At 65.2% G+C, this 135,607-nt stretch overlaps 8 long non-coding RNA genes across 20 annotated transcripts; all 8 read right to left on the bottom strand.

Annotated features, from left to right (window-relative positions):
• Window positions 1-6,512: 6,512 nt before the first annotated feature.
• LOC141958783 (uncharacterized) lies at window positions 6,513-9,878 on the bottom strand. 3 transcript variants are annotated; one of them, XR_012633350.1, is made up of 4 exons: window positions 9,785-9,878; window positions 8,603-8,719; window positions 8,107-8,254; window positions 6,513-6,693 (listed from the first exon to the last, which is right to left on the bottom strand). It is a non-coding gene; the product is annotated as an uncharacterized LOC141958783 (long non-coding RNA). The 3 variants fall into 3 exon arrangements; XR_012633351.1 differs by lacking the exon at window positions 9,785-9,878 and adding an exon at window positions 9,211-9,232; XR_012633349.1 differs by lacking the exon at window positions 9,785-9,878 and adding an exon at window positions 8,860-9,015 and having other exon boundaries at window positions 6,514-6,693.
• A 13,696-nt stretch (window positions 9,879-23,574) lies between these two features.
• LOC141958781 (uncharacterized) lies at window positions 23,575-26,915 on the bottom strand. Of its 3 annotated transcripts, none has more exons than XR_012633347.1 (4): window positions 26,831-26,915; window positions 25,656-25,772; window positions 25,160-25,307; window positions 23,575-23,747 (listed from the first exon to the last, which is right to left on the bottom strand). It is a non-coding gene; the product is annotated as an uncharacterized LOC141958781 (long non-coding RNA). The 3 variants fall into 3 exon arrangements; XR_012633348.1 differs by lacking the exon at window positions 26,831-26,915 and adding an exon at window positions 26,264-26,285; XR_012633346.1 differs by lacking the exon at window positions 26,831-26,915 and adding an exon at window positions 25,913-26,065 and having other exon boundaries at window positions 23,576-23,747.
• Window positions 26,916-40,409: 13,494 nt separating this feature from the next.
• Window positions 40,410-43,759, bottom strand: LOC141958780 (uncharacterized). Of its 3 annotated transcripts, none has more exons than XR_012633344.1 (4): window positions 43,675-43,759; window positions 42,491-42,607; window positions 41,995-42,142; window positions 40,410-40,582 (listed from the first exon to the last, which is right to left on the bottom strand). It is a non-coding gene; the product is annotated as an uncharacterized LOC141958780 (long non-coding RNA). The 3 variants fall into 3 exon arrangements; XR_012633345.1 differs by lacking the exon at window positions 43,675-43,759 and adding an exon at window positions 43,099-43,120; XR_012633343.1 differs by lacking the exon at window positions 43,675-43,759 and adding an exon at window positions 42,748-42,900 and having other exon boundaries at window positions 40,411-40,582.
• Window positions 43,760-57,028: 13,269 nt separating this feature from the next.
• Window positions 57,029-60,371, bottom strand: LOC141958779 (uncharacterized). 3 transcript variants are annotated; one of them, XR_012633341.1, is made up of 4 exons: window positions 60,285-60,371; window positions 59,110-59,226; window positions 58,614-58,761; window positions 57,029-57,201 (listed from the first exon to the last, which is right to left on the bottom strand). It is a non-coding gene; the product is annotated as an uncharacterized LOC141958779 (long non-coding RNA). The 3 variants fall into 3 exon arrangements; XR_012633342.1 differs by lacking the exon at window positions 60,285-60,371 and adding an exon at window positions 59,718-59,739; XR_012633340.1 differs by lacking the exon at window positions 60,285-60,371 and adding an exon at window positions 59,367-59,519 and having other exon boundaries at window positions 57,030-57,201.
• A 14,147-nt stretch (window positions 60,372-74,518) lies between these two features.
• LOC141958778 (uncharacterized) lies at window positions 74,519-77,863 on the bottom strand. 3 transcript variants are annotated; one of them, XR_012633338.1, is made up of 4 exons: window positions 77,779-77,863; window positions 76,600-76,716; window positions 76,104-76,251; window positions 74,519-74,691 (listed from the first exon to the last, which is right to left on the bottom strand). It is a non-coding gene; the product is annotated as an uncharacterized LOC141958778 (long non-coding RNA). The 3 variants fall into 3 exon arrangements; XR_012633339.1 differs by lacking the exon at window positions 77,779-77,863 and adding an exon at window positions 77,204-77,224; XR_012633337.1 differs by lacking the exon at window positions 77,779-77,863 and adding an exon at window positions 76,853-77,005 and having other exon boundaries at window positions 74,520-74,691.
• Window positions 77,864-93,964: 16,101 nt separating this feature from the next.
• LOC141958777 (uncharacterized) lies at window positions 93,965-94,926 on the bottom strand. Its single transcript, XR_012633336.1, has 3 exons — window positions 94,642-94,926; window positions 94,385-94,501; window positions 93,965-94,036 (listed from the first exon to the last, which is right to left on the bottom strand). It is a non-coding gene; the product is annotated as an uncharacterized LOC141958777 (long non-coding RNA).
• Window positions 94,927-109,870: 14,944 nt separating this feature from the next.
• Window positions 109,871-113,215, bottom strand: LOC141958776 (uncharacterized). 3 transcript variants are annotated; one of them, XR_012633334.1, is made up of 4 exons: window positions 113,131-113,215; window positions 111,952-112,068; window positions 111,456-111,603; window positions 109,871-110,043 (listed from the first exon to the last, which is right to left on the bottom strand). It is a non-coding gene; the product is annotated as an uncharacterized LOC141958776 (long non-coding RNA). The 3 variants fall into 3 exon arrangements; XR_012633335.1 differs by lacking the exon at window positions 113,131-113,215 and adding an exon at window positions 112,556-112,576; XR_012633333.1 differs by lacking the exon at window positions 113,131-113,215 and adding an exon at window positions 112,205-112,357 and having other exon boundaries at window positions 109,872-110,043.
• A 15,518-nt stretch (window positions 113,216-128,733) lies between these two features.
• On the bottom strand, window positions 128,734-129,618 carry LOC141958775 (uncharacterized). Its single transcript, XR_012633332.1, has 3 exons — window positions 129,369-129,618; window positions 129,116-129,232; window positions 128,734-128,767 (listed from the first exon to the last, which is right to left on the bottom strand). It is a non-coding gene; the product is annotated as an uncharacterized LOC141958775 (long non-coding RNA).
• Between the last annotated feature and the right edge of the window lie 5,989 nt (window positions 129,619-135,607).

Below are 135,607 nucleotides of genomic sequence, written 5' to 3'. Positions count from 1 at the left end.
ACGTCCAAGAGGGGCAACAGGGCCCGAGGGTCCGCGACTCACCGCAGCTGTCGCTCTCAGCGCTGCCAGGAAAAATTTGCCAATTCAGACCCTTCTTTCTCCTTCTCTCCTCCCTTCCTTTTCTGGAGGTGCAGTCGCTCAGCTGCCCTCCACCTCAAAGAACACGCGGGTGTCTCTCGGCTCTTACAAAACGCAGCTTCCTGCACGTGTGGCCTCGCTCGCACGCTGCGCGGCCGTACCGCGCTCTGGGTGACGCGCACGGACCCTGATCGCACGCTGGTGGTCCGGCCCGCTGCGGACTGTACAGAGGGCTCCTGCCTCGCCCAGAGAGGCAGGCTCTCTCTTCCTGCAGTGGAAGGCAGCTGCTGCCCACATACCCTTGATTTTCTTCTTTCCCTTTCTCAGGCCTCTCCAGCTTCAGCTGTGACAGCTCCTGTCCACAGCCAGAAAACGTCCCAGGGGCCTGTCCCTTCTCACCTCTCTGCTGCGAGGAGCACAAGGGCAGGCAGAGAACCCCACACAGTTCTGAAGTGGGTCCGGTCAACAGCATCCCCAGGGAAGGAACAGGCAAGCGAGGCCCTGCAGCAGGTGGAGGAAGCAAGCAGCCGATTCAACTTGAATGATAGAGCAAGCTTCAGCTTTATTGAAAAAAAATCACCCCTTACATAAGCACTCTACAATAATCATGCACACTACTCACAAATCTATTGGATACGTGTAAAAGGCTACATTATAATATCCCAGCCCCTTGTGGCATTTCAGATATGTCCCAACATCTTCCCTCTTCTGGCCTGCCTTTTTTCCCAAGGTTGTTCACCATCACACTCAAGGCCACGGTGTACCTCAGTTTCTCTCTTTGTTAACATAACAGTCCGTTGTAAGCATAACTGTACCCTGGGTTGTTTCCTTTGTTTACCTCAGATGGCTGCAATCAGCTCCTGCAGAGACCCACGGCCTTGCTCTCTGCAAGCTGTTCTCCAACAATTCCCCCTTTTTCTTTTTGTGCAGGCTGCACAAGCATAAATTTACTAGTATTTCTCATTATACAACTATATGCTATTTTAATAATTACTACAATCAATAATACTATTCCTAATCACCGCAATAAACTGTTAAAGGTACCCTATCAAGCACAAAGCATCCCATACTACCCACATGCAAGGGATATGACTAAATAGTACAAAATAAACAGTAAGGAAAGTACGGTACTAACATTCAGATCCACAATTGCTAGGGAACCCTGGATACAGCGAGAATTTAGAGTGCTCTTCCTCACAAACTGGAAACCCTACGTGATGCGTCCATCCGTAGGTGAGGCATCCAAAGTCGCTGCAAGCAGGTCCAGCCTCTAAATCAACAGGCCAAAATAACCGGCAACTTGCTTTGAGCGGAAACATCTGATTTCATTCTCCTGTTGGGTTCCACCTGGAGCCTGGCCAGTACTCCAGGGGGAAACCCAAGGGAGTTTCTAAATAAGGTTAAACACTTGAGCTCTTAATTCTTAATATTACTAAACAAAGAAAGTGGAATACGTACATTCTTACAGCATCTTATCCTTATTAATAACTATATTTTATCTAAAGTACATCTTGCACAAGTGACTAGTAAGCCTATATATTTCATTAAGGAGTTGCAGTTACTGTTAGCATTTTCTCTTAAAAGAATTGGCAACTGTAGTGTAGTTTGTCCTGTTGCAGTAGCAAACATTACTCAGACATTCTGCTTAAAACATCAGTCGAAGAGACCGCAGACTGTCCGCACAGGGGCACTCACAGCACCCACAGCTGGATCCCGAGTGCTGGCTGCCTCTCACGCCTCAGATGTGGTCGCACACACCTTGTCGGTGACCATTGGAGACTGAGACCTGTGGAGACACAAGCATAACCTCTTCCCCAGGTTATTAAAAAAAAAATTGTCTTTCCCAGTTACTACTTTCTAAGTCTTTGTTAACACTTGAGCTTTGCTGTGGACTTCTTGTCGATCTGGTATCTGTGATGAAAGACGACACAATACTGGTGACACCTGTAACACAGGGGAGATGTTTAAAAGGTTTGAAGAGATGGAGTCTTTCTGGTATTCAGGGCAAGTTGCAGTGATGTTTTTAGCTGGATGCCTTGATAAAGAAAACTGGTTTTGTGTTGTTCTGGCATTCTGGTGGAAAAAATGCATGCGTTTTACAGCAGAGCAAACGGTTGACCTGGAGCCAAGATCTCTCCCCCCTTTTGCTTTTGCAAACGCACTTTCAAGGTCTGGTGCGCTCTTTCTACCATGGTTTGCCCTGTGGGGGAATGCAGTATACCTGCGATGGTTGTTAGCTATACGGGGAAGATCTTGTTTTGCTTTCTCTGTAAGTACTTTGGGTGATGTCAGTGAAGGATCTTTTCGTAAAATATCAAACAAGCTATGCAGATCAACATCAGTTAGGCCCACAACGGCTGTAAGCAATTCATGGTTCCTAACAGTTTCAGTAAATCTTTTAAAGTCTTAATAACAGTTTTAAGTTGTTGCAGGACAATACACACAGGTGATTCGGTTTACAAGGTTAGTGTCAGGGTGGGTTTCAGGGTGGGTTGTGCTACAGTGGTGATTAAGACAGATTTGATCCAATCTGAGTTCCTCACTGAGTCATACAGTTATGACCCCAAAATGCAATAGGGGTTTTCCAATATAAATGGATGAATATTTGCTACCCAATTTTCTGGGCCTCTTACATGAATGAGATCCTTGCTTTAAATTGTTACAGCATGACACCAACCCTGAAAAGCATTTGAGTTACCAGAGCTAACAGCCAATCTGCTCACAGATATTATGGTTACATCTGCACTAGTATCTAAAATGCCTGTTAGCCCAACAGATTTTTCAGTTTTAGCGAGAGTACATTTTACCAGCAGTTAACCTTGTGTTACTGTTTTAGTCCAAAAATATTTAAGGGGTATCTGCTGATCTAAATCCTGAGTCATTGCGGCTTCTTGGTATACTGTTAGGGGGAGCCGCAGCAAAAGAAGCAAGCTGAACAATTTTTGACCCTTTTGTTACAGAACACAGGGGTACAGACCATAATTTTTATTTTCTCTTCATAATCAGCATCTACAACCCCTGGTAAAACAAACAACCCCTGTGAGGTTGCAGATGATTTTTTAACAATATTTCCATTAGGCAGACGGTTCAGAGGTGCACTCTCCCCGCAGAGTATGCGCCTAAATTCAAAACAACAATCAACACAGAATGACTGCCTCCTGCTAGAGGAGGTATTTCACCTGTGACACTGAGAGCACTGAGCCCAAACCAACCGCAGCACCGATGCCCCAGCGGGCAGGCACTAGGACCCTGCAGTTCCTCGCCGGCCGCTTCCCTGGCCAGAGAACTCCGCGGCTGCAGCGGCCGCGGCACACTCACACACACACACACTCACAAAACTACACAGAGGAGCTCCTGACACTCATTACTCACAACGTAAAATGACAAATATTACCAATACGAAGACTCCGTTAAGCACATCTAAAGCCTGCGCTGCATAACCCTGCCGGACGGGGGGGCGGTGTGCCGAGCGTGCAGTGCCAGCTCAGCTGCAGGTGGCCGCTCCGCGGCGGGGGGGCTCGGGGAGGCCCCGGGCCGCCGCCGCCAGCTCCAAATGTTAAGCTACACGCTCGGTTTTCCAGGTAGAGTGCTGTGCCGGCGTGAATGACGGGTTTTTTTCTTAAAAGTGTTAGCCAATTTTTATGGGGCCAATCAATATCCCTGAGCCGTCGCCTCCAGTACAGCTGTTGTAATCTGAGTTTTTGCAGCCCGTTCTCATTAATGCTTTTCTCTAAATCTTTAAAAAACAGAAAAAAGCCGTTTTTCCCAATGTGGCTGATGAGCCGGCTCATAGCTTACAGGAGTAAGAATTTTTCTTGCCGTGTCCATCGTCCTCAGTTAAGGGAGGACACAAGCCAGACAGTTCAGATTCTTTTTCAGGATTTACAGCATCAGGGTCTAAAAGATTATCACACCATTCTGATTCTTTAAGCAATAAATTTGGCTCTTTAAAGTGTCCCCTAGCCTTGCCCAGACCAATCAGCAGAGCTAAGTCTTTTATCAGACTTACTCCCCGCTTTTCTAAAAAGCAAAAAGTTTTAGGACTACCTCTCGTTGAAAATATTCCTGCCTGGGCGAAAATTCCTTAAATTCCTTAAAATGCTGGATCGTGTACCTTGACGATCTTCTTCCACATCCGATCAAGTAGCCAATGACCAGGTTCCTTAATTCCTTGGCCTTTCCTGGGTAAGTCCCCTATTGCAGCCTTTCCGGGGTCGCCCTTCTCGGAGTGAACACCTGCACCTGGCGCTGAGGAGGTGGCAGCGTTGCCTTCCTACTCCGAGTCCATCCCGCCGCTTCCTCGGTTCCGTTAGGTGGAAAAGCAGAGTTCGGGTAACCCTGTTCGGTGCGCCACTTGCGGCGGTTGGAGGAAGCAAGCAGCCGATTCAACGTGAATGATAGAGCAAGCTTCAGCTTTAACTGAAAAAAATCACCCCTTACATTAAGCACTCTACAATAATCATGCACACTACTCACAAATCTATTGGATACATGTAAAAGGCTACATTATAATATCCCAGCCACTTGTGACATTTCAGATATGTCCCAACATCTTCCCTCTTCTGGCCTGCCTTTTTCCCAAGGTTGTTCACCATCACACTCAAGGCCATGGTGTACCTCAGTTTCTCTCTTTGTTAACATAACAGTCCGTTGTAAGCATAACTGTACCCTGGGTTGTTTCCTTTGTTTACCTCAGATGGCTGCAATCAGCTCCTGCAGAGACCCATGGCCTTGCTCTGCAAGCCATTCTCCAACACGGCCCTGGTGAGGCCTCTGGGAGAAGGTGAAGCGACTGCCGTTATTACCGTAGATCGCCCCTGGCCGGAGCCCCCCTTCCACAGGGGCTCCTGCGGAGGCGCCAAGGGCCGGCTTGCCGCCATCCCCGCGGGGCTCGGGGGTGACCTGGGGCTACGGGACGGGCTTCAGGGTGAGGTGCGAGACCTGGGGCCAGGACACGGTGCGGGCGAGGCCAGTGCCAGCTCAAGGGGAGCTCTGGCAAGCTGGGGAGGCACCCAGCACCAACCCCCGGGGGACACCCATCTTCTTCCCCTCTGCCTTTGTCCCAGCTCTCGGGTAACTCCCTGGGGCTCCCCCGGCCCGGATCACCTCCAGGAGAGCCGAGGCCTGACACAGCAGGCGGTGTGAAGCTTCCTGCCCCACCGCTGCCGTGTGGCCAGCGGGCAGGAGGGGCCCCCACACCTGCCAAAGGGGCGGGCCGGCCTCACCGGCGGCCTCGGCCCTTGCCCACCCCCAGGAATCACGCCCAGCAAGCCTCACGCTGCGGCAGCAGGAAGGCGGCTCTGGCGGTGCCGCACACCTGTGCGGGGCCGGCGCTGCAGTCCTGCCCTTCGCGCACCGAGCGCCCGCCGGCAGCGTGACGTGGGGCGGCGGCAGCATTTCCTTACCAGGAGGGGGCACCGAGCGTGGCCGCACCCCCCCACGGGCATCGGAGCATCGAACTGACGTTGCTGGCGGGCGGCAGCGTGGGGCACGGGGCCACCTCTGCGTCGCCCACCGACAGCGCCGGGTGGCGTTTGACAGGCAGCGGCGGTGAGCGCAGGCGAGCGCCACCCCCCGCGCGAGCGACGGCCGAGCGGCACGTCACTGCGCACACGCTCTCGAGGAACGGGCACGACGCTTGGTGGGGAGCAGCTGGAAGCCCCCGGGAATCCACGTGAAAGCGGCAACAAAACTATCCCTCGTGCTGCACCACAGGGGCCGCGGCGGTAGCGAGGACTGCGCCGCGCTACGGGCGCCCACGAGCGGTGCAGCTGCCTGGCAGCCGAGTCTGCAGAACCTACAGCTCCTGGCACGCGCTGGCCAACGCCGCACGGCCGCCTGCACGCCAAGCGCTGTAAGACCCCGCATCCCAGCGTGACCCAGGGAACCAACGCGGCTGGCCAGAAACCCCACACGCCAGGACCACAGCTCCCGCTGGGTTGCGAGAGGCAGTTTTCTCTGCTTTCTGACCCTGCAGCAACACCGTTGCTCACCCCTCCGAACCCCCACCAATGCACCCAGAAGCCTCACCACCGGCTCGGGGCAGCCCCTGCCACCACCTCCAACACTGCCACCCTGCAGGCACCGCCATCCTCCCCAGGAGCTGCCAGCTGATGGCATGGCTCCACTCACCTTCTCCCTCGGTGCAGCCAGGGCCCAGCAATGCTCAGCGACTGCTCTGCTCCTCCCTTGGTTGACACCGACCCCTCCGACGGCTGCCTTGCTCTTAACAGCAGCACCCGCCCCTCCACCCGGAGCAAGCCCTTTACAGGGAGGGGCCGCTGCCATCAGCCTCACTGCCCACACCTGGGGCCCCTCCAGCCCCAGCCCACAGCTGGAGGCCATCACCCACCCCCACAGAGCATCATCACCCCTCCCAGCCCCTCACCTGGGGCAAAGGAAGCACAAAAGGCAGCCGGCAGCCAGCAAGTGTTTATTCAGTCACACACAGAACAAGTCCCAGAAGGGAGTGAGTCTGCTCCGGGGCTCAGGGCCCCTAATGCTGCCCCTGCCCCTGGCACACCTTGGCGCTTGTTCCCGGAGCCACGCTCCTCAGTCCAGCCGGGAACAGTCAGTCGGTTCCTGGAGCAACAAGCTGCAGGGCAGAGCTGGAAACTGCCAAACATGAGGAGCAAGATGCAGGACACAAGAAGACAGAAGAAAGGTGGCAGCTAGCTGACTAGTACAGGGGTAGAGAGAAAACAAGAGATGAGCAATGGGGCGGTGAGAGGATGGGGACAGGGAACCCAACGTGGATATGCAGAAAAAAAAGCAGCAGGGAGAGAAGAAAACAGGCAGCAGAAAGGAGGAGGAGCAGGACAGAAACCAACAAAGAAGGACGAGGAGCAGCATAGAGATGCAGAAAAAAAAAAGCTGGGATGGGTGGCACAACAGACATGGAGGGGGAAAAAAAAAAAGGGGGGGAGCAGGGAGCTAGACCAAGCAAGATGGAAGAAAGACCAAAAAGCTCCAGAGAACAGGGCACAGAGGGAGGAAAAAGCAACAGCGATGGGGAGTCAGGACAGCAAACCATGGGAAGGAACACAAAACAAATCACATCGCTACATGTGACAGGGCAGAGAAGGAAGAATTAGGAAACAGGGACAGAGACACAGAAAAAAAGAGACCTGGAGCCAAAAACTAATCCTGATGCATACAGAAAGAAGGGGGGTGGGGGTGGGGGGGGTGTATTCTAAAACAGGGGAAACAGAGACAGAGAGATGGAGAAAAGACAAAAGCAACAGACTACAAGGCATCGAGAGAGGAATTACTGAATAGTAACAGAGCGCCAGCCAGAAACAGGCCACAAAGCAGCAAAGATCACAGGGGGTACGGGGCACAGAGGAAGGAATTCGCAAACTCGGCACAAGGAGCCAGACAGAGAGAGAGCGAGGCAAAAATTAAATGGTGAAAAGAGACAGACCGCAGGGCAGAGGGAGGAATTGATAAACAGGGACAGGGCACCCGACAGAGCATGATGGAGAACAGGGAAAAAAAAAAATAGCAGCAAGCTACAGGGAAGAGGGAGGAAGTAAAGACCAGTGACTGGAAGACAGACAGCGACACATGGAGAGAGAGAAGACAAAAGAGCGATGGGCAACAAGATGGATAGGGAGGAAATGAAAAACAGCAGAAGGGAGTCAGCCAGAGAGAAAGACACCGAGGAAAAAGGCCAGACAGTCTATGAGGGACGGAGGTAGGAATGAAAAACGGGGGACAGGGAGCAGGAAAGAGAGAGAGATGGAGATCGCAGGGAATAGCAGCGGGTGCAGGAAGAAGAAAGGGGCATCAATAGGAACAGGGAGCTGGACAGAGAGGGATGGAGAAAGGCAACAAGAGCGGCAGGGTACAGGGCAGAGAAAGGGAAGACCTACAAGATGGGGACAGGGAGATGCTCCAAGCAAGACGGAAGATACAGGTGAGCAAAAAAAGTTGAGCAGCACCAGAAAGAGAGGAGTCTAGGAGAAAGACAGGGAGGGACCAGGCCACACAAGAGGGATGAGAGGGGCCCAAGAGCTCGGGACTTACTGCAGTTCTCCGTGCTGCCGTGAGAATTTGACAGGTCAGACTCCTCCTTCTGTTTGCCTTCTCCCTTCCTCTTCTACAGCTCCAGGTGCCTGGCTGTCCTCCACTTATGAGAAGATGTAGGTGTCTCACAGCTCTTACGAGATGAGGCCTGCTAGACACAGAACCTCATTCAATCACACACTACGTGCAGGAGTAGGACAGAGGAAAGAGAGAGAAACCGAGAAGTGAGGAGCAGAACGGAAGGATCGAGAGAGAAATGGACTGAGGAGTGATGCAAAAGGTACAGAACAAGCAGTCAGAAGTGCAGACAGAAAAAGAAAAGGGAGCAGCAAGACAAGAGAGAGAAAGTGAGAGAGGAAGGGGGAGCAAGGCAGAAGAAAAGAAAGAAAAGATATAGAGAAGAAGAAAAAAAAAATCACAGCATGGGAAAGAGAAGGGCGGGAAGGGACTGGGACATACAAGGGGGGCGACAGGGCCCCGAGGGCCCGGGACTCACCGCGGCTCTCGCTCCCGGCACTGCCGGGAGAACTGGACAGGTCAGATGCTTCTTTCTCCTTCCTTCCTCCTGCCCCTCCTCTTCTTCTGAAACTCCACTCGCCCGGCTGACCTCCCCCTAAAAGAATACGCGGGTGTCTCTCGGCTCTTACAAGACGTGGCTTCCGACACACGCAGCCTCGCTCGCTCGCTCGCTCCGCGGCCGTTCCGCGCCTGGGTCCGGCCCGCTGCGGACTGTGCAGAGGGCTCCTCGCTCACCCGGAGAGGCAGGCGCTCTCCCCCTGCAGGGCGAGGCGGCTGCTGCCCACATGCCCTTGACGTTCTCCTTCCTTCCCTTTCTCCGGCCCCTCCAGCTCCAGCCGCGGCGGCTCCCGCCCCGCTGCCCACGGCCGGGAAGGCTCGGCTCCGCCCGTCCCTTCTGGCCCCCGAGCCGTGAGAAGCGCCAGGCCGGGCAGAGACACCCCACGCCAGCCCGAGCTGGGCGCAGCCGGCGGCATCCCCGGGGCAGGAACGGACACGCGCGGCCCCAGCGCGGCCTCGGGAGGGGGCACGGAGGCGGCAGGGACCCTTATTGCCGCGGACCGGCCCGGCCGCAGCCCCAACGCTCACCTCCGCCGCGCACGCGCACTCCCGGGAGACGCCGCGGCCGCGCATGCGCACCCCCGGGCCGGGGGGCACACCGCGTCTCGGGGAGCCGCGGGCAGCCCGCGGGAAACCGCCACAAAACCGCGTCTCGGGCCGCGCCGGTACCGAGGGCTGTGCCGTGCCGCGCGCGCCCGCCAGCGCCGCGGCTGCGGGGAACCGAGAGCGCAGAAACTGCAGCTCCCGGCGTGCCCCGGGGAGCCAACATGGCCGACCGGAAGCCCCCTGCACGTGACTACGGCTCCCGCCGCGCCGCCCGCGCACCCGGAAGCCCGGCCGAGCGCAGCCCCGCGCGGCTCCGGGCAGCGCCGCCGCCGCCCGGCCCCGACGCGGAGCGGCCTCCGCCCCCGGTCCCGCCGCACCTTTCCCCGCAGCCGCCCGGCCCCGCTCCTGCCTCGGCTCGCACCGGCTCCTCCTCCAGCACCGGCCCCGGACAGGGAGGGGTCGCTGCCTGCAGCCTCCCTGCCCGCCCCTGCGGCTCCTCCGGCCCGGCCCACGCTCCCCCCCCCCCCCCCCCCCCGGTAACTATAGCGACCAGCACCGTTAATAAACGCCGGAGATGCCCGTCACTCCTCCGAGCTCGCGCTCTATGGGCCGCCGGTCCTCCGGTCGCGGGGCCGCCGCCGCGCACGCGCACTCCGGGGGCCGCCCGGCGCAGCCGCACGCCGCAGGTCGCCTCTCCCCGCCGGGGGAACCTTCCCCGGGCAGCGGGAGCAGCCGCTGGACGAGACCGCTCCGGTGCGCGGGCCGATGGGACCGACGCTGCCAAATCTTATAACCCCCCGGAGAGGGAGGAGCTCCGGCACGGCCGCAGCGCAGGGCAGCGCAGTCTCGCCTTGTGACCCAGAACTCAGCGGGGTGACCGAAGTGTCGGTCAGAGCAGCCTCAGGGCTCTTTGGACGGGTGGAAGGGGGAGGAAAGCCTGTGACAACGCGACACGGGAGCGCAGAGTTGTTTTAAGGACGAAACAGCGTAACTTCGGTCCCTGGGAGACCAGTACAGTAACTATTAAAAGCACACGTATTGTTAGATATTTTTCCTAAACTCACATTTATCCAATTTAGTTTTTCAAATCCTGGTGATAGCAGAAATAGTTTTTTAAAAAAACCCAGATAAATCCAGGAACATTTCTGCCCGCGTTCAGCCGCTCTTCTGGAGCGTACGCTAGGAGCTGGAGAACCCGAGCAAGCTGTCTGATTATATTTACGGCAGCTCTGGCCCCGACAGCTCCCCCGTCCGTCCCCTTGCCAGGAACTAGCGCCGCGGCGGCTACAGCTCAGCCCAAAGCCAAACCGACACCGACCTCGGCTCTGGAAAGCGCCACCTCATCTCCCCCCGTTTTGCTGATTAGGGATATCAATTCAACTCAGACACCGGAGTGAAAGGAGCAGGCGTATTTTATTAGAAATAACTAAATAACAGAAGAATATGGAAAACACGCAGTCAGGAAAGACGGAAGAGTGCACTCACACAGATAGGAAAATACAGGGTAACGCATCAAATCCTGACTGCCTGAGAGAGAGGGAACAGCGATTAAAAAAGATCCCTCAGCACCTGCACCCGTTGCCATCACCCAGACCCGCAGGCAGCCCCGGTTACAGCGAGGGTTTGCAGAGCCTTTCCCGGCAAGTGGGAAACCCTACGCGGTGCGTCCACCCGTAGGTGAGGCCTCCAAAGTCGCTGTGAGCGGGTCCACCCTTCTATACCCCAAAATCGGCAAGCCAGAAGAGCTGGCACCTTGGTTTGGAGCGGAAATATCTGGTTTCAATCTCACATTAGATTCCCCCGGAGCCTGGCCAGGGCTCAGGGGAGAAGCTAAGGGAGCTCCTCTGCTTACCCAGGCAGACTAGGTGCAAGGGCTCACGTCAGGCCACAGGGCCAGACTACGGTCTCCACGACCCGGTTATTTCATCCCCACACAAAGAAAGATAAATGTACATTCAAGAGAGCCACGTCTTCCACACCTCTTTCACTAACGATGACATACTGAGTGAGCAGCTTCGGCTCAGGGCCTGTTGTTCAGGCTTCAATACTTCCACTTTTTACATCGGAATAGGTGGTTGGTTATCACTTAGTAAAATACCTGTTAGCACAATGGTTAACAGTTATAAAATACACAGGACTCGTCTACAAGTCAACTCTGGCTTGGCCCTATTGTCCAAGCCTTAGCGCTTCACCCCGAGAGTCCCCTTGCAAGCAGCCAGGACCAACACACGCCGCAAACATTCCAGCGGCTGCCAAAGGTTAAAATCCCACGCGCAGCGCCACGTGGCAGGCAGCGGTTAAAGCCGAGTTGGGCAGAAAAGGAGCTAAATGGGGAACACGCAGTTGGAGAAAGCATCTGATTGAGCACCCCCGGCACTGAACAGATGGGGAAAGGGTGGGCACAAACGCCCTTTTGGGGCAGGGAAGAGGAACGTGCTCCTCCAGAGGCTGAGATCCAGCCGCTTCCTTCCCCGTACAGGTGCGGAAAGAGAAGCACTCAGAGCAGGGGAATCCACCTCCAAAACCCTGCTCCCGACTGCTCTTCCCCCGGCATCCCACGCAGCCTCAAAGGGCGCTGCGGGTGGCTGCAGAGCCCTCCCGCTCCCCACGGCTGGTGCAGCCACATCCAAGTACAGAAAGGAGTTTTGAGAAAACTTCAGGAAGTTGGGTCATCGTCAGGTGGAATGGGAGCAGGTTCTAAAACTGGAGAACTACCAAGAGCCGAGTACTTGCTCACGAGGCAAAGAAAACATCCCCAAAGGGGCAGGGATGCTTGAGGCGACCACAGCCCAGGTGACAGGGAGATCCCCTGCCCAGGAAGGCTTTCTCTCGCCTCTTTGGCGGACCGCTGCCGCTACTCCTCCCGCTCGCTCTTGCCTCGAAGGTCCTTCTGCACGCGGTGGATGTCTCTCCCTTCTTCTCCACGAACAACTGCTGCAAGAGCAGGAGAATGCCATCAGGTCTGAGAGCGACGACGGTCCTGGGTGAGAGCTGGCCACAGCACCACCTGAACACCGGCCGCCCTCACACAGCCCTATACCCCCGCCCCCCCGAAAAAACCTCACAGATCGGCTTTTCTTACCCAATCGGTGCTCCGGTGCTGCCACACGTGGAGTCGCGGCGGGCGCTGGAGCTGGGCTCGGAGTCGGGCACTCTGGGCAAACGGAGCTGGGCATGCAGAGCGGCGGCCACCGAGGCTGCGCCCCTGCTTACAGGGGGCTCGAGCCGCTGCCGGGACTGCAAAGTGCCCGGGACTGCAGGGCACGGGCCAGGCCCCGACTTACAGGGCAGCCCCGGTCCCAAAGGCCCACGAGGCCCCTCCTCTCCGCTACAGGGGCGCCCTGACCCGCACCCCGCTAACAGGGCCGCCGCCCCACACAAGGCGCCAGCCAAGCACTATCGAGAGTGCTGGGCGCTGTCTGCCCTGAAGGCAGGTGAATCGGCAGCAGCGGCCCTTTCCCAAGAGGTTCTGGGGGCTGGGGAAGCAGAACTTCCCGAGGGGGGTTCCTCATCGCTTGGGAGAAGCTGCCGCGTCACTGCGGAGCAGCTGGTTGCAAGGGGCTGGTGGCTGAGGCCCACCCGTGCTGCCTGTCCCCCTAAATCTCCCCCTGCCCTGCCGTACCCCTGTCCCCTCTCCCTCTATGCTTTAAGCCCCCAGGCCGCCGGGCACCACCAGGTGAGAAAATGGGGCCTGAGGCGGCTCAGGCCGGGGCAGGGGGCAGGAGGGAGGAGGGAGGGCCGGGGGCCAGAGCACGCTGAGGGAAGGTCCCTCAGGCGGCCGGCTTCCCCGTCGTCCAGGCAGAGGAGCTGGCGCCCGACCGCGCCGTCCTTCCAGGCACCTGCTCCCGGAGAAGGAAGAAGCATCCGTGGCCTGCGGAAGAAACTACGAGGCGAGGGCAAGCGAGAGGAGGAGCGGCACGCTGAAACCGGGGAAAGAGAAAGGGGCTGCGGGCAAAGGGCCCTCCCTGTCACCACGGCTGCTGTGGGACAAGAGCATCCTGGGCGCTTTTGGGAGGGTCTCGAGGACTCTGGGGCAGGTACTTGGCTCAGGGCCGTTCCCTGCGTTTCTAGAGGCTACCGCGGTTCTCGGTGAAGGGGACACAACTGCCGAGCCTTTGCCCTCGAAGGCCGGGGGCCGCAGACGCCCGCTCGCTACCCGCTCCTCCTGCCGAGGGCGGGGGACGGGCACAACCCTGCTTACAGGGCCGTCGGGTCAGAGGGCTCCACGGCTCGTGGCACTCGCCCCGAGTACGGGGCCGGCACGCTGGCAGGTCGCCAGCAGGACAGGCAGCCACCCAGGCCCAGAGAGCGGGCGGGTCACGCGTCGGCCGTGCTACGACCGCGCGGCTTGGCTCCGTCCTTGGAAAGGAGGGGCCAGCCGGGACTCGCCCTCCGCTCGCGGGCTCAGCGGGGACCGACCCCCTGTTGCTGCACAGAGCCCCTCTTTCCCTCCCGGGAAGTTTAAGCTAAGTACGCTGCAGCGATTTCAACAGGGGCCTAAACAAGAAGCTCCTTCACTCGCTCACTCGCACCGACGCGGACACAGGCAGGCACACGGACACGGACAGGGGGAAAGAAAACTTCCCAGGAGAGAGAGCGAGCTCTGTGCAGCCAATGTCTGGGGAGCCGTCCCCTCCCGCGAGCAAGAGAGCAGAGCCTCGGACCTGCCCCCCCGGACGCACGGAGCCCAGAGGGACTCAACGTGCCACGGGCCTTCGCGGGGGACCAAGGGACAAGTGCCGCGACGCGCCCCGACTCCAGGGGGTCACGCTGGCCAGGCCGCCAGCAGGCAGAAGGCCGCCAGGGCCGGGGAAACAGCCCTCCCCTGCCTACAGGGCGGGCTTGGGGGCCAGAGAGCCCCATTTGCCCCTCGGTGCGGGGACGGTGCCGCTCTCTCCTTACAGGGTCGCCCCTCTCTCCGGGCAGCCAAACCGTCGGGGCAAGGGGGCAAAAGGCCAGAGACCCGAGCCCTGCTTACAGGGAGGTCACCCGGCGCAGCGCCGGCCAGGACACCAAAGGTGCCGGCAACGGTGCCGTGGGGAGGCCCCTTTGCCCTGAGCTCCCGCCTCTCCCCCCAGCCCTCTCTTCAGCCCGCCGCTCCTCCTCTCCCTCGCTCTGGCCTCGCAGCTCCTTCACGATGCCTTGTCTTGCTTCTCGAGGAGCTGGTGCTCGGAAGGAAGGCGCTGCCAGGCGCCACCTCCCCCACCCGGAGGACAGAGCAGAGACCCCGGCCCCGCTGCCAGGCCCCCCCCCGTGCCCAAGTTACAGGCCGGCCGGCCTGGCTGCGGCTCACCACCACGGCGCGCTTTAGGAGCTCCGCTTCCCGCCCCGGCCGCAGAGACGGCGCCGCTCGCCCCCCTTAGAGGGTTGCCACCTGCCCGGCAGCCTGACCACGGGGTGACGTGGCAAAAGGCCGGCAAAAACCCAAAGACCCGAGCCCTGCTTACAGGGGGGTCACCCGGCACAAAGCCGGCCAGGGCACCGAAGGTCCTGGCGACACGCTGGTGCGACCACAGCCCCGGTGACGGGGAGGTCCCTTTGCCCAGAGCGCCCTTCTCCTGCCTCCTCTTGCTGCCCAGACTTCCTCCGCTCTTGGCCTGCAGCGGTACAGGACGGAGACCTCCACGCTGCTCCGCCGCCTGCTGCAAGGGCAGGAGGATGCCGTCAGGTCCGAGAGCGATGCTGGTCCCCGGCGAGAGCTGGCCACAGCACCACCCGAACCCCGGCCGCCCTCCCACCACCCACCCCGCGAAAAAACCTCGCAGATCGGCTTTCCTCACCCAGTCGGTGCTCCAGTGCTTCGTGCAGGGACCGTGACAGGCTCTCATCTGCAATGGGCTCCTGGCAGCGTCCGGCGGCTCCTGGCAGCGTCCGTCAGGGCCTGGACCCTCCTCAGCCCCTGAGGTGATGGCGGTCCCTCCTCATGCAGCTCCAGTCCCCCCCCATGCGCCCTGACGCAGGTCTGCTGCCCCTCCTAGGCGACGGCACTGCGCCCCACCCTGCAGCAGCTTTGATCCCCTGCCAAGGTGGCTCCAATCCCTCGGCCCCGAGTCGATCCATTTCTTGCTGAGGCAGCGCCGACTTGCGCTCCCCTTTCCCTCAGGCGGCCGCTCTGCCCCTCACAGCGGCGCTTTGCCCAGAGCGCGCTTCTCTTTCTTCCGCTTGCTGCCCAGACTTCCTTCGCTGCTCCTCCTGCTAACCCTTGCCTTGCACGGCCTTCCGCATGCGGTGGATGTCTCTCCCTTCTCCACCACCAAGTGCTGCAAGAGCAGGAGGGTGCCGTCAGGCCTGAGAGGGACGACGGTCCCCGGCGAGAGCCTGACACGGCACCACCCGAACCCTGGCCGCCCTCCCACACCACTATTCCTCTATACCCCCCCCCCAAAAAAAACCCTCACAGATCGGCTTTTCTTACCCAATCGGTGCTCCGGTGCTGCCACACGTGGAGTCGCGGCGGGCGCTGGAGCTGGGCTCGGAGTCGGGCACTCTGGGCAAATGGAGCTGGGCATGCAAAACGGCGGCCACCGAGGCTGCGCCCCTGCTTACAGGGGGCTCGAGCCGCTGCCGGGACTGCAAAGTGCCCGGGACTGCAGGGCACGGGCCAGGCCCCGACTTACAGGGCAGCCCCGGTCCCAAAGGCCCACGAGGCCCCTCCTCTCCGCTACAGGGGCGCCCTGACCCGCACCCCGCTAACAGGGCCGCCGCCCCACACAAGGCGCCAGCCAAGCACTATCGAGAGTGCTGGGCGCTGTCTGCCCTGAAGGCAGGTGAATCGGCAGCAGCGGCCCTTTCCCAAGAGGTTCTGGGGGCTGGGGAAGCAGAACTTCCCGAGGGGGGTTCCTCATCGCTTGGGAGAAGCTGCCGCGTCACTGCGGAGCAGCTGGTTGCAAGGGGCTGGCGGCTGAGGCCCACCCGTGCTGCCTGTCCCCCTAAATCTCCCCCTGCCCTGCCGTACCCCTGTCCCCTCTCCCTCTATGCTTTAAGCCCCCAGGCCGCCGGGCACCACCAGGTGAGAAAATGGGGCCTGAGGCGGCTCAGGCCGGGGCAGGGGGCAGGAGGGAGGAGGGAGGGCCGGGGGCCAGAGCACGCTGAGGGAAGGTCCCTCAGGCGGCCAGCTTCCCCGTCGTCCAGGCAGAGGAGCTGGCGCCCGACCGCGCCGTCCTTCCAGGCACCTGCTGCCGGAGAAGGAAGAAGGAAGAGGCATCCGTGGCCTGCGGAAGAAACTACGAGGCGAGGGCAAGCGAGAGGAGGAGCGGCACGCTGAAACTGGGGAAAGAGAAAGGGGCTGCGGGCAAAGGGCCCTCCCTGTCACCACGGCTGCTGTGGGACAAGAGCGTCCTGGGCAACTCTGGGAGGGTCTCGAGGACTCTGGGGCAGGTACTTGGCTCAGGGCCGTTCCCTGCGTTTCTAGAGGCTACCGCGGTTCTCGGTGAAGGGGACACAACTGCCGAGCCTTTGCCCTCGAAGGCCGGGGGCCGCAGACGCCCGCTCGCTACCCGCTCCTCCTGCCGAGGGCGGGGGACGGGCACAACCCTGCTTACAGGGCCGTCGGGTCAGAGGGCTCCACGGCTCGTGGCACTCGCCCCGAGTACGGGGCCGGCACGCTGGCAGGTCGCCAGCAGGACAGGCAGCCACCCAGGCCCAGAGAGCGGGCGGGTCACGCGTCGGCCGTGCTACGACCGCGCGGCTTGGCTCCGTCCTTGGAAAGGAGGGGCCAGCCGGGACTCGCCCTCCGCTCGCGGGCTCAGCGGGGACCGACCCCCTGTTGCTGCACAGAGCCCCTCTTTCCCTCCCGGGAAGTTTAAGCTAAGTACGCTGCAGCGATTTCAACAGGGGCCTAAACAAGAAGCTCCTTCACTCGCTCACTCGCACCGACGCGGACACAGGCAGGCACACGGACACGGACAGGGGGAAAGAAAACTTCCCAGGAGAGAGAGCGAGCTCTGTGCAGCCAATGTCTGGGGAGCCGTCCCCTCCCGCGAGCAAGAGAGCAGAGCCTCGGACCTGTCCCCCCGGACGCACGGAGCCCAGAGGGACTCAACGTGCCACGGGGCTTCGCGGGGGACCAAGGGACAAGTGCCGCGACGCGCCCCGACTCCAGGGGGTCACGCTGGCCAGGCCGCCAGCAGGCAGAAAGCCGCCAGGGCCGGGGAAACAGCCCTCCCCTGCCTACAGGGCGGGCTTGGGGGCCAGAGAGCCCCATTTGCCCCTCGGTGCGGGGACGGTGCCGCTCTCTCCTTACAGGGTCACCCCTCTCTCCGGGCAGCCAAACCGTCGGGGCAAGGGGGCAAAAGGCCAGAGACCCGAGCCCTGCTTACAGGGAGGTCACCCGGCGCAGCGCCAGCCAGGACACCAAAGGTGCCGGCAACGGTGCCGTGGGGAGGCCCCTTTGCCCTGAGCTCCCGCCTCTCCCCCCAGCCCTCTCTTCAGCCCGCCGCTCCTCCTCTCCCTCGCTCCGGCCTCGCAGCTCCTTCACGATGCCTTGTCTTGCTTCTCGAGGAGCTGGTGCTCGGAAGGAAGGCGCAGCCAGGCGCCAGCTCCCCCACCCGGAGGACAGAGCAGAGGCCCCGGCCCCGCTGCCAGGCCCCCCCCCCGCGCCCAAGTTACAGGCCGGCCGGCCTGGCTGCGGCTCACCACCACGGCGCGCTTCAGGAGCTCCGCTTCCCGCCCCGGCCGCAGAGACGGCGCCGCTCACCCCCCTTAGAGGGTTGCCACCTGCCCGGCAGCCTGACCACGGGGTGACGTGGCAAAAGGCCAGCAAAAACCCAAAGACCCGAGCCCTGCTTACAGGGGGGTCACCCGGCACAAAGCCGGCCAGGGCACCAAAGGTCCTGGCGACACGCTGGTGCGACCACAGCCCCGGTGACAGGGAGGTCCCTTTGCCCAGAGCGCCCTTCTCCTTCCTCCTCTTGCTGCCCAGACTTCCTCCGCGCCTCGTCCCACTCCCTCTTGGCCTGCAGCGGTACAGGACGGAGACCTCCACGCCGCTCCGCCGCCTGCTGCAAGGGCAGGAGGATGCCGTCAGGTCCGAGAGCGATGCTGGTCCCCGGCGAGAGCTGGCCACAGCACCACCCGAACCCCGGCCGCCCTCCCAACACCACCACCATCCCCCCTCCTTGCGAAAAAGACTCACAGATTGGCTTTCCTCACCCAGTCCATGCTCCAGCACTTCCTGCAGGGATGTCTACGACGGGCGCTTTTCTCCTCCGGGCTCCTGGCCGCGTTCAGCGAGGCTTGGACCCTCCACCGCCCCTGAGGCGATGGCCGTCCCTCCTCAGGCAGCTCCAGTCCCCTCTCACCGGTCCTGAGGAAGCTCCGCTCCCCCACCCCCCGCCGTTGACGACACTCCCCCCCCCAGGGTGATGACACCACCCCACTTCCCCCCACCAGGCGACGACACTGCTCCCCCCCCACACACAGACACAGAGGCGACGACACTGCTCTCCCCCCCCCCCCCCCGCCGAGGCGACGACACTGCTCTCCCCCCCCCCTCCCCCGCCGAGGCGACGACACTGCTCCCCCCCCTCCCCCGCCGAGGCGACGACACTGCTCCCCCCCCCCCTCCCCCGCCGAGGCGACGACACTGCTCCCCCCCCCCTCCCCCGCCGAGGCGACGACACTGCTCCCCCCCCCTCCCCCGCCGAGGCGACGACACTGCTTCCCCCCCCCCCCCCCCCGCCGAGGCGACGACACTGCTCCCCCCCCCCGCCGAGGCGACGACACCGACCCCCTCTCCAAGGCGGCTCCCGTCCCGTCCCCCCCCCCCCGTTCCCAAGTCGATCCGGTACTTCCCCAGGCAGGTTCGACTCCTGCTCGCCCCTTCCCCGGGCAGGTCCCCCTCAGGCGACCGCTCCGCCCCTCACAGCGGCGCTTTGTTCAGAGCGCCCTTCTCTTTCCTCTTGCTGCCCAGACTTCCTCCGCTGCTCCTCCCGCTCGCTCTTGCCTCGCAGGTCCTTCCACACGCAGTGGACATCTCTCCCTTCTCCGCCACCAGCTGCTGCAAGGGCAGGAGTGTGCCGTCAGGTCTGAGAAGGACGCCGGTCCCCGGCGAGAAGTGCCCACAGCACCACCCGAACCCCGGCCGCCCTCCAACCCCCCCTTCCCCCCCGAAAAAAACCTCACAGATCGGCTTTTCTCACCAGAGCCGCTGCTCCAGCACTTCCTGCAGGGACGACCGCGCAGGGCACTCGTCTGCTCCAGGCACCTTGCCGCGCCTGGCGGGTCCAGGACTCTCCTGAGCCCCTCAGACAATGGCGCTCGCCCCCCCACAGGCGACTCGGGTCCACCCCCGCCCGCCCCGAGCCGAGCCGAGCCGATGAGGTCCCCGCCGAGGGGGCGCCGATCGCCGAGCAGCCTTTTCCGGGGGCGCCGCTCCCGCTCCTCTCAGGCGGCCGCGCGGCGCCTCACTGCTGCGCGCGCCGTTCCCGCCCTTCGCCTCAGGCGAAAGCTCCGCCCCTCACGTCGGCGCGCGGCGTTCCCGCCCGCCGAAAGCGTCGGGGGCGTGCCGAAAGCGTCGGGGGCGTGCCGAAAGCGTCGGGGGCGTGCCGAAAGCGTCGGGGGCGTGCCGAAAGCGTCGGGGGCGTGCCGAAAGCGTCGGGGGCGTGCCGAAAGCGTCGGGGGCGTGCCGAAAGCGTCGGGGGCGTGCCGAAAGCGTCGGGGGCGTGCCGAAAGCGTCGGGGGCGTGCCGAAAGCGTCGGGGGCGTGCCGAAAGCGTCGGGGGCGTGCCGAAAGCGTCGGGGGCGTGCCGAAAGCGTCGGGGGCGTGCCGAAAGCGCCGGGGGCGTGCCGAAAGCGCCGGGGGCGTGCCGAAAGCGCCGGGGGCGTGCCGAAAGCGCCGGGGGCGTGCCGAAAGCGCCGGGGGCGTGCCGAAAGCGCCGGGGGCGTGCCGAAAGCGCCGGGGGCGTGCCGAAAGCGCCGGGGGCGTGCCGAAAGCGCCGGGGGCGTGCCGAAAGCGCCGGGGGCGTGCCGAAAGCGCCGGGGGCGTGCCGAAAGCGCCGGGGGCGTGCCGAAAGCGCCGGGGGCGTGCCGAAAGCGCCGGGGGCGTGCCGAAAGCGCCGGGGGCGTGCCGAAAGCGCCGGGGGCGTGCCGAAAGCGCCGGGGGCGTGCCGAAAGCGCCGGGGGCGTGCCGAAAGCGCCGGGGGCGTGCCGAAAGCGCCGGGGGCGTGCCGAAAGCGCCGGGGGCGTGCCGAAAGCGCCGGGGGCGTGCCGAAAGCGCCGGGGGCGTGCCGAAAGCGCCGGGGGCGTGCCGAAAGCGCCGGGGGCGTGCCGAAAGCGCCGGGGGCGTGCCGAAAGCGCCGGGGGCGTGCCGAAAGCGCCGGGGGCGTGCCGAAAGCGCCGGGGGCGTGCCGAAAGCGCCGGGGGCGTGCCGAAAGCGCCGGGGGCGTGCCGAAAGCGCCGGGGGCGTGCCGAAAGCGCCGGGGGCGTGCCGAAAGCGCCGGGGGCGTGCCGAAAGCGCCGGGGGCGTGCCGAAAGCGCCGGGGGCGTGCCGAAAGCGCCGGGGGCGTGCCGAAAGCGCCGGGGGCGTGCCGAAAGCGCCGGGGGCGTGCCGAAAGCGCCGGGGGCGTGCCGAAAGCGCCGGGGGCGTGCCGAAAGCGCCGGGGGCGTGCCGAAAGCGCCGGGGGCGTGCCGAAAGCGCCGGGGGCGTGCCGAAAGCGCCGGGGGCGTGCCGAAAGCCGAGATACAGGAGCAGGGGCGGCCTGAGCTCGGGCACAGCGTAGAGGCGGGATTACCAGGAGGGAGGGAAATGGGCAGGCAGGCACATGGAGCGGCAGACAGGCTCGCCGAGGATAACAATGCCTGGGAACTGGCCAGAGAAAGCTGTGGGCAAAAAGAGACCCCAAAGCCGATCTGAAACAAGAACTGAACAAGGAAAATAACAGCGTTAGGTTACAGGAGAGAAAGGGAGGATGAAACAAAGGAAGGAGAGAGAGCAGGACCAAGCATCTGGAAGAAAGAAAAAGGGAGAGCTAGAAGAAGACACAAGAGGGAGTGGGAGCAGGAACGAACGAGAGCAGAAGTACAGGGAAGAAAAAAACAACAAAAATCATAGCAGCATGGGATAGAGAGGGGGCCAGGGGACAGCCCAAAACGTCCAAGAGGGGCAACAGGGCCCGAGGGTCCACGACTCACCGCAGCTGTCGCTCTCAGCGCTGCCAGGAAAAATTTGCCGATTCAGACCCTTCTTTCTCCTTCTCTCCTCCCTTCCTTTTCTGGAGGTGCAGTCGCTCAGCTGCCCTCCACCTCAAAGAACACGCGGGTGTCTCTCGGCTCTTACAAAACGCAGCTTCCTGCACGTGTGGCCTCGCTCGCACGCTGCGCTGCCGTACCGCGCTCTGGGTGACGCGCACGGACCCTGATCGCACGCTGGCGGTCCGGCCCGCTGCGGACTGTACAGAGGGCTCCTGCCTCGCCCAGAGAGGCAGGCTCTCTCTTCCTGCAGTGGAAGGCAGCTGCTGCCCACATGCCCTTGATTTTCTTCTTTCCCTTTCTCAGGCCTCTCCAGCTTCAGCTGTGACAGCTCCTGTCCACAGCCAGAAAACGTCCCAGGGGCCTGTCCCTTCTCACCTCTCTGCTGCGAGGAGCACAAGGGCAGGCAGAGAACCCCACACAGTTCTGAAGTGGGTCCAGTCGACAGCATCCCCAGGGAAGGAACAGGCAAGCGCGGCCCCGGTGAGGCCTCTGGGAGAAGGTGAAGCGACTGCCGTTATTACCGTAGATCGCCCCTGGCCGGAGCCCCCCTTCCACAGGGGCTCCTGCGGAGGCGCCAAGGGCCGGCTTGCCGCCATCCCCGCGGGGCTCGGGGGTGACCTGGGGCTACGGGACGGGCTTCAGGGTGAGGTGCGAGACCTGGGGCCAGGACACGGTGCGGGCGAGGCCAGTGCCAGCTCAAGGGGAGCTCTGGCAAGCTGGGGAGGCACCCGGCACCAACCCCCGGGGGACACCCATCTTCTTCCCCTCTGCCTTTGTCCCAGCTCTCGGGTAACTCCCTGGGGCTCCCCCGGCCCGGATCACCTCCAGGAGAGCCGAGGCCTGACACAGCAGGCGGTGTGAAGCTTCCTGCCCCACCGCTGCCGTGTGGCCAGCGGGCAGGAGGGGCCCCCACACCTGCCAAAGGGGCGGGCCGGCCTCACCGGCGGCCTCGGCCCTCGCCCACCCCCAGGAATCACGCCCAGCAAGCCTCACGCTGCGGCAGCAGGAAGGCGGCTCTGGCGGTGCCGCACACCTGTGCGGGGCCGGCGCTGCAGTCCTGCCCTTCGCGCACCGAGCGCCCGCCGGCAGCGTGACGTGGGGCGGCGGCAGCATTTCCTTACCAGGAGGGGGCACCGAGCGTGGCCGCACCCCCCCACGGGCATCGGAGCATCGCACTGACGTTGCTGGCGGGCGGCAGCGTGGGGCACGGGGCCACCTCTGTGTCGCCCACCGACAGCACCGTGTGGCGTTTGCCAGGCAGCGGCGGTTAGCGCGGGTGAGCGCCACCCCCCGCGCGAGCGGCGGCCGAGCGGCACGTCACTGCGCACACGCTCTCGAGGAACGGGCACGACGCTTGGTGGGGAGCAGCTGGAAGCCCCCGGGAATCCACGTGAAAGCGGCAACAAAACTATCCCTCGTGCTGCGCCACAGGGGCCGCGGCGGTAGCGAGGACTGCGCCGCGCTACGGGCGCCCACGAGCGGTGCAGCTGCCTGGCAGCCGAGTCTGCAGAACCTACAGCTCCTGGCACGCGCTGGCCAACGCGGCACGGCCGCCTGCACGCCAAGCGCTGTAAGACACCGCATCCCAGCGTGACCCAGGGAACCAACGCGGCTGGCCAGAAACCCCACACGCCAGGACCACAGCTCCCGCTGGGTTGCGAGAGGCAGTTTTCTCTGCTTTCTGACCCTGCAGCAACACCGTTGCTCACCCCTCCGAACCCCCACCAATGCACCCAGAAGCCTCACCACCGGCTCGGGGCAGCCCCTGCCACCACCTCCAACACTGCCACCCTGCAGGCACCGCCATCCTCCCCAGGAGCTGCCAGCTGATGGCACGGCTCCACTCACCTTCTCCCTCGGTGCAGCCAGGGCCCAGCAATGCTCAGCGACTGCTCTGCTCCTCCCTTGGTTGACACCGACCCCTCCGACGGCTGCCTTGCTCTTAACAGCAGCACCCGCCCCTCCACCCGGAGCAAGCCCTTTACAGGGAGGGGCCGCTGCCATCAGCCTCACTGCCCACACCTGGGGCCCCTCCAGCCCCAGCCCACAGCTGGAGGCCATCACCCACCCCCACAGAGCATCATCACCCCTCCCAGCCCCTCACCTGGGGCAAAGGAAGCACAAAAGGCAGCCGGCAGCCAGCAAGTGTTTATTCAGTCACACACAGAACAAGTCCCAGAAGGGAGTGAGTCTGCTCCGGGGCTCAGGGCCCCTAATGCTGCCCCTGCCCCTGGCACACCTTGGCGCTTGTTCCCGGAGCCACGCTCCTCAGTCCAGCCGGGAACAGTCAGTCGGTTCCTGGAGCAACAAGCTGCAGGGCAGAGCTGGAAACTGCCAAACATGAGGAGAAAGATGCAGGACACAAGAAGACAGAAGAAAGGTGGCAGCTAGCTGACTAGTACAGGGGTAGAGAGAAAACAAGAGATGAGCAATGGGGCGGTGAGAGGATGGGGACAGGGAACCCAGCGTGGATATGCAGAAAAAAAAGCAGCAGGGAGAGAAGAAAACAGGCAGCAGAAAGAAGGAGGAGGAGCAGGACAGAAACCAACAAAGAAGGACGAGGAGCAGCATAGAGATGCAGAAAAAAAAAAGCTGGGATGGGTGGCACAACAGACATGGAGGGGGAAAAAAAAAAAGGGGGGGAGCAGGGAGCTAGACCAAGCAAGATGGAAGAAAGACCAAAAAGCTCCAGAGAACAGGGCACAGAGGGAGGAAAAAGCAACAGCGATGGGGAGTCAGGACAGCAAACCATGGGAAGGAACACAAAACAAATCACATCGCTACATGTGACAGGGCAGAGAAGGAAGAATTAGGAAACAGGGACAGAGACACAGAAAAAAAGAGACCTGGAGCCAAAAACTAATCCTGATGCATACAGAAAGAAGGGGGGTGGGGGTGGGGGGGTGTATTCTAAAACAGGGGAAACAGAGACAGAGAGATGGAGAAAAGACAAAAGCAACAGACTACAAGGCATCGAGAGAGGAATTACTGAATAGTAACAGAGCGCCAGCCAGAAACAGGCCACAAAGCAGCAAAGATCACAGGGGGTACGGGGCACAGAGGAAGGAATTCACAGACCCGGCACAAGGAGCCAGACAGAGAGAGAGCGAGGCAAAAATTAAATGGTGAAAAGAGACAGACCGCAGGGCAGAGGGAGGAATTGATAAACAGGGACAGGGCACCCGACAGAGCATGATGGAGAACAGGGAAAAAAAAAATAGCAGCAAGCTACAGGGAAGAGGGAGGAATTAAAGACCAGTGACTGGAAGACAGACAGCGACACATGGAGAGAGAGAAGACAAAAGAGCGATGGGCAACAAGATGGATAGGGAGGAAATGAAAAACAGCAGAAGGGAGTCAGCCAGAGAGAAAGACACCGAGGAAAAAGGCCAGACAGTCTATGAGGGACGGAGGTAGGAATGAAAAACGGGGGACAGGGAGCAGGAAAGAGAGAGATGGAGATCGCAGGGAATAGCAGCGGGTGCAGGAAGAAGAAAGGGGCATCAATAGGAACAGGGAGCTGGACAGAGAGGGATGGAGAAAGGCAACAAGAGCGGCAGGGTACAGGGCAGAGAAAGGGAAGACCTACAAGATGGGGACAGGGAGATGCTCCAAGCAAGACGGAAGATACAGGTGAGCAAAAAAAGTTGAGCAGCACCAGAAAGAGAGGAGTCTAGGAGAAAGACAGGGAGGGACCAGGCCACACAAGAGGGATGAGAGGGGCCCAAGAGCTCGGGACTTACTGCAGTTCTCCGCGCTGCCAGGAGAATTTGACAGGTCAGACTCCTCCTTCTGTTTGCCTTCTCCCTTCCTCTTCTACAGCTCCAGGTGCCTGGCTGTCCTCCACTTATGAGAAGATGTAGGTGTCTCACAGCTCTTACGAGATGAGGCCTGCTAGACACAGAACCTCATTCAATCACACACTACGTGCAGGAGTAGGACAGAGGAAAGAGAGAGAAACCGAGAAGTGAGGAGCAGAACGGAAGGATCGAGAGAGAAATGGACTGAGGAGTGATGCAAAAGGTACAGAACAAGCAGTCAGAAGTGCAGACAGAAAAAGAAAAGGGAGCAGCAAGACAAGAGAGAGAAAGTGAGAGAGGAAGGGGGAGCAAGGCAGAAGAAAAGAAAGAAAAGATATAGAGAAGAAGAAAAAAAAAATCACAGCATGGGAAAGAGAAGGGCGGGAAGGGACTGGGACATACAAGGGGGGCGACAGGGCCCCGAGGGCCCGGGACTCACCGCGGCTCTCGCTCCCGGCACTGCCGGGAGAACTGGACAGGTCAGATGCTTCTTTCTCCTTCCTTCCTCCTGCCCCTCCTCTTCTTCTGAAACTCCACTCGCCCGGCTGACCTCCCCCTAAAAGAATACGCGGGTGTCTCTCGGCTCTTACAAGACGTGGCTTCCGACACACGCAGCCTCGCTCGCTCGCTCGCTCCGCGGCCGTTCCGCGCCTGGGTCCGGCCCGCTGCGGACTGTGCAGAGGGCTCCTCGCTCACCCGGAGAGGCAGGCGCTCTCCCCCTGCAGGGCGAGGCGGCTGCTGCCCACATGCCCTTGACGTTCTCCTTCCTTCCCTTTCTCCGGCCCCTCCAGCTCCAGCCGCGGCGGCTCCCGCCCCGCTGCCCACGGCCGGGAAGGCTCGGCTCCGCCCGTCCCTTCTGGCCCCCGAGCCGTGAGAAGCGCCAGGCCGGGCAGAGACACCCCACGCCAGCCCGAGCTGGGCGCAGCCGGCGGCATCCCCGGGGCAGGAACGGACACGCGCGGCCCCAGCGCGGCCTCGGGAGGGGGCACGGAGGCGGCAGGGACCCTTATTGCCGCGGACCGGCCCGGCCGCAGCCCCAACGCTCACCTCCGCCGCGCACGCGCACTCCCGGGAGACGCCGCGGCCGCGCATGCGCACCCCCGGGCCGGGGGGCACACCGCGTCTCGGGGAGCCGCGGGCAGCCCGCGGGAAACCGCCACAAAACCGCGTCTCGGGCCGCGCCGGTACCGAGGGCTGTGCCGTGCCGCGCGCGCCCGCCAGCGCCGCGGCTGCGGGGAACCGAGAGCGCAGAAACTGCAGCTCCCGGCGTGCCCCGGGGAGCCAACATGGCCGACCGGAAGCCCCCTGCACGTGACTACGGCTCCCGCCGCGCCGCCCGCGCACCCGGAAGCCCGGCCGAGCGCAGCCCCGCGCGGCTCCGGGCAGCGCCGCCGCCGCCCGGCCCCGACGCGGAGCGGCCTCCGCCCCCGGTCCCGCCGCACCTTTCCCCGCAGCCGCCCGGCCCCGCTCCTGCCTCGGCTCGCACCGGCTCCTCCTCCAGCACCGGCCCCGGACAGGGAGGGGTCGCTGCCTGCAGCCTCCCTGCCCGCCCCTGCGGCTCCTCCGGCCCGGCCCACGCTCCCCCCCCCCCCCGGTAACTATAGCGACCAGCACCGTTAATAAACGCCGGAGATGCCCGTCACTCCTCCGAGCTCGCGCTCTATGGGCCGCCGGTCCTCCGGTCGCGGGGCCGCCGCCGCGCACGCGCACTCCGGGGGCCGCCCGGCGCAGCCGCACGCCGCAGGTCGCCTCTCCCCGCCGGGGGAACCTTCCCCGGGCAGCGGGAGCAGCCGCTGGACGAGACCGCTCCGGTGCGCGGGCCGACGGGACCGACGCTGCCAAATCTTATAACCCCCCGGAGAGGGAGGAGCTCCGGCACGGCCGCAGCGCAGGGCAGCGCAGTCTCGCCTTGTGACCCAGAACTCAGCGGGGTGACCGAAGTGTCGGTCAGAGCAGCCTCAGGGCTCTTTGGACGGGTGGAAGGGGGAGGAAAGCCTGTGACAACGCGACACGGGAGCGCAGAGTTGTTTTAAGGACGAAACAGCGTAACTTCGGTCCCTGGGAGACCAGTACAGTAACTATTAAAAGCACACGTATTGTTAGATATTTTTCCTAAACTCACATTTATCCAATTTAGTTTTTCAAATCCTGGTGATAGCAGAAATAGTTTTTTAAAAAAACCCAGATAAATCCAGGAACATTTCTGCCCGCGTTCAGCCGCTCTTCTGGAGCGTACGCTAGGAGCTGGAGAACCCGAGCAAGCTGTCTGATTATATTTACGGCAGCTCTGGCCCCGACAGCTCCCCCGTCCGTCCCCTTGCCAGGAACTAGCGCCGCGGCGGCTACAGCTCAGCCCAAAGCCAAACCGACACCGACCTCGGCTCTGGAAAGCGCCACCTCATCTCCCCCCGTTTTGCTGATTAGGGATATCAATTCAACTCAGACACCGGAGTGAAAGGAGCAGGCGTATTTTATTAGAAATAACTAAATAACAGAAGAATATGGAAAACACGCAGTCAGGAAAGACGGAAGAGTGCACTCACACAGATAGGAAAATACAGGGTAACGCATCAAATCCTGACTGCCTGAGAGAGAGGGAACAGCGATTAAAAAAGATCCCTCAGCACCTGCACCCGTTGCCATCACCCAGACCCGCAGGCAGCCCCGGTTACAGCGAGGGTTTGCAGAGCCTTTCCCGGCAAGTGGGAAACCCTACGCGGTGCGTCCACCCGTAGGTGAGGCCTCCAAAGTCGCTGTGAGCGGGTCCACCCTTCTATACCCCAAAATCGGCAAGCCAGAAGAGCTGGCACCTTGGTTTGGAGCGGAAATATCTGGTTTCAATCTCACATTAGATTCCCCCGGAGCCTGGCCAGGGCTCAGGGGAGAAGCTAAGGGAGCTCCTCTGCTTACCCAGGCAGACTAGGTGCAAGGGCTCACGTCAGGCCACAGGGCCAGACTACGGTCTCCACGACCCGGTTATTTCATCCCCACACAAAGAAAGATAAATGTACATTCAAGAGAGCCACGTCTTCCACACCTCTTTCACTAACGATGACATACTGAGTGAGCAGCTTCGGCTCAGGGCCTGTTGTTCAGGCTTCAATACTTCCACTTTTTACATCGGAATAGGTGGTTGGTTATCACTTAGTAAAATACCTGTTAGCACAATGGTTAACAGTTATAAAATACACAGGACTCGTCTACAAGTCAACTCTGGCTTGGCCCTATTGTCCAAGCCTTAGCGCTTCACCCCGAGAGTCCCCTTGCAAGCAGCCAGGACCAACACACGCCGCAAACATTCCAGCGGCTGCCAAAGGTTAAAATCCCACGCGCAGCGCCACGTGGCAGGCAGCGGTTAAAGCCGAGTTGGGCAGAAAAGGAGCTAAATGGGGAACACGCAGTTGGAGAAAGCATCTGATTGAGCACCCCCGGCACTGAACAGATGGGGAAAGGGTGGGCACAAACGCCCTTTTGGGGCAGGGAAGAGGAACGTGCTCCTCCAGAGGCTGAGATCCAGCCGCTTCCTTCCCCGTACAGGTGCGGAAAGAGAAGCACTCAGAGCAGGGGAATCCACCTCCAAAACCCTGCTCCCGACTGCTCTTCCCCCGGCATCCCACGCAGCCTCAAAGGGCGCTGCGGGTGGCTGCAGAGCCCTCCCGCTCCCCACGGCTGGTGCAGCCACATCCAAGTACAGAAAGGAGTTTTGAGAAAACTTCAGGAAGTTGGGTCATCGTCAGGTGGAATGGGAGCAGGTTCTAAAACTGGAGAACTACCAAGAGCCGAGTACTTGCTCACGAGGCAAAGAAAACATCCCCAAAGGGGCAGGGATGCTTGAGGCGACCACAGCCCAGGTGACAGGGAGATCCCCTGCCCAGGAAGGCTTTCTCTCGCCTCTTTGGCGGACCGCTGCCGCTACTCCTCCCGCTCGCTCTTGCCTCGAAGGTCCTTCTGCACGCGGTGGATGTCTCTCCCTTCTTCTCCACGAACAACTGCTGCAAGAGCAGGAGAATGCCATCAGGTCTGAGAGCGACGACGGTCCTGGGTGAGAGCTGGCCACAGCACCACCTGAACACCGGCCGCCCTCACACAGCCCTATACCCCCGCCCCCCCGAAAAAACCTCACAGATCGGCTTTTCTTACCCAATCGGTGCTCCGGTGCTGCCACACGTGGAGTCGCGGCGGGCGCTGGAGCTGGGCTCGGAGTCGGGCACTCTGGGCAAACGGAGCTGGGCATGCAGAGCGGCGGCCACCGAGGCTGCGCCCCTGCTTACAGGGGGCTCGAGCCGCTGCCGGGACTGCAAAGTGCCCGGGACTGCAGGGCACGGGCCAGGCCCCGACTTACAGGGCAGCCCCGGTCCCAAAGGCCCACGAGGCCCCTCCTCTCCGCTACAGGGGCGCCCTGACCCGCACCCCGCTAACAGGGCCGCCGCCCCACACAAGGCGCCAGCCAAGCACTATCGAGAGTGCTGGGCGCTGTCTGCCCTGAAGGCAGGTGAATCGGCAGCAGCGGCCCTTTCCCAAGAGGTTCTGGGGGCTGGGGAAGCAGAACTTCCCGAGGGGGGTTCCTCATCGCTTGGGAGAAGCTGCCGCGTCACTGCGGAGCAGCTGGTTGCAAGGGGCTGGCGGCTGAGGCCCACCCGTGCTGCCTGTCCCCCTAAATCTCCCCCTGCCCTGCCGTACCCCTGTCCCCTCTCCCTCTATGCTTTAAGCCCCCAGGCCGCCGGGCACCACCAGGTGAGAAAATGGGGCCTGAGGCGGCTCAGGCCGGGGCAGGGGGCAGGAGGGAGGAGGGAGGGCCGGGGGCCAGAGCACGCTGAGGGAAGGTCCCTCAGGCGGCCGGCTTCCCCGTCGTCCAGGCAGAGGAGCTGGCGCCCGACCGCGCCGTCCTTCCAGGCACCTGCTCCCGGAGAAGGAAGAAGCATCCGTGGCCTGCGGAAGAAACTACGAGGCGAGGGCAAGCGAGAGGAGGAGCGGCACGCTGAAACCGGGGAAAGAGAAAGGGGCTGCGGGCAAAGGGCCCTCCCTGTCACCACGGCTGCTGTGGGACAAGAGCATCCTGGGCGCTTTTGGGAGGGTCTCGAGGACTCTGGGGCAGGTACTTGGCTCAGGGCCGTTCCCTGCGTTTCTAGAGGCTACCGCGGTTCTCGGTGAAGGGGACACAACTGCCGAGCCTTTGCCCTCGAAGGCCGGGGGCCGCAGACGCCCGCTCGCTACCCGCTCCTCCTGCCGAGGGCGGGGGACGGGCACAACCCTGCTTACAGGGCCGTCGGGTCAGAGGGCTCCACGGCTCGTGGCACTCGCCCCGAGTACGGGGCCGGCACGCTGGCAGGTCGCCAGCAGGACAGGCAGCCACCCAGGCCCAGAGAGCGGGCGGGTCACGCGTCGGCCGTGCTACGACCGCGCGGCTTGGCTCCGTCCTTGGAAAGGAGGGGCCAGCCGGGACTCGCCCTCCGCTCGCGGGCTCAGCGGGGACCGACCCCCTGTTGCTGCACAGAGCCCCTCTTTCCCTCCCGGGAAGTTTAAGCTAAGTACGCTGCAGCGATTTCAACAGGGGCCTAAACAAGAAGCTCCTTCACTCGCTCACTCGCACCGACGCGGACACAGGCAGGCACACGGACACGGACAGGGGGAAAGAAAACTTCCCAGGAGAGAGAGCGAGCTCTGTGCAGCCAATGTCTGGGGAGCCGTCCCCTCCCGCGAGCAAGAGAGCAGAGCCTCGGACCTGCCCCCCCGGACGCACGGAGCCCAGAGGGACTCAACGTGCCACGGGCCTTCGCGGGGGACCAAGGGACAAGTGCCGCGACGCGCCCCGACTCCAGGGGGTCACGCTGGCCAGGCCGCCAGCAGGCAGAAGGCCGCCAGGGCCGGGGAAACAGCCCTCCCCTGCCTACAGGGCGGGCTTGGGGGCCAGAGAGCCCCATTTGCCCCTCGGTGCGGGGACGGTGCCGCTCTCTCCTTACAGGGTCGCCCCTCTCTCCGGGCAGCCAAACCGTCGGGGCAAGGGGGCAAAAGGCCAGAGACCCGAGCCCTGCTTACAGGGAGGTCACCCGGCGCAGCGCCGGCCAGGACACCAAAGGTGCCGGCAACGGTGCCGTGGGGAGGCCCCTTTGCCCTGAGCTCCCGCCTCTCCCCCCAGCCCTCTCTTCAGCCCGCCGCTCCTCCTCTCCCTCGCTCTGGCCTCGCAGCTCCTTCACGATGCCTTGTCTTGCTTCTCGAGGAGCTGGTGCTCGGAAGGAAGGCGCTGCCAGGCGCCACCTCCCCCACCCGGAGGACAGAGCAGAGACCCCGGCCCCGCTGCCAGGCCCCCCCCCGTGCCCAAGTTACAGGCCGGCCGGCCTGGCTGCGGCTCACCACCACGGCGCGCTTTAGGAGCTCCGCTTCCCGCCCCGGCCGCAGAGACGGCGCCGCTCGCCCCCCTTAGAGGGTTGCCACCTGCCCGGCAGCCTGACCACGGGGTGACGTGGCAAAAGGCCGGCAAAAACCCAAAGACCCGAGCCCTGCTTACAGGGGGGTCACCCGGCACAAAGCCGGCCAGGGCACCGAAGGTCCTGGCGACACGCTGGTGCGACCACAGCCCCGGTGACGGGGAGGTCCCTTTGCCCAGAGCGCCCTTCTCCTGCCTCCTCTTGCTGCCCAGACTTCCTCCGCTCTTGGCCTGCAGCGGTACAGGACGGAGACCTCCACGCTGCTCCGCCGCCTGCTGCAAGGGCAGGAGGATGCCGTCAGGTCCGAGAGCGATGCTGGTCCCCGGCGAGAGCTGGCCACAGCACCACCCGAACCCCGGCCGCCCTCCCACCACCCACCCCGCGAAAAAACCTCGCAGATCGGCTTTCCTCACCCAGTCGGTGCTCCAGTGCTTCGTGCAGGGACCGTGACAGGCTCTCATCTGCAATGGGCTCCTGGCAGCGTCCGGCGGCTCCTGGCAGCGTCCGTCAGGGCCTGGACCCTCCTCAGCCCCTGAGGTGATGGCGGTCCCTCCTCATGCAGCTCCAGTCCCCCCCCATGCGCCCTGACGCAGGTCTGCTGCCCCTCCTAGGCGACGGCACTGGCGCCCCACCCTGCAGCAGCTTTGATCCCCTGCCAAGGTGGCTCCAATCCCTCGGCCCCGAGTCGATCCATTTCTTGCTGAGGCAGCGCCGACTTGCGCTCCCCTTTCCCTCAGGCGGCCGCTCTGCCCCTCACAGCGGCGCTTTGCCCAGAGCGCGCTTCTCTTTCTTCCGCTTGCTGCCCAGACTTCCTTCGCTGCTCCTCCTGCTAACCCTTGCCTTGCACGGCCTTCCGCATGCGGTGGATGTCTCTCCCTTCTCCACCACCAAGTGCTGCAAGAGCAGGAGGGTGCCGTCAGGCCTGAGAGGGACGACGGTCCCCGGCGAGAGCCTGACACGGCACCACCCGAACCCTGGCCGCCCTCCCACACCACTATTCCTCTATACCCCCCCCCCAAAAAAAACCCTCACAGATCGGCTTTTCTTACCCAATCGGTGCTCCGGTGCTGCCACACGTGGAGTCGCGGCGGGCGCTGGAGCTGGGCTCGGAGTCGGGCACTCTGGGCAAATGGAGCTGGGCATGCAAAACGGCGGCCACCGAGGCTGCGCCCCTGCTTACAGGGGGCTCGAGCCGCTGCCGGGACTGCAAAGTGCCCGGGACTGCAGGGCACGGGCCAGGCCCCGACTTACAGGGCAGCCCCGGTCCCAAAGGCCCACGAGGCCCCTCCTCTCCGCTACAGGGGCGCCCTGACCCGCACCCCGCTAACAGGGCCGCCGCCCCACACAAGGCGCCAGCCAAGCACTATCGAGAGTGCTGGGCGCTGTCTGCCCTGAAGGCAGGTGAATCGGCAGCAGCGGCCCTTTCCCAAGAGGTTCTGGGGGCTGGGGAAGCAGAACTTCCCGAGGGGGGTTCCTCATCGCTTGGGAGAAGCTGCCGCGTCACTGCGGAGCAGCTGGTTGCAAGGGGCTGGCGGCTGAGGCCCACCCGTGCTGCCTGTCCCCCTAAATCTCCCCCTGCCCTGCCGTACCCCTGTCCCCTCTCCCTCTATGCTTTAAGCCCCCAGGCCGCCGGGCACCACCAGGTGAGAAAATGGGGCCTGAGGCGGCTCAGGCCGGGGCAGGGGGCAGGAGGGAGGAGGGAGGGCCGGGGGCCAGAGCACGCTGAGGGAAGGTCCCTCAGGCGGCCAGCTTCCCCGTCGTCCAGGCAGAGGAGCTGGCGCCCGACCGCGCCGTCCTTCCAGGCACCTGCTGCCGGAGAAGGAAGAAGGAAGAGGCATCCGTGGCCTGCGGAAGAAACTACGAGGCGAGGGCAAGCGAGAGGAGGAGCGGCACGCTGAAACTGGGGAAAGAGAAAGGGGCTGCGGGCAAAGGGCCCTCCCTGTCACCACGGCTGCTGTGGGACAAGAGCGTCCTGGGCAACTCTGGGAGGGTCTCGAGGACTCTGGGGCAGGTACTTGGCTCAGGGCCGTTCCCTGCGTTTCTAGAGGCTACCGCGGTTCTCGGTGAAGGGGACACAACTGCCGAGCCTTTGCCCTCGAAGGCCGGGGGCCGCAGACGCCCGCTCGCTACCCGCTCCTCCTGCCGAGGGCGGGGGACGGGCACAACCCTGCTTACAGGGCCGTCGGGTCAGAGGGCTCCACGGCTCGTGGCACTCGCCCCGAGTACGGGGCCGGCACGCTGGCAGGTCGCCAGCAGGACAGGCAGCCACCCAGGCCCAGAGAGCGGGCGGGTCACGCGTCGGCCGTGCTACGACCGCGCGGCTTGGCTCCGTCCTTGGAAAGGAGGGGCCAGCCGGGACTCGCCCTCCGCTCGCGGGCTCAGCGGGGACCGACCCCCTGTTGCTGCACAGAGCCCCTCTTTCCCTCCCGGGAAGTTTAAGCTAAGTACGCTGCAGCGATTTCAACAGGGGCCTAAACAAGAAGCTCCTTCACTCGCTCACTCGCACCGACGCGGACACAGGCAGGCACACGGACACGGACAGGGGGAAAGAAAACTTCCCAGGAGAGAGAGCGAGCTCTGTGCAGCCAATGTCTGGGGAGCCGTCCCCTCCCGCGAGCAAGAGAGCAGAGCCTCGGACCTGTCCCCCCGGACGCACGGAGCCCAGAGGGACTCAACGTGCCACGGGGCTTCGCGGGGGACCAAGGGACAAGTGCCGCGACGCGCCCCGACTCCAGGGGGTCACGCTGGCCAGGCCGCCAGCAGGCAGAAAGCCGCCAGGGCCGGGGAAACAGCCCTCCCCTGCCTACAGGGCGGGCTTGGGGGCCAGAGAGCCCCATTTGCCCCTCGGTGCGGGGACGGTGCCGCTCTCTCCTTACAGGGTCACCCCTCTCTCCGGGCAGCCAAACCGTCGGGGCAAGGGGGCAAAAGGCCAGAGACCCGAGCCCTGCTTACAGGGAGGTCACCCGGCGCAGCGCCAGCCAGGACACCAAAGGTGCCGGCAACGGTGCCGTGGGGAGGCCCCTTTGCCCTGAGCTCCCGCCTCTCCCCCCAGCCCTCTCTTCAGCCCGCCGCTCCTCCTCTCCCTCGCTCCGGCCTCGCAGCTCCTTCACGATGCCTTGTCTTGCTTCTCGAGGAGCTGGTGCTCGGAAGGAAGGCGCAGCCAGGCGCCAGCTCCCCCACCCGGAGGACAGAGCAGAGGCCCCGGCCCCGCTGCCAGGCCCCCCCCCCGCGCCCAAGTTACAGGCCGGCCGGCCTGGCTGCGGCTCACCACCACGGCGCGCTTCAGGAGCTCCGCTTCCCGCCCCGGCCGCAGAGACGGCGCCGCTCACCCCCCTTAGAGGGTTGCCACCTGCCCGGCAGCCTGACCACGGGGTGACGTGGCAAAAGGCCAGCAAAAACCCAAAGACCCGAGCCCTGCTTACAGGGGGGTCACCCGGCACAAAGCCGGCCAGGGCACCAAAGGTCCTGGCGACACGCTGGTGCGACCACAGCCCCGGTGACAGGGAGGTCCCTTTGCCCAGAGCGCCCTTCTCCTTCCTCCTCTTGCTGCCCAGACTTCCTCCGCGCCTCGTCCCACTCCCTCTTGGCCTGCAGCGGTACAGGACGGAGACCTCCACGCCGCTCCGCCGCCTGCTGCAAGGGCAGGAGGATGCCGTCAGGTCCGAGAGCGATGCTGGTCCCCGGCGAGAGCTGGCCACAGCACCACCCGAACCCCGGCCGCCCTCCCAACACCACCACCATCCCCCCTCCTTGCGAAAAAGACTCACAGATTGGCTTTCCTCACCCAGTCCATGCTCCAGCACTTCCTGCAGGGATGTCTACGACGGGCGCTTTTCTCCTCCGGGCTCCTGGCCGCGTTCAGCGAGGCTTGGACCCTCCACCGCCCCTGAGGCGATGGCCGTCCCTCCTCAGGCAGCTCCAGTCCCCTCTCACCGGTCCTGAGGAAGCTCCGCTCCCCCACCCCCCGCCGTTGACGACACTCCCCCCCCCAGGGTGATGACACCACCCCACTTCCCCCCACCAGGCGACGACACTGCTCCCCCCCCACACACAGACACAGAGGCGACGACACTGCTCTCCCCCCCCCCCCCCCGCCGAGGCGACGACACTGCTCCCCCCCCCTCCCCCGCCGAGGCGACGACACTGCTCCCCCCCCTCCCCCGCCGAGGCGACGACACTGCTCCCCCCCCCCCTCCCCCGCCGAGGCGACGACACTGCTCCCCCCCCCTCCCCCGCCGAGGCGACGACACTGCTTCCCCCCCCCCCCCCCCGCCGAGGCGACGACACTGCTCCCCCCCCCCGCCGAGGCGACGACACCGACCCCCTCCCCAAGGCGGCTCCCGTCCCGTCCCCCCCCCCCCGTTCCCAAGTCGATCCGGTACTTCCCCAGGCAGGTTCGACTCCTGCTCGCCCCTTCCCCGGGCAGGTCCCCCTCAGGCGACCGCTCCGCCCCTCACAGCGGCGCTTTGTTCAGAGCGCCCTTCTCTTTCCTCTTGCTGCCCAGACTTCCTCCGCTGCTCCTCCCGCTCGCTCTTGCCTCGCAGGTCCTTCCACACGCAGTGGACATCTCTCCCTTCTCCGCCACCAGCTGCTGCAAGGGCAGGAGTGTGCCGTCAGGTCTGAGAAGGACGCCGGTCCCCGGCGAGAAGTGCCCACAGCACCACCCGAACCCCGGCCGCCCTCCAACCCCCCCTTCCCCCCCGAAAAAAACCTCACAGATCGGCTTTTCTCACCAGAGCCGCTGCTCCAGCACTTCCTGCAGGGACGACCGCGCCGGGCACTCGTCTGCTCCAGGCACCTTGCCGCGCCTGGCGGGTCCAGGACTCTCCTGAGCCCCTCAGACAATGGCGCTCGCCCCCGCACAGGCGACTCGGGTCCACCCCCGCCCGCCCCGAGCCGAGCCGAGCCGATGAGGTCCCCGCCGAGGCGGCGCCGATCGCCGAGCAGCCTTTTCCGGGGGCGCCGCTCCCGCTCCTCTCAGGCGGCCGCGCGGCGCCTCACTGCTGCGCGCGCCGTTCCCGCCCTTCGCCTCAGGCGAAAGCTCCGCCCCTCACGTCGGCGCGCGGCGTTCCCGCCCGCCGAAAGCGTCGGGGGCGTGCCGAAAGCGTCGGGGGCGTGCCGAAAGCGTCGGGGGCGTGCCGAAAGCGTCGGGGGCGTGCCGAAAGCGTCGGGGGCGTGCCGAAAGCGTCGGGGGCGTGCCGAAAGCGTCGGGGGCGTGCCGAAAGCGTCGGGGGCGTGCCGAAAGCGTCGGGGGCGTGCCGAAAGCGTCGGGGGCGTGCCGAAAGCGTCGGGGGCGTGCCGAAAGCGTCGGGGGCGTGCCGAAAGCGTCGGGGGCGTGCCGAAAGCGTCGGGGGCGTGCCGAAAGCGTCGGGGGCGTGCCGAAAGCGTCGGGGGCGTGCCGAAAGCGTCGGGGGCGTGCCGAAAGCGTCGGGGGCGTGCCGAAAGCGTCGGGGGCGTGCCGAAAGCGTCGGGGGCGTGCCGAAAGCGTCGGGGGCGTGCCGAAAGCGTCGGGGGCGTGCCGAAAGCGTCGGGGGCGTGCCGAAAGCGTCGGGGGCGTGCCGAAAGCGTCGGGGGCGTGCCGAAAGCGTCGGGGGCGTGCCGAAAGCGCCGGGGGCGTGCCGAAAGCGCCGGGGGCGTGCCGAAAGCGCCGGGGGCGTGCCGAAAGCGCCGGGGGCGTGCCGAAAGCGCCGGGGGCGTGCCGAAAGCGCCGGGGGCGTGCCGAAAGCGCCGGGGGCGTGCCGAAAGCGCCGGGGGCGTGCCGAAAGCGCCGGGGGCGTGCCGAAAGCGCCGGGGGCGTGCCGAAAGCGCCGGGGGCGTGCCGAAAGCGCCGGGGGCGTGCCGAAAGCGCCGGGGGCGTGCCGAAAGCGCCGGGGGCGTGCCGAAAGCGCCGGGGGCGTGCCGAAAGCGCCGGGGGCGTGCCGAAAGCGCCGGGGGCGTGCCGAAAGCGCCGGGGGCGTGCCGAAAGCGCCGGGGGCGTGCCGAAAGCGCCGGGGGCGTGCCGAAAGCGCCGGGGGCGTGCCGAAAGCGCCGGGGGCGTGCCGAAAGCGCCGGGGGCGTGCCGAAAGCGCCGGGGGCGTGCCGAAAGCGCCGGGGGCGTGCCGAAAGCCGAGATACAGGAGCAGGGGCGGCCTGAGCTCGGGCACAGCGTAGAGGCGGGATTACCAGGAGGGAGGGAAATGGGCAGGCAGGCACATGGAGCGGCAGACAGGCTCGCCGAGGATAACAATGCCTGGGAACTGGCCAGAGAAAGCTGTGGGCAAAAAGAGACCCCAAAGCCGATCTGAAACAAGAACTGAACAAGGAAAATAACAGCGTTAGGTTACAGGAGAGAAAGGGAGGATGAAACAAAGGAAGGAGAGAGAGCAGGACCAAGCATCTGGAAGAAAGAAAAAGGGAGAGCTAGAAGAAGACACAAGAGGGAGTGGGAGCAGGAACGAACGAGAGCAGAAGTACAGGGAAGAAAAAAACAACAAAAATCATAGCAGCATGGGATAGAGAGGGGGCCAGGGGACAGCCCAAAACGTCCAAGAGGGGCAACAGGGCCCGAGGGTCCGCGACTCACCGCAGCTGTCGCTCTCAGCGCTGCCAGGAAAAATTTGCCGATTCAGACCCTTCTTTCTCCTTCTCTCCTCCCTTCCTTTTCTGGAGGTGCAGTCGCTCAGCTGCCCTCCACCTCAAAGAACACGCGGGTGTCTCTCGGCTCTTACAAAACGCAGCTTCCTGCACGTGTGGCCTCGCTCGCACGCTGCGCTGCCGTACCGCGCTCTGGGTGACGCGCACGGACCCTGATCGCACGCTGGCGGTCCGGCCCGCTGCGGACTGTACAGAGGGCTCCTGCCTCGCCCAGAGAGGCAGGCTCTCTCTTCCTGCAGTGGAAGGCAGCTGCTGCCCACATGCCCTTGATTTTCTTCTTTCCCTTTCTCAGGCCTCTCCAGCTTCAGCTGTGACAGCTCCTGTCCACAGCCAGAAAACGTCCCAGGGGCCTGTCCCTTCTCACCTCTCTGCTGCGAGGAGCACAAGGGCAGGCAGAGAACCCCACACAGTTCTGAAGTGGGTCCAGTCGACAGCATCCCCAGGGAAGGAACAGGCAAGCGCGGCCCCGGTGAGGCCTCTGGGAGAAGGTGAAGCGACTGCCGTTATTACCGTAGATCGCCCCTGGCCGGAGCCCCCCTTCCACAGGGGCTCCTGCGGAGGCGCCAAGGGCCGGCTTGCCGCCATCCCCGCGGGGCTCGGGGGTGACCTGGGGCTACGGGACGGGCTTCAGGGTGAGGTGCGAGACCTGGGGCCAGGACACGGTGCGGGCGAGGCCAGTGCCAGCTCAAGGGGAGCTCTGGCAAGCTGGGGAGGCACCCGGCACCAACCCCCGGGGGACACCCATCTTCTTCCCCTCTGCCTTTGTCCCAGCTCTCGGGTAACTCCCTGGGGCTCCCCCGGCCCGGATCACCTCCAGGAGAGCCGAGGCCTGACACAGCAGGCGGTGTGAAGCTTCCTGCCCCACCGCTGCCGTGTGGCCAGCGGGCAGGAGGGGCCCCCACACCTGCCAAAGGGGCGGGCCGGCCTCGGCCCTCGCCCACCCCCAGGAATCACGCCCAGCAAGCCTCACGCTGCGGCAGCAGGAAGGCGGCTCTGGCGGTGCCGCACACCTGTGCGGGGCCGGCGCTGCAGTCCTGCCCTTCGCGCACCGAGCGCCCGCCGGCAGCGTGACGTGGGGCGGCGGCAGCATTTCCTTACCAGGAGGGGGCACCGAGCGTGGCCGCACCCCCCCACGGGCATCAGAGCATCGCACTGACGTTGCTGGCGGGCGGCAGCGTGGGGCACGGGGCCACCTCTGTGTCGCCCACCGACAGCACCGTGTGGCGTTTGCCAGGCAGCGGCGGTTAGCGCGGGCGAGCGCCACCCCCCGCGCGAGCGGCGGCCGAGCGGCACGTCACTGCGCACACGCTCTCGAGGAACGGGCACGACGCTTGGTGGGGAGCAGCTGGAAGCCCCCGGGAATCCACGTGAAAGCGGCAACAAAACTATCCCTCGTGCTGCGCCACAGGGGCCGCGGCGGTAGCGAGGACTGCGCCGCGCTACGGGCGCCCACGAGCGGTGCAGCTGCCTGGCAGCCGAGTCTGCAGAACCTACAGCTCCTGGCACGCGCTGGCCAACGTGGCACGGCCGCCTGCACGCCAAGCGCTGTAAGACACCGCATCCCAGCGTGACCCAGGGAACCAACGCGGCTGGCCAGAAACCCCACACGCCAGGACCACAGCTCCCGCTGGGTTGCGAGAGGCAGTTTTCTCTGCTTTCTGACCCTGCAGCAACACCGTTGCTCACCCCTCCGAACCCCCACCAATGCACCCAGAAGCCTCACCACCGGCTCGGGGCAGCCCCTGCCACCACCTCCAACACTGCCACCCTGCAGGCACCGCCATCCTCCCCAGGAGCTGCCAGCTGATGGCACGGCTCCACTCACCTTCTCCCTCGGTGCAGCCAGGGCCCAGCAATGCTCAGCGACTGCTCTGCTCCTCCCTTGGTTGACACCGACCCCTCCGACGGCTGCCTTGCTCTTAACAGCAGCACCCGCCCCTCCACCCGGAGCAAGCCCTTTACAGGGAGGGGCCGCTGCCATCAGCCTCACTGCCCACACCTGGGGCCCCTCCAGCCCCAGCCCACAGCTGGAGGCCATCACCCACCCCCACAGAGCATCATCACCCCTCCCAGCCCCTCACCTGGGGCAAAGGAAGCACAAAAGGCAGCCGGCAGCCAGCAAGTGTTTATTCAGTCACACACAGAACAAGTCCCAGAAGGGAGTGAGTCTGCTCCGGGGCTCAGGGCCCCTAATGCTGCCCCTGCCCCTGGCACACCTTGGCGCTTGTTCCCGGAGCCACGCTCCTCAGTCCAGCCGGGAACAGTCAGTCGGTTCCTGGAGCAACAAGCTGCAGGGCAGAGCTGGAAACTGCCAAACATGAGGAGAAAGATGCAGGACACAAGAAGACAGAAGAAAGGTGGCAGCTAGCTGACTAGTACAGGGGTAGAGAGAAAACAAGAGATGAGCAATGGGGCGGTGAGAGGATGGGGACAGGGAACCCAGCGTGGATATGCAGAAAAAAAAGCAGCAGGGAGAGAAGAAAACAGGCAGCAGAAAGAAGGAGGAGGAGCAGGACAGAAACCAACAAAGAAGGACGAGGAGCAGCATAGAGATGCAGAAAAAAAAAAGCTGGGATGGGTGGCACAACAGACATGGAGGGGGAAAAAAAAAAAGGGGGGGAGCAGGGAGCTAGACCAAGCAAGATGGAAGAAAGACCAAAAAGCTCCAGAGAACAGGGCACAGAGGGAGGAAAAAGCAACAACGATGGGGAGTCAGGACAGCAAACCATGGGAAGGAACACAAAACAAATCACATCGCTACATGTGACAGGGCAGAGAAGGAAGAATTAGGAAACAGGGACAGAGACACAGAAAAAAAGAGACCTGGAGCCAAAAACTAATCCTGATGCATACAGAAAGAAGGGGGGTGGGGGTGGGGGGGTGTATTCTAAAACAGGGGAAACAGAGACAGAGAGATGGAGAAAAGACAAAAGCAATAGACGACAAGGCATCGAGAGAGGAATTACTGAATAGTAACAGAGCGCCAGCCAGAAACAGGCCACAAAGCAGCAAAGATCACAGGGGGTACGGGGCACAGAGGAAGGAATTCGCAAACCCGGCACAAGGAGCCAGACAGAGAGAGAGCGAGGCAAAAATTAAATGGTGAAAAGAGACAGACCGCAGGGCAGAGGGAGGAATTGATAAACAGGGACAGGGCACCCGACAGAGCATGATGGAGAACAGGGAAAAAAAAAATAGCAGCAAGCTACAGGGAAGAGGGAGGAATTAAAGACCAGTGACTGGAAGACAGACAGCGACACATGGAGAGAGAGAAGACAAAAGAGCGATGGGCAACAAGATGGATAGGGAGGAAATGAAAAACAGCAGAAGGGAGTCAGCCAGAGAGAAAGACACCGAGGAAAAAGGCCAGACAGTCTATGAGGGACGGAGGTAGGAATGAAAAACGGGGGACAGGGAGCAGGAAAGAGAGAGATGGAGATCGCAGGGAATAGCAGCGGGTGCAGGAAGAAGAAAGGGGCATCAATAGGAACAGGGAGCTGGACAGAGAGGGATGGAGAAAGGCAACAAGAGCGGCAGGGTACAGGGCAGAGAAAGGGAAGACCTACAAGATGGGGACAGGGAGATGCTCCAAGCAAGACGGAAGATACAGGTGAGCAAAAAAAGTTGAGCAGCACCAGAAAGAGAGGAGTCTAGGAGAAAGACAGGGAGGGACCAGGCCACACAAGAGGGATGAGAGGGGCCCAAGAGCTCGGGACTTACTGCAGTTCTCCGCGCTGCCAGGAGAATTTGACAGGTCAGACTCCTCCTTCTGTTTGCCTTCTCCCTTCCTCTTCTACAGCTCCAGGTGCCTGGCTGTCCTCCACTTATGAGAAGATGTAGGTGTCTCACAGCTCTTACGAGATGAGGCCTGCTAGACACAGAACCTCATTCAATCACACACTACGTGCAGGAGTAGGACAGAGGAAAGAGAGAGAAACCGAGAAGTGAGGAGCAGAACGGAAGGATCGAGAGAGAAATGGACTGAGGAGTGATGCAAAAGGTACAGAACAAGCAGTCAGAAGTGCAGACAGAAAAAGAAAAGGGAGCAGCAAGACAAGAGAGAGAAAGTGAGAGAGGAAGGGGGAGCAAGGCAGAAGAAAAGAAAGAAAAGATATAGAGAAGAAGAAAAAAAAAATCACAGCATGGGAAAGAGAAGGGCGGGAAGGGACTGGGACATACAAGGGGGGCGACAGGGCCCCGAGGGCCCGGGACTCACCGCGGCTCTCGCTCCCGGCACTGCCGGGAGAACTGGACAGGTCAGATGCTTCTTTCTCCTTCCTTCCTCCTGCCCCTCCTCTTCTTCTGAAACTCCACTCGCCCGGCTGACCTCCCCCTAAAAGAATACGCGGGTGTCTCTCGGCTCTTACAAGACGTGGCTTCCGACACACGCAGCCTCGCTCGCTCGCTCGCTCCGCGGCCGTTCCGCGCCTGGGTCCGGCCCGCTGCGGACTGTGCAGAGGGCTCCTCGCTCACCCGGAGAGGCAGGCGCTCTCCCCCTGCAGGGCGAGGCGGCTGCTGCCCACATGCCCTTGACGTTCTCCTTCCTTCCCTTTCTCCGGCCCCTCCAGCTCCAGCCGCGGCGGCTCCCGCCCCGCTGCCCACGGCCGGGAAGGCTCGGCTCCGCCCGTCCCTTCTGGCCCCCGAGCCGTGAGAAGCGCCAGGCCGGGCAGAGACACCCCACGCCAGCCCGAGCTGGGCGCAGCCGGCGGCATCCCCGGGGCAGGAACGGACACGCGCGGCCCCAGCGCGGCCTCGGGAGGGGGCACGGAGGCGGCAGGGACCCTTATTGCCGCGGACCGGCCCGGCCGCAGCCCCAACGCTCACCTCCGCCGCGCACGCGCACTCCCGGGAGACGCCGCGGCCGCGCATGCGCACCCCCGGGCCGGGGGGCACACCGCGTCTCGGGGAGCCGCGGGCAGCCCGCGGGAAACCGCCACAAAACCGCGTCTCGGGCCGCGCCGGTACCGAGGGCTGTGCCGTGCCGCGCGCGCCCGCCAGCGCCGCGGCTGCGGGGAACCGAGAGCGCAGAAACTGCAGCTCCCGGCGTGCCCCGGGGAGCCAACATGGCCGACCGGAAGCCCCCTGCACGTGACTACGGCTCCCGCCGCGCCGCCCGCGCACCCGGAAGCCCGGCCGAGCGCAGCCCCGCGCGGCTCCGGGCAGCGCCGCCGCCGCCCGGCCCCGACGCGGAGCGGCCTCCGCCCCCGGTCCCGCCGCACCTTTCCCCGCAGCCGCCCGGCCCCGCTCCTGCCTCGGCTCGCACCGGCTCCTCCTCCAGCACCGGCCCCGGACAGGGAGGGGTCGCTGCCTGCAGCCTCCCTGCCCGCCCCTGCGGCTCCTCCGGCCCGGCCCACGCTCCCCCCCCCCCCCCCCCCCCCCGGTAACTATAGCGACCAGCACCGTTAATAAACGCCGGAGATGCCCGTCACTCCTCCGAGCTCGCGCTCTATGGGCCGCCGGTCCTCCGGTCGCGGGGCCGCCGCCGCGCACGCGCACTCCGGGGGCCGCCCGGCGCAGCCGCACGCCGCAGGTCGCCTCTCCCCGCCGGGGGAACCTTCCCCGGGCAGCGGGAGCAGCCGCTGGACGAGACCGCTCCGGTGCGCGGGCCGACGGGACCGACGCTGCCAAATCTTATAACCCCCCGGAGAGGGAGGAGCTCCGGCACGGCCGCAGCGCAGGGCAGCGCAGTCTCGCCTTGTGACCCAGAACTCAGCGGGGTGACCGAAGTGTCGGTCAGAGCAGCCTCAGGGCTCTTTGGACGGGTGGAAGGGGGAGGAAAGCCTGTGACAACGCGACACGGGAGCGCAGAGTTGTTTTAAGGACGAAACAGCGTAACTTCGGTCCCTGGGAGACCAGTACAGTAACTATTAAAAGCACACGTATTGTTAGATATTTTTCCTAAACTCACATTTATCCAATTTAGTTTTTCAAATCCTGGTGATAGCAGAAATAGTTTTTTAAAAAAACCCAGATAAATCCAGGAACATTTCTGCCCGCGTTCAGCCGCTCTTCTGGAGCGTACGCTAGGAGCTGGAGAACCCGAGCAAGCTGTCTGATTATATTTACGGCAGCTCTGGCCCCGACAGCTCCCCCGTCCGTCCCCTTGCCAGGAACTAGCGCCGCGGCGGCTACAGCTCAGCCCAAAGCCAAACCGACACCGACCTCGGCTCTGGAAAGCGCCACCTCATCTCCCCCCGTTTTGCTGATTAGGGATATCAATTCAACTCAGACACCGGAGTGAAAGGAGCAGGCGTATTTTATTAGAAATAACTAAATAACAGAAGAATATGGAAAACACGCAGTCAGGAAAGACGGAAGAGTGCACTCACACAGATAGGAAAATACAGGGTAACGCATCAAATCCTGACTGCCTGAGAGAGAGGGAACAGCGATTAAAAAAGATCCCTCAGCACCTGCACCCGTTGCCATCACCCAGACCCGCAGGCAGCCCCGGTTACAGCGAGGGTTTGCAGAGCCTTTCCCGGCAAGTGGGAAACCCTACGCGGTGCGTCCACCCGTAGGTGAGGCCTCCAAAGTCGCTGTGAGCGGGTCCACCCTTCTATACCCCAAAATCGGCAAGCCAGAAGAGCTGGCACCTTGGTTTGGAGCGGAAATATCTGGTTTCAATCTCACATTAGATTCCCCCGGAGCCTGGCCAGGGCTCAGGGGAGAAGCTAAGGGAGCTCCTCTGCTTACCCAGGCAGACTAGGTGCAAGGGCTCACGTCAGGCCACAGGGCCAGACTACGGTCTCCACGACCCGGTTATTTCATCCCCACACAAAGAAAGATAAATGTACATTCAAGAGAGCCACGTCTTCCACACCTCTTTCACTAACGATGACATACTGAGTGAGCAGCTTCGGCTCAGGGCCTGTTGTTCAGGCTTCAATACTTCCACTTTTTACATCGGAATAGGTGGTTGGTTATCACTTAGTAAAATACCTGTTAGCACAATGGTTAACAGTTATAAAATACACAGGACTCGTCTACAAGTCAACTCTGGCTTGGCCCTATTGTCCAAGCCTTAGCGCTTCACCCCGAGAGTCCCCTTGCAAGCAGCCAGGACCAACACACGCCGCAAACATTCCAGCGGCTGCCAAAGGTTAAAATCCCACGCGCAGCGCCACGTGGCAGGCAGCGGTTAAAGCCGAGTTGGGCAGAAAAGGAGCTAAATGGGGAACACGCAGTTGGAGAAAGCATCTGATTGAGCACCCCCGGCACTGAACAGATGGGGAAAGGGTGGGCACAAACGCCCTTTTGGGGCAGGGAAGAGGAACGTGCTCCTCCAGAGGCTGAGATCCAGCCGCTTCCTTCCCCGTACAGGTGCGGAAAGAGAAGCACTCAGAGCAGGGGAATCCACCTCCAAAACCCTGCTCCCGACTGCTCTTCCCCCGGCATCCCACGCAGCCTCAAAGGGCGCTGCGGGTGGCTGCAGAGCCCTCCCGCTCCCCACGGCTGGTGCAGCCACATCCAAGTACAGAAAGGAGTTTTGAGAAAACTTCAGGAAGTTGGGTCATCGTCAGGTGGAATGGGAGCAGGTTCTAAAACTGGAGAACTACCAAGAGCCGAGTACTTGCTCACGAGGCAAAGAAAACATCCCCAAAGGGGCAGGGATGCTTGAGGCGACCACAGCCCAGGTGACAGGGAGATCCCCTGCCCAGGAAGGCTTTCTCTCGCCTCTTTGGCGGACCGCTGCCGCTACTCCTCCCGCTCGCTCTTGCCTCGAAGGTCCTTCTGCACGCGGTGGATGTCTCTCCCTTCTTCTCCACGAACAACTGCTGCAAGAGCAGGAGAATGCCATCAGGTCTGAGAGCGACGACGGTCCTGGGTGAGAGCTGGCCACAGCACCACCTGAACACCGGCCGCCCTCACACAGCCCTATACCCCCGCCCCCCCGAAAAAACCTCACAGATCGGCTTTTCTTACCCAATCGGTGCTCCGGTGCTGCCACACGTGGAGTCGCGGCGGGCGCTGGAGCTGGGCTCGGAGTCGGGCACTCTGGGCAAACGGAGCTGGGCATGCAGAGCGGCGGCCACCGAGGCTGCGCCCCTGCTTACAGGGGGCTCGAGCCGCTGCCGGGACTGCAAAGTGCCCGGGACTGCAGGGCACGGGCCAGGCCCCGACTTACAGGGCAGCCCCGGTCCCAAAGGCCCACGAGGCCCCTCCTCTCCGCTACAGGGGCGCCCTGACCCGCACCCCGCTAACAGGGCCGCCGCCCCACACAAGGCGCCAGCCAAGCACTATCGAGAGTGCTGGGCGCTGTCTGCCCTGAAGGCAGGTGAATCGGCAGCAGCGGCCCTTTCCCAAGAGGTTCTGGGGGCTGGGGAAGCAGAACTTCCCGAGGGGGGTTCCTCATCGCTTGGGAGAAGCTGCCGCGTCACTGCGGAGCAGCTGGTTGCAAGGGGCTGGTGGCTGAGGCCCACCCGTGCTGCCTGTCCCCCTAAATCTCCCCCTGCCCTGCCGTACCCCTGTCCCCTCTCCCTCTATGCTTTAAGCCCCCAGGCCGCCGGGCACCACCAGGTGAGAAAATGGGGCCTGAGGCGGCTCAGGCCGGGGCAGGGGGCAGGAGGGAGGAGGGAGGGCCGGGGGCCAGAGCACGCTGAGGGAAGGTCCCTCAGGCGGCCGGCTTCCCCGTCGTCCAGGCAGAGGAGCTGGCGCCCGACCGCGCCGTCCTTCCAGGCACCTGCTCCCGGAGAAGGAAGAAGCATCCGTGGCCTGCGGAAGAAACTACGAGGCGAGGGCAAGCGAGAGGAGGAGCGGCACGCTGAAACCGGGGAAAGAGAAAGGGGCTGCGGGCAAAGGGCCCTCCCTGTCACCACGGCTGCTGTGGGACAAGAGCATCCTGGGCGCTTTTGGGAGGGTCTCGAGGACTCTGGGGCAGGTACTTGGCTCAGGGCCGTTCCCTGCGTTTCTAGAGGCTACCGCGGTTCTCGGTGAAGGGGACACAACTGCCGAGCCTTTGCCCTCGAAGGCCGGGGGCCGCAGACGCCCGCTCGCTACCCGCTCCTCCTGCCGAGGGCGGGGGACGGGCACAACCCTGCTTACAGGGCCGTCGGGTCAGAGGGCTCCACGGCTCGTGGCACTCGCCCCGAGTACGGGGCCGGCACGCTGGCAGGTCGCCAGCAGGACAGGCAGCCACCCAGGCCCAGAGAGCGGGCGGGTCACGCGTCGGCCGTGCTACGACCGCGCGGCTTGGCTCCGTCCTTGGAAAGGAGGGGCCAGCCGGGACTCGCCCTCCGCTCGCGGGCTCAGCGGGGACCGACCCCCTGTTGCTGCACAGAGCCCCTCTTTCCCTCCCGGGAAGTTTAAGCTAAGTACGCTGCAGCGATTTCAACAGGGGCCTAAACAAGAAGCTCCTTCACTCGCTCACTCGCACCGACGCGGACACAGGCAGGCACACGGACACGGACAGGGGGAAAGAAAACTTCCCAGGAGAGAGAGCGAGCTCTGTGCAGCCAATGTCTGGGGAGCCGTCCCCTCCCGCGAGCAAGAGAGCAGAGCCTCGGACCTGCCCCCCCGGACGCACGGAGCCCAGAGGGACTCAACGTGCCACGGGCCTTCGCGGGGGACCAAGGGACAAGTGCCGCGACGCGCCCCGACTCCAGGGGGTCACGCTGGCCAGGCCGCCAGCAGGCAGAAGGCCGCCAGGGCCGGGGAAACAGCCCTCCCCTGCCTACAGGGCGGGCTTGGGGGCCAGAGAGCCCCATTTGCCCCTCGGTGCGGGGACGGTGCCGCTCTCTCCTTACAGGGTCGCCCCTCTCTCCGGGCAGCCAAACCGTCGGGGCAAGGGGGCAAAAGGCCAGAGACCCGAGCCCTGCTTACAGGGAGGTCACCCGGCGCAGCGCCGGCCAGGACACCAAAGGTGCCGGCAACGGTGCCGTGGGGAGGCCCCTTTGCCCTGAGCTCCCGCCTCTCCCCCCAGCCCTCTCTTCAGCCCGCCGCTCCTCCTCTCCCTCGCTCTGGCCTCGCAGCTCCTTCACGATGCCTTGTCTTGCTTCTCGAGGAGCTGGTGCTCGGAAGGAAGGCGCTGCCAGGCGCCACCTCCCCCACCCGGAGGACAGAGCAGAGACCCCGGCCCCGCTGCCAGGCCCCCCCCCGTGCCCAAGTTACAGGCCGGCCGGCCTGGCTGCGGCTCACCACCACGGCGCGCTTTAGGAGCTCCGCTTCCCGCCCCGGCCGCAGAGACGGCGCCGCTCGCCCCCCTTAGAGGGTTGCCACCTGCCCGGCAGCCTGACCACGGGGTGACGTGGCAAAAGGCCGGCAAAAACCCAAAGACCCGAGCCCTGCTTACAGGGGGGTCACCCGGCACAAAGCCGGCCAGGGCACCGAAGGTCCTGGCGACACGCTGGTGCGACCACAGCCCCGGTGACGGGGAGGTCCCTTTGCCCAGAGCGCCCTTCTCCTGCCTCCTCTTGCTGCCCAGACTTCCTCCGCTCTTGGCCTGCAGCGGTACAGGACGGAGACCTCCACGCTGCTCCGCCGCCTGCTGCAAGGGCAGGAGGATGCCGTCAGGTCCGAGAGCGATGCTGGTCCCCGGCGAGAGCTGGCCACAGCACCACCCGAACCCCGGCCGCCCTCCCACCACCCACCCCGCGAAAAAACCTCGCAGATCGGCTTTCCTCACCCAGTCGGTGCTCCAGTGCTTCGTGCAGGGACCGTGACAGGCTCTCATCTGCAATGGGCTCCTGGCAGCGTCCGGCGGCTCCTGGCAGCGTCCGTCAGGGCCTGGACCCTCCTCAGCCCCTGAGGTGATGGCGGTCCCTCCTCATGCAGCTCCAGTCCCCCCCCATGCGCCCTGACGCAGGTCTGCTGCCCCTCCTAGGCGACGGCACTGGCGCCCCACCCTGCAGCAGCTTTGATCCCCTGCCAAGGTGGCTCCAATCCCTCGGCCCCGAGTCGATCCATTTCTTGCTGAGGCAGCGCCGACTTGCGCTCCCCTTTCCCTCAGGCGGCCGCTCTGCCCCTCACAGCGGCGCTTTGCCCAGAGCGCGCTTCTCTTTCTTCCGCTTGCTGCCCAGACTTCCTTCGCTGCTCCTCCTGCTAACCCTTGCCTTGCACGGCCTTCCGCATGCGGTGGATGTCTCTCCCTTCTCCACCACCAAGTGCTGCAAGAGCAGGAGGGTGCCGTCAGGCCTGAGAGGGACGACGGTCCCCGGCGAGAGCCTGACACGGCACCACCCGAACCCTGGCCGCCCTCCCACACCACTATTCCTCTATACCCCCCCCCCAAAAAAAACCCTCACAGATCGGCTTTTCTTACCCAATCGGTGCTCCGGTGCTGCCACACGTGGAGTCGCGGCGGGCGCTGGAGCTGGGCTCGGAGTCGGGCACTCTGGGCAAATGGAGCTGGGCATGCAAAACGGCGGCCACCGAGGCTGCGCCCCTGCTTACAGGGGGCTCGAGCCGCTGCCGGGACTGCAAAGTGCCCGGGACTGCAGGGCACGGGCCAGGCCCCGACTTACAGGGCAGCCCCGGTCCCAAAGGCCCACGAGGCCCCTCCTCTCCGCTACAGGGGCGCCCTGACCCGCACCCCGCTAACAGGGCCGCCGCCCCACACAAGGCGCCAGCCAAGCACTATCGAGAGTGCTGGGCGCTGTCTGCCCTGAAGGCAGGTGAATCGGCAGCAGCGGCCCTTTCCCAAGAGGTTCTGGGGGCTGGGGAAGCAGAACTTCCCGAGGGGGGTTCCTCATCGCTTGGGAGAAGCTGCCGCGTCACTGCGGAGCAGCTGGTTGCAAGGGGCTGGCGGCTGAGGCCCACCCGTGCTGCCTGTCCCCCTAAATCTCCCCCTGCCCTGCCGTACCCCTGTCCCCTCTCCCTCTATGCTTTAAGCCCCCAGGCCGCCGGGCACCACCAGGTGAGAAAATGGGGCCTGAGGCGGCTCAGGCCGGGGCAGGGGGCAGGAGGGAGGAGGGAGGGCCGGGGGCCAGAGCACGCTGAGGGAAGGTCCCTCAGGCGGCCAGCTTCCCCGTCGTCCAGGCAGAGGAGCTGGCGCCCGACCGCGCCATCCTTCCAGGCACCTGCTGCCGGAGAAGGAAGAAGGAAGAGGCATCCGTGGCCTGCGGAAGAAACTACGAGGCGAGGGCAAGCGAGAGGAGGAGCGGCACGCTGAAACTGGGGAAAGAGAAAGGGGCTGCGGGCAAAGGGCCCTCCCTGTCACCACGGCTGCTGTGGGACAAGAGCGTCCTGGGCAACTCTGGGAGGGTCTCGAGGACTCTGGGGCAGGTACTTGGCTCAGGGCCGTTCCCTGCGTTTCTAGAGGCTACCGCGGTTCTCGGTGAAGGGGACACAACTGCCGAGCCTTTGCCCTCGAAGGCCGGGGGCCGCAGACGCCCGCTCGCTACCCGCTCCTCCTGCCGAGGGCGGGGGACGGGCACAACCCTGCTTACAGGGCCGTCGGGTCAGAGGGCTCCACGGCTCGTGGCACTCGCCCCGAGTACGGGGCCGGCACGCTGGCAGGTCGCCAGCAGGACAGGCAGCCACCCAGGCCCAGAGAGCGGGCGGGTCACGCGTCGGCCGTGCTACGACCGCGCGGCTTGGCTCCGTCCTTGGAAAGGAGGGGCCAGCCGGGACTCGCCCTCCGCTCGCGGGCTCAGCGGGGACCGACCCCCTGTTGCTGCACAGAGCCCCTCTTTCCCTCCCGGGAAGTTTAAGCTAAGTACGCTGCAGCGATTTCAACAGGGGCCTAAACAAGAAGCTCCTTCACTCGCTCACTCGCACCGACGCGGACACAGGCAGGCACACGGACACGGACAGGGGGAAAGAAAACTTCCCAGGAGAGAGAGCGAGCTCTGTGCAGCCAATGTCTGGGGAGCCGTCCCCTCCCGCGAGCAAGAGAGCAGAGCCTCGGACCTGTCCCCCCGGACGCACGGAGCCCAGAGGGACTCAACGTGCCACGGGGCTTCGCGGGGGACCAAGGGACAAGTGCCGCGACGCGCCCCGACTCCAGGGGGTCACGCTGGCCAGGCCGCCAGCAGGCAGAAAGCCGCCAGGGCCGGGGAAACAGCCCTCCCCTGCCTACAGGGCGGGCTTGGGGGCCAGAGAGCCCCATTTGCCCCTCGGTGCGGGGACGGTGCCGCTCTCTCCTTACAGGGTCACCCCTCTCTCCGGGCAGCCAAACCGTCGGGGCAAGGGGGCAAAAGGCCAGAGACCCGAGCCCTGCTTACAGGGAGGTCACCCGGCGCAGCGCCAGCCAGGACACCAAAGGTGCCGGCAACGGTGCCGTGGGGAGGCCCCTTTGCCCTGAGCTCCCGCCTCTCCCCCCAGCCCTCTCTTCAGCCCGCCGCTCCTCCTCTCCCTCGCTCCGGCCTCGCAGCTCCTTCACGATGCCTTGTCTTGCTTCTCGAGGAGCTGGTGCTCGGAAGGAAGGCGCAGCCAGGCGCCAGCTCCCCCACCCGGAGGACAGAGCAGAGGCCCCGGCCCCGCTGCCAGGCCCCCCCCCCGCGCCCAAGTTACAGGCCGGCCGGCCTGGCTGCGGCTCACCACCACGGCGCGCTTCAGGAGCTCCGCTTCCCGCCCCGGCCGCAGAGACGGCGCCGCTCACCCCCCTTAGAGGGTTGCCACCTGCCCGGCAGCCTGACCACGGGGTGACGTGGCAAAAGGCCAGCAAAAACCCAAAGACCCGAGCCCTGCTTACAGGGGGGTCACCCGGCACAAAGCCGGCCAGGGCACCAAAGGTCCTGGCGACACGCTGGTGCGACCACAGCCCCGGTGACAGGGAGGTCCCTTTGCCCAGAGCGCCCTTCTCCTTCCTCCTCTTGCTGCCCAGACTTCCTCCGCGCCTCGTCCCACTCCCTCTTGGCCTGCAGCGGTACAGGACGGAGACCTCCACGCCGCTCCGCCGCCTGCTGCAAGGGCAGGAGGATGCCGTCAGGTCCGAGAGCGATGCTGGTCCCCGGCGAGAGCTGGCCACAGCACCACCCGAACCCCGGCCGCCCTCCCAACACCACCACCATCCCCCCTCCTTGCGAAAAAGACTCACAGATTGGCTTTCCTCACCCAGTCCATGCTCCAGCACTTCCTGCAGGGATGTCTACGACGGGCGCTTTTCTCCTCCGGGCTCCTGGCCGCGTTCAGCGAGGCTTGGACCCTCCACCGCCCCTGAGGCGATGGCCGTCCCTCCTCAGGCAGCTCCAGTCCCCTCTCACCGGTCCTGAGGAAGCTCCGCTCCCCCACCCCCCGCCGTTGACGACACTCCCCCCCCCAGGGTGATGACACCACCCCACTTCCCCCCACCAGGCGACGACACTGCTCCCCCCCCACACACAGACACAGAGGCGACGACACTGCTCTCCCCCCCCCCCCCCGCCGAGGCGACGACACTGCTCCCCCCCCCTCCCCCGCCGAGGCGACGACACTGCTCCCCCCCCTCCCCCGCCGAGGCGACGACACTGCTCCCCCCCCCCCTCCCCCGCCGAGGCGACGACACTGCTCCCCCCCCCCTCCCCCGCCGAGGCGACGACACTGCTCCCCCCCCCTCCCCCGCCGAGGCGACGACACTGCTTCCCCCCCCCCCCCCCCGCCGAGGCGACGACACTGCTCCCCCCCCCCGCCGAGGCGACGACACCGACCCCCTCTCCAAGGCGGCTCCCGTCCCGTCCCCCCCCCCCCGTTCCCAAGTCGATCCGGTACTTCCCCAGGCAGGTTCGACTCCTGCTCGCCCCTTCCCCGGGCAGGTCCCCCTCAGGCGACCGCTCCGCCCCTCACAGCGGCGCTTTGTTCAGAGCGCCCTTCTCTTTCCTCTTGCTGCCCAGACTTCCTCCGCTGCTCCTCCCGCTCGCTCTTGCCTCGCAGGTCCTTCCACACGCAGTGGACATCTCTCCCTTCTCCGCCACCAGCTGCTGCAAGGGCAGGAGTGTGCCGTCAGGTCTGAGAAGGACGCCGGTCCCCGGCGAGAAGTGCCCACAGCACCACCCGAACCCCGGCCGCCCTCCAACCCCCCCTTCCCCCCCGAAAAAAACCTCACAGATCGGCTTTTCTCACCAGAGCCGCTGCTCCAGCACTTCCTGCAGGGACGACCGCGCCGGGCACTCGTCTGCTCCAGGCACCTTGCCGCGCCTGGCGGGTCCAGGACTCTCCTGAGCCCCTCAGACAATGGCGCTCGCCCCCGCACAGGCGACTCGGGTCCACCCCCGCCCGCCCCGAGCCGAGCCGAGCCGATGAGGTCCCCGCCGAGGCGGCGCCGATCGCCGAGCAGCCTTTTCCGGGGGCGCCGCTCCCGCTCCTCTCAGGCGGCCGCGCGGCGCCTCACTGCTGCGCGCGCCGTTCCCGCCCTTCGCCTCAGGCGAAAGCTCCGCCCCTCACGTCGGCGCGCGGCGTTCCCGCCCGCCGAAAGCGTCGGGGGCGTGCCGAAAGCGTCGGGGGCGTGCCGAAAGCGTCGGGGGCGTGCCGAAAGCGTCGGGGGCGTGCCGAAAGCGTCGGGGGCGTGCCGAAAGCGTCGGGGGCGTGCCGAAAGCGTCGGGGGCGTGCCGAAAGCGTCGGGGGCGTGCCGAAAGCGCCGGGGGCGTGCCGAAAGCGCCGGGGGCGTGCCGAAAGCGCCGGGGGCGTGCCGAAAGCGCCGGGGGCGTGCCGAAAGCGCCGGGGGCGTGCCGAAAGCGCCGGGGGCGTGCCGAAAGCGCCGGGGGCGTGCCGAAAGCGCCGGGGGCGTGCCGAAAGCGCCGGGGGCGTGCCGAAAGCGCCGGGGGCGTGCCGAAAGCGCCGGGGGCGTGCCGAAAGCGCCGGGGGCGTGCCGAAAGCGCCGGGGGCGTGCCGAAAGCGCCGGGGGCGTGCCGAAAGCGCCGGGGGCGTGCCGAAAGCGCCGGGGGCGTGCCGAAAGCGCCGGGGGCGTGCCGAAAGCGCCGGGGGCGTGCCGAAAGCGCCGGGGGCGTGCCGAAAGCGCCGGGGGCGTGCCGAAAGCGCCGGGGGCGTGCCGAAAGCGCCGGGGGCGTGCCGAAAGCGCCGGGGGCGTGCCGAAAGCGCCGGGGGCGTGCCGAAAGCGCCGGGGGCGTGCCGAAAGCGCCGGGGGCGTGCCGAAAGCGCCGGGGGCGTGCCGAAAGCGCCGGGGGCGTGCCGAAAGCGCCGGGGGCGTGCCGAAAGCGCCGGGGGCGTGCCGAAAGCCGAGATACAGGAGCAGGGGCGGCCTGAGCTCGGGCACAGCGTAGAGGCGGGATTACCAGGAGGGAGGGAAATGGGCAGGCAGGCACATGGAGCGGCAGACAGGCTCGCCGAGGATAACAATGCCTGGGAACTGGCCAGAGAAAGCTGTGGGCAAAAAGAGACCCCAAAGCCGATCTGAAACAAGAACTGAACAAGGAAAATAACAGCGTTAGGTTACAGGAGAGAAAGGGAGGATGAAACAAAGGAAGGAGAGAGAGCAGGACCAAGCATCTGGAAGAAAGAAAAAGGGAGAGCTAGAAGAAGACACAAGAGGGAGTGGGAGCAGGAACGAACGAGAGCAGAAGTACAGGGAAGAAAAAAACAACAAAAATCATAGCAGCATGGGATAGAGAGGGGGCCAGGGGACAGCCCAAAACGTCCAAGAGGGGCAACAGGGCCCGAGGGTCCGCGACTCACCGCAGCTGTCGCTCTCAGCGCTGCCAGGAAAAATTTGCCGATTCAGACCCTTCTTTCTCCTTCTCTCCTCCCTTCCTTTTCTGGAGGTGCAGTCGCTCAGCTGCCCTCCACCTCAAAGAACACGCGGGTGTCTCTCGGCTCTTACAAAACGCAGCTTCCTGCACGTGTGGCCTCGCTCGCACGCTGCGCTGCCGTACCGCGCTCTGGGTGACGCGCACGGACCCTGATCGCACGCTGGCGGTCCGGCCCGCTGCGGACTGTACAGAGGGCTCCTGCCTCGCCCAGAGAGGCAGGCTCTCTCTTCCTGCAGTGGAAGGCAGCTGCTGCCCACATGCCCTTGATTTTCTTCTTTCCCTTTCTCAGGCCTCTCCAGCTTCAGCTGTGACAGCTCCTGTCCACAGCCAGAAAACGTCCCAGGGGCCTGTCCCTTCTCACCTCTCTGCTGCGAGGAGCACAAGGGCAGGCAGAGAACCCCACACAGTTCTGAAGTGGGTCCAGTCGACAGCATCCCCAGGGAAGGAACAGGCAAGCGCGGCCCCGGTGAGGCCTCTGGGAGAAGGTGAAGCGACTGCCGTTATTACCGTAGATCGCCCCTGGCCGGAGCCCCCCTTCCACAGGGGCTCCTGCGGAGGCGCCAAGGGCCGGCTTGCCGCCATCCCCGCGGGGCTCGGGGGTGACCTGGGGCTACGGGACGGGCTTCAGGGTGAGGTGCGAGACCTGGGGCCAGGACACGGTGCGGGCGAGGCCAGTGCCAGCTCAAGGGGAGCTCTGGCAAGCTGGGGAGGCACCCGGCACCAACCCCCGGGGGACACCCATCTTCTTCCCCTCTGCCTTTGTCCCAGCTCTCGGGTAACTCCCTGGGGCTCCCCCGGCCCGGATCACCTCCAGGAGAGCCGAGGCCTGACACAGCAGGCGGTGTGAAGCTTCCTGCCCCACCGCTGCCGTGTGGCCAGCGGGCAGGAGGGGCCCCCACACCTGCCAAAGGGGCGGGCCGGCCTCGGCCCTCGCCCACCCCCAGGAATCACGCCCAGCAAGCCTCACGCTGCGGCAGCAGGAAGGCGGCTCTGGCGGTGCCGCACACCTGTGCGGGGCCGGCGCTGCAGTCCTGCCCTTCGCGCACCGAGCGCCCGCCGGCAGCGTGACGTGGGGCGGCGGCAGCATTTCCTTACCAGGAGGGGGCACCGAGCGTGGCCGCACCCCCCCACGGGCATCAGAGCATCGCACTGACGTTGCTGGCGGGCGGCAGCGTGGGGCACGGGGCCACCTCTGTGTCGCCCACCGACAGCACCGTGTGGCGTTTGCCAGGCAGCGGCGGTTAGCGCGGGCGAGCGCCACCCCCCGCGCGAGCGGCGGCCGAGCGGCACGTCACTGCGCACACGCTCTCGAGGAACGGGCACGACGCTTGGTGGGGAGCAGCTGGAAGCCCCCGGGAATCCACGTGAAAGCGGCAACAAAACTATCCCTCGTGCTGCGCCACAGGGGCCGCGGCGGTAGCGAGGACTGCGCCGCGCTACGGGCGCCCACGAGCGGTGCAGCTGCCTGGCAGCCGAGTCTGCAGAACCTACAGCTCCTGGCACGCGCTGGCCAACGTGGCACGGCCGCCTGCACGCCAAGCGCTGTAAGACACCGCATCCCAGCGTGACCCAGGGAACCAACGCGGCTGGCCAGAAACCCCACACGCCAGGACCACAGCTCCCGCTGGGTTGCGAGAGGCAGTTTTCTCTGCTTTCTGACCCTGCAGCAACACCGTTGCTCACCCCTCCGAACCCCCACCAATGCACCCAGAAGCCTCACCACCGGCTCGGGGCAGCCCCTGCCACCACCTCCAACACTGCCACCCTGCAGGCACCGCCATCCTCCCCAGGAGCTGCCAGCTGATGGCACGGCTCCACTCACCTTCTCCCTCGGTGCAGCCAGGGCCCAGCAATGCTCAGCGACTGCTCTGCTCCTCCCTTGGTTGACACCGACCCCTCCGACGGCTGCCTTGCTCTTAACAGCAGCACCCGCCCCTCCACCCGGAGCAAGCCCTTTACAGGGAGGGGCCGCTGCCATCAGCCTCACTGCCCACACCTGGGGCCCCTCCAGCCCCAGCCCACAGCTGGAGGCCATCACCCACCCCCACAGAGCATCATCACCCCTCCCAGCCCCTCACCTGGGGCAAAGGAAGCACAAAAGGCAGCCGGCAGCCAGCAAGTGTTTATTCAGTCACACACAGAACAAGTCCCAGAAGGGAGTGAGTCTGCTCCGGGGCTCAGGGCCCCTAATGCTGCCCCTGCCCCTGGCACACCTTGGCGCTTGTTCCCGGAGCCACGCTCCTCAGTCCAGCCGGGAACAGTCAGTCGGTTCCTGGAGCAACAAGCTGCAGGGCAGAGCTGGAAACTGCCAAACATGAGGAGAAAGATGCAGGACACAAGAAGACAGAAGAAAGGTGGCAGCTAGCTGACTAGTACAGGGGTAGAGAGAAAACAAGAGATGAGCAATGGGGCGGTGAGAGGATGGGGACAGGGAACCCAGCGTGGATATGCAGAAAAAAAAGCAGCAGGGAGAGAAGAAAACAGGCAGCAGAAAGAAGGAGGAGGAGCAGGACAGAAACCAACAAAGAAGGACGAGGAGCAGCATAGAGATGCAGAAAAAAAAAAGCTGGGATGGGTGGCACAACAGACATGGAGGGGGAAAAAAAAAAAGGGGGGGAGCAGGGAGCTAGACCAAGCAAGATGGAAGAAAGACCAAAAAGCTCCAGAGAACAGGGCACAGAGGGAGGAAAAAGCAACAACGATGGGGAGTCAGGACAGCAAACCATGGGAAGGAACACAAAACAAATCACATCGCTACATGTGACAGGGCAGAGAAGGAAGAATTAGGAAACAGGGACAGAGACACAGAAAAAAAGAGACCTGGAGCCAAAAACTAATCCTGATGCATACAGAAAGAAGGGGGGTGGGGGTGGGGGGGTGTATTCTAAAACAGGGGAAACAGAGACAGAGAGATGGAGAAAAGACAAAAGCAATAGACGACAAGGCATCGAGAGAGGAATTACTGAATAGTAACAGAGCGCCAGCCAGAAACAGGCCACAAAGCAGCAAAGATCACAGGGGGTACGGGGCACAGAGGAAGGAATTCGCAAACCCGGCACAAGGAGCCAGACAGAGAGAGAGCGAGGCAAAAATTAAATGGTGAAAAGAGACAGACCGCAGGGCAGAGGGAGGAATTGATAAACAGGGACAGGGCACCCGACAGAGCATGATGGAGAACAGGGAAAAAAAAAATAGCAGCAAGCTACAGGGAAGAGGGAGGAATTAAAGACCAGTGACTGGAAGACAGACAGCGACACATGGAGAGAGAGAAGACAAAAGAGCGATGGGCAACAAGATGGATAGGGAGGAAATGAAAAACAGCAGAAGGGAGTCAGCCAGAGAGAAAGACACCGAGGAAAAAGGCCAGACAGTCTATGAGGGACGGAGGTAGGAATGAAAAACGGGGGACAGGGAGCAGGAAAGAGAGAGATGGAGATCGCAGGGAATAGCAGCGGGTGCAGGAAGAAGAAAGGGGCATCAATAGGAACAGGGAGCTGGACAGAGAGGGATGGAGAAAGGCAACAAGAGCGGCAGGGTACAGGGCAGAGAAAGGGAAGACCTACAAGATGGGGACAGGGAGATGCTCCAAGCAAGACGGAAGATACAGGTGAGCAAAAAAAGTTGAGCAGCACCAGAAAGAGAGGAGTCTAGGAGAAAGACAGGGAGGGACCAGGCCACACAAGAGGGATGAGAGGGGCCCAAGAGCTCGGGACTTACTGCAGTTCTCCGCGCTGCCAGGAGAATTTGACAGGTCAGACTCCTCCTTCTGTTTGCCTTCTCCCTTCCTCTTCTACAGCTCCAGGTGCCTGGCTGTCCTCCACTTATGAGAAGATGTAGGTGTCTCACAGCTCTTACGAGATGAGGCCTGCTAGACACAGAACCTCATTCAATCACACACTACGTGCAGGAGTAGGACAGAGGAAAGAGAGAGAAACCGAGAAGTGAGGAGCAGAACGGAAGGATCGAGAGAGAAATGGACTGAGGAGTGATGCAAAAGGTACAGAACAAGCAGTCAGAAGTGCAGACAGAAAAAGAAAAGGGAGCAGCAAGACAAGAGAGAGAAAGTGAGAGAGGAAGGGGGAGCAAGGCAGAAGAAAAGAAAGAAAAGATATAGAGAAGAAGAAAAAAAAAATCACAGCATGGGAAAGAGAAGGGCGGGAAGGGACTGGGACATACAAGGGGGGCGACAGGGCCCCGAGGGCCCGGGACTCACCGCGGCTCTCGCTCCCGGCACTGCCGGGAGAACTGGACAGGTCAGATGCTTCTTTCTCCTTCCTTCCTCCTGCCCCTCCTCTTCTTCTGAAACTCCACTCGCCCGGCTGACCTCCCCCTAAAAGAATACGCGGGTGTCTCTCGGCTCTTACAAGACGTGGCTTCCGACACACGCAGCCTCGCTCGCTCGCTCGCTCCGCGGCCGTTCCGCGCCTGGGTCCGGCCCGCTGCGGACTGTGCAGAGGGCTCCTCGCTCACCCGGAGAGGCAGGCGCTCTCCCCCTGCAGGGCGAGGCGGCTGCTGCCCACATGCCCTTGACGTTCTCCTTCCTTCCCTTTCTCCGGCCCCTCCAGCTCCAGCCGCGGCGGCTCCCGCCCCGCTGCCCACGGCCGGGAAGGCTCGGCTCCGCCCGTCCCTTCTGGCCCCCGAGCCGTGAGAAGCGCCAGGCCGGGCAGAGACACCCCACGCCAGCCCGAGCTGGGCGCAGCCGGCGGCATCCCCGGGGCAGGAACGGACACGCGCGGCCCCAGCGCGGCCTCGGGAGGGGGCACGGAGGCGGCAGGGACCCTTATTGCCGCGGACCGGCCCGGCCGCAGCCCCAACGCTCACCTCCGCCGCGCACGCGCACTCCCGGGAGACGCCGCGGCCGCGCATGCGCACCCCCGGGCCGGGGGGCACACCGCGTCTCGGGGAGCCGCGGGCAGCCCGCGGGAAACCGCCACAAAACCGCGTCTCGGGCCGCGCCGGTACCGAGGGCTGTGCCGTGCCGCGCGCGCCCGCCAGCGCCGCGGCTGCGGGGAACCGAGAGCGCAGAAACTGCAGCTCCCGGCGTGCCCCGGGGAGCCAACATGGCCGACCGGAAGCCCCCTGCACGTGACTACGGCTCCCGCCGCGCCGCCCGCGCACCCGGAAGCCCGGCCGAGCGCAGCCCCGCGCGGCTCCGGGCAGCGCCGCCGCCGCCCGGCCCCGACGCGGAGCGGCCTCCGCCCCCGGTCCCGCCGCACCTTTCCCCGCAGCCGCCCGGCCCCGCTCCTGCCTCGGCTCGCACCGGCTCCTCCTCCAGCACCGGCCCCGGACAGGGAGGGGTCGCTGCCTGCAGCCTCCCTGCCCGCCCCTGCGGCTCCTCCGGCCCGGCCCACGCTCCCCCCCCCCCCCGGTAACTATAGCGACCAGCACCGTTAATAAACGCCGGAGATGCCCGTCACTCCTCCGAGCTCGCGCTCTATGGGCCGCCGGTCCTCCGGTCGCGGGGCCGCCGCCGCGCACGCGCACTCCGGGGGCCGCCCGGCGCAGCCGCACGCCGCAGGTCGCCTCTCCCCGCCGGGGGAACCTTCCCCGGGCAGCGGGAGCAGCCGCTGGGCGAGACCGCTCCGGTGCGCGGGCCGACGGGACCGACGCTGCCAAATCTTATAACCCCCCGGAGAGGGAGGAGCTCCGGCACGGCCGCAGCGCAGGGCAGCGCAGTCTCGCCTTGTGACCCAGAACTCAGCGGGGTGACCGAAGTGTCGGTCAGAGCAGCCTCAGGGCTCTTTGGACGGGTGGAAGGGGGAGGAAAGCCTGTGACAACGCGACACGGGAGCGCAGAGTTGTTTTAAGGACGAAACAGCGTAACTTCGGTCCCTGGGAGACCAGTACAGTAACTATTAAAAGCACACGTATTGTTAGATATTTTTCCTAAACTCACATTTATCCAATTTAGTTTTTCAAATCCTGGTGATAGCAGAAATAGTTTTTTAAAAAAACCCAGATAAATCCAGGAACATTTCTGCCCGCGTTCAGCCGCTCTTCTGGAGCGTACGCTAGGAGCTGGAGAACCCGAGCAAGCTGTCTGATTATATTTACGGCAGCTCTGGCCCCGACAGTTCCCCCGTCCGTCCCCTTGCCAGGAACTAGCGCCGCGGCGGCTACAGCTCAGCCCAAAGCCAAACCGACACCGACCTCGGCTCTGGAAAGCGCCACCTCATCTCCCCCCGTTTTGCTGATTAGGGATATCAATTCAACTCAGACACCGGAGTGAAAGGAGCAGGCGTATTTTATTAGAAATAACTAAATAACAGAAGAATATGGAAAACACGCAGTCAGGAAAGACGGAAGAGTGCACTCACACAGATAGGAAAATACAGGGTAACGCATCAAATCCTGACTGCCTGAGAGAGAGGGAACAGCGATTAAAAAAGATCCCTCAGCACCTGCACCCGTTGCCATCACCCAGACCCGCAGGCAGCCCCGGTTACAGCGAGGGTTTGCAGAGCCTTTCCCGGCAAGTGGGAAACCCTACGCGGTGCGTCCACCCGTAGGTGAGGCCTCCAAAGTCGCTGTGAGCGGGTCCACCCTTCTATACCCCAAAATCGGCAAGCCAGAAGAGCTGGCACCTTGGTTTGGAGCGGAAATATCTGGTTTCAATCTCACATTAGATTCCCCCGGAGCCTGGCCAGGGCTCAGGGGAGAAGCTAAGGGAGCTCCTCTGCTTACCCAGGCAGACTAGGTGCAAGGGCTCACGTCAGGCCACAGGGCCAGACTACGGTCTCCACGACCCGGTTATTTCATCCCCACACAAAGAAAGATAAATGTACATTCAAGAGAGCCACGTCTTCCACACCTCTTTCACTAACGATGACATACTGAGTGAGCAGCTTCGGCTCAGGGCCTGTTGTTCAGGCTTCAATACTTCCACTTTTTACATCGGAATAGGTGGTTGGTTATCACTTAGTAAAATACCTGTTAGCACAATGGTTAACAGTTATAAAATACACAGGACTCGTCTACAAGTCAACTCTGGCTTGGCCCTATTGTCCAAGCCTTAGCGCTTCACCCCGAGAGTCCCCTTGCAAGCAGCCAGGACCAACACACGCCGCAAACATTCCAGCGGCTGCCAAAGGTTAAAATCCCACGCGCAGCGCCACGTGGCAGGCAGCGGTTAAAGCCGAGTTGGGCAGAAAAGGAGCTAAATGGGGAACACGCAGTTGGAGAAAGCATCTGATTGAGCACCCCCGGCACTGAACAGATGGGGAAAGGGTGGGCACAAACGCCCTTTTGGGGCAGGGAAGAGGAACGTGCTCCTCCAGAGGCTGAGATCCAGCCGCTTCCTTCCCCGTACAGGTGCGGAAAGAGAAGCACTCAGAGCAGGGGAATCCACCTCCAAAACCCTGCTCCCGACTGCTCTTCCCCCGGCATCCCACGCAGCCTCAAAGGGCGCTGCGGGTGGCTGCAGAGCCCTCCCGCTCCCCACGGCTGGTGCAGCCACATCCAAGTACAGAAAGGAGTTTTGAGAAAACTTCAGGAAGTTGGGTCATCGTCAGGTGGAATGGGAGCAGGTTCTAAAACTGGAGAACTACCAAGAGCCGAGTACTTGCTCACGAGGCAAAGAAAACATCCCCAAAGGGGCAGGGATGCTTGAGGCGACCACAGCCCAGGTGACAGGGAGATCCCCTGCCCAGGAAGGCTTTCTCTCGCCTCTTTGGCGGACCGCTGCCGCTACTCCTCCCGCTCGCTCTTGCCTCGAAGGTCCTTCTGCACGCGGTGGATGTCTCTCCCTTCTTCTCCACGAACAACTGCTGCAAGAGCAGGAGAATGCCATCAGGTCTGAGAGCGACGACGGTCCTGGGTGAGAGCTGGCCACAGCACCACCTGAACACCGGCCGCCCTCACACAGCCCTATACCCCCGCCCCCCCGAAAAAACCTCACAGATCGGCTTTTCTTACCCAATCGGTGCTCCGGTGCTGCCACACGTGGAGTCGCGGCGGGCGCTGGAGCTGGGCTCGGAGTCGGGCACTCTGGGCAAACGGAGCTGGGCATGCAGAGCGGCGGCCACCGAGGCTGCGCCCCTGCTTACAGGGGGCTCGAGCCGCTGCCGGGACTGCAAAGTGCCCGGGACTGCAGGGCACGGGCCAGGCCCCGACTTACAGGGCAGCCCCGGTCCCAAAGGCCCACGAGGCCCCTCCTCTCCGCTACAGGGGCGCCCTGACCCGCACCCCGCTAACAGGGCCGCCGCCCCACACAAGGCGCCAGCCAAGCACTATCGAGAGTGCTGGGCGCTGTCTGCCCTGAAGGCAGGTGAATCGGCAGCAGCGGCCCTTTCCCAAGAGGTTCTGGGGGCTGGGGAAGCAGAACTTCCCGAGGGGGGTTCCTCATCGCTTGGGAGAAGCTGCCGCGTCACTGCGGAGCAGCTGGTTGCAAGGGGCTGGTGGCTGAGGCCCACCCGTGCTGCCTGTCCCCCTAAATCTCCCCCTGCCCTGCCGTACCCCTGTCCCCTCTCCCTCTATGCTTTAAGCCCCCAGGCCGCCGGGCACCACCAGGTGAGAAAATGGGGCCTGAGGCGGCTCAGGCCGGGGCAGGGGGCAGGAGGGAGGAGGGAGGGCCGGGGGCCAGAGCACGCTGAGGGAAGGTCCCTCAGGCGGCCGGCTTCCCCGTCGTCCAGGCAGAGGAGCTGGCGCCCGACCGCGCCGTCCTTCCAGGCACCTGCTCCCGGAGAAGGAAGAAGCATCCGTGGCCTGCGGAAGAAACTACGAGGCGAGGGCAAGCGAGAGGAGGAGCGGCACGCTGAAACCGGGGAAAGAGAAAGGGGCTGCGGGCAAAGGGCCCTCCCTGTCACCACGGCTGCTGTGGGACAAGAGCATCCTGGGCGCTTTTGGGAGGGTCTCGAGGACTCTGGGGCAGGTACTTGGCTCAGGGCCGTTCCCTGCGTTTCTAGAGGCTACCGCGGTTCTCGGTGAAGGGGACACAACTGCCGAGCCTTTGCCCTCGAAGGCCGGGGGCCGCAGACGCCCGCTCGCTACCCGCTCCTCCTGCCGAGGGCGGGGGACGGGCACAACCCTGCTTACAGGGCCGTCGGGTCAGAGGGCTCCACGGCTCGTGGCACTCGCCCCGAGTACGGGGCCGGCACGCTGGCAGGTCGCCAGCAGGACAGGCAGCCACCCAGGCCCAGAGAGCGGGCGGGTCACGCGTCGGCCGTGCTACGACCGCGCGGCTTGGCTCCGTCCTTGGAAAGGAGGGGCCAGCCGGGACTCGCCCTCCGCTCGCGGGCTCAGCGGGGACCGACCCCCTGTTGCTGCACAGAGCCCCTCTTTCCCTCCCGGGAAGTTTAAGCTAAGTACGCTGCAGCGATTTCAACAGGGGCCTAAACAAGAAGCTCCTTCACTCGCTCACTCGCACCGACGCGGACACAGGCAGGCACACGGACACGGACAGGGGGAAAGAAAACTTCCCAGGAGAGAGAGCGAGCTCTGTGCAGCCAATGTCTGGGGAGCCGTCCCCTCCCGCGAGCAAGAGAGCAGAGCCTCGGACCTGCCCCCCCGGACGCACGGAGCCCAGAGGGACTCAACGTGCCACGGGCCTTCGCGGGGGACCAAGGGACAAGTGCCGCGACGCGCCCCGACTCCAGGGGGTCACGCTGGCCAGGCCGCCAGCAGGCAGAAGGCCGCCAGGGCCGGGGAAACAGCCCTCCCCTGCCTACAGGGCGGGCTTGGGGGCCAGAGAGCCCCATTTGCCCCTCGGTGCGGGGACGGTGCCGCTCTCTCCTTACAGGGTCGCCCCTCTCTCCGGGCAGCCAAACCGTCGGGGCAAGGGGGCAAAAGGCCAGAGACCCGAGCCCTGCTTACAGGGAGGTCACCCGGCGCAGCGCCGGCCAGGACACCAAAGGTGCCGGCAACGGTGCCGTGGGGAGGCCCCTTTGCCCTGAGCTCCCGCCTCTCCCCCCAGCCCTCTCTTCAGCCCGCCGCTCCTCCTCTCCCTCGCTCTGGCCTCGCAGCTCCTTCACGATGCCTTGTCTTGCTTCTCGAGGAGCTGGTGCTCGGAAGGAAGGCGCTGCCAGGCGCCACCTCCCCCACCCGGAGGACAGAGCAGAGACCCCGGCCCCGCTGCCAGGCCCCCCCCCGTGCCCAAGTTACAGGCCGGCCGGCCTGGCTGCGGCTCACCACCACGGCGCGCTTTAGGAGCTCCGCTTCCCGCCCCGGCCGCAGAGACGGCGCCGCTCGCCCCCCTTAGAGGGTTGCCACCTGCCCGGCAGCCTGACCACGGGGTGACGTGGCAAAAGGCCGGCAAAAACCCAAAGACCCGAGCCCTGCTTACAGGGGGGTCACCCGGCACAAAGCCGGCCAGGGCACCGAAGGTCCTGGCGACACGCTGGTGCGACCACAGCCCCGGTGACGGGGAGGTCCCTTTGCCCAGAGCGCCCTTCTCCTGCCTCCTCTTGCTGCCCAGACTTCCTCCGCTCTTGGCCTGCAGCGGTACAGGACGGAGACCTCCACGCTGCTCCGCCGCCTGCTGCAAGGGCAGGAGGATGCCGTCAGGTCCGAGAGCGATGCTGGTCCCCGGCGAGAGCTGGCCACAGCACCACCCGAACCCCGGCCGCCCTCCCACCACCCACCCCGCGAAAAAACCTCGCAGATCGGCTTTCCTCACCCAGTCGGTGCTCCAGTGCTTCGTGCAGGGACCGTGACAGGCTCTCATCTGCAATGGGCTCCTGGCAGCGTCCGGCGGCTCCTGGCAGCGTCCGTCAGGGCCTGGACCCTCCTCAGCCCCTGAGGTGATGGCGGTCCCTCCTCATGCAGCTCCAGTCCCCCCCCATGCGCCCTGACGCAGGTCTGCTGCCCCTCCTAGGCGACGGCACTGGCGCCCCACCCTGCAGCAGCTTTGATCCCCTGCCAAGGTGGCTCCAATCCCTCGGCCCCGAGTCGATCCATTTCTTGCTGAGGCAGCGCCGACTTGCGCTCCCCTTTCCCTCAGGCGGCCGCTCTGCCCCTCACAGCGGCGCTTTGCCCAGAGCGCGCTTCTCTTTCTTCCGCTTGCTGCCCAGACTTCCTTCGCTGCTCCTCCTGCTAACCCTTGCCTTGCACGGCCTTCCGCATGCGGTGGATGTCTCTCCCTTCTCCACCACCAAGTGCTGCAAGAGCAGGAGGGTGCCGTCAGGCCTGAGAGGGACGACGGTCCCCGGCGAGAGCCTGACACGGCACCACCCGAACCCTGGCCGCCCTCCCACACCACTATTCCTCTATACCCCCCCCCCAAAAAAAACCCTCACAGATCGGCTTTTCTTACCCAATCGGTGCTCCGGTGCTGCCACACGTGGAGTCGCGGCGGGCGCTGGAGCTGGGCTCGGAGTCGGGCACTCTGGGCAAATGGAGCTGGGCATGCAAAACGGCGGCCACCGAGGCTGCGCCCCTGCTTACAGGGGGCTCGAGCCGCTGCCGGGACTGCAAAGTGCCCGGGACTGCAGGGCACGGGCCAGGCCCCGACTTACAGGGCAGCCCCGGTCCCAAAGGCCCACGAGGCCCCTCCTCTCCGCTACAGGGGCGCCCTGACCCGCACCCCGCTAACAGGGCCGCCGCCCCACACAAGGCGCCAGCCAAGCACTATCGAGAGTGCTGGGCGCTGTCTGCCCTGAAGGCAGGTGAATCGGCAGCAGCGGCCCTTTCCCAAGAGGTTCTGGGGGCTGGGGAAGCAGAACTTCCCGAGGGGGGTTCCTCATCGCTTGGGAGAAGCTGCCGCGTCACTGCGGAGCAGCTGGTTGCAAGGGGCTGGCGGCTGAGGCCCACCCGTGCTGCCTGTCCCCCTAAATCTCCCCCTGCCCTGCCGTACCCCTGTCCCCTCTCCCTCTATGCTTTAAGCCCCCAGGCCGCCGGGCACCACCAGGTGAGAAAATGGGGCCTGAGGCGGCTCAGGCCGGGGCAGGGGGCAGGAGGGAGGAGGGAGGGCCGGGGGCCAGAGCACGCTGAGGGAAGGTCCCTCAGGCGGCCAGCTTCCCCGTCGTCCAGGCAGAGGAGCTGGCGCCCGACCGCGCCGTCCTTCCAGGCACCTGCTGCCGGAGAAGGAAGAAGGAAGAGGCATCCGTGGCCTGCGGAAGAAACTACGAGGCGAGGGCAAGCGAGAGGAGGAGCGGCACGCTGAAACTGGGGAAAGAGAAAGGGGCTGCGGGCAAAGGGCCCTCCCTGTCACCACGGCTGCTGTGGGACAAGAGCGTCCTGGGCAACTCTGGGAGGGTCTCGAGGACTCTGGGGCAGGTACTTGGCTCAGGGCCGTTCCCTGCGTTTCTAGAGGCTACCGCGGTTCTCGGTGAAGGGGACACAACTGCCGAGCCTTTGCCCTCGAAGGCCGGGGGCCGCAGACGCCCGCTCGCTACCCGCTCCTCCTGCCGAGGGCGGGGGACGGGCACAACCCTGCTTACAGGGCCGTCGGGTCAGAGGGCTCCACGGCTCGTGGCACTCGCCCCGAGTACGGGGCCGGCACGCTGGCAGGTCGCCAGCAGGACAGGCAGCCACCCAGGCCCAGAGAGCGGGCGGGTCACGCGTCGGCCGTGCTACGACCGCGCGGCTTGGCTCCGTCCTTGGAAAGGAGGGGCCAGCCGGGACTCGCCCTCCGCTCGCGGGCTCAGCGGGGACCGACCCCCTGTTGCTGCACAGAGCCCCTCTTTCCCTCCCGGGAAGTTTAAGCTAAGTACGCTGCAGCGATTTCAACAGGGGCCTAAACAAGAAGCTCCTTCACTCGCTCACTCGCACCGACGCGGACACAGGCAGGCACACGGACACGGACAGGGGGAAAGAAAACTTCCCAGGAGAGAGAGCGAGCTCTGTGCAGCCAATGTCTGGGGAGCCGTCCCCTCCCGCGAGCAAGAGAGCAGAGCCTCGGACCTGTCCCCCCGGACGCACGGAGCCCAGAGGGACTCAACGTGCCACGGGGCTTCGCGGGGGACCAAGGGACAAGTGCCGCGACGCGCCCCGACTCCAGGGGGTCACGCTGGCCAGGCCGCCAGCAGGCAGAAAGCCGCCAGGGCCGGGGAAACAGCCCTCCCCTGCCTACAGGGCGGGCTTGGGGGCCAGAGAGCCCCATTTGCCCCTCGGTGCGGGGACGGTGCCGCTCTCTCCTTACAGGGTCACCCCTCTCTCCGGGCAGCCAAACCGTCGGGGCAAGGGGGCAAAAGGCCAGAGACCCGAGCCCTGCTTACAGGGAGGTCACCCGGCGCAGCGCCAGCCAGGACACCAAAGGTGCCGGCAACGGTGCCGTGGGGAGGCCCCTTTGCCCTGAGCTCCCGCCTCTCCCCCCAGCCCTCTCTTCAGCCCGCCGCTCCTCCTCTCCCTCGCTCCGGCCTCGCAGCTCCTTCACGATGCCTTGTCTTGCTTCTCGAGGAGCTGGTGCTCGGAAGGAAGGCGCAGCCAGGCGCCAGCTCCCCCACCCGGAGGACAGAGCAGAGGCCCCGGCCCCGCTGCCAGGCCCCCCCCCCGCGCCCAAGTTACAGGCCGGCCGGCCTGGCTGCGGCTCACCACCACGGCGCGCTTCAGGAGCTCCGCTTCCCGCCCCGGCCGCAGAGACGGCGCCGCTCACCCCCCTTAGAGGGTTGCCACCTGCCCGGCAGCCTGACCACGGGGTGACATGGCAAAAGGCCAGCAAAAACCCAAAGACCCGAGCCCTGCTTACAGGGGGGTCACCCGGCACAAAGCCGGCCAGGGCACCAAAGGTCCTGGCGACACGCTGGTGCGACCACAGCCCCGGTGACAGGGAGGTCCCTTTGCCCAGAGCGCCCTTCTCCTTCCTCCTCTTGCTGCCCAGACTTCCTCCGCGCCTCGTCCCACTCCCTCTTGGCCTGCAGCGGTACAGGACGGAGACCTCCACGCCGCTCCGCCGCCTGCTGCAAGGGCAGGAGGATGCCGTCAGGTCCGAGAGCGATGCTGGTCCCCGGCGAGAGCTGGCCACAGCACCACCCGAACACCACCATCCCCCCTCCTTGCGAAAAAGACTCACAGATTGGCTTTCCTCACCCAGTCCATGCTCCAGCACTTCCTGCAGGGATGTCTACGACGGGCGCTTTTCTCCTCCGGGCTCCTGGCCGCGTTCAGCGAGGCTTGGACCCTCCACCGCCCCTGAGGCGATGGCCGTCCCTCCTCAGGCAGCTCCAGTCCCCTCTCACCGGTCCTGAGGAAGCTCCGCTCCCCCACCCCCCGCCGTTGACGACACTCCCCCCGCCAGGTGATGACACCACCCCACTTCCCCCCACCAGGCGACGACACTGCTCCCCCCCCACACACAGACACAGAGGCGACGACACTGCTCTCCCCCCCCCCCCCCCGCCGAGGCGACGACACTGCTCCCCCCCCCTCCCCCGCCGAGGCGACGACACTGCTCCCCCCCCTCCCCCGCCGAGGCGACGACACTGCTCCCCCCCCCCCTCCCCCGCCGAGGCGACGACACTGCTCCCCCCCCCCTCCCCCGCCGAGGCGACGACACTGCTCCCCCCCCCTCCCCCGCCGAGGCGACGACACTGCTTCCCCCCCCCCCCCCCCGCCGAGGCGACGACACTGCTCCCCCCCCCCGCCGAGGCGACGACACCGACCCCCTCTCCAAGGCGGCTCCCGTCCCGTCCCCCCCCCCCCCGTTCCCAAGTCGATCCGGTACTTCCCCAGGCAGGTTCGACTCCTGCTCGCCCCTTCCCCGGGCAGGTCCCCCTCAGGCGACCGCTCCGCCCCTCACAGCGGCGCTTTGTTCAGAGCGCCCTTCTCTTTCCTCTTGCTGCCCAGACTTCCTCCGCTGCTCCTCCCGCTCGCTCTTGCCTCGCAGGTCCTTCCACACGCAGTGGACATCTCTCCCTTCTCCGCCACCAGCTGCTGCAAGGGCAGGAGTGTGCCGTCAGGTCTGAGAAGGACGCCGGTCCCCGGCGAGAAGTGCCCACAGCACCACCCGAACCCCGGCCGCCCTCCAACCCCCCCTTCCCCCCCGAAAAAAACCTCACAGATCGGCTTTTCTCACCAGAGCCGCTGCTCCAGCACTTCCTGCAGGGACGACCGCGCCGGGCACTCGTCTGCTCCAGGCACCTTGCCGCGCCTGGCGGGTCCAGGACTCTCCTGAGCCCCTCAGACAATGGCGCTCGCCCCCCCACAGGCGACTCGGGTCCACCCCCGCCCGCCCCGAGCCGAGCCGAGCCGATGAGGTCCCCGCCGAGGCGGCGCCGATCGCCGAGCAGCCTTTTCCGGGGGCGCCGCTCCCGCTCCTCTCAGGCGGCCGCGCGGCGCCTCACTGCTGCGCGCGCCGTTCCCGCCCTTCGCCTCAGGCGAAAGCTCCGCCCCTCACGTCGGCGCGCGGCGTTCCCGCCCGCCGAAAGCGTCGGGGGCGTGCCGAAAGCGTCGGGGGCGTGCCGAAAGCGTCGGGGGCGTGCCGAAAGCGTCGGGGGCGTGCCGAAAGCGTCGGGGGCGTGCCGAAAGCGTCGGGGGCGTGCCGAAAGCGTCGGGGGCGTGCCGAAAGCGTCGGGGGCGTGCCGAAAGCGTCGGGGGCGTGCCGAAAGCGTCGGGGGCGTGCCGAAAGCGTCGGGGGCGTGCCGAAAGCGTCGGGGGCGTGCCGAAAGCGTCGGGGGCGTGCCGAAAGCGTCGGGGGCGTGCCGAAAGCGTCGGGGGCGTGCCGAAAGCGTCGGGGGCGTGCCGAAAGCGTCGGGGGCGTGCCGAAAGCGTCGGGGGCGTGCCGAAAGCGTCGGGGGCGTGCCGAAAGCGTCGGGGGCGTGCCGAAAGCGTCGGGGGCGTGCCGAAAGCGTCGGGGGCGTGCCGAAAGCGTCGGGGGCGTGCCGAAAGCGTCGGGGGCGTGCCGAAAGCGTCGGGGGCGTGCCGAAAGCGTCGGGGGCGTGCCGAAAGCGTCGGGGGCGTGCCGAAAGCGTCGGGGGCGTGCCGAAAGCGTCGGGGGCGTGCCGAAAGCGTCGGGGGCGTGCCGAAAGCGTCGGGGGCGTGCCGAAAGCGTCGGGGGCGTGCCGAAAGCGTCGGGGGCGTGCCGAAAGCGTCGGGGGCGTGCCGAACGCGTCGGGGGCGTGCCGAACGCGTCGGGGGCGTGCCGAACGCGTCGGGGGCGTGCCGAAAGCGTCGGGGGCGTGCCGAAAGCGTCGGGGGCGTGCCGAAAGCGTCGGGGGCGTGCCGAAAGCGTCGGGGGCGTGCCGAAAGCGTCGGGGGCGTGCCGAAAGCGTCGGGGGCGTGCCGAAAGCGTCGGGGGCGTGCCGAAAGCGTCGGGGGCGTGCCGAAAGCGTCGGGGGCGTGCCGAAAGCGTCGGGGGCGTGCCGAAAGCGTCGGGGGCGTGCCGAAAGCGTCGGGGGCGTGCCGAAAGCGTCGGGGGCGTGCCGAAAGCGTCGGGGGCGTGCCGAAAGCGTCGGGGGCGTGCCGAAAGCGTCGGGGGCGTGCCGAAAGCGTCGGGGGCGTGCCGAAAGCGTCGGGGGCGTGCCGAAAGCGCCGGGGGCGTGCCGAAAGCGCCGGGGGCGTGCCGAAAGCGCCGGGGGCGTGCCGAAAGCGCCGGGGGCGTGCCGAAAGCGCCGGGGGCGTGCCGAAAGCGCCGGGGGCGTGCCGAAAGCGCCGGGGGCGTGCCGAAAGCGCCGGGGGCGTGCCGAAAGCGCCGGGGGCGTGCCGAAAGCGCCGGGGGCGTGCCGAAAGCGCCGGGGGCGTGCCGAAAGCGCCGGGGGCGTGCCGAAAGCGCCGGGGGCGTGCCGAAAGCGCCGGGGGCGTGCCGAAAGCGCCGGGGGCGTGCCGAAAGCGCCGGGGGCGTGCCGAAAGCGCCGGGGGCGTGCCGAAAGCGCCGGGGGCGTGCCGAAAGCGCCGGGGGCGTGCCGAAAGCGCCGGGGGCGTGCCGAAAGCGCCGGGGGCGTGCCGAAAGCGCCGGGGGCGTGCCGAAAGCGCCGGGGGCGTGCCGAAAGCGCCGGGGGCGTGCCGAAAGCGCCGGGGGCGTGCCGAAAGCGCCGGGGGCGTGCCGAAAGCGCCGGGGGCGTGCCGAAAGCGCCGGGGGCGTGCCGAAAGCCGAGATACAGGAGCAGGGGCGGCCTGAGCTCGGGCACAGCGTAGAGGCGGGATTACCAGGAGGGAGGGAAATGGGCAGGCAGGCACATGGAGCGGCAGACAGGCTCGCCGAGGATAACAATGCCTGGGAACTGGCCAGAGAAAGCTGTGGGCAAAAAGAGACCCCAAAGCCGATCTGAAACAAGAACTGAACAAGGAAAATAACAGCGTTAGGTTACAGGAGAGAAAGGGAGGATGAAACAAAGGAAGGAGAGAGAGCAGGACCAAGCATCTGGAAGAAAGAAAAAGGGAGAGCTAGAAGAAGACACAAGAGGGAGTGGGAGCAGGAACGAACGAGAGCAGAAGTACAGGGAAGAAAAAAACAACAAAAATCATAGCAGCATGGGATAGAGAGGGGGCCAGGGGACAGCCCAAAACGTCCAAGAGGGGCAACAGGGCCCGAGGGTCCGCGACTCACCGCAGCTGTCGCTCTCAGCGCTGCCAGGAAAAATTTGCCGATTCAGACCCTTCTTTCTCCTTCTCTCCTCCCTTCCTTTTCTGGAGGTGCAGTCGCTCAGCTGCCCTCCACCTCAAAGAACACGCGGGTGTCTCTCGGCTCTTACAAAACGCAGCTTCCTGCACGTGTGGCCTCGCTCGCACGCTGCGCTGCCGTACCGCGCTCTGGGTGACGCGCACGGACCCTGATCGCACGCTGGCGGTCCGGCCCGCTGCGGACTGTACAGAGGGCTCCTGCCTCGCCCAGAGAGGCAGGCTCTCTCTTCCTGCAGTGGAAGGCAGCTGCTGCCCACATGCCCTTGATTTTCTTCTTTCCCTTTCTCAGGCCTCTCCAGCTTCAGCTGTGACAGCTCCTGTCCACAGCCAGAAAACGTCCCAGGGGCCTGTCCCTTCTCACCTCTCTGCTGCGAGGAGCACAAGGGCAGGCAGAGAACCCCACACAGTTCTGAAGTGGGTCCAGTCGACAGCATCCCCAGGGAAGGAACAGGCAAGCGCGGCCCCGGTGAGGCCTCTGGGAGAAGGTGAAGCGACTGCCGTTATTACCGTAGATCGTCCCTGGCCGGAGCCCCCCTTCCACAGGGGCTCCTGCGGAGGCGCCAAGGGCCGGCTTGCCGCCATCCCCGCGGGGCTCGGGGGTGACCTGGGGCTACGGGACGGGCTTCAGGGTGAGGTGCGAGACCTGGGGCCAGGACACGGTGCGGGCGAGGCCAGTGCCAGCTCAAGGGGAGCTCTGGCAAGCTGGGGAGGCACCCGGCACCAACCCCCGGGGGACACCCATCTTCTTCCCCTCTGCCTTTGTCCCAGCTCTCGGGTAACTCCCTGGGGCTCCCCCGGCCCGGATCACCTCCAGGAGAGCCGAGGCCTGACACAGCAGGCGGTGTGAAGCTTCCTGCCCCACCGCTGCCGTGTGGCCAGCGGGCAGGAGGGGCCCCCACACCTGCCAAAGGGGCGGGCCGGCCTCGGCCCTCGCCCACCCCCAGGAATCACGCCCAGCAAGCCTCACGCTGCGGCAGCAGGAAGGCGGCTCTGGCGGTGCCGCACACCTGTGCGGGGCCGGCGCTGCAGTCCTGCCCTTCGCGCACCGAGCGCCCGCCGGCAGCGTGACGTGGGGCGGCGGCAGCATTTCCTTACCAGGAGGGGGCACCGAGCGTGGCCGCACCCCCCCACGGGCATCGGAGCATCGCACTGACGTTGCTGGCGGGCGGCAGCGTGGGGCACGGGGCCACCTCTGTGTCGCCCACCGACAGCACCGTGTGGCGTTTGCCAGGCAGCGGCGGTTAGCGCGGGCGAGCGCCACCCCCCGCGCGAGCGGCGGCCGAGCGGCACGTCACTGCGCACACGCTCTCGAGGAACGGGCACGACGCTTGGTGGGGAGCAGCTGGAAGCCCCCGGGAATCCACGTGAAAGCGGCAACAAAACTATCCCTCGTGCTGCGCCACAGGGGCCGCGGCGGTAGCGAGGACTGCGCCGCGCTACGGGCGCCCACGAGCGGTGCAGCTGCCTGGCAGCCGAGTCTGCAGAACCTACAGCTCCTGGCACGCGCTGGCCAACGCGGCACGGCCGCCTGCACGCCAAGCGCTGTAAGACACCGCATCCCAGCGTGACCCAGGGAACCAACGCGGCTGGCCAGAAACCCCACACGCCAGGACCACAGCTCCCGCTGGGTTGCGAGAGGCAGTTTTCTCTGCTTTCTGACCCTGCAGCAACACCGTTGCTCACCCCTCCGAACCCCCACCAATGCACCCAGAAGCCTCACCACCGGCTCGGGGCAGCCCCTGCCACCACCTCCAACACTGCCACCCTGCAGGCACCGCCATCCTCCCCAGGAGCTGCCAGCTGATGGCACGGCTCCACTCACCTTCTCCCTCGGTGCAGCCAGGGCCCAGCAATGCTCAGCGACTGCTCTGCTCCTCCCTTGGTTGACACCGACCCCTCCGACGGCTGCCTTGCTCTTAACAGCAGCACCCGCCCCTCCACCCGGAGCAAGCCCTTTACAGGGAGGGGCCGCTGCCATCAGCCTCACTGCCCACACCTGGGGCCCCTCCAGCCCCAGCCCACAGCTGGAGGCCATCACCCACCCCCACAGAGCATCATCACCCCTCCCAGCCCCTCACCTGGGGCAAAGGAAGCACAAAAGGCAGCCGGCAGCCAGCAAGTGTTTATTCAGTCACACACAGAACAAGTCCCAGAAGGGAGTGAGTCTGCTCCGGGGCTCAGGGCCCCTAATGCTGCCCCTGCCCCTGGCACACCTTGGCGCTTGTTCCCGGAGCCACGCTCCTCAGTCCAGCCGGGAACAGTCAGTCGGTTCCTGGAGCAACAAGCTGCAGGGCAGAGCTGGAAACTGCCAAACATGAGGAGAAAGATGCAGGACACAAGAAGACAGAAGAAAGGTGGCAGCTAGCTGACTAGTACAGGGGTAGAGAGAAAACAAGAGATGAGCAATGGGGCGGTGAGAGGATGGGGACAGGGAACCCAGCGTGGATATGCAGAAAAAAAAGCAGCAGGGAGAGAAGAAAACAGGCAGCAGAAAGAAGGAGGAGGAGCAGGACAGAAACCAACAAAGAAGGACGAGGAGCAGCATAGAGATGCAGAAAAAAAAAAGCTGGGATGGGTGGCACAACAGACATGGAGGGGGAAAAAAAAAAAGGGGGGGAGCAGGGAGCTAGACCAAGCAAGATGGAAGAAAGACCAAAAAGCTCCAGAGAACAGGGCACAGAGGGAGGAAAAAGCAACAACGATGGGGAGTCAGGACAGCAAACCATGGGAAGGAACACAAAACAAATCACATCGCTACATGTGACAGGGCAGAGAAGGAAGAATTAGGAAACAGGGACAGAGACACAGAAAAAAAGAGACCTGGAGCCAAAAACTAATCCTGATGCATACAGAAAGAAGGGGGGTGGGGGTGGGGGGGTGTATTCTAAAACAGGGGAAACAGAGACAGAGAGATGGAGAAAAGACAAAAGCAATAGACGACAAGGCATCGAGAGAGGAATTACTGAATAGTAACAGAGCGCCAGCCAGAAACAGGCCACAAAGCAGCAAAGATCACAGGGGGTACGGGGCACAGAGGAAGGAATTCGCAAACCCGGCACAAGGAGCCAGACAGAGAGAGAGCGAGGCAAAAATTAAATGGTGAAAAGAGACAGACCGCAGGGCAGAGGGAGGAATTGATAAACAGGGACAGGGCACCCGACAGAGCATGATGGAGAACAGGGAAAAAAAAAATAGCAGCAAGCTACAGGGAAGAGGGAGGAATTAAAGACCAGTGACTGGAAGACAGACAGCGACACATGGAGAGAGAGAAGACAAAAGAGCGATGGGCAACAAGATGGATAGGGAGGAAATGAAAAACAGCAGAAGGGAGTCAGCCAGAGAGAAAGACACCGAGGAAAAAGGCCAGACAGTCTATGAGGGACGGAGGTAGGAATGAAAAACGGGGGACAGGGAGCAGGAAAGAGAGAGATGGAGATCGCAGGGAATAGCAGCGGGTGCAGGAAGAAGAAAGGGGCATCAATAGGAACAGGGAGCTGGACAGAGAGGGATGGAGAAAGGCAACAAGAGCGGCAGGGTACAGGGCAGAGAAAGGGAAGACCTACAAGATGGGGACAGGGAGATGCTCCAAGCAAGACGGAAGATACAGGTGAGCAAAAAAAGTTGAGCAGCACCAGAAAGAGAGGAGTCTAGGAGAAAGACAGGGAGGGACCAGGCCACACAAGAGGGATGAGAGGGGCCCAAGAGCTCGGGACTTACTGCAGTTCTCCGCGCTGCCAGGAGAATTTGACAGGTCAGACTCCTCCTTCTGTTTGCCTTCTCCCTTCCTCTTCTACAGCTCCAGGTGCCTGGCTGTCCTCCACTTATGAGAAGATGTAGGTGTCTCACAGCTCTTACGAGATGAGGCCTGCTAGACACAGAACCTCATTCAATCACACACTACGTGCAGGAGTAGGACAGAGGAAAGAGAGAGAAACCGAGAAGTGAGGAGCAGAACGGAAGGATCGAGAGAGAAATGGACTGAGCAGTGATGCAAAAGGTACAGAACAAGCAGTCAGAAGTGCAGACAGAAAAAGAAAAGGGAGCAGCAAGACAAGAGAGAGAAAGTGAGAGAGGAAGGGGGAGCAAGGCAGAAGAAAAGAAAGAAAAGATATAGAGAAGAAGAAAAAAAAAATCACAGCATGGGAAAGAGAAGGGCGGGAAGGGACTGGGACATACAAGGGGGGCGACAGGGCCCCGAGGGCCCGGGACTCACCGCGGCTCTCGCTCCCGGCACTGCCGGGAGAACTGGACAGGTCAGATGCTTCTTTCTCCTTCCTTCCTCCTGCCCCTCCTCTTCTTCTGAAACTCCACTCGCCCGGCTGACCTCCCCCTAAAAGAATACGCGGGTGTCTCTCGGCTCTTACAAGACGTGGCTTCCGACACACGCAGCCTCGCTCGCTCGCTCCGCGGCCGTTCCGCGCCTGGGTCCGGCCCGCTGCGGACTGTGCAGAGGGCTCCTCGCTCACCCGGAGAGGCAGGCGCTCTCCCCCTGCAGGGCGAGGCGGCTGCTGCCCACATGCCCTTGACGTTCTCCTTCCTTCCCTTTCTCCGGCCCCTCCAGCTCCAGCCGCGGCGGCTCCCGCCCCGCTGCCCACGGCCGGGAAGGCTCGGCTCCGCCCGTCCCTTCTGGCCCCCGAGCCGTGAGAAGCGCCAGGCCGGGCAGAGACACCCCACGCCAGCCCGAGCTGGGCGCAGCCGGCGGCATCCCCGGGGCAGGAACGGACACGCGCGGCCCCAGCGCGGCCTCGGGAGGGGGCACGGAGGCGGCAGGGACCCTTATTGCCGCGGACCGGCCCGGCCGCAGCCCCAACACTCACCTCCGCCGCGCACGCGCACTCCCGGGAGACGCCGCGGCCGCGCATGCGCACCCCCGGGCCGGGGGGCACACCGCGTCTCGGGGAGCCGCGGGCAGCCCGCGGGAAACCGCCACAAAACCGCGTCTCGGGCCGCGCCGGTACCGAGGGCTGTGCCGTGCCGCGCGCGCCCGCCAGCGCCGCAGCTGCGGGGAACCGAGAGCGCAGAAACTGCAGCTCCCGGCGTGCCCCGGGGAGCCAACATGGCCGACCGGAAGCCCCCTGCACGTGACTACGGCTCCCGCCGCGCCGCCCGCGCACCCGGAAGCCCGGCCGAGCGCAGCCCCGCGCGGCTCCGGGCAGCGCCGCCGCCGCCCGGCCCCGACGCGGAGCGGCCTCCGCCCCCGGTCCCGCCGCACCTTTCCCCGCAGCCGCCCGGCCCCGCTCCTGCCTCGGCTCGCACCGGCTCCTCCTCCAGCACCGGCCCCGGACAGGGAGGGGTCGCTGCCTGCAGCCTCCCTGCCCGCCCCTGCGGCTCCTCCGGCCCGGCCCACGCTCCCCCCCCCCCCCCCCCCCCCGGTAACTATAGCGACCAGCACCGTTAATAAACGCCGGAGATGCCCGTCACTCCTCCGAGCTCGCGCTCTATGGGCCGCCGGTCCTCCGGTCGCGGGGCCGCCGCCGCGCACGCGCACTCCGGGGGCCGCCCGGCGCAGCCGCACGCCGCAGGTCGCCTCTCCCCGCCGGGGGAACCTTCCCCGGCCAGCGGGAGCAGCCGCTGGACGAGACCGCTCCGGTGCGCGGGCCGACGGGACCGACGCTGCCAAATCTTATAACCCCCCGGAGAGGGAGGAGCTCCGGCACGGCCGCAGCGCAGGGCAGCGCAGTCTCGCCTTGTGACCCAGAACTCAGCGGGGTGACCGAAGTGTCGGTCAGAGCAGCCTCAGGGCTCTTCGGACGGGTGGAAGGGGGAGGAAAGCCTGTGACAACGCGACACGGGAGCGCAGAGTTGTTTTAAGGACGAAACAGCGTAACTTCGGTCCCTGGGAGACCAGTACAGTAACTATTAAAAGCACACGTATTGTTAGATATTTTTCCTAAACTCACATTTATCCAATTTAGTTTTTCAAATCCTGGTGATAGCAGAAATAGTTTTTTAAAAAAACCCAGATAAATCCAGGAACATTTCTGCCCGCGTTCAGCCGCTCTTCTGGAGCGTACGCTAGGAGCTGGAGAACCCGAGCAAGCTGTCTGATTATATTTACGGCAGCTCTGGCCCCGACAGCTCCCCCGTCCGTCCCCTTGCCAGGAACTAGCGCCGCGGCGGCTACAGCTCAGCCCAAAGCCAAACCGACACCGACCTCGGCTCTGGAAAGCGCCACCTCATCTCCCCCCGTTTTGCTGATTAGGGATATCAATTCAACTCAGACACCGGAGTGAAAGGAGCAGGCGTATTTTATTAGAAATAACTAAATAACAGAAGAATATGGAAAACACGCAGTCAGGAAAGACGGAAGAGTGCACTCACACAGATAGGAAAATACAGGGTAACGCATCAAATCCTGACTGCCTGAGAGAGAGGGAACAGCGATTAAAAAAGATCCCTCAGCACCTGCACCCGTTGCCATCACCCAGACCCGCAGGCAGCCCCGGTTACAGCGAGGGTTTGCAGAGCCTTTCCCGGCAAGTGGGAAACCCTACGCGGTGCGTCCACCCGTAGGTGAGGCCTCCAAAGTCGCTGTGAGCGGGTCCACCCTTCTATACCCCAAAATCGGCAAGCCAGAAGAGCTGGCACCTTGGTTTGGAGCGGAAATATCTGGTTTCAATCTCACATTAGATTCCCCCGGAGCCTGGCCAGGGCTCAGGGGAGAAGCTAAGGGAGCTCCTCTGCTTACCCAGGCAGACTAGGTGCAAGGGCTCACGTCAGGCCACAGGGCCAGACTACGGTCTCCACGACCCGGTTATTTCATCCCCACACAAAGAAAGATAAATGTACATTCAAGAGAGCCACGTCTTCCACACCTCTTTCACTAACGATGACATACTGAGTGAGCAGCTTCGGCTCAGGGCCTGTTGTTCAGGCTTCAATACTTCCACTTTTTACATCGGAATAGGTGGTTGGTTATCACTTAGTAAAATACCTGTTAGCACAATGGTTAACAGTTACAAAATACACAGGACTCGTCTACAAGTCAACTCTGGCTTGGCCCTATGGTCCAAGCCTTAGCGCTTCACCCCGAGAGTCCCCTTGCAAGCAGCCAGGACCAACACACGCCGCAAACATTCCAGCGGCTGCCAAAGGTTAAAATCCCACGCGCAGCGCCACGTGGCAGGCAGCGGTTAAAGCCGAGTTGGGCAGAAAAGGAGCTAAATGGGGAACACGCAGTTGGAGAAAGCATCTGATTGAGCACCCCCGGCACTGAACAGATGGGGAAAGGGTGGGCACAAACGCCCTTTTGGGGCAGGGAAGAGGAACGTGCTCCTCCAGAGGCTGAGATCCAGCCGCTTCCTTCCCCGTACAGGTGCGGAAAGAGAAGCACTCAGAGCAGGGGAATCCACCTCCAAAACCCTGCTCCCGACTGCTCTTCCCCCGGCATCCCACGCAGCCTCAAAGGGCGCTGCGGGTGGCTGCAGAGCCCTCCCGCTCCCCACGGCTGGTGCAGCCACATCCAAGTACAGAAAGGAGTTTTGAGAAAACTTCAGGAAGTTGGGTCATCGTCAGGTGGAATGGGAGCAGGTTCTAAAACTGGAGAACTACCAAGAGCCGAGTACTTGCTCACGAGGCAAAGAAAACATCCCCAAAGGGGCAGGGACGCTTGAGGCGACCACAGCCCAGGTGACAGGGAGATCCCCTGCCCAGGAAGGCTTTCTCTCGCCTCTTTGGCGGACCGCTGCCGCTACTCCTCCCGCTCGCTCTTGCCTCGAAGGTCCTTCTGCACGCGGTGGATGTCTCTCCCTTCTCCACGAACAACTGCTGCAAGAGCAGGAGAATGCCATCAGGTCTGAGAGCGACGACGGTCCTGGGTGAGAGCTGGCCACAGCACCACCTGAACACCGGCCGCCCTCACACAGCCCTATACCCCCGCCCCCCCGAAAAAACCTCACAGATCGGCTTTTCTTACCCAATCGGTGCTCCGGTGCTGCCACACGTGGAGTCGAGGCGGGCGCTGGAGCTGGGCTCGGAGTCGGGCACTCTGGGCAAACGGAGCTGGGCATGCAGAGCGGCGGCCACCGAGGCTGCGCCCCTGCTTACAGGGGGCTCGAGCCGCTGCCGGGACTGCAAAGTGCCCGGGACTGCAGGGCACGGGCCAGGCCCCGACTTACAGGGCAGCCCCGGTCCCAAAGGCCCACGAGGCCCCTCCTCTCCGCTACAGGGGCGCCCTGACCCGCACCCCGCTAACAGGGCCGCCACCCCACACAAGGCGCCAGCCAAGCACTATCGAGAGTGCTGGGCGCTGTCTGCCCTGAAGGCAGGTGAATCGGCAGCAGCGGCCCTTTCCCAAGAGGTTCTGGGGGCTGGGGAAGCAGAACTTCCCGAGGGGGGTTCCTCATCGCTTGGGAGAAGCTGCCGCGTCACTGCGGAGCAGCTGGTTGCAAGGGGCTGGCGGCTGAGGCCCACCCGTGCTGCCTGTCCCCCTAAATCTCCCCCTGCCCTGCCGTACCCCTGTCCCCTCTCCCTCTATGCTTTAAGCCCCCAGGCCGCCGGGCACCACCAGGTGAGAAAATGGGGTCTGAGGCGGCTCAGGCCGGGGCAGGGGGCAGGAGGGAGGAGGGAGGGCCGGGGGCCAGAGCACGCTGAGGGAAGGTCCCTCAGGCGGCCAGCTTCCCCGTCGTCCAGGCAGAGGAGCTGGCGCCCGACCGCGCCGTCCTTCCAGGCACCTGCTCCCGGAGAAGGAAGAAGCATCCGTGGCCTGCGGAAGAAACTACGAGGCGAGGGCAAGCGAGAGGAGGAGCGGCACGCTGAAACCGGGGAAAGAGAAAGGGGCTGCGGGCAAAGGGCCCTCCCTGTCACCACGGCTGCTGTGGGACAAGAGCATCCTGGGCGCTTTTGGGAGGGTCTCGAGGACTCTGGGGCAGGTACTTGGCTCAGGGCCGTTCCCTGCGTTTCTAGAGGCTACCGCGGTTCTCGGTGAAGGGGACACAACTGCCGAGCCTTTGCCCTCGAAGGCCGGGGGCCGCAGACGCCCGCTCGCTACCCGCTCCTCCTGCCGAGGGCGGGGGACGGGCACAACCCTGCTTACAGGGCCGTCGGGTCAGAGGGCTCCACGGCTCGTGGCACTCGCCCCGAGTACGGGGCCGGCACGCTGGCAGGTCGCCAGCAGGACAGGCAGCCACCCAGGCCCAGAGAGCGGGCGGGTCACGCGTCGGCCGTGCTACGACCGCGCGGCTTGGCTCCGTCCTTGGAAAGGAGGGGCCAGCCGGGACTCGCCCTCCGCTCGCGGGCTCAGCGGGGACCGACCCCCTGTTGCTGCACAGAGCCCCTCTTTCCCTCCCGGGAAGTTTAAGCTAAGTACGCTGCAGCGATTTCAACAGGGGCCTAAACAAGAAGCTCCTTCACTCGCTCACTCGCACCGACGCGGACACAGGCAGGCACACGGACACGGACAGGGGGAAAGAAAACTTCCCAGGAGAGAGAGCGAGCTCTGTGCAGCCAATGTCTGGGGAGCCGTCCCCTCCCGCGAGCAAGAGAGCAGAGCCTCGGACCTGCCCCCCCGGACGCACGGAGCCCAGAGGGACTCAACGTGCCACGGGCCTTCGCGGGGGACCAAGGGACAAGTGCCGCGACGCGCCCCGACTCCAGGGGGTCACGCTGGCCAGGCCGCCAGCAGGCAGAAGGCCGCCAGGGCCGGGGAAACAGCCCTCCCCTGCCTACAGGGCGGGCTTGGGGGCCAGAGAGCCCCATTTGCCCCTCGGTGCGGGGACGGTGCCGCTCTCTCCTTACAGGGTCGCCCCTCTCTCCGGGCAGCCAAACCGTCGGGGCAAGGGGGCAAAAGGCCAGAGACCCGAGCCCTGCTTACAGGGAGGTCACCCGGCGCAGCGCCGGCCAGGACACCAAAGGTGCCGGCAACGGTGCCGTGGGGAGGCCCCTTTGCCCTGAGCTCCCGCCTCTCCCCCCAGCCCTCTCTTCAGCCCGCCGCTCCTCCTCTCCCTCGCTCTGGCCTCGCAGCTCCTTCACGATGCCTTGTCTTGCTTCTCGAGGAGCTGGTGCTCGGAAGGAAGGCGCTGCCAGGCGCCACCTCCCCCACCCGGAGGACAGAGCAGAGACCCCGGCCCCGCTGCCAGGCCCCCCCCCGTGCCCAAGTTACAGGCCGGCCGGCCTGGCTGCGGCTCACCACCACGGCGCGCTTTAGGAGCTCCGCTTCCCGCCCCGGCCGCAGAGACGGCGCCGCTCGCCCCCCTTAGAGGGTTGCCACCTGCCCGGCAGCCTGACCACGGGGTGACGTGGCAAAAGGCCGGCAAAAACCCAAAGACCCGAGCCCTGCTTACAGGGGGGTCACCCGGCACAAAGCCGGCCAGGGCACCGAAGGTCCTGGCGACACGCTGGTGCGACCACAGCCCCGGTGACGGGGAGGTCCCTTTGCCCAGAGCGCCCTTCTCCTGCCTCCTCTTGCTGCCCAGACTTCCTCCGCTCTTGGCCTGCAGCGGTACAGGACGGAGACCTCCACGCTGCTCCGCCGCCTGCTGCAAGGGCAGGAGGATGCCGTCAGGTCCGAGAGCGATGCTGGTCCCCGGCGAGAGCTGGCCACAGCACCACCCGAACCCCGGCCGCCCTCCCACCACCCACCCCGCGAAAAAACCTCGCAGATCGGCTTTCCTCACCCAGTCGGTGCTCCAGTGCTTCGTGCAGGGACCGTGACAGGCTCTCATCTGCAATGGGCTCCTGGCAGCGTCCGGCGGCTCCTGGCAGCGTCCGTCAGGGCCTGGACCCTCCTCAGCCCCTGAGGTGATGGCGGTCCCTCCTCATGCAGCTCCAGTCCCCCCCCATGCGCCCTGACGCAGGTCTGCTGCCCCTCCTAGGCGACGGCACTGGCCCCCCACCCTGCAGCAGCTTTGATCCCCTGCCAAGGTGGCTCCAATCCCTCGGCCCCGAGTCGATCCATTTCTTGCTGAGGCAGCGCCGACTTGCGCTCCCCTTTCCCTCAGGCGGCCGCTCTGCCCCTCACAGCGGCGCTTTGCCCAGAGCGCGCTTCTCTTTCTTCCGCTTGCTGCCCAGACTTCCTTCGCTGCTCCTCCTGCTAACCCTTGCCTTGCACGGCCTTCCGCATGCGGTGGATGTCTCTCCCTTCTCCACCACCAAGTGCTGCAAGAGCAGGAGGGTGCCGTCAGGCCTGAGAGGGACGACGGTCCCCGGCGAGAGCCTGACACGGCACCACCCGAACCCTGGCCGCCCTCCCACACCACTATTCCTCTATACCCCCCCCCCAAAAAAAACCCTCACAGATCGGCTTTTCTTACCCAATCGGTGCTCCGGTGCTGCCACACGTGGAGTCGCGGCGGGCGCTGGAGCTGGGCTCGGAGTCGGGCACTCTGGGCAAATGGAGCTGGGCATGCAAAACGGCGGCCACCGAGGCTGCGCCCCTGCTTACAGGGGGCTCGAGCCGCTGCCGGGACTGCAAAGTGCCCGGGACTGCAGGGCACGGGCCAGGCCCCGACTTACAGGGCAGCCCCGGTCCCAAAGGCCCACGAGGCCCCTCCTCTCCGCTACAGGGGCGCCCTGACCCGCACCCCGCTAACAGGGCCGCCGCCCCACACAAGGCGCCAGCCAAGCACTATCGAGAGTGCTGGGCGCTGTCTGCCCTGAAGGCAGGTGAATCGGCAGCAGCGGCCCTTTCCCAAGAGGTTCTGGGGGCTGGGGAAGCAGAACTTCCCGAGGGGGGTTCCTCATCGCTTGGGAGAAGCTGCCGCGTCACTGCGGAGCAGCTGGTTGCAAGGGGCTGGCGGCTGAGGCCCACCCGTGCTGCCTGTCCCCCTAAATCTCCCCCTGCCCTGCCGTACCCCTGTCCCCTCTCCCTCTATGCTTTAAGCCCCCAGGCCGCCGGGCACCACCAGGTGAGAAAATGGGGCCTGAGGCGGCTCAGGCCGGGGCAGGGGGCAGGAGGGAGGAGGGAGGGCCGGGGGCCAGAGCACGCTGAGGGAAGGTCCCTCAGGCGGCCGGCTTCCCCGTCGTCCAGGCAGAGGAGCTGGCGCCCGACCGCGCCGTCCTTCCAGGCACCTGCTGCCGGAGAAGGAAGAAGGAAGAGGCATCCGTGGCCTGCGGAAGAAACTACGAGGCGAGGGCAAGCGAGAGGAGGAGCGGCACGCTGAAACTGGGGAAAGAGAAAGGGGCTGCGGGCAAAGGGCCCTCCCTGTCACCACGGCTGCTGTGGGACAAGAGCGTCCTGGGCAACTCTGGGAGGGTCTCGAGGACTCTGGGGCAGGTACTTGGCTCAGGGCCGTTCCCTGCGTTTCTAGAGGCTACCGCGGTTCTCGGTGAAGGGGACACAACTGCCGAGCCTTTGCCCTCGAAGGCCGGGGGCCGCAGACGCCCGCTCGCTACCCGCTCCTCCTGCCGAGGGCGGGGGACGGGCACAACCCTGCTTACAGGGCCGTCGGGTCAGAGGGCTCCACGGCTCGTGGCACTCGCCCCGAGTACGGGGCCGGCACGCTGGCAGGTCGCCAGCAGGACAGGCAGCCACCCAGGCCCAGAGAGCGGGCGGGTCACGCGTCGGCCGTGCTACGACCGCGCGGCTTGGCTCCGTCCTTGGAAAGGAGGGGCCAGCCGGGACTCGCCCTCCGCTCGCGGGCTCAGCGGGGACCGACCCCCTGTTGCTGCACAGAGCCCCTCTTTCCCTCCCGGGAAGTTTAAGCTAAGTACGCTGCAGCGATTTCAACAGGGGCCTAAACAAGAAGCTCCTTCACTCGCTCACTCGCACCGACGCGGACACAGGCAGGCACACGGACACGGACAGGGGGAAAGAAAACTTCCCAGGAGAGAGAGCGAGCTCTGTGCAGCCAATGTCTGGGGAGCCATCCCCTCCCGCGAGCAAGAGAGCAGAGCCTCGGACCTGTCCCCCCGGACGCACGGAGCCCAGAGGGACTCAACGTGCCACGGGGCTTCGCGGGGGACCAAGGGACAAGTGCCGCGACGCGCCCCGACTCCAGGGGGTCACGCTGGCCAGGCCGCCAGCAGGCAGAAAGCCGCCAGGGCCGGGGAAACAGCCCTCCCCTGCCTACAGGGCGGGCTTGGGGGCCAGAGAGCCCCATTTGCCCCTCGGTGCGGGGACGGTGCCGCTCTCTCCTTACAGGGTCACCCCTCTCTCCGGGCAGCCAAACCGTCGGGGCAAGGGGGCAAAAGGCCAGAGACCCGAGCCCTGCTTACAGGGAGGTCACCCGGCGCAGCGCCAGCCAGGACACCAAAGGTGCCGGCAACGGTGCCGTGGGGAGGCCCCTTTGCCCTGAGCTCCCGCCTCTCCCCCCAGCCCTCTCTTCAGCCCGCCGCTCCTCCTCTCCCTCGCTCTGGCCTCGCAGCTCCTTCACGATGCCTTGTCTTGCTTCTCGAGGAGCTGGTGCTCAGAAGGAAGGCGCAGCCAGGCGCCAGCTCCCCCACCCGGAGGACAGAGCAGAGGCCCCGGCCCCGCTGCCAGGCCCCCCCCCGCGCCCAAGTTACAGGCCGGCCGGCCTGGCTGCGGCTCACCACCACGGCGCGCTTCAGGAGCTCCGCTTCCCGCCCCGGCCGCAGAGACGGCGCCGCTCACCCCCCTTAGAGGGTTGCCACCTGCCCGGCAGCCTGACCACGGGGTGACGTGGCAAAAGGCCAGCAAAAACCCAAAGACCCGAGCCCTGCTTACAGGGGGGTCACCCGGCACAAAGCCGGCCAGGGCACCAAAGGTCCTGGCGACACGCTGGTGCGACCACAGCCCCGGTGACAGGGAGGTCCCTTTGCCCAGAGCGCCCTTCTCCTTCCTCCTCTTGCTGCCCAGACTTCCTCCGCGCCTCGTCCCACTCCCTCTTGGCCTGCAGCGGTACAGGACGGAGACCTCCACGCCGCTCCGCCGCCTGCTGCAAGGGCAGGAGGATGCCGTCAGGTCCGAGAGCGATGCTGGTCCCCGGCGAGAGCTGGCCACAGCACCACCCGAACCCCGGCCGCCCTCCCAACACCACCACCATCCCCCCTCCTTGCGAAAAAGACTCACAGATTGGCTTTCCTCACCCAGTCCATGCTCCAGCACTTCCTGCAGGGATGTCTACGACGGGCGCTTTTCTCCTCCGGGCTCCTGGCCGCGTTCAGCGAGGCTTGGACCCTCCACCGCCCCTGAGGCGATGGCCGTCCCTCCTCAGGCAGCTCCAGTCCCCTCTCACCGGTCCTGAGGAAGCTCCGCTCCCCCACCCCCCGCCGTTGACGACACTCCCCCCCCCAGGGTGATGACACCACCCCACTTCCCCCCACCAGGCGACGACACTGCTCCCCCCCCACACACAGACACAGAGGCGACGACACTGCTCTCCCCCCCCCCCCCCCGCCGAGGCGACGACACTGCTCCCCCCCCCTCCCCCGCCGAGGCGACGACACTGCTCCCCCCCCTCCCCCGCCGAGGCGACGACACTGCTCCCCCCCCCCTCCCCCGCCGAGGCGACGACACTGCTCCCCCCCCCCTCCCCCGCCGAGGCGACGACACTGCTCCCCCCCCCTCCCCCGCCGAGGCGACGACACTGCTTCCCCCCCCCCCCCCCCCCGCCGAGGCGACGACACTGCTCCCCCCCCCCGCCGAGGCGACGACACCGACCCCCTCTCCAAGGCGGCTCCCGTCCCGTCCCCCCCCCCCCCGTTCCCAAGTCGATCCGGTACTTCCCCAGGCAGGTTCGACTCCTGCTCGCCCCTTCCCCGGGCAGGTCCCCCTCAGGCGACCGCTCCGCCCCTCACAGCGGCGCTTTGTTCAGAGCGCCCTTCTCTTTCCTCTTGCTGCCCAGACTTCCTCCGCTGCTCCTCCCGCTCGCTCTTGCCTCGCAGGTCCTTCCACACGCAGTGGACATCTCTCCCTTCTCCGCCACCAGCTGCTGCAAGGGCAGGAGTGTGCCGTCAGGTCTGAGAAGGACGCCGGTCCCCGGCGAGAAGTGCCCACAGCACCACCCGAACCCCGGCCGCCCTCCAACCCCCCCTTCCCCCCCGAAAAAAACCTCACAGATCGGCTTTTCTCACCAGAGCCGCTGCTCCAGCACTTCCTGCAGGGACGACCGCGCCGGGCACTCGTCTGCTCCAGGCACCTTGCCGCGCCTGGCGGGTCCAGGACTCTCCTGAGCCCCTCAGACAATGGCGCTCGCCCCCGCACAGGCGACTCGGGTCCACCCCCGCCCGCCCCGAGCCGAGCCGAGCCGATGAGGTCCCCGCCGAGGCGGCGCCGATCGCCGAGCAGCCTTTTCCGGGGGCGCCGCTCCCGCTCCTCTCAGGCGGCCGCGCGGCGCCTCACTGCTGCGCGCGCCGTTCCCGCCCTTCGCCTCAGGCGAAAGCTCCGCCCCTCACGTCGGCGCGCGGCGTTCCCGCCCGCCGAAAGCGTCGGGGGCGTGCCGAAAGCGTCGGGGGCGTGCCGAAAGCGTCGGGGGCGTGCCGAAAGCGTCGGGGGCGTGCCGAAAGCGTCGGGGGCGTGCCGAAAGCGTCGGGGGCGTGCCGAAAGCGTCGGGGGCGTGCCGAAAGCGTCGGGGGCGTGCCGAAAGCGTCGGGGGCGTGCCGAAAGCGTCGGGGGCGTGCCGAAAGCGTCGGGGGCGTGCCGAAAGCGTCGGGGGCGTGCCGAAAGCGTCGGGGGCGTGCCGAAAGCGTCGGGGGCGTGCCGAAAGCGTCGGGGGCGTGCCGAAAGCGTCGGGGGCGTGCCGAAAGCGTCGGGGGCGTGCCGAAAGCGTCGGGGGCGTGCCGAAAGCGTCGGGGGCGTGCCGAAAGCGTCGGGGGCGTGCCGAAAGCGTCGGGGGCGTGCCGAAAGCGTCGGGGGCGTGCCGAAAGCGTCGGGGGCGTGCCGAAAGCGTCGGGGGCGTGCCGAAAGCGTCGGGGGCGTGCCGAAAGCGTCGGGGGCGTGCCGAAAGCGTCGGGGGCGTGCCGAAAGCGTCGGGGGCGTGCCGAAAGCGTCGGGGGCGTGCCGAAAGCGTCGGGGGCGTGCCGAAAGCGTCGGGGGCGTGCCGAAAGCGTCGGGGGCGTGCCGAAAGCGTCGGGGGCGTGCCGAAAGCGTCGGGGGCGTGCCGAAAGCGTCGGGGGCGTGCCGAAAGCGTCGGGGGCGTGCCGAAAGCGTCGGGGGCGTGCCGAAAGCGTCGGGGGCGTGCCGAAAGCGTCGGGGGCGTGCCGAAAGCGTCGGGGGCGTGCCGAAAGCGTCGGGGGCGTGCCGAAAGCGTCGGGGGCGTGCCGAAAGCGTCGGGGGCGTGCCGAAAGCGTCGGGGGCGTGCCGAAAGCGTCGGGGGCGTGCCGAAAGCGTCGGGGGCGTGCCGAAAGCGTCGGGGGCGTGCCGAAAGCGTCGGGGGCGTGCCGAAAGCGTCGGGGGCGTGCCGAAAGCGTCGGGGGCGTGCCGAAAGCGCCGGGGGCGTGCCGAAAGCGCCGGGGGCGTGCCGAAAGCGCCGGGGGCGTGCCGAAAGCGCCGGGGGCGTGCCGAAAGCGCCGGGGGCGTGCCGAAAGCGCCGGGGGCGTGCCGAAAGCGCCGGGGGCGTGCCGAAAGCGCCGGGGGCGTGCCGAAAGCGCCGGGGGCGTGCCGAAAGCGCCGGGGGCGTGCCGAAAGCGCCGGGGGCGTGCCGAAAGCGCCGGGGGCGTGCCGAAAGCGCCGGGGGCGTGCCGAAAGCGCCGGGGGCGTGCCGAAAGCGCCGGGGGCGTGCCGAAAGCGCCGGGGGCGTGCCGAAAGCGCCGGGGGCGTGCCGAAAGCGCCGGGGGCGTGCCGAAAGCGCCGGGGGCGTGCCGAAAGCGCCGGGGGCGTGCCGAAAGCGCCGGGGGCGTGCCGAAAGCGCCGGGGGCGTGCCGAAAGCGCCGGGGGCGTGCCGAAAGCGCCGGGGGCGTGCCGAAAGCGCCGGGGGCGTGCCGAAAGCGCCGGGGGCGTGCCGAAAGCGCCGGGGGCGTGCCGAAAGCGCCGGGGGCGTGCCGAAAGCGCCGGGGGCGTGCCGAAAGCGCCGGGGGCGTGCCGAAAGCGCCGGGGGCGTGCCGAAAGCGCCGGGGGCGTGCCGAAAGCGCCGGGGGCGTGCCGAAAGCGCCGGGGGCGTGCCGAAAGCGCCGGGGGCGTGCCGAAAGCGCCGGGGGCGTGCCGAAAGCGCCGGGGGCGTGCCGAAAGCGCCGGGGGCGTGCCGAAAGCGCCGGGGGCGTGCCGAAAGCGCCGGGGGCGTGCCGAAAGCGCCGGGGGCGTGCCGAAAGCGCCGGGGGCGTGCCGAAAGCGCCGGGGGCGTGCCGAAAGCGCCGGGGGCGTGCCGAAAGCGCCGGGGGCGTGCCGAAAGCGCCGGGGGCGTGCCGAAAGCCGAGATACAGGAGCAGGGGCGGCCTGAGCTCGGGCACAGCGTAGAGGCGGGATTACCAGGAGGGAGGGAAATGGGCAGGCAGGCACATGGAGCGGCAGACAGGCTCACCGAGGATAACAATGCCTGGGAACTGGCCAGAGAAAGCTGTGGGCAAAAAGAGACCCCAAAGCGGATCTGAAACAAGAACTGAACAAGGAAAATAACAGCGTTAGGTTACAGGAGAGAAAGGGAGGATGAAACAAAGGAAGGAGAGAGAGCAGGACCAAGCATCTGGAAGAAAGAAAAAGGGAGAGCTAGAAGAAGACACAAGAGGGAGTGGGAGCAGGAACGAACGAGAGCAGAAGTACAGGGAAGAAAAAAACAACAAAAATCATAGCAGCATGGGATAGAGAGGGGGCCAGGGGACAGCCCAAAACGTCCAAGAGGGGCAACAGGGCCCGAGGGTCCGCGACTCACCGCAGCTGTCGCTCTCAGCGCTGCCAGGAAAAATTTGCCGATTCAGACCCTTCTTTCTCCTTCTCTCCTCCCTTCCTTTTCTGGAGGTGCAGTCGCTCAGCTGCCCTCCACCTCAAAGAACACGCGGGTGTCTCTCGGCTCTTACAAAACGCAGCTTCCTGCACGTGTGGCCTCGCTCGCACGCTGCGCTGCCGTACCGCGCTCTGGGTGACGCGCACGGACCCTGATCGCACGCTGGCGGTCCGGCCCGCTGCGGACTGTACAGAGGGCTCCTGCCTCGCCCAGAGAGGCAGGCTCTCTCTTCCTGCAGTGGAAGGCAGCTGCTGCCCACATGCCCTTGATTTTCTTCTTTCCCTTTCTCAGGCCTCTCCAGCTTCAGCTGTGACAGCTCCTGTCCACAGCCAGAAAACGTCCCAGGGGCCTGTCCCTTCTCACCTCTCTGCTGCGAGGAGCACAAGGGCAGGCAGAGAACCCCACACAGTTCTGAAGTGGGTCCAGTCGACAGCATCCCCAGGGAAGGAACAGGCAAGCGCGGCCCCGGTGAGGCCTCTGGGAGAAGGTGAAGCGACTGCCGTTATTACCGTAGATCGCCCCTGGCCGGAGCCCCCCTTCCACAGGGGCTCCTGCGGAGGCGCCAAGGGCCGGCTTGCCGCCATCCCCGCGGGGCTCGGGGGTGACCTGGGGCTACGGGACGGGCTTCAGGGTGAGGTGCGAGACCTGGGGCCAGGACACGGTGCGGGCGAGGCCAGTGCCAGCTCAAGGGGAGCTCTGGCAAGCTGGGGAGGCACCCGGCACCAACCCCCGGGGGACACCCATCTTCTTCCCCTCTGCCTTTGTCCCAGCTCTCGGGTAACTCCCTGGGGCTCCCCCGGCCCGGATCACCTCCAGGAGAGCCGAGGCCTGACACAGCAGGCGGTGTGAAGCTTCCTGCCCCACCGCTGCCGTGTGGCCAGCGGGCAGGAGGGGCCCCCACACCTGCCAAAGGGGCGGGCCGGCCTCACCGGCGGCCTCGGCCCTCGCCCACCCCCAGGAATCACGCCCAGCAAGCCTCACGCTGCGGCAGCAGGAAGGCGGCTCTGGCGGTGCCGCACACCTGTGCGGGGCCGGCGCTGCAGTCCTGCCCTTCGCGCACCGAGCGCCCGCCGGCAGCGTGACGTGGGGCGGCGGCGGCATTTCCTTACCAGGAGGGGGCACCGAGCGTGGCCGCACCCCCCCCACGGGCATCGGAGCATCGCACTGACGTTGCTGGCGGGCGGCAGCGTGGGGCACGGGGCCACCTCTGTGTCGCCCACCGACAGCACCGTGTGGCGTTTGCCAGGCAGCGGCGGTGAGCGCGGGCGAGCGCCACCCCCCGCGCGAGCGGCGGCCGAGCGGCACGTCACTGCGCACACGCTCTCGAGGAACGGGCACGACGCTTGGTGGGGAGCAGCTGGAAGCCCCCGGGAATCCACGTGAAAGCGGCAACAAAACTATCCCTCGTGCTGCGCCACAGGGGCCGCGGCGGTAGCGAGGACTGCGCCGCGCTACGGGCGCCCACGAGCGGTGCGGCTGCCTGGCAGCCGAGTCTGCAGAACCTACAGCTCCTGGCACGCGCTGGCCAACGTGGCACGGCCGCCTGCACGCCAAGCGCTGTAAGACCCCGCATCCCAGCGTGACCCAGGGAACCAACGCGGCTGGCCAGAAACCCCACACGCCAGGACCACAGCTCCCGCTGGGTTGCGAGAGGCAGTTTTCTCTGCTTTCTGACCCTGCAGCAACACCGTTGCTCACCCCTCCGAACCCCCACCAATGCACCCAGAAGCCTCACCACCGGCTCGGGGCAGCCCCTGCCACCACCTCCAACACTGCCACCCTGCAGGCACCGCCATCCTCCCCAGGAGCTGCCAGCTGATGGCACGGCTCCACTCACCTTCTCCCTCGGTGCAGCCAGGGCCCAGCAATGCTCAGCGACTGCTCTGCTCCTCCCTTGGTTGACACCGACCCCTCCGACGGCTGCCTTGCTCTTAACAGCAGCACCCGCCCCTCCACCCGGAGCAAGCCCTTTACAGGGAGGGGCCGCTGCCATCAGCCTCACTGCCCACACCTGGGGCCCCTCCAGCCCCAGCCCACAGCTGGAGGCCATCACCCACCCCCACAGAGCATCATCACCCCTCCCAGCCCCTCACCTGGGGCAAAGGAAGCACAAAAGGCAGCCGGCAGCCAGCAAGTGTTTATTCAGTCACACACAGAACAAGTCCCAGAAGGGAGTGAGTCTGCTCCGGGGCTCAGGGCCCCTAATGCTGCCCCTGCCCCTGGCACACCTTGGCGCTTGTTCCCGGAGCCACGCTCCTCAGTCCAGCCGGGAACAGTCAGTCGGTTCCTGGAGCAACAAGCTGCAGGGCAGAGCTGGAAACTGCCAAACATGAGGAGAAAGATGCAGGACACAAGAAGACAGAAGAAAGGTGGCAGCTAGCTGACTAGTACAGGGGTAGAGAGAAAACAAGAGATGAGCAATGGGGCGGTGAGAGGATGGGGACAGGGAACCCAGCGTGGATATGCAGAAAAAAAAGCAGCAGGGAGAGAAGAAAACAGGCAGCAGAAAGAAGGAGGAGGAGCAGGACAGAAACCAACAAAGAAGGACGAGGAGCAGCATAGAGATGCAGAAAAAAAAAAGCTGGGATGGGTGGCACAACAGACGTGGAGGGGAAAAAAAAAAGGGGGGGGAGCAGGGAGCTAGACCAAGCAAGATGGAAGAAAGACCAAAAAGCTCCAGAGAACAGGGCACAGAGGGAGGAAAAAGCAACAGCGATGGGGAGTCAGGACAGCAAACCATGGGAAGGAACACAAAACAAATCACATCGCTACATGTGACAGGGCAGAGAAGGAAGAATTAGGAAACAGGGACAGAGACACAGAAAAAAAGAGACCTGGAGCCAAAAACTAATCCTGATGCATACAGAAAGAAGGGGGGTGGGGGTGGGGGGGTGTATTCTAAAACAGGGGAAACAGAGACAGAGAGATGGAGAAAAGACAAAAGCAACAGACTACAAGGCATCGAGAGAGGAATTACTGAATAGTAACAGAGCGCCAGCCAGAAACAGGCCACAAAGCAGCAAAGATCACAGGGGGTACGGGGCACAGAGGAAGGAATTCACAGACCCGGCACAAGGAGCCAGACAGAGAGAGAGCGAGGCAAAAATTAAATGGTGAAAAGAGACAGACCGCAGGGCAGAGGGAGGAATTGATAAACAGGGACAGGGCACCCGACAGAGCATGATGGAGAACAGGGAAAAAAAAAATAGCAGCAAGCTACAGGGAAGAGGGAGGAATTAAAGAACAGTGACTGGAAGACAGACAGCGACACATGGAGAGAGAGAAGACAAAAGAGCGATGGGCAACAAGATGGATAGGGAGGAAATGAAAAACAGCAGAAGGGAGTCAGCCAGAGAGAAAGACACCGAGGAAAAAGGCCAGACAGTCTATGAGGGACGGAGGTAGGAATGAAAAACGGGGGACAGGGAGCAGGAAAGAGAGAGATGGAGATCGCAGGGAACAGCAGCGGGTGCAGGAAGAAGAAAGGGGCATCAATAGGAACAGGGAGCTGGACAGAGAGGGATGGAGAAAGGCAACAAGAGCGGCAGGGTACAGGGCAGAGAAAGGGAAGACCTACAAGATGGGGACAGGGAGATGCTCCAAGCAAGACGGAAGATACAGGTGAGCAAAAAAAGTTGAGCAGCACCAGAAAGAGAGGAGTCTAGGAGAAAGACAGGGAGGGACCAGGCCACACAAGAGGGATGAGAGGGGCCCAAGAGCTCGGGACTTACTGCAGTTCTCCGTGCTGCCAGGAGAATTTGACAGGTCAGACTCCTCCTTCTGTTTGCCTTCTCCCTTCCTCTTCTACAGCTCCAGGTGCCTGGCTGTCCTCCACTTATGAGAATATGTAGGTGTCTCACAGCTCTTACGAGATGAGGCCTGCTAGACACAGAACCTCATTCAATCACACACTACGTGCAGGAGTAGGACAGAGGAAAGAGAGAGAAACCGAGAAGTGAGGAGCAGAACGGAAGGATCGAGAGAGAAATGGACTGAGGAGTGATGCAAAAGGTACAGAACAAGCAGTCAGAAGTGCAGACAGAAAAAGAAAAGGGAGCAGCAAGACAAGAGAGAGAAAGTGAGAGAGGAAGGGGGAGCAAGGCAGAAGAAAAGAAAGAAAAGATATAGAGAAGAAGAAAAAAAAAATCACAGCATGGGAAAGAGAAGGGCGGGAAGGGACTGGGACATACAAGGGGGGCGACAGGGCCCCGAGGGCCCGGGACTCACCGCAGCTCTCGCTCCCGGCACTGCCGGGAGAACTGGACAGGTCAGATGCTTCTTTCTCCTTCCTTCCTCCTGCCCCTCCTCTTCTTCTGAAACTCCACTCGCCCGGCTGACCTCCCCCTAAAAGAATACGCGGGTGTCTCTCGGCTCTTACAAGACGTGGCTTCCGACACACGCAGCCTCGCTCGCTCGCTCGCTCCGCGGCCGTTCCGCGCCTGGGTCCGGCCCGCTGCGGACTGTGCAGAGGGCTCCTCGCTCACCCGGAGAGGCAGGCGCTCTCCCCCTGCAGGGCGAGGCGGCTGCTGCCCACATGCCCTTGACGTTCTCCTTCCTTCCCTTTCTCCGGCCCCTCCAGCTCCAGCCGCGGCGGCTCCCGCCCCGCTGCCCACGGCCGGGAAGGCTCGGCTCCGCCCGTCCCTTCTGGCCCCCGAGCCGTGAGGAGCGCCAGGCCGGGCAGAGACACCCCACGCCAGCCCGAGCTGGGCGCAGCCGGCGGCATCCCCGGGGCAGGAACGGACACGCGCGGCCCCAGCGCGGCCTCGGGAGGGGGCACGGAGGCGGCAGGGACCCTTATTGCCGCGGACCGGCCCGGCCGCAGCCCCAACACTCACCTCCGCCGCGCACGCGCACTCCCGGGAGACGCCGCGGCCGCGCATGCGCACCCCCGGGCCGGGGGGCACACCGCGTCTCGGGGAGCCGCGGGCAGCCCGCGGGAAACCGCCACAAAACCGCGTCTCGGGCCGCGCCGCGGGGCCGCGCCGGTACCGAGGGCTGTGCCGTGCCGCGCGCGCCCGCCAGCGCCGCGGCTGCGGGGAACCGAGAGCGCAGAAACTGCAGCTCCCGGCGTGCCCCGGGGAGCCAACATGGCCGACCGGAAGCCCCCTGCACGTGACTACGGCTCCCGCCGCGCCGCCCGCGCACCCGGAAGCCCGGCCGAGCGCAGCCCCGCGCGGCTCCGGGCAGCGCCGCCGCCGCCCGGCCCCGACGCGGAGCGGCCTCCGCCCCCGGTCCCGCCGCACCTTTCCCCGCAGCCGCCCGGCCGCGCGGCCCCGCTCCTGCCTCGGCTCGCACCGGCTCCTCCTCCAGCACCGGCCCCGGACAGGGAGGGGTCGCTGCCTGCAGCCTCCCTGCCCGCCCCTGCGGCTCCTCCGGCCCGGCCCACGCTCCCCCCCCCCCCCCCCCCCCCCGGTAACTATAGCGACCAGCACCGTTAATAAACGCCGGAGATGCCCGTCACTCCTCCGAGCTCGCGCTCTATGGGCCGCCGGTCCTCCGGTCGCGGGGCCGCCGCCGCGCACGCGCACTCCGGGGGCCGCCCGGCGCAGCCGCACGCCGCAGGTCGCCTCTCCCCGCCGGGGGAACCTTCCCCGGGCAGCGGGAGCAGCCGCTGGGCGAGACCGCTCCGGTGCGCGGGCCGACGGGACCGACGCTGCCAAATCTTATAACCCCCCGGAGAGGGAGGAGCTCCGGCACGGCCGCAGCGCAGGGCAGCGCAGTCTCGCCTTGTGACCCAGAACTCAGCGGGGTGACCGAAGTGTCGGTCAGAGCAGCCTCAGGGCTCTTTGGACGGGTGGAAGGGGGAGGAAAGCCTGTGACAACGCGACACGGGAGCGCAGAGTTGTTTTAAGGACGAAACAGCGTAACTTCGGTCCCTGGGAGACCAGTACAGTAACTATTAAAAGCACACGTATTGTTAGATATTTTTCCTAAACTCACATTTATCCAATTTAGTTTTTCAAATCCTGGTGATAGCAGAAATAGTTTTTTAAAAAAACCCAGATAAATCCAGGAACATTTCTGCCCGCGTTCAGCCGCTCTTCTGGAGCGTACGCTAGGAGCTGGAGAACCCGAGCAAGCTGTCTGATTATATTTACGGCAGCTCTGGCCCCGACAGTTCCCCCGTCCGTCCCCTTGCCAGGAACTAGCGCCGCGGCGGCTACAGCTCAGCCCAAAGCCAAACCGACACCGACCTCGGCTCTGGAAAGCGCCACCTCATCTCCCCCCGTTTTGCTGATTAGGGATATCAATTCAACTCAGACACCGGAGTGAAAGGAGCAGGCGTATTTTATTAGAAATAACTAAATAACAGAAGAATATGGAAAACACGCAGTCAGGAAAGACGGAAGAGTGCACTCACACAGATAGGAAAATACAGGGTAACGCATCAAATCCTGACTGCCTGAGAGAGAGGGAACAGCGATTAAAAAAGATCCCTCAGCACCTGCACCCGTTGCCATCACCCAGACCCGCAGGCAGCCCCGGTTACAGCGAGGGTTTGCAGAGCCTTTCCCGGCAAGTGGGAAACCCTACGCGGTGCGTCCACCCGTAGGTGAGGCCTCCAAAGTCGCTGTGAGCGGGTCCACCCTTCTATACCCCAAAATCGGCAAGCCAGAAGAGCTGGCACCTTGGTTTGGAGCGGAAATATCTGGTTTCAATCTCACATTAGATTCCCCCGGAGCCTGGCCAGGGCTCAGGGGAGAAGCTAAGGGAGCTCCTCTGCTTACCCAGGCAGACTAGGTGCAAGGGCTCACGTCAGGCCACAGGGCCAGACTACGGTCTCCACGACCCGGTTATTTCATCCCCACACAAAGAAAGATAAATGTACATTCAAGAGAGCCACGTCTTCCACACCTCTTTCACTAACGATGACATACTGAGTGAGCAGCTTCGGCTCAGGGCCTGTTGTTCAGGCTTCAATACTTCCACTTTTTACATCGGAATAGGTGGTTGGTTATCACTTAGTAAAATACCTGTTAGCACAATGGTTAACAGTTATAAAATACACAGGACTCGTCTACAAGTCAACTCTGGCTTGGCCCTATTGTCCAAGCCTTAGCGCTTCACCCCGAGAGTCCCCTTGCAAGCAGCCAGGACCAACACACGCCGCAAACATTCCAGCGGCTGCCAAAGGTTAAAATCCCACGCGCAGCGCCACGTGGCAGGCAGCGGTTAAAGCCGAGTTGGGCAGAAAAGGAGCTAAATGGGGAACACGCAGTTGGAGAAAGCATCTGATTGAGCACCCCCGGCACTGAACAGATGGGGAAAGGGTGGGCACAAACGCCCTTTTGGGGCAGGGAAGAGGAACGTGCTCCTCCAGAGGCTGAGATCCAGCCGCTTCCTTCCCCGTACAGGTGCGGAAAGAGAAGCACTCAGAGCAGGGGAATCCACCTCCAAAACCCTGCTCCCGACTGCTCTTCCCCCGGCATCCCACGCAGCCTCAAAGGGCGCTGCGGGTGGCTGCAGAGCCCTCCCGCTCCCCACGGCTGGTGCAGCCACATCCAAGTACAGAAAGGAGTTTTGAGAAAACTTCAGGAAGTTGGGTCATCGTCAGGTGGAATGGGAGCAGGTTCTAAAACTGGAGAACTACCAAGAGCCGAGTACTTGCTCACGAGGCAAAGAAAACATCCCCAAAGGGGCAGGGATGCTTGAGGCGACCACAGCCCAGGTGACAGGGAGATCCCCTGCCCAGGAAGGCTTTCTCTCGCCTCTTTGGCGGACCGCTGCCGCTACTCCTCCCGCTCGCTCTTGCCTCGAAGGTCCTTCTGCACGCGGTGGATGTCTCTCCCTTCTTCTCCACGAACAACTGCTGCAAGAGCAGGAGAATGCCATCAGGTCTGAGAGCGACGACGGTCCTGGGTGAGAGCTGGCCACAGCACCACCTGAACACCGGCCGCCCTCACACAGCCCTATACCCCCGCCCCCCCGAAAAAACCTCACAGATCGGCTTTTCTTACCCAATCGGTGCTCCGGTGCTGCCACACGTGGAGTCGCGGCGGGCGCTGGAGCTGGGCTCGGAGTCGGGCACTCTGGGCAAACGGAGCTGGGCATGCAGAGCGGCGGCCACCGAGGCTGCGCCCCTGCTTACAGGGGGCTCGAGCCGCTGCCGGGACTGCAAAGTGCCCGGGACTGCAGGGCACGGGCCAGGCCCCGACTTACAGGGCAGCCCCGGTCCCAAAGGCCCACGAGGCCCCTCCTCTCCGCTACAGGGGCGCCCTGACCCGCACCCCGCTAACAGGGCCGCCGCCCCACACAAGGCGCCAGCCAAGCACTATCGAGAGTGCTGGGCGCTGTCTGCCCTGAAGGCAGGTGAATCGGCAGCAGCGGCCCTTTCCCAAGAGGTTCTGGGGGCTGGGGAAGCAGAACTTCCCGAGGGGGGTTCCTCATCGCTTGGGAGAAGCTGCCGCGTCACTGCGGAGCAGCTGGTTGCAAGGGGCTGGTGGCTGAGGCCCACCCGTGCTGCCTGTCCCCCTAAATCTCCCCCTGCCCTGCCGTACCCCTGTCCCCTCTCCCTCTATGCTTTAAGCCCCCAGGCCGCCGGGCACCACCAGGTGAGAAAATGGGGCCTGAGGCGGCTCAGGCCGGGGCAGGGGGCAGGAGGGAGGAGGGAGGGCCGGGGGCCAGAGCACGCTGAGGGAAGGTCCCTCAGGCGGCCGGCTTCCCCGTCGTCCAGGCAGAGGAGCTGGCGCCCGACCGCGCCGTCCTTCCAGGCACCTGCTCCCGGAGAAGGAAGAAGCATCCGTGGCCTGCGGAAGAAACTACGAGGCGAGGGCAAGCGAGAGGAGGAGCGGCACGCTGAAACCGGGGAAAGAGAAAGGGGCTGCGGGCAAAGGGCCCTCCCTGTCACCACGGCTGCTGTGGGACAAGAGCATCCTGGGCGCTTTTGGGAGGGTCTCGAGGACTCTGGGGCAGGTACTTGGCTCAGGGCCGTTCCCTGCGTTTCTAGAGGCTACCGCGGTTCTCGGTGAAGGGGACACAACTGCCGAGCCTTTGCCCTCGAAGGCCGGGGGCCGCAGACGCCCGCTCGCTACCCGCTCCTCCTGCCGAGGGCGGGGGACGGGCACAACCCTGCTTACAGGGCCGTCGGGTCAGAGGGCTCCACGGCTCGTGGCACTCGCCCCGAGTACGGGGCCGGCACGCTGGCAGGTCGCCAGCAGGACAGGCAGCCACCCAGGCCCAGAGAGCGGGCGGGTCACGCGTCGGCCGTGCTACGACCGCGCGGCTTGGCTCCGTCCTTGGAAAGGAGGGGCCAGCCGGGACTCGCCCTCCGCTCGCGGGCTCAGCGGGGACCGACCCCCTGTTGCTGCACAGAGCCCCTCTTTCCCTCCCGGGAAGTTTAAGCTAAGTACGCTGCAGCGATTTCAACAGGGGCCTAAACAAGAAGCTCCTTCACTCGCTCACTCGCACCGACGCGGACACAGGCAGGCACACGGACACGGACAGGGGGAAAGAAAACTTCCCAGGAGAGAGAGCGAGCTCTGTGCAGCCAATGTCTGGGGAGCCGTCCCCTCCCGCGAGCAAGAGAGCAGAGCCTCGGACCTGCCCCCCCGGACGCACGGAGCCCAGAGGGACTCAACGTGCCACGGGCCTTCGCGGGGGACCAAGGGACAAGTGCCGCGACGCGCCCCGACTCCAGGGGGTCACGCTGGCCAGGCCGCCAGCAGGCAGAAGGCCGCCAGGGCCGGGGAAACAGCCCTCCCCTGCCTACAGGGCGGGCTTGGGGGCCAGAGAGCCCCATTTGCCCCTCGGTGCGGGGACGGTGCCGCTCTCTCCTTACAGGGTCGCCCCTCTCTCCGGGCAGCCAAACCGTCGGGGCAAGGGGGCAAAAGGCCAGAGACCCGAGCCCTGCTTACAGGGAGGTCACCCGGCGCAGCGCCGGCCAGGACACCAAAGGTGCCGGCAACGGTGCCGTGGGGAGGCCCCTTTGCCCTGAGCTCCCGCCTCTCCCCCCAGCCCTCTCTTCAGCCCGCCGCTCCTCCTCTCCCTCGCTCTGGCCTCGCAGCTCCTTCACGATGCCTTGTCTTGCTTCTCGAGGAGCTGGTGCTCGGAAGGAAGGCGCTGCCAGGCGCCACCTCCCCCACCCGGAGGACAGAGCAGAGACCCCGGCCCCGCTGCCAGGCCCCCCCCCGTGCCCAAGTTACAGGCCGGCCGGCCTGGCTGCGGCTCACCACCACGGCGCGCTTTAGGAGCTCCGCTTCCCGCCCCGGCCGCAGAGACGGCGCCGCTCGCCCCCCTTAGAGGGTTGCCACCTGCCCGGCAGCCTGACCACGGGGTGACGTGGCAAAAGGCCGGCAAAAACCCAAAGACCCGAGCCCTGCTTACAGGGGGGTCACCCGGCACAAAGCCGGCCAGGGCACCGAAGGTCCTGGCGACACGCTGGTGCGACCACAGCCCCGGTGACGGGGAGGTCCCTTTGCCCAGAGCGCCCTTCTCCTGCCTCCTCTTGCTGCCCAGACTTCCTCCGCTCTTGGCCTGCAGCGGTACAGGACGGAGACCTCCACGCTGCTCCGCCGCCTGCTGCAAGGGCAGGAGGATGCCGTCAGGTCCGAGAGCGATGCTGGTCCCCGGCGAGAGCTGGCCACAGCACCACCCGAACCCCGGCCGCCCTCCCACCACCCACCCCGCGAAAAAACCTCGCAGATCGGCTTTCCTCACCCAGTCGGTGCTCCAGTGCTTCGTGCAGGGACCGTGACAGGCTCTCATCTGCAATGGGCTCCTGGCAGCGTCCGGCGGCTCCTGGCAGCGTCCGTCAGGGCCTGGACCCTCCTCAGCCCCTGAGGTGATGGCGGTCCCTCCTCATGCAGCTCCAGTCCCCCCCCATGCGCCCTGACGCAGGTCTGCTGCCCCTCCTAGGCGACGGCACTGGCGCCCCACCCTGCAGCAGCTTTGATCCCCTGCCAAGGTGGCTCCAATCCCTCGGCCCCGAGTCGATCCATTTCTTGCTGAGGCAGCGCCGACTTGCGCTCCCCTTTCCCTCAGGCGGCCGCTCTGCCCCTCACAGCGGCGCTTTGCCCAGAGCGCGCTTCTCTTTCTTCCGCTTGCTGCCCAGACTTCCTTCGCTGCTCCTCCTGCTAACCCTTGCCTTGCACGGCCTTCCGCATGCGGTGGATGTCTCTCCCTTCTCCACCACCAAGTGCTGCAAGAGCAGGAGGGTGCCGTCAGGCCTGAGAGGGACGACGGTCCCCGGCGAGAGCCTGACACGGCACCACCCGAACCCTGGCCGCCCTCCCACACCACTATTCCTCTATACCCCCCCCCCAAAAAAAACCCTCACAGATCGGCTTTTCTTACCCAATCGGTGCTCCGGTGCTGCCACACGTGGAGTCGCGGCGGGCGCTGGAGCTGGGCTCGGAGTCGGGCACTCTGGGCAAATGGAGCTGGGCATGCAAAACGGCGGCCACCGAGGCTGCGCCCCTGCTTACAGGGGGCTCGAGCCGCTGCCGGGACTGCAAAGTGCCCGGGACTGCAGGGCACGGGCCAGGCCCCGACTTACAGGGCAGCCCCGGTCCCAAAGGCCCACGAGGCCCCTCCTCTCCGCTACAGGGGCGCCCTGACCCGCACCCCGCTAACAGGGCCGCCGCCCCACACAAGGCGCCAGCCAAGCACTATCGAGAGTGCTGGGCGCTGTCTGCCCTGAAGGCAGGTGAATCGGCAGCAGCGGCCCTTTCCCAAGAGGTTCTGGGGGCTGGGGAAGCAGAACTTCCCGAGGGGGGTTCCTCATCGCTTGGGAGAAGCTGCCGCGTCACTGCGGAGCAGCTGGTTGCAAGGGGCTGGCGGCTGAGGCCCACCCGTGCTGCCTGTCCCCCTAAATCTCCCCCTGCCCTGCCGTACCCCTGTCCCCTCTCCCTCTATGCTTTAAGCCCCCAGGCCGCCGGGCACCACCAGGTGAGAAAATGGGGCCTGAGGCGGCTCAGGCCGGGGCAGGGGGCAGGAGGGAGGAGGGAGGGCCGGGGGCCAGAGCACGCTGAGGGAAGGTCCCTCAGGCGGCCAGCTTCCCCGTCGTCCAGGCAGAGGAGCTGGCGCCCGACCGCGCCGTCCTTCCAGGCACCTGCTGCCGGAGAAGGAAGAAGGAAGAGGCATCCGTGGCCTGCGGAAGAAACTACGAGGCGAGGGCAAGCGAGAGGAGGAGCGGCACGCTGAAACTGGGGAAAGAGAAAGGGGCTGCGGGCAAAGGGCCCTCCCTGTCACCACGGCTGCTGTGGGACAAGAGCGTCCTGGGCAACTCTGGGAGGGTCTCGAGGACTCTGGGGCAGGTACTTGGCTCAGGGCCGTTCCCTGCGTTTCTAGAGGCTACCGCGGTTCTCGGTGAAGGGGACACAACTGCCGAGCCTTTGCCCTCGAAGGCCGGGGGCCGCAGACGCCCGCTCGCTACCCGCTCCTCCTGCCGAGGGCGGGGGACGGGCACAACCCTGCTTACAGGGCCGTCGGGTCAGAGGGCTCCACGGCTCGTGGCACTCGCCCCGAGTACGGGGCCGGCACGCTGGCAGGTCGCCAGCAGGACAGGCAGCCACCCAGGCCCAGAGAGCGGGCGGGTCACGCGTCGGCCGTGCTACGACCGCGCGGCTTGGCTCCGTCCTTGGAAAGGAGGGGCCAGCCGGGACTCGCCCTCCGCTCGCGGGCTCAGCGGGGACCGACCCCCTGTTGCTGCACAGAGCCCCTCTTTCCCTCCCGGGAAGTTTAAGCTAAGTACGCTGCAGCGATTTCAACAGGGGCCTAAACAAGAAGCTCCTTCACTCGCTCACTCGCACCGACGCGGACACAGGCAGGCACACGGACACGGACAGGGGGAAAGAAAACTTCCCAGGAGAGAGAGCGAGCTCTGTGCAGCCAATGTCTGGGGAGCCGTCCCCTCCCGCGAGCAAGAGAGCAGAGCCTCGGACCTGTCCCCCCGGACGCACGGAGCCCAGAGGGACTCAACGTGCCACGGGGCTTCGCGGGGGACCAAGGGACAAGTGCCGCGACGCGCCCCGACTCCAGGGGGTCACGCTGGCCAGGCCGCCAGCAGGCAGAAAGCCGCCAGGGCCGGGGAAACAGCCCTCCCCTGCCTACAGGGCGGGCTTGGGGGCCAGAGAGCCCCATTTGCCCCTCGGTGCGGGGACGGTGCCGCTCTCTCCTTACAGGGTCACCCCTCTCTCCGGGCAGCCAAACCGTCGGGGCAAGGGGGCAAAAGGCCAGAGACCCGAGCCCTGCTTACAGGGAGGTCACCCGGCGCAGCGCCAGCCAGGACACCAAAGGTGCCGGCAACGGTGCCGTGGGGAGGCCCCTTTGCCCTGAGCTCCCGCCTCTCCCCCCAGCCCTCTCTTCAGCCCGCCGCTCCTCCTCTCCCTCGCTCCGGCCTCGCAGCTCCTTCACGATGCCTTGTCTTGCTTCTCGAGGAGCTGGTGCTCGGAAGGAAGGCGCAGCCAGGCGCCAGCTCCCCCACCCGGAGGACAGAGCAGAGGCCCCGGCCCCGCTGCCAGGCCCCCCCCCCCGCGCCCAAGTTACAGGCCGGCCGGCCTGGCTGCGGCTCACCACCACGGCGCGCTTCAGGAGCTCCGCTTCCCGCCCCGGCCGCAGAGACGGCGCCGCTCACCCCCCTTAGAGGGTTGCCACCTGCCCGGCAGCCTGACCACGGGGTGACATGGCAAAAGGCCAGCAAAAACCCAAAGACCCGAGCCCTGCTTACAGGGGGGTCACCCGGCACAAAGCCGGCCAGGGCACCAAAGGTCCTGGCGACACGCTGGTGCGACCACAGCCCCGGTGACAGGGAGGTCCCTTTGCCCAGAGCGCCCTTCTCCTTCCTCCTCTTGCTGCCCAGACTTCCTCCGCGCCTCGTCCCACTCCCTCTTGGCCTGCAGCGGTACAGGACGGAGACCTCCACGCCGCTCCGCCGCCTGCTGCAAGGGCAGGAGGATGCCGTCAGGTCCGAGAGCGATGCTGGTCCCCGGCGAGAGCTGGCCACAGCACCACCCGAACCCCGGCCGCCCTCCCAACACCACCACCATCCCCCCTCCTTGCGAAAAAGACTCACAGATTGGCTTTCCTCACCCAGTCCATGCTCCAGCACTTCCTGCAGGGATGTCTACGACGGGCGCTTTTCTCCTCCGGGCTCCTGGCCGCGTTCAGCGAGGCTTGGACCCTCCACCGCCCCTGAGGCGATGGCCGTCCCTCCTCAGGCAGCTCCAGTCCCCTCTCACCGGTCCTGAGGAAGCTCCGCTCCCCCACCCCCCGCCGTTGACGACACTCCCCCCCCCAGGGTGATGACACCACCCCACTTCCCCCCACCAGGCGACGACACTGCTCCCCCCCCACACACAGACACAGAGGCGACGACACTGCTCTCCCCCCCCCCCCCCCCGCCGAGGCGACGACACTGCTCCCCCCCCCTCCCCCGCCGAGGCGACGACACTGCTCCCCCCCCCTCCCCCGCCGAGGCGACGACACTGCTCCCCCCCCCCCTCCCCCGCCGAGGCGACGACACTGCTCCCCCCCCCCTCCCCCGCCGAGGCGACGACACTGCTCCCCCCCCCTCCCCCGCCGAGGCGACGACACTGCTCCCCCCCCCCGCCGAGGCGACGACACCGACCCCCTCTCCAAGGCGGCTCCCGTCCCGTCCCCCCCCCCCCGTTCCCAAGTCGATCCGGTACTTCCCCAGGCAGGTTCGACTCCTGCTCGCCCCTTCCCCGGGCAGGTCCCCCTCAGGCGACCGCTCCGCCCCTCACAGCGGCGCTTTGTTCAGAGCGCCCTTCTCTTTCCTCTTGCTGCCCAGACTTCCTCCGCTGCTCCTCCCGCTCGCTCTTGCCTCGCAGGTCCTTCCACACGCAGTGGACATCTCTCCCTTCTCCGCCACCAGCTGCTGCAAGGGCAGGAGTGTGCCGTCAGGTCTGAGAAGGACGCCGGTCCCCGGCGAGAAGTGCCCACAGCACCACCCGAACCCCGGCCGCCCTCCAACCCCCCCTTCCCCCCCGAAAAAAACCTCACAGATCGGCTTTTCTCACCAGAGCCGCTGCTCCAGCACTTCCTGCAGGGACGACCGCGCCGGGCACTCGTCTGCTCCAGGCACCTTGCCGCGCCTGGCGGGTCCAGGACTCTCCTGAGCCCCTCAGACAATGGCGCTCGCCCCCCCACAGGCGACTCGGGTCCACCCCCGCCCGCCCCGAGCCGAGCCGAGCCGATGAGGTCCCCGCCGAGGCGGCGCCGATCGCCGAGCAGCCTTTTCCGGGGGCGCCGCTCCCGCTCCTCTCAGGCGGCCGCGCGGCGCCTCACTGCTGCGCGCGCCGTTCCCGCCCTTCGCCTCAGGCGAAAGCTCCGCCCCTCACGTCGGCGCGCGGCGTTCCCGCCCGCCGAAAGCGTCGGGGGCGTGCCGAAAGCGTCGGGGGCGTGCCGAAAGCGTCGGGGGCGTGCCGAAAGCGTCGGGGGCGTGCCGAAAGCGTCGGGGGCGTGCCGAAAGCGTCGGGGGCGTGCCGAAAGCGTCGGGGGCGTGCCGAAAGCGTCGGGGGCGTGCCGAAAGCGTCGGGGGCGTGCCGAAAGCGTCGGGGGCGTGCCGAAAGCGTCGGGGGCGTGCCGAAAGCGTCGGGGGCGTGCCGAAAGCGTCGGGGGCGTGCCGAAAGCGTCGGGGGCGTGCCGAAAGCGTCGGGGGCGTGCCGAAAGCGTCGGGGGCGTGCCGAAAGCGTCGGGGGCGTGCCGAAAGCGTCGGGGGCGTGCCGAAAGCGTCGGGGGCGTGCCGAAAGCGTCGGGGGCGTGCCGAAAGCGTCGGGGGCGTGCCGAAAGCGTCGGGGGCGTGCCGAAAGCGTCGGGGGCGTGCCGAAAGCGTCGGGGGCGTGCCGAAAGCGTCGGGGGCGTGCCGAAAGCGTCGGGGGCGTGCCGAAAGCGTCGGGGGCGTGCCGAAAGCGTCGGGGGCGTGCCGAAAGCGTCGGGGGCGTGCCGAAAGCGTCGGGGGCGTGCCGAAAGCGTCGGGGGCGTGCCGAAAGCGTCGGGGGCGTGCCGAAAGCGTCGGGGGCGTGCCGAAAGCGTCGGGGGCGTGCCGAAAGCGTCGGGGGCGTGCCGAAAGCGTCGGGGGCGTGCCGAAAGCGCCGGGGGCGTGCCGAAAGCGCCGGGGGCGTGCCGAAAGCGCCGGGGGCGTGCCGAAAGCGCCGGGGGCGTGCCGAAAGCGCCGGGGGCGTGCCGAAAGCGCCGGGGGCGTGCCGAAAGCGCCGGGGGCGTGCCGAAAGCGCCGGGGGCGTGCCGAAAGCGCCGGGGGCGTGCCGAAAGCGCCGGGGGCGTGCCGAAAGCGCCGGGGGCGTGCCGAAAGCGCCGGGGGCGTGCCGAAAGCGCCGGGGGCGTGCCGAAAGCGCCGGGGGCGTGCCGAAAGCGCCGGGGGCGTGCCGAAAGCGCCGGGGGCGTGCCGAAAGCGCCGGGGGCGTGCCGAAAGCGCCGGGGGCGTGCCGAAAGCGCCGGGGGCGTGCCGAAAGCGCCGGGGGCGTGCCGAAAGCGCCGGGGGCGTGCCGAAAGCGCCGGGGGCGTGCCGAAAGCGCCGGGGGCGTGCCGAAAGCGCCGGGGGCGTGCCGAAAGCGCCGGGGGCGTGCCGAAAGCGCCGGGGGCGTGCCGAAAGCGCCGGGGGCGTGCCGAAAGCGCCGGGGGCGTGCCGAAAGCGCCGGGGGCGTGCCGAAAGCGCCGGGGGCGTGCCGAAAGCGCCGGGGGCGTGCCGAAAGCGCCGGGGGCGTGCCGAAAGCGCCGGGGGCGTGCCGAAAGCGCCGGGGGCGTGCCGAAAGCGCCGGGGGCGTGCCGAAAGCGCCGGGGGCGTGCCGAAAGCGCCGGGGGCGTGCCGAAAGCGCCGGGGGCGTGCCGAAAGCGCCGGGGGCGTGCCGAAAGCGCCGGGGGCGTGCCGAAAGCGCCGGGGGCGTGCCGAAAGCGCCGGGGGCGTGCCGAAAGCGCCGGGGGCGTGCCGAAAGCGCCGGGGGCGTGCCGAAAGCGCCGGGGGCGTGCCGAAAGCGCCGGGGGCGTGCCGAAAGCGCCGGGGGCGTGCCGAAAGCGCCGGGGGCGTGCCGAAAGCGCCGGGGGCGTGCCGAAAGCGCCGGGGGCGTGCCGAAAGCCGAGATACAGGAGCAGGGGCGGCCTGAGCTCGGGCACAGCGTAGAGGCGGGATTACCAGGAGGGAGGGAAATGGGCAGGCAGGCACATGGAGCGGCAGACAGGCTCACCGAGGATAACAATGCCTGGGAACTGGCCAGAGAAAGCTGTGGGCAAAAAGAGACCCCAAAGCCGATCTGAAACAAGAACTGAACAAGGAAAATAACAGCGTTAGGTTACAGGAGAGAAAGGGAGGATGAAACAAAGGAAGGAGAGAGAGCAGGACCAAGCATCTGGAAGAAAGAAAAAGGGAGAGCTAGAAGAAGACACAAGAGGGAGTGGGAGCAGGAACGAACGAGAGCAGAAGTACAGGGAAGAAAAAAACAACAAAAATCATAGCAGCATGGGATAGAGAGGGGGCCAGGGGACAGCCCAAAACGTCCAAGAGGGGCAACAGGGCCCGAGGGTCCGCGACTCACCGCAGCTGTCGCTCTCAGCGCTGCCAGGAAAAATTTGCCGATTCAGACCCTTCTTTCTCCTTCTCTCCTCCCTTCCTTTTCTGGAGGTGCAGTCGCTCAGCTGCCCTCCACCTCAAAGAACACGCGGGTGTCTCTCGGCTCTTACAAAACGCAGCTTCCTGCACGTGTGGCCTCGCTCGCACGCTGCGCTGCCGTACCGCGCTCTGGGTGACGCGCACGGACCCTGATCGCACGCTGGCGGTCCGGCCCGCTGCGGACTGTACAGAGGGCTCCTGCCTCGCCCAGAGAGGCAGGCTCTCTCTTCCTGCAGTGGAAGGCAGCTGCTGCCCACATGCCCTTGATTTTCTTCTTTCCCTTTCTCAGGCCTCTCCAGCTTCAGCTGTGACAGCTCCTGTCCACAGCCAGAAAACGTCCCAGGGGCCTGTCCCTTCTCACCTCTCTGCTGCGAGGAGCACAAGGGCAGGCAGAGAACCCCACACAGTTCTGAAGTGGGTCCAGTCGACAGCATCCCCAGGGAAGGAACAGGCAAGCGCGGCCCCGGTGAGGCCTCTGGGAGAAGGTGAAGCGACTGCCGTTATTACCGTAGATCGCCCCTGGCCGGAGCCCCCCTTCCACAGGGGCTCCTGCGGAGGCGCCAAGGGCCGGCTTGCCGCCATCCCCGCGGGGCTCGGGGGTGACCTGGGGCTACGGGACGGGCTTCAGGGTGAGGTGCGAGACCTGGGGCCAGGACACGGTGCGGGCGAGGCCAGTGCCAGCTCAAGGGGAGCTCTGGCAAGCTGGGGAGGCACCCGGCACCAACCCCCGGGGGACACCCATCTTCTTCCCCTCTGCCTTTGTCCCAGCTCTCGGGTAACTCCCTGGGGCTCCCCCGGCCCGGATCACCTCCAGGAGAGCCGAGGCCTGACACAGCAGGCGGTGTGAAGCTTCCTGCCCCACCGCTGCCGTGTGGCCAGCGGGCAGGAGGGGCCCCCACACCTGCCAAAGGGGCGGGCCGGCCTCGGCCCTCGCCCACCCCCAGGAATCACGCCCAGCAAGCCTCACGCTGCGGCAGCAGGAAGGCGGCTCTGGCGGTGCCGCACACCTGTGCGGGGCCGGCGCTGCAGTCCTGCCCTTCGCGCACCGAGCGCCCGCCGGCAGCGTGACGTGGGGCGGCGGCAGCATTTCCTTACCAGGAGGGGGCACCGAGCGTGGCCGCACCCCCCCACGGGCATCAGAGCATCGCACTGACGTTGCTGGCGGGCGGCAGCGTGGGGCACGGGGCCACCTCTGTGTCGCCCACCGACAGCACCGTGTGGCGTTTGCCAGGCAGCGGCGGTTAGCGCGGGCGAGCGCCACCCCCCGCGCGAGCGGCGGCCGAGCGGCACGTCACTGCGCACACGCTCTCGAGGAACGGGCACGACGCTTGGTGGGGAGCAGCTGGAAGCCCCCGGGAATCCACGTGAAAGCGGCAACAAAACTATCCCTCGTGCTGCGCCACAGGGGCCGCGGCGGTAGCGAGGACTGCGCCGCGCTACGGGCGCCCACGAGCGGTGCAGCTGCCTGGCAGCCGAGTCTGCAGAACCTACAGCTCCTGGCACGCGCTGGCCAACGTGGCACGGCCGCCTGCACGCCAAGCGCTGTAAGACACCGCATCCCAGCGTGACCCAGGGAACCAACGCGGCTGGCCAGAAACCCCACACGCCAGGACCACAGCTCCCGCTGGGTTGCGAGAGGCAGTTTTCTCTGCTTTCTGACCCTGCAGCAACACCGTTGCTCACCCCTCCGAACCCCCACCAATGCACCCAGAAGCCTCACCACCGGCTCGGGGCAGCCCCTGCCACCACCTCCAACACTGCCACCCTGCAGGCACCGCCATCCTCCCCAGGAGCTGCCAGCTGATGGCACGGCTCCACTCACCTTCTCCCTCGGTGCAGCCAGGGCCCAGCAATGCTCAGCGACTGCTCTGCTCCTCCCTTGGTTGACACCGACCCCTCCGACGGCTGCCTTGCTCTTAACAGCAGCACCCGCCCCTCCACCCGGAGCAAGCCCTTTACAGGGAGGGGCCGCTGCCATCAGCCTCACTGCCCACACCTGGGGCCCCTCCAGCCCCAGCCCACAGCTGGAGGCCATCACCCACCCCCACAGAGCATCATCACCCCTCCCAGCCCCTCACCTGGGGCAAAGGAAGCACAAAAGGCAGCCGGCAGCCAGCAAGTGTTTATTCAGTCACACACAGAACAAGTCCCAGAAGGGAGTGAGTCTGCTCCGGGGCTCAGGGCCCCTAATGCTGCCCCTGCCCCTGGCACACCTTGGCGCTTGTTCCCGGAGCCACGCTCCTCAGTCCAGCCGGGAACAGTCAGTCGGTTCCTGGAGCAACAAGCTGCAGGGCAGAGCTGGAAACTGCCAAACATGAGGAGCAAGATGCAGGACACAAGAAGACAGAAGAAAGGTGGCAGCTAGCTGACTAGTACAGGGGTAGAGAGAAAACAAGAGATGAGCAATGGGGCGGTGAGAGGATGGGGACAGGGAACCCAGCGTGGATATGCAGAAAAAAAAGCAGCAGGGAGAGAAGAAAACAGGCAGCAGAAAGAAGGAGGAGGAGCAGGACAGAAACCAACAAAGAAGGACGAGGAGCAGCATAGAGATGCAGAAAAAAAAAAGCTGGGATGGGTGGCACAACAGACATGGAGGGGGAAAAAAAAAAAGGGGGGGAGCAGGGAGCTAGACCAAGCAAGATGGAAGAAAGACCAAAAAGCTCCAGAGAACAGGGCACAGAGGGAGGAAAAAGCAACAACGATGGGGAGTCAGGACAGCAAACCATGGGAAGGAACACAAAACAAATCACATCGCTACATGTGACAGGGCAGAGAAGGAAGAATTAGGAAACAGGGACAGAGACACAGAAAAAAAGAGACCTGGAGCCAAAAACTAATCCTGATGCATACAGAAAGAAGGGGGGTGGGGGTGGGGGGGTGTATTCTAAAACAGGGGAAACAGAGACAGAGAGATGGAGAAAAGACAAAAGCAATAGACGACAAGGCATCGAGAGAGGAATTACTGAATAGTAACAGAGCGCCAGCCAGAAACAGGCCACAAAGCAGCAAAGATCACAGGGGGTACGGGGCACAGAGGAAGGAATTCGCAAACCCGGCACAAGGAGCCAGACAGAGAGAGAGCGAGGCAAAAATTAAATGGTGAAAAGAGACAGACCGCAGGGCAGAGGGAGGAATTGATAAACAGGGACAGGGCACCCGACAGAGCATGATGGAGAACAGGGAAAAAAAAAATAGCAGCAAGCTACAGGGAAGAGGGAGGAATTAAAGACCAGTGACTGGAAGACAGACAGCGACACATGGAGAGAGAGAAGACAAAAGAGCGATGGGCAACAAGATGGATAGGGAGGAAATGAAAAACAGCAGAAGGGAGTCAGCCAGAGAGAAAGACACCGAGGAAAAAGGCCAGACAGTCTATGAGGGACGGAGGTAGGAATGAAAAACGGGGGACAGGGAGCAGGAAAGAGAGAGATGGAGATCGCAGGGAATAGCAGCGGGTGCAGGAAGAAGAAAGGGGCATCAATAGGAACAGGGAGCTGGACAGAGAGGGATGGAGAAAGGCAACAAGAGCGGCAGGGTACAGGGCAGAGAAAGGGAAGACCTACAAGATGGGGACAGGGAGATGCTCCAAGCAAGACGGAAGATACAGGTGAGCAAAAAAAGTTGAGCAGCACCAGAAAGAGAGGAGTCTAGGAGAAAGACAGGGAGGGACCAGGCCACACAAGAGGGATGAGAGGGGCCCAAGAGCTCGGGACTTACTGCAGTTCTCCGCGCTGCCAGGAGAATTTGACAGGTCAGACTCCTCCTTCTGTTTGCCTTCTCCCTTCCTCTTCTACAGCTCCAGGTGCCTGGCTGTCCTCCACTTATGAGAAGATGTAGGTGTCTCACAGCTCTTACGAGATGAGGCCTGCTAGACACAGAACCTCATTCAATCACACACTACGTGCAGGAGTAGGACAGAGGAAAGAGAGAGAAACCGAGAAGTGAGGAGCAGAACGGAAGGATCGAGAGAGAAATGGACTGAGCAGTGATGCAAAAGGTACAGAACAAGCAGTCAGAAGTGCAGACAGAAAAAGAAAAGGGAGCAGCAAGACAAGAGAGAGAAAGTGAGAGAGGAAGGGGGAGCAAGGCAGAAGAAAAGAAAGAAAAGATATAGAGAAGAAGAAAAAAAAAATCACAGCATGGGAAAGAGAAGGGCGGGAAGGGACTGGGACATACAAGGGGGGCGACAGGGCCCCGAGGGCCCGGGACTCACCGCGGCTCTCGCTCCCGGCACTGCCGGGAGAACTGGACAGGTCAGATGCTTCTTTCTCCTTCCTTCCTCCTGCCCCTCCTCTTCTTCTGAAACTCCACTCGCCCGGCTGACCTCCCCCTAAAAGAATACGCGGGTGTCTCTCGGCTCTTACAAGACGTGGCTTCCGACACACGCAGCCTCGCTCGCTCGCTCCGCGGCCGTTCCGCGCCTGGGTCCGGCCCGCTGCGGACTGTGCAGAGGGCTCCTCGCTCACCCGGAGAGGCAGGCGCTCTCCCCCTGCAGGGCGAGGCGGCTGCTGCCCACATGCCCTTGACGTTCTCCTTCCTTCCCTTTCTCCGGCCCCTCCAGCTCCAGCCGCGGCGGCTCCCGCCCCGCTGCCCACGGCCGGGAAGGCTCGGCTCCGCCCGTCCCTTCTGGCCCCCGAGCCGTGAGAAGCGCCAGGCCGGGCAGAGACACCCCACGCCAGCCCGAGCTGGGCGCAGCCGGCGGCATCCCCGGGGCAGGAACGGACACGCGCGGCCCCAGCGCGGCCTCGGGAGGGGGCACGGAGGCGGCAGGGACCCTTATTGCCGCGGACCGGCCCGGCCGCAGCCCCAACACTCACCTCCGCCGCGCACGCGCACTCCCGGGAGACGCCGCGGCCGCGCATGCGCACCCCCGGGCCGGGGGGCACACCGCGTCTCGGGGAGCCGCGGGCAGCCCGCGGGAAACCGCCACAAAACCGCGTCTCGGGCCGCGCCGGTACCGAGGGCTGTGCCGTGCCGCGCGCGCCCGCCAGCGCCGCAGCTGCGGGGAACCGAGAGCGCAGAAACTGCAGCTCCCGGCGTGCCCCGGGGAGCCAACATGGCCGACCGGAAGCCCCCTGCACGTGACTACGGCTCCCGCCGCGCCGCCCGCGCACCCGGAAGCCCGGCCGAGCGCAGCCCCGCGCGGCTCCGGGCAGCGCCGCCGCCGCCCGGCCCCGACGCGGAGCGGCCTCCGCCCCCGGTCCCGCCGCACCTTTCCCCGCAGCCGCCCGGCCCCGCTCCTGCCTCGGCTCGCACCGGCTCCTCCTCCAGCACCGGCCCCGGACAGGGAGGGGTCGCTGCCTGCAGCCTCCCTGCCCGCCCCTGCGGCTCCTCCGGCCCGGCCCACGCTCCCCCCCCCCCCCCCCCCCCCGGTAACTATAGCGACCAGCACCGTTAATAAACGCCGGAGATGCCCGTCACTCCTCCGAGCTCGCGCTCTATGGGCCGCCGGTCCTCCGGTCGCGGGGCCGCCGCCGCGCACGCGCACTCCGGGGGCCGCCCGGCGCAGCCGCACGCCGCAGGTCGCCTCTCCCCGCCGGGGGAACCTTCCCCGGGCAGCGGGAGCAGCCGCTGGACGAGACCGCTCCGGTGCGCGGGCCGACGGGACCGACGCTGCCAAATCTTATAACCCCCCGGAGAGGGAGGAGCTCCGGCACGGCCGCAGCGCAGGGCAGCGCAGTCTCGCCTTGTGACCCAGAACTCAGCGGGGTGACCGAAGTGTCGGTCAGAGCAGCCTCAGGGCTCTTTGGACGGGTGGAAGGGGGAGGAAAGCCTGTGACAACGCGACACGGGAGCGCAGAGTTGTTTTAAGGACGAAACAGCGTAACTTCGGTCCCTGGGAGACCAGTACAGTAACTATTAAAAGCACACGTATTGTTAGATATTTTTCCTAAACTCACATTTATCCAATTTAGTTTTTCAAATCCTGGTGATAGCAGAAATAGTTTTTTAAAAAAACCCAGATAAATCCAGGAACATTTCTGCCCGCGTTCAGCCGCTCTTCTGGAGCGTACGCTAGGAGCTGGAGAACCCGAGCAAGCTGTCTGATTATATTTACGGCAGCTCTGGCCCCGACAGCTCCCCCGTCCGTCCCCTTGCCAGGAACTAGCGCCGCGGCGGCTACAGCTCAGCCCAAAGCCAAACCGACACCGACCTCGGCTCTGGAAAGCGCCACCTCATCTCCCCCCGTTTTGCTGATTAGGGATATCAATTCAACTCAGACACCGGAGTGAAAGGAGCAGGCGTATTTTATTAGAAATAACTAAATAACAGAAGAATATGGAAAACACGCAGTCAGGAAAGACGGAAGAGTGCACTCACACAGATAGGAAAATACAGGGTAACGCATCAAATCCTGACTGCCTGAGAGAGAGGGAACAGCGATTAAAAAAGATCCCTCAGCACCTGCACCCGTTGCCATCACCCAGACCCGCAGGCAGCCCCGGTTACAGCGAGGGTTTGCAGAGCCTTTCCCGGCAAGTGGGAAACCCTACGCGGTGCGTCCACCCGTAGGTGAGGCCTCCAAAGTCGCTGTGAGCGGGTCCACCCTTCTATACCCCAAAATCGGCAAGCCAGAAGAGCTGGCACCTTGGTTTGGAGCGGAAATATCTGGTTTCAATCTCACATTAGATTCCCCCGGAGCCTGGCCAGGGCTCAGGGGAGAAGCTAAGGGAGCTCCTCTGCTTACCCAGGCAGACTAGGTGCAAGGGCTCACGTCAGGCCACAGGGCCAGACTACGGTCTCCACGACCCGGTTATTTCATCCCCACACAAAGAAAGATAAATGTACATTCAAGAGAGCCACGTCTTCCACACCTCTTTCACTAACGATGACATACTGAGTGAGCAGCTTCGGCTCAGGGCCTGTTGTTCAGGCTTCAATACTTCCACTTTTTACATCGGAATAGGTGGTTGGTTATCACTTAGTAAAATACCTGTTAGCACAATGGTTAACAGTTACAAAATACACAGGACTCGTCTACAAGTCAACTCTGGCTTGGCCCTATTGTCCAAGCCTTAGCGCTTCACCCCGAGAGTCCCCTTGCAAGCAGCCAGGACCAACACACGCCGCAAACATTCCAGCGGCTGCCAAAGGTTAAAATCCCACGCGCAGCGCCACGTGGCAGGCAGCGGTTAAAGCCGAGTTGGGCAGAAAAGGAGCTAAATGGGGAACACGCAGTTGGAGAAAGCATCTGATTGAGCACCCCCGGCACTGAACAGATGGGGAAAGGGTGGGCACAAACGCCCTTTTGGGGCAGGGAAGAGGAACGTGCTCCTCCAGAGGCTGAGATCCAGCCGCTTCCTTCCCCGTACAGGTGCGGAAAGAGAAGCACTCAGAGCAGGGGAATCCACCTCCAAAACCCTGCTCCCGACTGCTCTTCCCCCGGCATCCCACGCAGCCTCAAAGGGCGCTGCGGGTGGCTGCAGAGCCCTCCCGCTCCCCACGGCTGGTGCAGCCACATCCAAGTACAGAAAGGAGTTTTGAGAAAACTTCAGGAAGTTGGGTCATCGTCAGGTGGAATGGGAGCAGGTTCTAAAACTGGAGAACTACCAAGAGCCGAGTACTTGCTCACGAGGCAAAGAAAACATCCCCAAAGGGGCAGGGACGCTTGAGGCGACCACAGCCCAGGTGACAGGGAGATCCCCTGCCCAGGAAGGCTTTCTCTCGCCTCTTTGGCGGACCGCTGCCGCTACTCCTCCCGCTCGCTCTTGCCTCGAAGGTCCTTCTGCACGCGGTGGATGTCTCTCCCTTCTCCACGAACAACTGCTGCAAGAGCAGGAGAATGCCATCAGGTCTGAGAGCGACGACGGTCCTGGGTGAGAGCTGGCCACAGCACCACCTGAACACCGGCCGCCCTCACACAGCCCTATACCCCCGCCCCCCCGAAAAAACCTCACAGATCGGCTTTTCTTACCCAATCGGTGCTCCGGTGCTGCCACACGTGGAGTCGAGGCGGGCGCTGGAGCTGGGCTCGGAGTCGGGCACTCTGGGCAAACGGAGCTGGGCATGCAGAGCGGCGGCCACCGAGGCTGCGCCCCTGCTTACAGGGGGCTCGAGCCGCTGCCGGGACTGCAAAGTGCCCGGGACTGCAGGGCACGGGCCAGGCCCCGACTTACAGGGCAGCCCCGGTCCCAAAGGCCCACGAGGCCCCTCCTCTCCGCTACAGGGGCGCCCTGACCCGCACCCCGCTAACAGGGCCGCCACCCCACACAAGGCGCCAGCCAAGCACTATCGAGAGTGCTGGGCGCTGTCTGCCCTGAAGACAGGTGAATCGGCAGCAGCGGCCCTTTCCCAAGAGGTTCTGGGGGCTGGGGAAGCAGAACTTCCCGAGGGGGGTTCCTCATCGCTTGGGAGAAGCTGCCGCGTCACTGCGGAGCAGCTGGTTGCAAGGGGCTGGCGGCTGAGGCCCACCCGTGCTGCCTGTCCCCCTAAATCTCCCCCTGCCCTGCCGTACCCCTGTCCCCTCTCCCTCTATGCTTTAAGCCCCCAGGCCGCCGGGCACCACCAGGTGAGAAAATGGGGTCTGAGGCGGCTCAGGCCGGGGCAGGGGGCAGGAGGGAGGAGGGAGGGCCGGGGGCCAGAGCACGCTGAGGGAAGGTCCCTCAGGCGGCCAGCTTCCCCGTCGTCCAGGCAGAGGAGCTGGCGCCCGACCGCGCCGTCCTTCCAGGCACCTGCTCCCGGAGAAGGAAGAAGCATCCGTGGCCTGCGGAAGAAACTACGAGGCGAGGGCAAGCGAGAGGAGGAGCGGCACGCTGAAACCGGGGAAAGAGAAAGGGGCTGCGGGCAAAGGGCCCTCCCTGTCACCACGGCTGCTGTGGGACAAGAGCATCCTGGGCGCTTTTGGGAGGGTCTCGAGGACTCTGGGGCAGGTACTTGGCTCAGGGCCGTTCCCTGCGTTTCTAGAGGCTACCGCGGTTCTCGGTGAAGGGGACACAACTGCCGAGCCTTTGCCCTCGAAGGCCGGGGGCCGCAGACGCCCGCTCGCTACCCGCTCCTCCTGCCGAGGGCGGGGGACGGGCACAACCCTGCTTACAGGGCCGTCGGGTCAGAGGGCTCCACGGCTCGTGGCACTCGCCCCGAGTACGGGGCCGGCACGCTGGCAGGTCGCCAGCAGGACAGGCAGCCACCCAGGCCCAGAGAGCGGGCGGGTCACGCGTCGGCCGTGCTACGACCGCGCGGCTTGGCTCCGTCCTTGGAAAGGAGGGGCCAGCCGGGACTCGCCCTCCGCTCGCGGGCTCAGCGGGGACCGACCCCCTGTTGCTGCACAGAGCCCCTCTTTCCCTCCCGGGAAGTTTAAGCTAAGTACGCTGCAGCGATTTCAACAGGGGCCTAAACAAGAAGCTCCTTCACTCGCTCACTCGCACCGACGCGGACACAGGCAGGCACACGGACACGGACAGGGGGAAAGAAAACTTCCCAGGAGAGAGAGCGAGCTCTGTGCAGCCAATGTCTGGGGAGCCGTCCCCTCCCGCGAGCAAGAGAGCAGAGCCTCGGACCTGCCCCCCCGGACGCACGGAGCCCAGAGGGACTCAACGTGCCACGGGCCTTCGCGGGGGACCAAGGGACAAGTGCCGCGACGCGCCCCGACTCCAGGGGGTCACGCTGGCCAGGCCGCCAGCAGGCAGAAAGCCGCCAGGGCCGGGGAAACAGCCCTCCCCTGCCTACAGGGCGGGCTTGGGGGCCAGAGAGCCCCATTTGCCCCTCGGTGCGGGGACGGTGCCGCTCTCTCCTTACAGGGTCACCCCTCTCTCCGGGCAGCCAAACCGTCGGGGCAAGGGGGCAAAAGGCCAGAGACCCGAGCCCTGCTTACAGGGAGGTCACCCGGCGCAGCGCCGGCCAGGACACCAAAGGTGCCGGCAACGGTGCCGTGGGGAGGCCCCTTTGCCCTGAGCTCCCGCCTCTCCCCCCAGCCCTCTCTTCAGCCCGCCGCTCCTCCTCTCCCTCGCTCTGGCCTCGCAGCTCCTTCACGATGCCTTGTCTTGCTTCTCGAGGAGCTGGTGCTCGGAAGGAAGGCGCTGCCAGGCGCCACCTCCCCCACCCGGAGGACAGAGCAGAGACCCCGGCCCCGCTGCCAGGCCCCCCCCCGTGCCCAAGTTACAGGCCGGCCGGCCTGGCTGCGGCTCACCACCACGGCGCGCTTTAGGAGCTCCGCTTCCCGCCCCGGCCGCAGAGACGGCGCCGCTCACCCCCCTTAGAGGGTTGCCACCTGCCCGGCAGCCTGACCACGGGGTGACGTGGCAAAAGGCCGGCAAAAACCCAAAGACCCGAGCCCTGCTTACAGGGGGGTCACCCGGCACAAAGCCGGCCAGGGCACCGAAGGTCCTGGCGACACGCTGGTGCGACCACAGCCCCGGTGACGGGGAGGTCCCTTTGCCCAGAGCGCCCTTCTCCTGCCTCCTCTTGCTGCCCAGATTTCCTCCGCTCTTGGCCTGCAGCGGTACAGGACGGAGACCTCCACGCTGCTCCGCCGCCTGCTGCAAGGGCAGGAGGATGCCGTCAGGTCCGAGAGCGATGCTGGTCCCCGGCGAGAGCTGGCCACAGCACCACCCGAACCCCGGCCGCCCTCCCACCACCCACCCCGCGAAAAAACCTCGCAGATCGGCTTTCCTCACCCAGTCGGTGCTCCAGTGCTTCGTGCAGGGACCGTGACAGGCTCTCATCTGCAATGGGCTCCTGGCAGCGTCCGGCGGCTCCTGGCAGCGTCCGTCAGGGCCTGGACCCTCCTCAGCCCCTGAGGTGATGGCGGTCCCTCCTCATGCAGCTCCAGTCCCCCCCCATGCGCCCTGACGCAGGTCTGCTGCCCCTCCTAGGCGACGGCACTGGCCCCCCACCCTGCAGCAGCTTTGATCCCCTGCCAAGGTGGCTCCAATCCCTCGGCCCCGAGTCGATCCATTTCTTGCTGAGGCAGCGCCGACTTGCGCTCCCCTTTCCCTCAGGCGGCCGCTCTGCCCCTCACAGCGGCGCTTTGCCCAGAGCGCGCTTCTCTTTCTTCCGCTTGCTGCCCAGACTTCCTTCGCTGCTCCTCCTGCTAACCCTTGCCTTGCACGGCCTTCCGCATGCGGTGGATGTCTCTCCCTTCTCCACCACCAAGTGCTGCAAGAGCAGGAGGGTGCCGTCAGGCCTGAGAGGGACGACGGTCCCCGGCGAGAGCCTGACACGGCACCACCCGAACCCTGGCCGCCCTCCCACACCACTATTCCTCTATACCCCCCCCCCAAAAAAAACCCTCACAGATCGGCTTTTCTTACCCAATCGGTGCTCCGGTGCTGCCACACGTGGAGTCGCGGCGGGCGCTGGAGCTGGGCTCGGAGTCGGGCACTCTGGGCAAATGGAGCTGGGCATGCAAAACGGCGGCCACCGAGGCTGCGCCCCTGCTTACAGGGGGCTCGAGCCGCTGCCGGGACTGCAAAGTGCCCGGGACTGCAGGGCACGGGCCAGGCCCCGACTTACAGGGCAGCCCCGGTCCCAAAGGCCCACGAGGCCCCTCCTCTCCGCTACAGGGGCGCCCTGACCCGCACCCCGCTAACAGGGCCGCCGCCCCACACAAGGCGCCAGCCAAGCACTATCGAGAGTGCTGGGCGCTGTCTGCCCTGAAGGCAGGTGAATCGGCAGCAGCGGCCCTTTCCCAAGAGGTTCTGGGGGCTGGGGAAGCAGAACTTCCCGAGGGGGGTTCCTCATCGCTTGGGAGAAGCTGCCGCGTCACTGCGGAGCAGCTGGTTGCAAGGGGCTGGCGGCTGAGGCCCACCCGTGCTGCCTGTCCCCCTAAATCTCCCCCTGCCCTGCCGTACCCCTGTCCCCTCTCCCTCTATGCTTTAAGCCCCCAGGCCGCCGGGCACCACCAGGTGAGAAAATGGGGCCTGAGGCGGCTCAGGCCGGGGCAGGGGGCAGGAGGGAGGAGGGAGGGCCGGGGGCCAGAGCACGCTGAGGGAAGGTCCCTCAGGCGGCCAGCTTCCCCGTCGTCCAGGCAGAGGAGCTGGCGCCCGACCGCGCCGTCCTTCCAGGCACCTGCTGCCGGAGAAGGAAGAAGGAAGAGGCATCCGTGGCCTGCGGAAGAAACTACGAGGCGAGGGCAAGCGAGAGGAGGAGCGGCACGCTGAAACTGGGGAAAGAGAAAGGGGCTGCGGGCAAAGGGCCCTCCCTGTCACCACGGCTGCTGTGGGACAAGAGCGTCCTGGGCAACTCTGGGAGGGTCTCGAGGACTCTGGGGCAGGTACTTGGCTCAGGGCCGTTCCCTGCGTTTCTAGAGGCTACCGCGGTTCTCGGTGAAGGGGACACAACTGCCGAGCCTTTGCCCTCGAAGGCCGGGGGCCGCAGACGCCCGCTCGCTACCCGCTCCTCCTGCCGAGGGCGGGGGACGGGCACAACCCTGCTTACAGGGCCGTCGGGTCAGAGGGCTCCACGGCTCGTGGCACTCGCCCCGAGTACGGGGCCGGCACGCTGGCAGGTCGCCAGCAGGACAGGCAGCCACCCAGGCCCAGAGAGCGGGCGGGTCACGCGTCGGCCGTGCTACGACCGCGCGGCTTGGCTCCGTCCTTGGAAAGGAGGGGCCAGCCGGGACTCGCCCTCCGCTCGCGGGCTCAGCGGGGACCGACCCCCTGTTGCTGCACAGAGCCCCTCTTTCCCTCCCGGGAAGTTTAAGCTAAGTACGCTGCAGCGATTTCAACAGGGGCCTAAACAAGAAGCTCCTTCACTCGCTCACTCGCACCGACGCGGACACAGGCAGGCACACGGACACGGACAGGGGGAAAGAAAACTTCCCAGGAGAGAGAGCGAGCTCTGTGCAGCCAATGTCTGGGGAGCCATCCCCTCCCGCGAGCAAGAGAGCAGAGCCTCGGACCTGTCCCCCCGGACGCACGGAGCCCAGAGGGACTCAACGTGCCACGGGGCTTCGCGGGGGACCAAGGGACAAGTGCCGCGACGCGCCCCGACTCCAGGGGGTCACGCTGGCCAGGCCGCCAGCAGGCAGAAAGCCGCCAGGGCCGGGGAAACAGCCCTCCCCTGCCTACAGGGTGGGCTTGGGGGCCAGAGAGCCCCATTTGCCCCTCGGTGCGGGGACGGTGCCGCTCTCTCCTTACAGGGTCACCCCTCTCTCCGGGCAGCCAAACCGTCGGGGCAAGGGGGCAAAAGGCCAGAGACCCGAGCCCTGCTTACAGGGAGGTCACCCGGCGCAGCGCCAGCCAGGACACCAAAGGTGCCGGCAACGGTGCCGTGGGGAGGCCCCTTTGCCCTGAGCTCCCGCCTCTCCCCCCAGCCCTCTCTTCAGCCCGCCGCTCCTCCTCTCCCTCGCTCTGGCCTCGCAGCTCCTTCACGATGCCTTGTCTTGCTTCTCGAGGAGCTGGTGCTCAGAAGGAAGGCGCAGCCAGGCGCCAGCTCCCCCACCCGGAGGACAGAGCAGAGGCCCCGGCCCCGCTGCCAGGCCCCCCCCCGCGCCCAAGTTACAGGCCGGCCGGCCTGGCTGCGGCTCACCACCACGGCGCGCTTCAGGAGCTCCGCTTCCCGCCCCGGCCGCAGAGACGGCGCCGCTCACCCCCCTTAGAGGGTTGCCACCTGCCCGGCAGCCTGACCACGGGGTGACGTGGCAAAAGGCCAGCAAAAACCCAAAGACCCGAGCCCTGCTTACAGGGGGGTCACCCGGCACAAAGCCGGCCAGGGCACCAAAGGTCCTGGCGACACGCTGGTGCGACCACAGCCCCGGTGACAGGGAGGTCCCTTTGCCCAGAGCGCCCTTCTCCTTCCTCCTCTTGCTGCCCAGACTTCCTCCGCGCCTCGTCCCACTCCCTCTTGGCCTGCAGCGGTACAGGACGGAGACCTCCACGCCGCTCCGCCGCCTGCTGCAAGGGCAGGAGGATGCCGTCAGGTCCGAGAGCGATGCTGGTCCCCGGCGAGAGCTGGCCACAGCACCACCCGAACCCCGGCCGCCCTCCCAACACCACCACCATCCCCCCTCCTTGCGAAAAAGACTCACAGATTGGCTTTCCTCACCCAGTCCATGCTCCAGCACTTCCTGCAGGGATGTCTACGACGGGCGCTTTTCTCCTCCGGGCTCCTGGCCGCGTTCAGCGAGGCTTGGACCCTCCACCGCCCCTGAGGCGATGGCCGTCCCTCCTCAGGCAGCTCCAGTCCCCTCTCACCGGTCCTGAGGAAGCTCCGCTCCCCCACCCCCCGCCGTTGACGACACTCCCCCCCCCAGGGTGATGACACCACCCCACTTCCCCCCACCAGGCGACGACACTGCTCCCCCCCCACACACAGACACAGAGGCGACGACACTGCTCTCCCCCCCCCCCCCCCGCCGAGGCGACGACACTGCTCCCCCCCCCTCCCCCGCCGAGGCGACGACACTGCTCCCCCCCCTCCCCCGCCGAGGCGACGACACTGCTCCCCCCCCCCTCCCCCGCCGAGGCGACGACACTGCTCCCCCCCCCCTCCCCCGCCGAGGCGACGACACTGCTCCCCCCCCCTCCCCCGCCGAGGCGACGACACTGCTTCCCCCCCCCCCCCCCCCCGCCGAGGCGACGACACTGCTCCCCCCCCCCGCCGAGGCGACGACACCGACCCCCTCTCCAAGGCGGCTCCCGTCCCGTCCCCCCCCCCCCCGTTCCCAAGTCGATCCGGTACTTCCCCAGGCAGGTTCGACTCCTGCTCGCCCCTTCCCCGGGCAGGTCCCCCTCAGGCGACCGCTCCGCCCCTCACAGCGGCGCTTTGTTCAGAGCGCCCTTCTCTTTCCTCTTGCTGCCCAGACTTCCTCCGCTGCTCCTCCCGCTCGCTCTTGCCTCGCAGGTCCTTCCACACGCAGTGGACATCTCTCCCTTCTCCGCCACCAGCTGCTGCAAGGGCAGGAGTGTGCCGTCAGGTCTGAGAAGGACGCCGGTCCCCGGCGAGAAGTGCCCACAGCACCACCCGAACCCCGGCCGCCCTCCAACCCCCCCTTCCCCCCCGAAAAAAACCTCACAGATCGGCTTTTCTCACCAGAGCCGCTGCTCCAGCACTTCCTGCAGGGACGACCGCGCCGGGCACTCGTCTGCTCCAGGCACCTTGCCGCGCCTGGCGGGTCCAGGACTCTCCTGAGCCCCTCAGACAATGGCGCTCGCCCCCGCACAGGCGACTCGGGTCCACCCCCGCCCGCCCCGAGCCGAGCCGAGCCGATGAGGTCCCCGCCGAGGCGGCGCCGATCGCCGAGCAGCCTTTTCCGGGGGCGCCGCTCCCGCTCCTCTCAGGCGGCCGCGCGGCGCCTCACTGCTGCGCGCGCCGTTCCCGCCCTTCGCCTCAGGCGAAAGCTCCGCCCCTCACGTCGGCGCGCGGCGTTCCCGCCCGCCGAAAGCGTCGGGGGCGTGCCGAAAGCGTCGGGGGCGTGCCGAAAGCGTCGGGGGCGTGCCGAAAGCGTCGGGGGCGTGCCGAAAGCGTCGGGGGCGTGCCGAAAGCGTCGGGGGCGTGCCGAAAGCGTCGGGGGCGTGCCGAAAGCGTCGGGGGCGTGCCGAAAGCGTCGGGGGCGTGCCGAAAGCGTCGGGGGCGTGCCGAAAGCGTCGGGGGCGTGCCGAAAGCGTCGGGGGCGTGCCGAAAGCGTCGGGGGCGTGCCGAAAGCGTCGGGGGCGTGCCGAAAGCGTCGGGGGCGTGCCGAAAGCGTCGGGGGCGTGCCGAAAGCGTCGGGGGCGTGCCGAAAGCGTCGGGGGCGTGCCGAAAGCGTCGGGGGCGTGCCGAAAGCGTCGGGGGCGTGCCGAAAGCGTCGGGGGCGTGCCGAAAGCGTCGGGGGCGTGCCGAAAGCGTCGGGGGCGTGCCGAAAGCGTCGGGGGCGTGCCGAAAGCGTCGGGGGCGTGCCGAAAGCGTCGGGGGCGTGCCGAAAGCGTCGGGGGCGTGCCGAAAGCGTCGGGGGCGTGCCGAAAGCGTCGGGGGCGTGCCGAAAGCGTCGGGGGCGTGCCGAAAGCGTCGGGGGCGTGCCGAAAGCGTCGGGGGCGTGCCGAAAGCGCCGGGGGCGTGCCGAAAGCGCCGGGGGCGTGCCGAAAGCGCCGGGGGCGTGCCGAAAGCGCCGGGGGCGTGCCGAAAGCGCCGGGGGCGTGCCGAAAGCGCCGGGGGCGTGCCGAAAGCGCCGGGGGCGTGCCGAAAGCGCCGGGGGCGTGCCGAAAGCGCCGGGGGCGTGCCGAAAGCGCCGGGGGCGTGCCGAAAGCGCCGGGGGCGTGCCGAAAGCGCCGGGGGCGTGCCGAAAGCGCCGGGGGCGTGCCGAAAGCGCCGGGGGCGTGCCGAAAGCGCCGGGGGCGTGCCGAAAGCGCCGGGGGCGTGCCGAAAGCGCCGGGGGCGTGCCGAAAGCGCCGGGGGCGTGCCGAAAGCGCCGGGGGCGTGCCGAAAGCGCCGGGGGCGTGCCGAAAGCGCCGGGGGCGTGCCGAAAGCGCCGGGGGCGTGCCGAAAGCGCCGGGGGCGTGCCGAAAGCGCCGGGGGCGTGCCGAAAGCGCCGGGGGCGTGCCGAAAGCGCCGGGGGCGTGCCGAAAGCGCCGGGGGCGTGCCGAAAGCGCCGGGGGCGTGCCGAAAGCGCCGGGGGCGTGCCGAAAGCGCCGGGGGCGTGCCGAAAGCGCCGGGGGCGTGCCGAAAGCGCCGGGGGCGTGCCGAAAGCGCCGGGGGCGTGCCGAAAGCCGAGATACAGGAGCAGGGGCGGCCTGAGCTCGGGCACAGCGTAGAGGCGGGATTACCAGGAGGGAGGGAAATGGGCAGGCAGGCACATGGAGCGGCAGACAGGCTCGCCGAGGATAACAATGCCTGGGAACTGGCCAGAGAAAGCTGTGGGCAAAAAGAGACCCCAAAGCCGATCTGAAACAAGAACTGAACAAGGAAAATAACAGCGTTAGGTTACAGGAGAGAAAGGGAGGATGAAACAAAGGAAGGAGAGAGAGCAGGACCAAGCATCTGGAAGAAAGAAAAAGGGAGAGCTAGAAGAAGACACAAGAGGGAGTGGGAGCAGGAACGAACGAGAGCAGAAGTACAGGGAAGAAAAAAACAACAAAAATCATAGCAGCATGGGATAGAGAGGGGGCCAGGGGACAGCCCAAAACGTCCAAGAGGGGCAACAGGGCCCGAGGGTCCGCGACTCACCGCAGCTGTCGCTCTCAGTGCTGCCAGGAAAAATTTGCCGATTCAGACCCTTCTTTCTCCTTCTCTCCTCCCTTCCTTTTCTGGAGGTGCAGTCGCTCAGCTGCCCTCCACCTCAAAGAACACGCGGGTGTCTCTCGGCTCTTACAAAACGCAGCTTCCTGCACGTGTGGCCTCGCTCGCACGCTGCGCTGCCGTACCGCGCTCTGGGTGACGCGCACGGACCCTGATCGCACGCTGGCGGTCCGGCCCGCTGCGGACTGTACAGAGGGCTCCTGCCTCGCCCAGAGAGGCAGGCTCTCTCTTCCTGCAGTGGAAGGCAGCTGCTGCCCACATGCCCTTGATTTTCTTCTTTCCCTTTCTCAGGCCTCTCCAGCTTCAGCTGTGACAGCTCCTGTCCACAGCCAGAAAACATCCCAGGGGCCTGTCCCTTCTCACCTCTCTGCTGCGAGGAGCACAAGGGCAGGCAGAGAACCCCACACAGTTCTGAAGTGGGTCCAGTCGACAGCATCCCCAGGGAAGGAACAGGCAAGCGCGGCCCCGGTGAGGCCTCTGGGAGAAGGTGAAGCGACTGCCGTTATTACCGTAGATCGCCCCTGGCCGGAGCCCCCCTTCCACAGGGGCTCCTGCGGAGGCGCCAAGGGCCGGCTTGCCGCCATCCCCGCGGGGCTCGGGGGTGACCTGGGGCTACGGGACGGGCTTCAGGGTGAGGTGCGAGACCTGGGGCCAGGACACGGTGCGGGCGAGGCCAGTGCCAGCTCAAGGGGAGCTCTGGCAAGCTGGGGAGGCACCCGGCACCAACCCCCGGGGGACACCCATCTTCTTCCCCTCTGCCTTTGTCCCAGCTCTCGGGTAACTCCCTGGGGCTCCCCCGGCCCGGATCACCTCCAGGAGAGCCGAGGCCTGACACAGCAGGCGGTGTGAAGCTTCCTGCCCCACCGCTGCCGTGTGGCCAGCGGGCAGGAGGGGCCCCCACACCTGCCAAAGGGGCGGGCCGGCCTCACCGGCGGCCTCGGCCCTCGCCCACCCCCAGGAATCACGCCCAGCAAGCCTCACGCTGCGGCAGCAGGAAGGCGGCTCTGGCGGTGCCGCACACCTGTGCGGGGCCGGCGCTGCAGTCCTGCCCTTCGCGCACCGAGCGCCCGCCGGCAGCGTGACGTGGGGCGGCGGCGGCATTTCCTTACCAGGAGGGGGCACCGAGCGTGGCCGCACCCCCCCCACGGGCATCGGAGCATCGCACTGACGTTGCTGGCGGGCGGCAGCGTGGGCACGGGGCCACCTCTGTGTCGCCCACCGACAGCACCGTGTGGCGTTTGCCAGGCAGCGGCGGTGAGCGCGGGCGAGCGCCACCCCCCGCGCGAGCGGCGGCCGAGCGGCACGTCACTGCGCACACGCTCTCGAGGAACGGGCACGACGCTTGGTGGGGAGCAGCTGGAAGCCCCCGGGAATCCACGTGAAAGCGGCAACAAAACTATCCCTCGTGCTGCGCCACAGGGGCCGCGGCGGTAGCGAGGACTGCGCCGCGCTACGGGCGCCCACGAGCGGTGCGGCTGCCTGGCAGCCGAGTCTGCAGAACCTACAGCTCCTGGCACGCGCTGGCCAACGTGGCACGGCCGCCTGCACGCCAAGCGCTGTAAGACCCCGCATCCCAGCGTGACCCAGGGAACCAACGCGGCTGGCCAGAAACCCCACACGCCAGGACCACAGCTCCCGCTGGGTTGCGAGAGGCAGTTTTCTCTGCTTTCTGACCCTGCAGCAACACCGTTGCTCACCCCTCCGAACCCCCACCAATGCACCCAGAAGCCTCACCACCGGCTCGGGGCAGCCCCTGCCACCACCTCCAACACTGCCACCCTGCAGGCACCGCCATCCTCCCCAGGAGCTGCCAGCTGATGGCACGGCTCCACTCACCTTCTCCCTCGGTGCAGCCAGGGCCCAGCAATGCTCAGCGACTGCTCTGCTCCTCCCTTGGTTGACACCGACCCCTCCGACGGCTGCCTTGCTCTTAACAGCAGCACCCGCCCCTCCACCCGGAGCAAGCCCTTTACAGGGAGGGGCCGCTGCCATCAGCCTCACTGCCCACACCTGGGGCCCCTCCAGCCCCAGCCCACAGCTGGAGGCCATCACCCACCCCCACAGAGCATCATCACCCCTCCCAGCCCCTCACCTGGGGCAAAGGAAGCACAAAAGGCAGCCGGCAGCCAGCAAGTGTTTATTCAGTCACACACAGAACAAGTCCCAGAAGGGAGTGAGTCTGCTCCGGGGCTCAGGGCCCCTAATGCTGCCCCTGCCCCTGGCACACCTTGGCGCTTGTTCCCGGAGCCACGCTCCTCAGTCCAGCCGGGAACAGTCAGTCGGTTCCTGGAGCAACAAGCTGCAGGGCAGAGCTGGAAACTGCCAAACATGAGGAGAAAGATGCAGGACACAAGAAGACAGAAGAAAGGTGGCAGCTAGCTGACTAGTACAGGGGTAGAGAGAAAACAAGAGATGAGCAATGGGGCGGTGAGAGGATGGGGACAGGGAACCCAGCGTGGATATGCAGAAAAAAAAGCAGCAGGGAGAGAAGAAAACAGGCAGCAGAAAGAAGGAGGAGGAGCAGGACAGAAACCAACAAAGAAGGACGAGGAGCAGCATAGAGATGCAGAAAAAAAAAAGCTGGGATGGGTGGCACAACAGACGTGGAGGGGAAAAAAAAAAGGGGGGGGAGCAGGGAGCTAGACCAAGCAAGATGGAAGAAAGACCAAAAAGCTCCAGAGAACAGGGCACAGAGGGAGGAAAAAGCAACAGCGATGGGGAGTCAGGACAGCAAACCATGGGAAGGAACACAAAACAAATCACATCGCTACATGTGACAGGGCAGAGAAGGAAGAATTAGGAAACAGGGACAGAGACACAGAAAAAAAGAGACCTGGAGCCAAAAACTAATCCTGATGCATACAGAAAGAAGGGGGGTGGGGGTGGGGGGGTGTATTCTAAAACAGGGGAAACAGAGACAGAGAGATGGAGAAAAGACAAAAGCAACAGACTACAAGGCATCGAGAGAGGAATTACTGAATAGTAACAGAGCGCCAGCCAGAAACAGGCCACAAAGCAGCAAAGATCACAGGGGGTACGGGGCACAGAGGAAGGAATTCACAGACCCGGCACAAGGAGCCAGACAGAGAGAGAGCGAGGCAAAAATTAAATGGTGAAAAGAGACAGACCGCAGGGCAGAGGGAGGAATTGATAAACAGGGACAGGGCACCCGACAGAGCATGATGGAGAACAGGGAAAAAAAAAATAGCAGCAAGCTACAGGGAAGAGGGAGGAATTAAAGAACAGTGACTGGAAGACAGACAGCGACACATGGAGAGAGAGAAGACAAAAGAGCGATGGGCAACAAGATGGATAGGGAGGAAATGAAAAACAGCAGAAGGGAGTCAGCCAGAGAGAAAGACACCGAGGAAAAAGGCCAGACAGTCTATGAGGGACGGAGGTAGGAATGAAAAACGGGGGACAGGGAGCAGGAAAGAGAGAGATGGAGATCGCAGGGAACAGCAGCGGGTGCAGGAAGAAGAAAGGGGCATCAATAGGAACAGGGAGCTGGACAGAGAGGGATGGAGAAAGGCAACAAGAGCGGCAGGGTACAGGGCAGAGAAAGGGAAGACCTACAAGATGGGGACAGGGAGATGCTCCAAGCAAGACGGAAGATACAGGTGAGCAAAAAAAGTTGAGCAGCACCAGAAAGAGAGGAGTCTAGGAGAAAGACAGGGAGGGACCAGGCCACACAAGAGGGATGAGAGGGGCCCAAGAGCTCGGGACTTACTGCAGTTCTCCGTGCTGCCAGGAGAATTTGACAGGTCAGACTCCTCCTTCTGTTTGCCTTCTCCCTTCCTCTTCTACAGCTCCAGGTGCCTGGCTGTCCTCCACTTATGAGAATATGTAGGTGTCTCACAGCTCTTACGAGATGAGGCCTGCTAGACACAGAACCTCATTCAATCACACACTACGTGCAGGAGTAGGACAGAGGAAAGAGAGAGAAACCGAGAAGTGAGGAGCAGAACGGAAGGATCGAGAGAGAAATGGACTGAGGAGTGATGCAAAAGGTACAGAACAAGCAGTCAGAAGTGCAGACAGAAAAAGAAAAGGGAGCAGCAAGACAAGAGAGAGAAAGTGAGAGAGGAAGGGGGAGCAAGGCAGAAGAAAAGAAAGAAAAGATATAGAGAAGAAGAAAAAAAAAATCACAGCATGGGAAAGAGAAGGGCGGGAAGGGACTGGGACATACAAGGGGGGCGACAGGGCCCCGAGGGCCCGGGACTCACCGCGGCTCTCGCTCCCGGCACTGCCGGGAGAACTGGACAGGTCAGATGCTTCTTTCTCCTTCCTTCCTCCTGCCCCTCCTCTTCTTCTGAAACTCCACTCGCCCGGCTGACCTCCCCCTAAAAGAATACGCGGGTGTCTCTCGGCTCTTACAAGACGTGGCTTCCGACACACGCAGCCTCGCTCGCTCGCTCCGCGGCCGTTCCGCGCCTGGGTCCGGCCCGCTGCGGACTGTGCAGAGGGCTCCTCGCTCACCCGGAGAGGCAGGCGCTCTCCCCCTGCAGGGCGAGGCGGCTGCTGCCCACATGCCCTTGACGTTCTCCTTCCTTCCCTTTCTCCGGCCCCTCCAGCTCCAGCCGCGGCGGCTCCCGCCCCGCTGCCCACGGCCGGGAAGGCTCGGCTCCGCCCGTCCCTTCTGGCCCCCGAGCCGTGAGGAGCGCCAGGCCGGGCAGAGACACCCCACGCCAGCCCGAGCTGGGCGCAGCCGGCGGCATCCCCGGGGCAGGAACGGACACGCGCGGCCCCAGCGCGGCCTCGGGAGGGGGCACGGAGGCGGCAGGGACCCTTATTGCCGCGGACCGGCCCGGCCGCAGCCCCAACGCTCACCTCCGCCGCGCACGCGCACTCCCGGGAGACGCCGCGGCCGCGCATGCGCACCCCCGGGCCGGGGGGCACACCGCGTCTCGGGGAGCCGCGGGCAGCCCGCGGGAAACCGCCACAAAACCGCGTCTCGGGCCGCGCCGCGGGGCCGCGCCGGTACCGAGGGCTGTGCCGTGCCGCGCGCGCCCGCCAGCGCCGCGGCTGCGGGGAACCGAGAGCGCAGAAACTGCAGCTCCCGGCGTGCCCCGGGGAGCCAACATGGCCGACCGGAAGCCCCCTGCACGTGACTACGGCTCCCGCCGCGCCGCCCGCGCACCCGGAAGCCCGGCCGAGCGCAGCCCCGCGCGGCTCCGGGCAGCGCCGCCGCCGCCCGGCCCCGACGCGGAGCGGCCTCCGCCCCCGGTCCCGCCGCACCTTTCCCCGCAGCCGCCCGGCCGCGCGGCCCCGCTCCTGCCTCGGCTCGCACCGGCTCCTCCTCCAGCACCGGCCCCGGACAGGGAGGGGTCGCTGCCTGCAGCCTCCCTGCCCGCCCCTGCGGCTCCTCCGGCCCGGCCCACGCTCCCCCCCCCCCCCCCCCCCCCCCGGTAACTATAGCGACCAGCACCGTTAATAAACGCCGGAGATGCCCGTCACTCCTCCGAGCTCGCGCTCTATGGGCCGCCGGTCCTCCGGTCGCGGGGCCGCCGCCGCGCACGCGCACTCCGGGGGCCGCCCGGCGCAGCCGCACGCCGCAGGTCGCCTCTCCCCGCCGGGGGAACCTTCCCCGGGCAGCGGGAGCAGCCGCTGGACGAGACCGCTCCGGTGCGCGGGCCGACGGGACCGACGCTGCCAAATCTTATAACCCCCCGGAGAGGGAGGAGCTCCGGCACGGCCGCAGCGCAGGGCAGCGCAGTCTCGCCTTGTGACCCAGAACTCAGCGGGGTGACCGAAGTGTCGGTCAGAGCAGCCTCAGGGCTCTTTGGACGGGTGGAAGGGGGAGGAAAGCCTGTGACAACGCGACACGGGAGCGCAGAGTTGCTTTAAGGACGAAACAGCGTAACTTCGGTCCCTGGGAGACCAGTACAGTAACTATTAAAAGCACACGTATTGTTAGATATTTTTCCTAAACTCACATTTATCCAATTTAGTTTTTCAAATCCTGGTGATAGCAGAAATAGTTTTTTTAAAAAAACCAGATAAATCCAGGAACATTTCTGCCCGCGTTCAGCCGCTCCTCTGGAGCGTACGCTAGGAGCTGGAGAACCCGAGCAAGCTGTCTGATTATATTTACGGCAGCTCTGGCCCCGACAGCTCCCCCGTCCGTCCCCTTGCCAGGAACTAGCGCCGCGGCGGCTACAGCTCAGCCCAAAGCCAAACCGACACCGACCTCGGCTCTGGAAAGCGCCACCTCATCTCCCCCTGTTCTGCTGATTAGGGATATCAATTCAACTCAGACACCGGAGTGAAAGGAGCAGGCGTATTTTATTAGAAATAACTAAATAACAGAAGAATATGGAAAACACGCAGTCAGGAAAGACGGAATAGTGCACTCACACAGATAGGAAAATACAGGGTAACGCATCAAATCCTGACTGCCTGAGAGAGAGGGAACAGCGATTAAAAAAGATCCCTCAGCACCTGCACCCGTTGCCATCACCCAGACCCGCAGGCAGCCCCGGTTACAGCGAGGGTTTGCAGAGCCTTTCCCGGCAAGTGGGAAACCCTACGCGGTGCGTCCACCCGTAGGTGAGGCCTCCAAAGTCGCTGTGAGCGGGTCCACCCTTCTATACCCCAAAATCGGCAAGCCAGAAGAGCTGGCACCTTGGTTTGGAGCGGAAATATCTGGTTTCAATCTCACATTAGATTCCCCCGGAGCCTGGCCAGGGCTCAGGGGAGAAGCTAAGGGAGCTCCTCTGCTTACCCAGGCAGACTAGGTGCAAGGGCTCACGTCGGGCCACAGGGCCAGACTACGGTCTCCACGACCCGGTTATTTTATCCCCACACAAAGAAAGATAAATGTACATTCAAGAGAGCCACGTCTTCCACACCTCTTTCACTAACGATGACATACTGAGTGAGCAGCTTCGGCTCAGGGCCTGTTGTTCAGGCTTCGATACTTCCACTTTTTACATCGGAATAGGTGGTTGGTTATCACTTAGTAAAATACCTGTTAGCACAATGGTTAACAGTTATAAAATACACAGGACTCGTCTACAAGTCAACTCTGGCTTGGCCCTATGGTCCAAGCCTTAGCGCTTCACCCCGAGAGTCCCCTTGCAAGCAGCCAGGACCAACACACGCCGCAAACATTCCAGCGGCTGCCAAAGGTTCAAATCCCACGCGCAGCGCCACGTGGCAGGCAGCGGTTAAAGCCGAGTTGGGCAGAAAAGGAGCTAAATGGGGAACACGCAGTTGGAGAAAGCATCTGATTGAGCACCCCCGGCACTGAACAGATGGGGAAAGGGTGGGCACAAACGCCCTTTTGGGGCAGGGAAGAGGAACGTGCTCCTCCAGAGGCTGAGATCCAGCCGCTTCCTTCCCCGTACAGGTGCGGAAAGAGAAGCACTCAGAGCAGGGGAATCCACCTCCAAAACCCTGCTCCCGACTGCTCTTCCCCCGGCATCCCACGCAGCCTCAAAGGGCGCTGCGGGGGGCTGCAGAGCCCTCCCGCTCCCCACGGCTGGTGCAGCCACATCCAAGTACAGAAAGGAGTTTTGAGAAAACTTCAGGAAGTTGGGTCATCGTCAGGTGGAATGGGAGCAGGTTCTAAAACTGGAGAACTACCAAGAGCCGAGTACTTGCTCACGAGGCAAAGAAAACATCCCCAAAGGGGCAGGGACGCTTGAGGCGACCACAGCCCAGGTGACAGGGAGATCCCCTGCCCAGGAAGGCTTTCTCTCGCCTCTTTGCCGGCCCGCTGCCGCTACTCCTCCCGCTCGCTCTTGCCTCGCAGGTCCTTCTGCACGCGGTGGATGTCTCTCCCTTCTTCTCCACGACCAACTGCTGCAAGAGCAGGAGAATGCCATCAGGTCCGAGAGCGACGACGGTCCTGGGTGAGAGCTGGCCACAGCACCACCTGAACACCGGCCGCCCTCACACAGCCCTATACCCCCGCCCCCCCGAAAAAACCTCACAGATCGGCTTTTCTTACCCAATCGGTGCTCCGGTGCTGCCACACGTGGAGTCGCGGCCGGCGCTGGAGCTGGGCTCGGAGTCGGGCACTCTGGGCAAACGGAGCTGGGCATGCAGAGCGGCGGCCACCGAGGCTGCGCCCCTGCTTACAGGGGGCTCGAGCCGCTGCCGGGACTGCAAAGTGCCCGGGACTGCAGGGCACGGGCCAGGCCCCGACTTACAGGGCAGCCCCGGTCCCAAAGGCCCACGAGGCCCCTCCTCTCCGCTACAGGGGCGCCCTGACCCGCACCCCGCTAACAGGGCCGCCGCCCCACACAAGGCGCCAGCCAAGCACTATCGAGAGTGCTGGGCGCTGTCTGCCCTGAAGGCAGGTGAATCGGCAGCAGCGGCCCTTTCCCAAGAGGTTCTGGGGGCTGGGGAAGCAGAACTTCCCGAGGGGGGTTCCTCATCGCTTGGGAGAAGCTGCCGCGTCACTGCGGAGCAGCTGGTTGCAAGGGGCTGGCGGCTGAGGCCCACCCGTGCTGCCTGTCCCCCTAAATCTCCCCCTGCCCTGCCGTACCCCTGTCCCCTCTCCCTCTATGCTTTAAGCCCCCAGGCCGCCGGGCACCACCAGGTGAGAAAATGGGGTCTGAGGCGGCTCAGGCCGGGGCAGGGGGCAGGAGGGAGGAGGGAGGGCCGGGGGCCAGAGCACGCTGAGGGAAGGTCCCTCAGGCGGCCAGCTTCCCCGTCGTCCAGGCAGAGGAGCTGGCGCCCGACCGCGCCGTCCTTCCAGGCACCTGCTCCCGGAGAAGGAAGAAGCATCCGTGGCCTGCGGAAGAAACTACGAGGCGAGGGCAAGCGAGAGGAGGAGCGGCACGCTGAAACCGGGGAAAGAGAAAGGGGCTGCGGGCAAAGGGCCCTCCCTGTCACCACGGCTGCTGTGGGACAAGAGCATCCTGGGCGCTTTTGGGAGGGTCTCGAGGACTCTGGGGCAGGTACTTGGCTCAGGGCCGTTCCCTGCGTTTCTAGAGGCTACCGCGGTTCTCGGTGAAGGGGACACAACTGCCGAGCCTTTGCCCTCGAAGGCCGGGGGCCGCAGACGCCCGCTCGCTACCCGCTCCTCCTGCCGAGGGCGGGGGACGGGCACAACCCTGCTTACAGGGCCGTCGGGTCAGAGGGCTCCACGGCTCGTGGCACTCGCCCCGAGTACGGGGCCGGCACGCTGGCAGGTCGCCAGCAGGACAGGCAGCCACCCAGGCCCAGAGAGCGGGCGGGTCACGCGTCGGCCGTGCTACGACCGCGCGGCTTGGCTCCGTCCTTGGAAAGGAGGGGCCAGCCGGGACTCGCCCTCCGCTCGCGGGCTCAGCGGGGACCGACCCCCTGTTGCTGCACAGAGCCCCTCTTTCCCTCCCGGGAAGTTTAAGCTAAGTACGCTGCAGCGATTTCAACAGGGGCCTAAACAAGAAGCTCCTTCACTCGCTCACTCGCACCGACGCGGACACAGGCAGGCACACGGACACGGACAGGGGGAAAGAAAACTTCCCAGGAGAGAGAGCGAGCTCTGTGCAGCCAATGTCTGGGGAGCCGTCCCCTCCCGCGAGCAAGAGAGCAGAGCCTCGGACCTGCCCCCCCGGACGCACGGAGCCCAGAGGGACTCAACGTGCCACGGGCCTTCGCGGGGGACCAAGGGACAAGTGCCGCGACGCGCCCCGACTCCAGGGGGTCACGCTGGCCAGGCCGCCAGCAGGCAGAAAGCCGCCAGGGCCGGGGAAACAGCCCTCCCCTGCCTACAGGGCGGGCTTGGGGGCCAGAGAGCCCCATTTGCCCCTCGGTGCGGGGACGGTGCCGCTCTCTCCTTACAGGGTCGCCCCTCTCTCCGGGCAGCCAAACCGTCGGGGCAAGGGGGCAAAAGGCCAGAGACCCGAGCCCTGCTTACAGGGAGGTCACCCGGCGCAGCGCCGGCCAGGACACCAAAGGTGCCGGCAACGGTGCCGTGGGGAGGCCCCTTTGCCCTGAGCTCCCGCCTCTCCCCCCAGCCCTCTCTTCAGCCCGCCGCTCCTCCTCTCCCTCGCTCTGGCCTCGCAGCTCCTTCACGATGCCTTGTCTTGCTTCTCGAGGAGCTGGTGCTCGGAAGGAAGGCGCTGCCAGGCGCCACCTCCCCCACCCGGAGGACAGAGCAGAGACCCCGGCCCCGCTGCCAGGCCCCCCCCCGTGCCCAAGTTACAGGCCGGCCGGCCTGGCTGCGGCTCACCACCACGGCGCGCTTTAGGAGCTCCGCTTCCCGCCCCGGCCGCAGAGACGGCGCCGCTCACCCCCCTTAGAGGGTTGCCACCTGCCCGGCAGCCTGACCACGGGGTGACGTGGCAAAAGGCCGGCAAAAACCCAAAGACCCGAGCCCTGCTTACAGGGGGGTCACCCGGCACAAAGCCGGCCAGGGCACCGAAGGTCCTGGCGACACGCTGGTGCGACCACAGCCCCGGTGACGGGGAGGTCCCTTTGCCCAGAGCGCCCTTCTCCTGCCTCCTCTTGCTGCCCAGATTTCCTCCGCTCTTGGCCTGCAGCGGTACAGGACGGAGACCTCCACGCTGCTCCGCCGCCTGCTGCAAGGGCAGGAGGATGCCGTCAGGTCCGAGAGCGATGCTGGTCCCCGGCGAGAGCTGGCCACAGCACCACCCGAACCCCGGCCGCCCTCCCACCACCCACCCCGCGAAAAAACCTCGCAGATCGGCTTTCCTCACCCAGTCGGTGCTCCAGTGCTTCGTGCAGGGACCGTGACAGGCTCTCATCTGCAATGGGCTCCTGGC

Source organism: Athene noctua, chromosome 3, assembly GCF_965140245.1.
Source record: "Athene noctua chromosome 3, bAthNoc1.hap1.1, whole genome shotgun sequence".
In the NCBI taxonomy this organism is placed as follows: domain Eukaryota; kingdom Metazoa; phylum Chordata; class Aves; order Strigiformes; family Strigidae; genus Athene; species Athene noctua.
The sequence above is the reverse complement of the archived record's forward strand: the minus strand, read 5'-3'. Positions and strand labels throughout refer to the sequence as shown.